The following is a 121,896-nucleotide window of genomic DNA, read 5'->3' on the forward strand; positions in this document are numbered from 1 at the left end:
TAACACTTTGAAAACTCTTATGTTGAGGGAATGTCTCCATCCTGTCACCCTCATCTGTCTGTCCCCATCCTCTTCCAAAGGACATTCAGAACTGGGGAAAGGACCTAGTAAAATAGGTCAGAAAATGGGAAAAAAGATTAAGAACAAAAAATCAGTATTTTAATGAAAATACGAGGACAAAAATTCTTGATATTGTAAAAACTCTGGTTTTGTGTGTAAAAATAGTAACCGAGAACAATTAGGCATAGAAAATGCCTCACGTTCATGTGATGCTTTAATTACTCCCAGGAGAACATCACTAATTATGTAAAGGGTCACTTGAGTCGTTAATTATCCTTCCCTATTCATTTCTAAGCAAACTTTTTAACTTAGCCTCATTCGCCAATTTATTTCTCAATTAGATTTCTATTTCTGCTTCATATGCAGCTAAAAATAGTTCCCCATTTTGTTTCTTTAATGTTGTTTGTTTTCTTCTCTTCTCCCTAAAAAGCCACTTGGAAAGCTGGCATGGCTGTCAAACCAGACCCTGCTTCTCTCTGAAGTCCAGGACCCTCTGGCTTGGAATTGCCGGCCTCCCGGGCCTGCAGGGTCTCCCGTCACTCCCAGGACCCTCCTTTCACCCCCTCTCCCCTTCCCCATGCTCCCTGGATCGCCCACACCCTCCGCATTTTGGACGTGTGACAAATGCATGACCGATGCCTACAGGTGATGACCAGGGAGGTTCAGCTGACAGATTTCTCCCTCCTCCCACCAGGCCCCACCCAGGCCTCACCTCTCAGAAAGGAAAGTCCTGGTTTACCAATTCACGCACTAATGTTAGCGATTTAACACCTCTTGCTTCTCCTCTGAAAGGGAATCAGAGGGGAGAGCATAACTCGGAAAGTGAGGAGGCCCTGGCAGAGCAGAAGGGTCCGGAGGGCAGCCCCACCGACCTGCTCCCTGCCTGTGGAGCCAAAGCGTGGGCTCTGCGCTGGGCTTGAGGGCGAGTGCTCAGGGAGGAGCCCTGCTGTCCTGGTGCTGGCTGAAGCCTCCAGACCGGAGTAAGCGGAACCAGCAGTCACTCATACATCTGCCCACGTGCTCATCAACAAACATCAACACCTGCTGTACGAACCCACCATGCGCAGCATTCACTGGAGGGGCCGACATCCAATACTCTCTCTAAATATTGTATCCTATCGCATCATATTCTATTAAAAGTAGTTCTCCAACAGAGTGGCAACACCTCCTTGTACAGGGGAGTTTAAAGAACTCTGAGCCTGGTTGGTCTGAGAAATTGGAGGATGGCAACAGTCAGGGCCCCAGGAGAGGAGAAAGAGACAACTCCTGGAAGATCTAGTCAGAATCAGGAGGGAGAGGCTGGTGGCCTCTCTGTGAGCCCCACCTGCCAGGGTGGGAGAGGGGGCCCGGGCAGGGCTGCGCCCCACGCTGGTGTATGCCTGCTGGAGGTGGGAGAGGGGGCCCGGGCAGGGCTGCACCCCGCACTGGTGTGTGCCCAGCTCTTGGACAAACCATCTGAGATGTTCTTCCAGCTGCTCTGGCTCCATTGTGGAGCCTCCCGCTGAGCTGAGTAGGGGCCCCCCCCGGCCTGGCACTAAACTCTGCTTAGATAGGTCTAAGGGTCTCTGCTTTTCCCCCAGCGAGGAAAAGCAGGATGCTTCTCCAGACTGGGAGGGCTTTCCTAAGGCAGACACCCGACCCAAGACAGGAGGAAGGTGAGGCATGTGCCTGGGGCAGAGTGTGCCTGGGGCTTCCAGACATCAGCAAGGCTGAGGCAAGAGAGGCAAAGTGGAGGCTGCGAGAGGGATCCAGGAGGAGGCTCAGGCCCAGATCAGGTGTGGCCTTGCATGTAGGGCGACCACGTGCTTCACATAATATGTCCAAACCAGGACATTTCCAATAGGGGACATGAGTAATGCTTACGCTGGGGCAACGGGCAAAGCCAGGCCAGGCCCAGCATGGCAGGTGGTTGCCTGTTCAAAGGTGTAAACCAAAATGTATTTGAGGCAGGTCTCAATCAACTTAGAGGTTGATTTTGCCAAGGTTAAGGACCATGGGCCAGGGCGCAGCCTCAGGAGGTCCCAAGAACACGCACCCAGGGTGACAGGGTATGGCTTGGTTTTATACATTTTAGGGAGACTGAAGTTACAGGAAAAGACACAAAGCAATATCTGGAAGGTAAACATTTATTTGGTCCAGGAGGTGGGACATCTCAAAGCGGGGTGTGGGGGCCTTCCAGGTCACAGGTGGATTACAGGATTTCCTGGTTGGCAGTTGGGTAAAACAGAGTTAAGCTGTGCCTGAAGACTTGAAATCAGCTTGAGTTAAGATAAAGGGGGTTGTGGAAGCCAAGGTTCTTGTGGATGAAGCCTCCAGGTAGCAGGCTTGAGAGAGAGTGAACGTGAATTTCTATTATCAGGACCTTAAAAGGTGTCAGACTCTCCAGAAAGACCTAGTGAAGGACGGGGACTCTCCACAGAGTGCAAGATTCGCCAAGAGGCAGCTTTGCTGGGCCATTTCAAACTATGTCAAAGAAATATATTTCTTCAGGGCCTGCTAGCTGTCATGTGATGCTCTACCAGCATCTGGTGGGAACTTGCTATCTTACTGCTATGAAGAGTCTGTTTGGTCAGCCTTAGGAGCTCTGTTTTTATGTTAATGTTGGTCACAAACTCCAAGGAAAGGAGTGTATAGTGAGGTCTGCCCAATCCCCTCTCCCTGTCATGGCCTGAACTCATTTTCCAGGTTTCTTTAGGATCCCCTTGGCCAAGAGGGGAATACATTAAGTTGGTTGGGGGCTTAGAATTTTATCTTTTGTTTACAAAGGCATATTGAGGACTTTGGTCATTTTTCTAAGAGCATCGGGTAACTGCAGAAGGGCATCAGGCATTGCATGGTTTTAGGGGTGTTCAGCAAAGCCCAAGACTACACAAATCCTGGACCTTCAGAGAAGTGGGGTCTGGTCCAAGAGCTGTGCTGTCTTTCCAATGAAATCATCAATCTCTGAAATAATCTTCTTTGACTCCATGTCCCACATCCAGGGAGCACTGGTGCAAGGCATGGGCTCCCAAGGCTTTGAGCAGCACCACCCTGGTGGCTTTGCAGAGTACAGCCCCCATGGCTGCTCTCACAGGTTGTCGAGTGTCTGTGGTTTTTCCAGGTGCGGGGTGCAAGCTGTCAGTGGACAGCTTTTTGGGGTCTGGAGGATGGTGGCCCCCTTCTCACAGTTCCACTATGCAGTGCCCCAATGAGGACTCTTGTGTGGGGCCTCCCAACCCACATTTCCCCTCTGCACAACCCTAGCGGAAGTTCTCTGTGAGGGCTCTTCCCTTGCAGCAGGCTTCCGCCTGGACACCCAGACTTTTCCATACAACCTCTGAAATCCAGGTGGAGGCTCCCTAAAATCCACGACTCTGGCATTCTGTGCACCCACAGGCTTAACACCATATGGTGGCCATAAGCCACCAAGGCTTATCATTCTCCAAAATGGTGGCTCAAGCTGTACCTGAGCCCCTTTGAGCCATGGCTGGAGCCAGAGCAGCCAGGACATGGGGCGCAGTGTCTTCAGGCTGTGCCAGGTAATGGAGCCCTGGGCCTGTGAAACCATTTTCACTCCTGGGCCTCTGGGCCTGTGATAGGAGGGGCTGCCATGAAGGTCTCTGAAACGCCTTCAAGGCCTTTTCCCCATTTTCTCAGCTAGTTACACTTGGCTCCTTTTCAGTTATGCAAATATCTCTAGCAAGTCATTGCTCCAAATTCTGCTTGAATTCTTCCCTTGAAAATACGCTTTTATTTTCTACCACATGACCAGGCTACACATTTCCCAAACTTTTTACATTCTGCTTCCCTCGTAAATGTAGGTTCCAGCTTTAAGTCATTCGTGTGTTCCTGCATCTGAAAGTAGGCAGTTAGATGCAGTCAGGCCACATGTTGAACATGGCTGCTTAGAAATTTCTCCCACCAGAGAGCCTAGATCATCACTCTCAAGCTCAAATTTCCACAGACCCCGAGGGCATGAACACAATGCAGTCAAGCTCTTTGCTCAGGCGTAACACGTGTGACCTTTGCTCCAGTTCCCAATAAATTCCTCATTTCCATCCGAGACCTTGTTGGCCTGGACGTCACTCTCCATATCACTATCAGCACTTTGGTCACAATTATTTAACCAGTATATAAGAAGCTCTAAACTTTCCCTCATCTTCCTGTCTTCTTCTCAGCCCTCCAAACTCTTCCAACCTCTGCCTGCTACCCAGTTCCAAATCTGCTTCCACATTTTCAGGTATCTTTATAGCAATACCCTACTCCTTAGTACCAATTTCCTGTATTAGGCCATTCTTGCATTACTATAAATAAATATCTGAGGCTGAGTAATTTATAAAGTAAAGCAGTTTAACTGGCTCATGGTTCTACAGGCTTTACAGGAAGCATGGTGCCGGCATCTTCTCAGCTTCTAGAGAGGCCTTAGGAAACTTACAGTTATGGCAGAAGGTGAAGGGGGAGAGGCATGTCACATGGTGAATACAGGAGCAAGTGAGAGAGTGAGAGTGGAGGTGGGAGTGAGAGTGGAGGGGAGAGCAAGAGTGGAAGTGGGAACCAGAGTGGAAGTGGGAACCAGAGTGGAAGTGGGAGCGAGAGTGGAAGTGGGAGCAAGAGTGGAGGGGGAGCGAGAGTGGAGGGGGAGAGCGAGAGTGGAGATGGAAGCGAGAGTGGAGATGGAAGAGAGAGTGGAAGTGGGAGCGAGAGTGGAAGTGGGAGCGAGAGTGGAAGTGGGAGCGAGAGTGGAAGTGGGAGCGAGAGTGGAAGCGCGAGCGACAGTGGAGGGGAGAGCGAGAGTTGGGGGGGAAGCGAGAGGGGAGCGGGGAGTGAGAGGGGAGGTGGGAGCGAGGGGGTAGAGCGAGAGGGGAGGGAGAGAGTGAGAGTGAAAGGGGAACGAGAGTGGAGGGGGGAGCGAGAGTAGAGGGGTGAGCAAGACTGGAGGGGGGAGCGAGAGTGGAGGGGAATGAGAGGGGAGCGGGGAGCAAGAGGGGAGTGGGGGGGCAGAGCGAGTGGGGGGAGCGAGAAGGAGGGGGAGCGAGGGGGAGAGCGAGAGGGGAGGGGAAGAGCGAGAGGGGAGTGGGGAGCAAGCATGGAGGGAAGAGCGAGTGTGGAGGGGACAGCGAACGTGGAGGGACGCCACATACTTTTAAGTGAACAGATCTCATGACTCACTCTCACAAAGTGGGCACCAAGTCATGAGAGAGCTGCACCCATGATCCAATCAGCTTCTGCCAGGCCCCGCCTCCAGAATTGGGGATTTCAATTCAAGGGATTTGGGCAGGGACAAACATCCAAACTATTTAAAACAGAATATTCGAGAACTGCAGGACAATTTCAAAATGTGTAACATGCATATAATGAGAATACCAGAAGAAGAAAGAGATAAATGAATAGATGAAATATTTGAAACAATACTGAGACGTTTCCAACATTTATGATAGACACTACAGATCCAGGAAGCCCAGAGAATAAACAGAATAAATACTAAAAGATCTATGTGTAGGCATGTCATATTCAAACTGCATGAAGTCAAAGACAGAGAAAATATTGAAAGGACTGGCTGGGCACGGTGGCTCACGCCTGTAATCCCAGCACTGTGGGAGGCTGAGGCAGGTAGATTGCTTGAGCCCAGGAGTTTGAGACCAGCCTGGGCAACATGTTGGGACCCTGTCTCTACCAAAAATACAAAAAAGAATTAGCTGGGCATGGTGGTGTGCGGCTGTGGTCCCAGCTACTCAGATAACTGAAGTGGGAGGATCATCTGAGCCAGGGAAATCGAGGCTGCCGTGATCACCACTGCACTCCAGCCTGGGCAATGGAATGAGGCCCTGCCTGTCAAAAGAAAGAAGGGAAGGAAGGGAAGGAAGGGAAGGAAGGGAAGGAAGGAAGGACAGACAACAGGGGAAAAAATCTACTCATAAGGAAGAAAGGAATTAGACCACATCTCTTCAAAACCATGCAAGCAAGAAGAGAGTGGAGTGAAATATTTAAAATATTGAGAGAAAAGTTCACCAACTTAGAAATCTGTATCCAGCAAAATTAACCCTAAAAAATGAAAAAGAAATAAAGACTTTCTCAAACAAAAATTAAGGAAATGTGATGCCAGTAGACCTGCCCTGAAAGAACTGTTCAAAGAAGTTCTTTCGAAAGAAGGAAAATGGGGCCAGGCTCAGTGGCTCATGCCTGTGATCCCAGCACACAGACTCATGCCTGTGATCCCATCCTCGGGAGGCCGAGGTGGGTGGATCACTTGAGGACAGGAGTTCGGACCAGCCTGGCCAACATGGTGAAACTCTGTCTCTACTAAAAATACAAAGATTAGCTTGGCATGGTGGTGTATGCCTGTAATCCCAGCTACTTGGTAGGCTGAGGCAGGAGAATCTCTTGAACCTGGGAGGCAGAGGTTGCAGTGAGCCGAGATGATGCCACTGCACTGCAGCCTGGGTGACAGGGTGAGATGCCATCTCAAAAAAAAGAAGGAAAATGATGTAAGGCAGGAACTCAGGACTACATAAAGAAATGAAAAGTGTTAGAGAAGAAATAAATGAAGGTAAATTAAAATGTTTTTATTCCTCATTTATCTAACAGATAACAGTTTGCTCAAAATAATAGCAGCAACAATATTTGGTTAATAATTGCTGCTTATGGATAAGTTCATTGGATGACAAATTATCGGGGATGGAAGAAGTCACAGGAAGAAGTCACTCTGTTAGAAGGTACTTGCACCACCTGTGAATTGCTGTGGTGTTATGTGAAAGGGAACTTGAATTCGTATAAAAGTATATTGCAAACTGAAGGACAATCATTTTGTAGAAAAAAGTAGACCAAAAAGGATAATTGATATGCAAAGAGATGAAAAATGAAATCACATAAGATGCTCAATTAAGACCAGAGAAGGCAGAAAAAAGAGTGGAAGACCAAAACTCAAAATGAAACAGCAGCAAATAATAGACAATGAATAGAAAACAGTAAGAAATATAGTAGATATCACATTAATCCAACTATATCAATAACTACTTTAAACATCAGTGGTCTAAATGCACCAGTTAAAAGACAGACACTGTCAGGGTGGATAAAAATATAAGCCTCACCTACATGTTGTCTACAAGAATCCCACTGTAAATATTAAGACACAGATATATTAAAGAAAAAGGTATTGGGAACGGTATACCATGCTAACACTAAATAAAAGAAATTGGCAATAGCTGTATTTTAAACAAAACAGACTTCAGAGCAATTATCAGGGATAAAGATAAGTGTTACCTAATGATTAAAGGGTCAGTTCTCAAAGCAGATATAAGAATCGTTAAAGTATATGTACCTAACACCACAGCATCAAAATTGAAGAGACAAAAACCACCGCTGCTACAGCTGCTGGCTGAGGCTCCAGCGCTGAGGCAGGACTGAGTTGGGGGAAGAGGACTTTTAAATCACATGAGAGCTCTGCTATCCCACATTCCTGAGCTTTCTAGCACCAGCCGAGGACGGCCAGCCCTTCCAGGCCACGGCGATCACACTCCCAGGAACGTCTGCCCTCCTGAATTCGTCTCACTCAATATTCAGCTATGGCTGGACACAGGCAGGGCTGGAAACTGCACAGGGCAGACGGGCCCACCAGGCCTGCAGTCAAAGCCCCACACGCGTCCGGGTCCACCTTGACAGAGGCACGGCAGTGCTTCTTGTCTACACCCTTTAAAAAGTATTGGTGAAAGCTTCCCATGGCTGGCCTTTGATTTTATCTTCCTCCTCATCTTGAGATGTAGGCCAAGCACAATTAGGAATTCTGCTCCACAGCCCAGGGGACTGAGACCATGCACCTGCCAGCTGGGAGGCCAAGGGCTGGACGCAGCCACAGACGGCTGCATGCCACACTGCTCCAAGGAACCTGAGAGGACCAGGGTCCAGGCTCGGAAGGGCCGCCCACCCTCAACAGCAGCTCCCGGACCCCTGCAGTTCCTCCCCAGAATTCCACAGCTTGGAGTGGAAAAGGGATTAAGGTTGACAATGTTCTCCAACATCCTAGGCTTTTTGTTAAGAGAGTGGAGGAAGTAATTTTTTTAAGTCTAATATTTAAGTTCTAAAAGACACAAAAAGAGGGACATAGGCAAAGGATGAGTTTCTTCACAGGTACAAGTTAAAATGGCCTGGCTGGGGCACACCTGAGGTCACCATCGTCTCCAGGGTGCCCCTCTCCTCCACCCAGGCAGATGTGGTCTCTAGAACCCAAAGTACTCATCTGGGTGTGGCAGGACATCAGAAGGATCTGAGAGAGTCACGTTTCTGGGAAGCTTCCTTCCTCTTTTGGAAAAGTACGCAGTACCAGCATGGTACTCTTTAGAGAGTGATTAAGTGGGTGCATCTTTCACCCTGTTCTCATCATGAAGCCCCAGGGATTCCCCCTGATGAGTCACTGGGTTCCAGGCTTCTGCTTCATGGGAAAACACACTTAACACGCAAGGAGCTGCCCAGTGTCCGCCAGTTTCTGCCAGAGATTTGATTTTCCCCTGAGCTCAGCCTGGAAAAGCCAGGGCAGCTGCCAGTGTGGGAAGCAGCAGGGAAGTGGAATGACCTTGGAGGGGGTGTCCAGGGGGCAGGAAGAGTAATGGAAAAGTGCCTCAGGGGGCTCAGCCCCTCCAGTGTGCCCCAGGACAGAGGCAGGTGGGGGTGCAAGGGAGGGAGGGTATGGTGAGAAGAGACCCGGGTATGGTGAGAAGAGACCCGGGTATGGTGAGAAGAGGCCTGCGCGGGAGCAGGAGGCAGGACTGAGGCTTCTGCTGGGTGCATGAGCTCAGTCGGGGGCAGGCCACACCTGAGGTCCAGACGGAAGACCACAGCCCCGGGAGTCAGGCACCAGCAGAGGCCTGCGTGGGAAAGGGAGCCTGCTCTGCCCTGAGGACATGGGGGCTCTGGGAGGAGGAAGTGGAAAACGTCCTGAAAGAGCGGGCACTGGCCCAGCAGAGTGGGAGTCACCTTTCACGGACACACGTAAGCACCAACCACCCCGGCGTCAGTGGGAATTCTGAGCAAGGTAGGAGCAGTCGGAACCGACAGAGCGGCTTGTGCGCATCCTGTTTTGTAGGGTGTTGAACTTTAGTCCTACTGTGCGGTGCCTTCCACAGAATCCAGGCCTCCAGAACTGGCCCTGTCTCCCCCTCTGAAGCTCTGGGCACAGTCGCTGCTCTCAGCTCTTCCGCGCAAGGTGCCCCATCTGCGGAAAAGGCTCTTCAGCCCACCCTCAGCCACCCACTCACACTCCCCCTCCGCCCACTCACACTCCCCCACCCACTCACACTCCCCCCACCCACTCACACTCCCCCCACTCACACTCCCCTCCACCCACTCACTCTCCCCCCACTCACTCCCCCACCCACTCACACTCCCTCCACCCACTCACATTCCACCAATCACATTCCCCTCCACCCACTCACACTTCCCCTCCACCCACTCATACTACCCCCACTCACACTCCCACCCACTCATACTCCCCCTCCACCCACTCATAGTCCCCCTCACCCACTCACACTCCCCTCCGCCCAGTCACACAATCCCCTCCATCCACTCACTCCCCCTCTGCCCACTCACACTCCCCCCACCCACTCACACACTCCCTACTGTGGGACCTGCACTCCCCTCCGCCCTCCCACGTGCTGGCATCCAGCTATGACCACAGCCATTTCTCCTGGTCCGCCCCTGTCCACCGGGACGCACTGCTTCAGGGGAAGACTCACCCCTCATGCGACCCCCTCACTGCGCCCTGGGCAGTCACTTCTAAAATGTAGGCCCTCAACAAGGTATTGATGTGTGAATTAATTACCTTGATTCTTACAGAGACCCTCTGCGGTGGAAGGGCAGGTGCTGTGATTCGTACAGATGCACAGAGCTCAAAGTTCATGGCTCACCCAGGTGGAACCGGGAGGAAAAGATGCGTTCATGGAAGGAGCCCAGAGTCACCAGCCAAGCAGCTTACCGAAGGCCCAGGTCTCCCTCTCTGTCGTTTCCCACTAGATACACACGGGTGAAGCCAGATAGATAACAGACAGGTAGAGGATAGATAGGCTGATGATAGGTGATCGATAGATGACAGGCAAATGACAGATAGGCAGATGATATAGATGATCGATAGATGACAGGCAGATGATAGATGACGGGCAGATGATAGATGATAGGCAGATGATAGGTGATTGACAGATGACAGGCAGATGATAGATGATAGGCAAATGATAGGTGATTGATAGATGACAGCCAGATGATAGATGATAGGCAGATGATAGATGATAGGCAGATGACAGGTGATTGATAGACGACAGGCAGGTAGATCACAGATATGATAGATCACAGATGATGGATAGGCAGATGATAGATGACAGATAATAGATGATACATTACAGATAGATGATCAATAGGAAGATGATAGATGACAGGTACATGATAGATGGATAGATCATAGATAAACGACAGAAAGGGACATGATAGGTGATAAATAGGTAGATAGTAGGTAGTAGATGTTAGATGATAGATCGCAGAGAGATGATAGGTAGGTGATAGCTGATTGATACATGACATAGAGATGATAGGTACATAGAGATGGATAGATCATAAATGACAGCAGATGGTAGATGATAAATAGGTAGATGATAGGTTATAGATAGGTAGATGACAGATAAAAGATGGTACATGATAGATGGATAGATCACAGATAATTGATAGATGATAGTTGGATGACAGATGATAGGCGCATGACGGATAGACGATAGGTACATGACAGACGGAGTGATGATAGATGATAGGCAGGTGATGGATAGGTAGAGGACAGATGATGTGGATGGTAAACATTAGGTGACAGAAAATTAGGTATTTGTGAATGCTGAGGGTGGGGGATCAGAGAGAAGCAAATGATAAGCCCAATGAGGTAAGTGTTAATGACCGAATCCAAATAAAGGGTAAAAAGGAGTTACTTGTACTATTCTTATTCTTCTAATTTTTGTGTAAGTTTGAAATTATTTTCAAATAAAAAATTAAAACAACACAAAATTAACGTGTATCTCTCATTCCAGTGCTTTCCACTTGCTGGGGAACGCCGAGCTCTCCGGCGCTGGTCCCGCGGGCGCCCCGGGAGGGGCGTGGAGTCCTGCGTGGGGCGCGGCGGGACGGCCCCAGCGGCACCGCGTGAGTCCCCCCAGCGCTCCCCACCCGCCACTGCGTTTGCGGGGAGAGAATGACTCCCCGTTTTGCAAACGCAGGACACAAAACCAGCCACCGAGCTGAAGCCAGGACCCGCCTATACCTCCGTCTGCGTTTTTCTCCAGCTTTCTGTCCAACCTGATTTCCTCTTTTGAGGCTGTGGGGGTCCCCACCAAAAGGCACTCTAATTTTCTCCATTTTCAGACGCCCCAACCGAGCCCCACCGGCTACAAAGACGACGCGCCCACCCCGGACGGGTCGCTGGTCGCTTTCTTGGGCTTCTGCAGTTATTTAGAAAGGCGGGTACAGGCGGCGGCAAAGGCATCCGCCCCTTCCGAGCGCACACCTGGCCCGGTCCTCCTCTCCCCGCTCCGCGCCGGCCGCTCTTCCCCGTTCTCTCCACTCGGAGCCGGGCGCGCACTGAGCACCCCGTTCCCAGCCCCTCCGCCCACAGAATCAGCGAGGCGCGGCTGGGAGTGGGGCGCGGGGCAGAGAAGAGGGGAGGGGACGGGGAGAGAGGCTGGGGGGTCGCGGAGACCAGAGGGAGCGCGCGGTGGGGACAGAGAGCCCAGGGGCGAGGAGGGCGCGGGGCGCAGGGGAGGAGGAGGTGGGGGGCGGGGAGGAGGGGCGCGGAGCGGCGGTTGTCGTGGGAGGAGGGAGACGAGGACTGGGGGAGCGCGGGGCGGGGACAGGGGCGGGGGGCGGAGCGGCGGGGCGCGGCGGGGACGGGCGAGCAAGGAGCGCGCTCCAGCTGCCGGGACGGAGGGGGAGGCCCACGCGCTCGGGCCGCTCGGCTGCATCTGCGGGGCCCGAGGTCTCCGCGCACTCGCGCCCGGCCCATGCTGGAGGCGGCGGAACCGCTGGGACCCAGGACGGAGGCGGCGGGCGCTGGGCGGCCCCCGGCACGCTGAGCTCGGGATGCGGACGCTGTTGCCGCCCGCGCTGTTGACCTGCTGGCTGCTCGCCCCGGTGAGTGCGCCCGCGACCCCCGCCCCAAGGCGCCCCGGACCCGGGTCTTCCCTTCCGATGAGAGCGCTGCTCCCGCCGGGCTTCGCCTTCCTCCCGGGTGCTGGAGCGCGGGCGGGGTCGGGGAGGGGGAGCGGGGTCGCCCGGGGTCCGGAGCTTCCTCCGGGGCAGCGTGAAGCGCCAAGCTCCGGCCCCGCCGGGTTTCGGGACTCGGGTTGGGTGGCTGCCTGCGCCCTTCCCCGCGCCCCATCGTCCGGGGTTTGCTGGGAACGGGATCGTTTCTCCCTGGACGCGTGAACGATGAGCTGGTTCGGGGCCGTCCCGGGAGTGGGAGCTGCGGGCACCTGCGCGGGCTGCACGTTTCACGGGGAGATCGGGGTAGGCGTTGGCCGCAGATGCCTCTCGGCCCCTCCCTATACTTACTGTTTGTTTGTTTTAGTGTCGGGGGGACGTGGCGTCGGTTAAGTAAAGTTTCCTTTTGAAAATAGTTGCTTTTTTCCCCAAGAGCACTGGAGGAAAAGAACCGCGCATAAGTTTGTTGAATAAGTGCCTTCGCGCATGGAGTTCTGAATTATTCCCTTTGTGAACCTTTTAAAAAAAGGAAAGAAAGAAAAAAATCCGAGCGTTGTTTCTTGCTTTCCTCTCGGAGACTGAAGCGGGTTTGCGGTGCGCGCGGTTTTCGTGCGCGTGGCGGCCGAGGTGGGTCTGGATCGATCCGCGGCCGCTCTGCCGCTGGGAGGCTGCGCTGCCGACGGGACGGTGTCATTGATTAACCGGCGACGCCCGGTCTGCAGCGGGGCTCCAGCCACACTCCCTGGCCTTGCGCGGGGGCGCAGCCGGGCTTTCCTCCCTCCAGAGTGGGCGCTTTGCGGAGCGGGTCCTTGGAAACTACCAGGCTTTATCATGGTTAATGCCGCTTTCATTGCTAAAAAACGTCCTAAGTCATTGCTCTGCGTATTCCAGGAATGTCAGGTATTATAATGTCTTTTATACGTTAACAAAGTTTTTTCTTTTTACATCAATATAATTTCCTTAATTCTGAAATTTAAGCCACTCACTTGTCCTGCAGGGAAACAGAGGACTTGGAGCCGGGAGTCAGTGCCTGGTGCTGGTTCAGTCACCAGCTCTCAGAAGCAAGCTCCGGGCTCTTTTAAATGGAGCTAAAGGTGGCAGCAGTTCCAGCATTGTTTTCCCCTTAATTGTGTTAGGAAATTGTGTTCCTGGTTGGAACTCTTACTGACCATTTCAATAGTAAGATAACTAAACATAGATGGCCATAATGCACCCCACAGTATGATTCTCTGTGGTTATTACTTTAGTACAAGTAGAATTTTGGGTAGTGGCGGGGAGGGAGAAGATCAAGACCAAAAGGATGGGTGGAGGGAGCCCTCCGTAAGCCCCTAAGGGCCGCTGGGCAGGCCCTGGGCTGACTTGCGGGTGGGCGTGAAGAACAAGAATGTTGATCTAGGTAGAAATGGTGCCTTCGGAGAGGAAGCATTGTGTAGTTCCGTCTTCTTCTCACGTTAATAGACTGCTAATTACTATCTTTGTAGCATCTTTCACTCCCTTGATGGAGCCTGACTGGAAATCGCCCCCTGGTCTCTGTGGGGCCACAGTGGTGATTCCCGCCTCTGCCTCCCTCCTCATCTTGCTCATCTTTTTGAATATCTCTTCCACCCCAAATTCTAGTCAAAATGATTGCAGTTTTATCTGTAGTTAGAGGGTTAAGCTTTGAACGTGTACCAACACCTTTAAAAATAAAGCCCCTCTTTCACGGCTCTTTCCCCGGGTGGAGGCCGTCCTCGGAGGAAGCTGCACAGTCCACAGGCATCAAACCAAAGGCTGCGAAATGGAGGAGCCCGCTATGGAGAGATTAATGGAGTAAAGAGCTCTGTTGCCTCCAAATTAGTACCGATGTGTTATGTTAGTAAGTTCATTTTCCTGCTCAGAAAAAAATATTCTATTAGATTTTGTATTTGTTTTCTATTACCTTTACAAAGTAAATAATGAAGTTTTTTTAAAATGCCGGAAAAATTAAGGTGATTGGTTTTAAATGCATTTACGTTTGGAAGCAGTTTAAAACTGTGAGGTTTTGGGTTGTTTTTGTAGAACTTTTGCTTGCTTTTCCTCTTATTGTGGAATTTTTAGTTATTAATATTTCTTTTAACCTTGAACAGGTGAACAGCATTCACCCAGAATGCCGATTTCATCTGGAAATACAGGAGGAAGAAACAAAATGTGCAGAGCTTCTGAGGTCTCCAACAGAACAATACAAAGGTAAGGCACAGAGCTTGGTGAGTAAGAACTCCAGTGACATTCTAACCCGGGAATATGCCTCACTCAGCTGTGCTTCAGGGTCACCACCTGCATCTTTAAAAAAAAGAAAAAAGAAAAAGGCCACTTCCCACTGTTTGTTAATGAACTATAGAGTGTTGGATAGGTAGGGTCTTCACACACACCTTCAAAAAGAAAACCTTAATTCTTAACAATAATAGTTTCCATGGTTTGAGATGATAGCAACAGTTACTAAAACAATTTCACGGGCTTTGTTATGCTTTGCAAAAGCAGCTTCAGTTTTCCAGGGGATAAAAGCATTTATCTGAATTCTTGCATTTTAAATTCCTAGCTATAGGACAGATGAGTTTGATCTGGTTAAGGATGATGGATCCTTGGCAGAAAGTAAATAGGAAAATGGGACTTTGGTTGTGCTGAAGACGGGCCTGCGGTGCACACTGTGAACGTGCAGATTGCCTTCTCCAGTTTGACAGAGGCGTGCTGGGCCATCATGCCCCAACTGGGCCTGCTAACAACCTGTTTATAGACTCTGCCCCGGGATAGCACCCAGCCTATAAATAGTAGCAAGGCCTTTGTCCGTCAGCTTTCTCTGCTCTTTGTCATGATTTTCTCCTCTTCAAGAAAGAAATTAAATCTGTGTTAAAACAGTCTGGTGTCCTGTAGAGGGCCTCAGATGGTGGGCTTTATTCAAGAATAGCCCTGCCCAGCAGAAATAGAATACAAGCCACATTACAATGAGTAAAAGAAGCATGAGAGATTAATTTTAATAGTATCATTTATTTACCTGAATAAATCTGAATCTTTAACATTTTGACGTATAATCAACCTAAAATTATTAATTTTACATTCTTATTTTATGCTAAGTTGTAGAAGTCCAGTGTGTTTTTTGTGCTTACAGCACAACACAATTTGGACCCCATTTCAAGGTCCAGTAGCCACAGGCGGCCAGCGGTCTCCATGCTGGACAATGGGGCTGTAGCTTGCCACTAAAACTGGTGTCCCTCACCATTCCCATCCCGCTCTGAGCCACCATTTCCCAGTCTGAAACACGCAGGCTCTGCCTCCAAGACTTCTTACGGCTTTAAAGATCTGTGATTCCGTGGTGCACGCATGGTTCTGGCCCATCTTCCAGATTGTCTGTTTGAACTCTGTCCAGAGAAAGGCAAATAAAGCTGAAGCCATGCTGAGAGTCTGTCCTGGGAAATGCTGACGCAGTCAAGGAGATGTGGATGGAGGAGGCAGCCAGGCCGCCACGGCAGAAGCAGCAGCATGGCCATGGAGGGTCCTTCTTCCCAGTGAAAATTCTGAGTTAGGAAAGGTAGTCCTGAGGAGAGACGGGCGTTTAGGATTACCTGGTTACCTGGGGGCCTGGGGACCTGGGCAGCCCTCCTCACCTCCAAGTTCCAAATTGTCCAGTTTCTTGTTTTCATGGGATATTAGAAATGCAGATTTATATAAAATATTCCACTTTCTTAAAAGCTTGCAAGCAATACTTTAAGAAAACAAGATTTTGAGGGAGCCTGGAGCTATCTGATGGCTCACTGCACAGTAGCTGGACCCTAGCTTAACCCAAGATTGGAGACGCTTCCTGGGGTACCTTCACCCAAAGATAGGTCAGCACATTTAAACTATTCACAGGGGCTCCTCCTCAGTGGGCAGTCTGTGTGTGAGTCACATCGGACGCTAGGGGCCACAGGTCCCAGGCAGTCAGTCAGCCCCACACCAGCTTGAGCGGGTTCAGATGCAGGCCTGAGGGCCCCTTGTAGGCAGTGTTGGTTGGGAAACTTGTCACTGGGCTTTTTTGTAGCAACAGGTGTCTACCTGGACATCCTGTATTGAAGGCTTTTATTTCCAGTATCAGCTCTGTAGGAAAAATATCTGTATCTCATCTGTTTTACCTTTTTGACTTGCATGAAGTACTTGGTAACAAGACACTGCCCTTTAGGAGAGAAGCAGCAACGTGCCGGGGCCTCAGCCTGGCCACTCTTTTTTTTTTTTTTTTTTTTTTGTACTCTTTGAAATATGCATGGCTCAAATGCCAGAGATGTAAATAGAAGTAAGTTACCAGAATAAAGATGCTATCAGCGATGTGAACCAGAATCCACAGGCTGAGGCTGAGGAAGGCGTCTGATTAGATGGGCTGAGTGACTCCACGGGACAACAGTGTGCATTTGCACCTGATGCCAGGTGAGGTGAGACACTGAGGGTCTGTAACAGCCACTTCTAAATCTGTACGATTAAGAAATTTGTGTGAAAGAGTGCCAGAAATGAGGTGAATAAAACCTAGCTTCCAATTCCAGTGACATAATTTGTGTAAGTCTGATTTGGAAATTTTTCTCTTTATTACATGTTGAATCTAAAAAAAAAAAAACACATAAATCCAGACAGAAACCAATTTCAATTCTAAACTCTCTAACAGGATTCGCTTTGTAAGCTTAGGAGTTATTTGGAGCTGTGTGACTTAACACTGATGCATCACTAAGACAAGCTTTCTCTTGCTGATATGCGTGTGAGGCACTCCAGGCGTCAGAGCCGAGATCCAGCCCTCTTCCCGTGGCCATGCCAACCTGCAGGTGGAAAGGACAGGTCTCTCAGGGGGCTCTGTCCAGGCTTCCTGCCTAGGCACAGGCTGGATAGGAACTTTCGTGTGACTTCAAATCATTCTTAACGCCTGTGTCTGGAGGGGTGTGACCTGCGCTGCAGAGAAGCAGAGGTGGTTTCTGTGTGTCTGGGAGCTCCCTGTTCTGAGCCATCCTTCAGAAGCACATGGCTGAAATGGATCTGATGGTGAATGTCAGCTTAGACCAGGCCATGGAAGGTGCTAGGCTTAAAAACTAACTTTTCTTTGATTTTTCTTTTAAACAATGGATGCTGAACTTATTTCGATCTACGTGTCAGGAACTGTGAAGGGTTTGAGGTCATTCCCCACTTGCAGGCTAACAAGGTAGCCTGTCACAGTTTTGCAGGTGCTGCAGAAGACGTGAGATGCTGGGCCAGAGACAAGAGACTTGCTGTTCACACACAGCAGGCATCATGAGCTGCATGTACCCACGGGTTCCCTCTGCTTCCCAAGTCCCCCAGGAGCAGTGGGAGCGGCCCACACGGATGCAGTGCATTTGTGTCATAGCTGAGGAGAACTGGCTTAGGAAACCCACGATGTCAAAAGGAGGCTGCTGGCAAACCCCCAGCCGTTGTTACAAAGAGAGGTGATATCTTAATTATCTTAATTATCGAACTCTCCTAGGTTGTTTGCTATACAAACATCCCCAGAAAGAAGGATGACTTATGTCAGAGAAACATATTTTCTATACTTGGGAAAATGATCTCAAGTAAGGATTGGTGGCTGCTGAGTAGGATATAAATGTGTTTCCTTTACGTCCCATAGTATCCTGAGACTTTTGTGATCGTAACTCAGTGTGTGATTTCTTGGTCCTTCTCCTACAGTGCCCAGAGGAGATGGCATCTTGTTTCTGTTGCTTCTCCCGAGTCTCACACGGTACTTAGCATCTAAAAAGATATTTTAAAAGCTTTTGCTGAACAAATTAATGAAACTTCTCACAGTAGAAATTAAGTGATTATACACACACACACACACACACACACACACACACAGAAAAATTCTGTTCAGAATGTAAGTAATAGGAAATGTCTCTACAGACTCTGCTGCTGCCAGCCCCAAGCTGCCCCTGGAGAGTCGGGGCATGCACAAGTCCACACATGGGTAGACCCCACTTTTCCTTCCAGACACGTGGAAGCTGGCACACTCTTCACACATGCACTCGGCATCTTGCTTTTCTTTTCTGTTTTGTATTTTAACTTAACAATGTATTTGGTGACTGTTCTGTATTTGTCCTTATATTCTATTTAAGAGCTGCTATAGTATTCTAATGTGTTTCTTTAGTCTCTCCCAGGTCCATGGACTTTTAGGTAGTTGACAGTGCTTTGCTACTACAAACAATGTTCTAGTGACTGCTTTGTTGGTGGGAATAAACTATTTCACCAGCATTTGAGGGTTAACTTCAAGCCACTAATATAAAATTGGAATCACCATCTCCTATGACCAAATGACATGATTTTTGCCTACTTTCTCATTCCTGTGACGGTTGTGTCACGTGGAATATACTTAATCACATCCCATTTTACACCTAGTCTTTTCTTTCTTGTTCCTCTTTGTCAGAGGAAACCGGACAGTGTCCACGAATGGGTTCCACAACATCATGTGGGGCCTGGCCCTCCTTGGGGGGTCCAAGGCCTGTGCTGACGGCAGCATTCCACCTCGCGCTGTGGTCTCGGCTCAGCTGTCCTGTGATGCTGGTCTCTGCTGTGAGAGCTGAAGCTCTGGTGGGAGCTCGCTGTTCCTGGTCCTTAGCAGACGTTCCAGTCAGACCTGTGCTAAGAAACTAAATGAATAATCACTGTCTTATGCTCCGGGAGGTCTGAACCAAGCAGTTTTGGAATCCACGGCAGAGAGCAGAGAAGTAGGTTCCTCTGATGTCAATATTGATGGTGTAGACATCAGCTGCATCTTAATTGGTGCCTATCTCTTTCCTTTCCGTTTTCTCTCTGATATAAGTAGGTCCTTGTCCTAGTGCAAATTACTCTTTGGACTGGTGAGATAAACAGCCTGGTCACTTTTTTCTTTTGGATCTTTTTGACTAGATTGTTTCTATTTTCTAAACTCCTTAAGGTCATTTCCTCGTCTTGGATATTTAAATAATTAATAACTGTTTATTGGTTGAGATAGTCTTAAAGTAATGTCTTTATGGCCTGGTGCAATGGGCTCACACCTGTAATCCCAGCACTTTGGGAGATCGAGGCAGGAGGATAACTTGAAGGCAGGAGTTCAAGACAAGCCTGATTCACATAGCAAGACACCAGAAAAACTTTTTAATTAACCTGGTGTGGTGGCACACACTATAGTCCCAACTTCTCAGGAGGCCGAGGCAGGAGGATCACTTGAGCCCAGGAGTTCAAGGCTGCAGTGAGCTGTGATGGCAACACTGCACTCCAGCCTGGACAACAGAGCAAGAAGCTGTCTCTATTTTTTTTTAAAGTAATGTCTTTATATTTATTTTTTATAGGAAACAACTCTCACTGAATTAATTTTTACCCTGAATAAAATGCTTATCTTAAGCATCATAAAGGGATTTATGGTTGAGAAGTCAGTTTCCGGCAGGTGAAGGAGCCACTCGGAGGTGCACCAGTGGCTTCTCCTGTCTGGGAAGAACAGAGCTGTTGCCTACGTGACCACAGTGGGTCACAGGAAGCCATTCGGGCTGGGCGGCTGGCCCCTTGGGGTGAGCTGCTGCTGATGGGGTCAGAGTCAGCTTCCTCCCCACCCCTCCTTCTGAGGTCAGGGCTCAGTCTGGTGCTGGTGACCCGAGACGCAGCAAGCTCCCACCTGTCGATGGCCTCTCCCAGTGCACACCTCTCTGCCCTCTCCACTCCCCTCCCTTGATCTCTGTCTCCTCCATCCTTGGGCTCTCACACCTGCCTCCTCCTTCCCAGGTACGTCCTCAGAACCTGGCTGCTTCCTGTCCTGCTGGTGGGGGTTGGTGACGAGTGGCTGCTCCTTCTCCAGATGGCCACAGCAGTAACAATTCCTGCTGGCCTCATTTTTTATGATTTTATATTGATATACCCATTTCACATTCTTTACTTACGAGCCATGGTTTTTACGGCATGTTGTCTGTCGGGCCTCCTCCTTTTCCTGGGCTCAGCCTGATCTTCCACAAGGACTGTGTTGGCGCAGGGGTTCTCGAGAGGCTCAGAGACCTGGGCTGGCTCAATGGAAACCAGACCCACAGCCAGTGTGCAGCTCTCCACACACACAGCTCCTCAGTGCGGCCAGTGGCCTCTCAGCTTCTTCCTGGGCAGCAGTGCTTGTCTGGGGTACATAGCCACTATGGATAGACATTAATGTGTGCTTTTGTGCGGCCTGTCAGATTCTTGGTGGCTTTGGCTTTCACATGTTTTTGATGTGCTGTGGTTTGAATATTTATCTCCTTCAATACTCAGGTGGAAAGTTGATCCTTAATGTGGTAGTATTGAGAGACAGGCCTTGAAGAGGTGATTGGATCATGGAAGCTCTGCCCTCGTAAGTGGGTTAATCCATTAATAGATTAGTGGGTTTTCATGAGAGAGGTGTTATTATAAGAAGAGAGACCTGGGCCAACACGCTCAGCCCCCTCACTACACAATGCCCTGTGCCACCTGGGGACCATGAGGAGTCCCAACCAGCAGGAAAGCCCTCACCATTGTGGCCACTCGACCCTGACTTGTCCAGCCTCATAACTGTAAGAAATAAATGCCTTTCCTTTGTAATTTACCCAGTTTCTGGTATGTTGTTATGAGCAACAGAGGCAAACTTGGACACTTGAGCAGATTGCAGCTCTTCCTGAAGGGGACTTGAGACTTGAACCTCTTTGGTCACAAAGCTTTGTAGAGTTTTCTGGGTCAATACCCAGTTCCAGTGATGCTCCAAAGGCTTCATGGCCAGGGCCTGTATGTTTGAGGCTTGCCTCGTGTCGTGGGATGAGTGGAAATTAAACCATCCGGTTGACATTTGCTGATGCGTTGGCTGATCCTCTCATTTATTCATTCATTTATTTATTTTTTCTGAGATGGAGTTTTGCTCTGTCACCCAGGCTGGAGTGCAATAGCATGATCTCAGCTCACTGCAACCTCCGCCTCCTGGGTTCAAGCAATTCTCTTGCCTCAGCCTCCTGAGTAGCTAGGATTATAGGCGCCTGTCACCAAGCCCAGCTAATTTCTGTATTTTTAGTAGAGATGGGATTTCACCATGTTGCCCAGGCTGGTCGAACTCCTGACCTCAAGTGATCCACCCGCCTTGGCCTCCCAGAGAGCTGGGATTGCAGGTGTGAGTCACCGCACCCAGCTTCCTCCTATTAATATTTTCCAGCAGGTTTTTATGGAACAGACACCAGATTGTAAAAAATAACTTTCCTTTTTAAATATAATTTTTATTATTTTATTTTATTTATTTTTTGAGACGGAGTCTCACTCACTCTGTTGCCCAGATTGGAGTGCAGGGGTGTGGTCTCGGCTCACTGCAACTTTCGCCTCCTGGGTTGAAGCAGTTCTCCTGCCTCAGCCTCCCGAGTAGCTGGGATTACTGGCATGTGCCACTGAGCCCAACTAATTTTTTGTATTTTTGGCAGAGACAGGGTTTCACCATGTTGGCCAGGCTGATCTCAAACTCAAGTGATCCACCTGCCTTGGCCTCCCACAGTGCTGAGATTACAGGCGCGAGCCCCTGACAGCTGGCCCTTTTTTAATATTAAAGACTCATTTTTCTTAACTAATCAGAGACTAAATAAAGACAGCATGAAGCTTAATAAGTTATCCTGATAAAACACAAAATCATTGTTTTCTAGGAGAATTATTTAAAACATAAAAAAAAACACTTTTGTAATTAAGAGAAGACCAATATTCAAGAAAATACTGTCCTATTAATAGAGAGAAAACAAACTCACTTTGTGTCAGTACTTTACTAAGCTTTTTTTTTTTAACAGAAACTTATAAATAAAATCATTCTAATCTTAGAAGTTTGACCACACATAAAATTTCTTTTGTCAGACCTTCTGCAACTGTGTATACCCAACCAGCTTTTGTCTTACTCATTTTCTTCTTTTCCATTCTGGAACAATCAGTCATCTTGCTTTAAGATAAAAGTACTCTCTTTTTCCTTAAACACAGACCTCATATACTTTTCCTTATTAAAAACACATCCTACTTTCTGTGTACATTTTTCATATACAGTTGTTTGCTTTGATATTTATTTCTAGTGGTTTTAATTACACATGTTAATTCAAATTCTTAATCCTTAGTGACATTAATATGCACTGTGAATTAGGAAGTACATGATATCATAGTTATTAAATGGCACGTACTTTCTTAGCACAGGACACGCTTACTGGCAGACCCAGGTAGCTCCAGTTCCTCTATAATAAGCCAAAAATACTTAAGCTTAAACTTCTTTTTAGGAATTAGTGTTTTAGTAGTTTATCTTATTTGGGTATGATCTAGATATGTAGCAAATATCATTTAATTTAACTTAGTATAATTTCAGAATTTCAAGTTTTCAAAAAGATTTTGGAAACTGTTTTTAAACAGATAATATCAAACTACCTGTCATCTCAGGTTACTTTTTTTGTTGACAAATTTTTTAAGAGGAATAATGAGCTTATTTGACTAGCTCAGCTAGGTAGAATGTCCATTTCTACTAAATCATTGATACTCTTATTTATTAAAGATTACTCAAGTTATATGAACTTGAAAACCATTGGGTTAGTTCCTTTTTTTCTGACAAAATATTTGATTTATACAAGCACCTAATTTTCTTTAGGCCAGTAAAATACAGCTCTTTTATATGTTATTTCTAATAATAATATCGGGAGGTAGGATAATGTGACATATAAATAACATACATACATATAGACGTACATAACCAAACAGACAGAAGCAGAGATTCCTGGCTTCTGTTCTCAAATTGTAGCCCTGTGCCACGTACAATAATATAAAACTCAGTGGTCAGTCCAAATTGTGTTCTTGGCAGATAAAGTTACCTGTTTGGATGGCCAAAGTCTTTTGTTAATACATATGGAAAGGACTTTAAGATTTTCCATTTGCCAGTTTTTTTCTACAGTGTTCCCATTTTTTCTCCCTTCTGATGAGTCATTTCCCAGATGCCTGCATTTTAAAGATTTCAGTATCTCTAAGGCAGGGAGAAAGGACATTAAGTTTTCTCCAGAGAGGAGTTGTGGGCATAGTTGCCTGTTGTCCGGGGTCAGCCTTATTGGGACTGCAGGCCATGTTTAGGGAGTGGCCGGGAGACACTGGTGTGTTGACAAGTCCTCCTCTTCAGCTTCAGGTGGCTGCTTTTGTAATAGCTCAGGGTCGTGTGCAAGGCCAAAATCTGAGTTAGTTGTTGCAGATGCCCCAGGCTCAGTGGAGGATTTAATTTGTAAGGAAGTTGGTTTTCAGAATCTTCATATGGAAAAGGCAAGAAATCAAATGTTAGTAGACTCAAAATAGTGTTTTGTTCGAGTGTTGTAGAGATTCTTCTAGGGAGGCTGTATTTTTGGAGTCATTCTGTGTAAAATCAGTCTGTATGCCAATCAAAAAATGTATTGCGTGGTTTTGCAGGCACTCAGGATTCCTTTCTCTTGAATGTGCCAGTACGTGAATGATTTAGTCTGGAATAAACTTCCCACTGTGGCCACTGTGACTCTGAGTCATCCTCCTGAGCTGCACCCATTTCTCGAGAAAGCCACGGGTTCTGGGTCTGTAGTTTCTGAACATAAAATGAGCTGGAGTTCCAGATGGGGAGTCCCAGACTCCATGGATTCTGATGAACCTATAATTCCCTGTTTTTCTCACATTTTTCTTACCTGAGGCCTCCAACTAGACCCAGGCCAGTTCCTGTAGAACACCCAGTTTGACTCTGGATCCCAATCCAGGTTCCAGTGCAGTCCCTGTCAGACCCAGGCTGAGCTCTGGAACAAAACTGCTCCCATGGAGTCAGAGAGCTCAGGATGCAAGTTGTGGAGCTCAACCTCCTAGAGGGGCTCATCCTGTGGCCACCAAATGCAGCAGGAGAGCAGTAAGTGCAGTGGCCTGGGGGCTGCCCACGCCTGGTTACTCACTGCTCCTGGGGATCATCGAGGGTCTCCTTCAGATCTCACTTCTGACACCAGACTGTCAAAAAGGTAAACCGAGGCACAGTGACATGTTTAAAGAGTTAACTTGAGCAAGCAACAGTTCATGAACCAGGCAGCTCCAAACCCGAGGTGGTTCAGGAACTCCCCTGAGGGAATGCGAGGGGGAGGTTTTTAATAGACGAACACAGAAGTAAAGCAAAGAATGCTGGCTTGGTTACACTTGCACAGCTGCCTCATTTGTTCTGTCCCATTGGAAAGTCCCTCATTGATATGGTTATTAAAAGTTTGTTGGCTACTTCTGGTTGTTAAGCTTAAGTTCTATTCTTCTTTAAAATGGGAATTTACAAGAAATGGCTCAGGTTAAGTGTCTCTTATGTTTGCAAATCAATCAAGGTTGAGGTAATTTATGAGACGTGACTGGTTGTGTCTGCTTAGGGATTTTTCAGGTGTTGTCTCCATTTTGACTTTGGGAAGCTTAAGCCACCTCTGGTGATAACCAAAATCAGTGACTGAGGCATGGATTTCAATGAAGGTTTCAAGAGGTTTATTAAGCCAGTCTTACAGCACATCCAGAAAAAACATGAGTCACAGACACACCTCTATCTTTTCTGAAGAGGTCTTCAGGAGGGTTAGCGTTTATACTTGTCCTTAAAGGGCAAAGTCCTGTGGGGAGAGGGGCGAGGAGGTAGTAAGGCAAATGGCCACACGCTGAGACTTTAGTTAGTACCTGGTAAATCTGCATTTTACATCAGACCAGATGAACTTTTGAAGAAAGAAAGGGGGTAAAGGAAGCATCAGTTTTGCAGGTATCTTGGGTAGGTGGAGGAAATGGCTGATCTCATCTTGTCATTCTGAACCTGGGAAGACAAGCTTGTAATTGGCACGATCAGTGTGAAATGAACTTGGCCTCCATCCTCAACTTTCCCTTTGGCATAAAGAGTTTGAGGGTCCTGAGAGTTTTGTGTTTGCCTTTACACTGGAGATAAGGTTTTCCATTTATTCACCATCCACTGTGTGAAATCAGCATTTTCTCTTCTCTGGTCTATGTCGATTCTCTGAAGTTTGAGGGCAGGGCCCCATGTTCTTCTTTCTAAGATTTGATGACCCCTCCTCGTTCCACTGGCTAGAGTCTCCCCTATCACACCCCTGGCACAGACCACCCCATTCTCTCCGTTTCTGCATGTAGATGAACTGGGCGGAGGCAGCGTGTTCTGTCTGGAAGAGGAGACTGCCATGCTGGGCCTTGGATGCCACATCCAGAGCATGCTGAGATGTCTGCAGCCGCTTAAGTATCCTGCCATTGGTCATGCTTCTGTGGCTCAGAATTGACAGTTAATTTCAAGGCAACCTTCCTGCCCTCCCAGGAGATTATTAACAGAGCTTTTTAAAGGATCTGTAACTTACCTGTAGCTCTTTCCTTGCCAGTGCAGAATGTAACCACCCGCTGGGTTCTTCCTGCCCACTGCACAAGCAAGATCAATCAATACACAGCATTGCAGTAAAGAAAGAATTTAATTGATGTGATGCTGGCCACGCCATGTGGGAGACCAAGTTGTTACTCAAATCAACCTCATCAAAGGCTCAGAGACTAGGGTTTTTCAAAGGTAGTTTGGGGATGGGGGCACTAGGCAATGGTGCTTGCTGCTGATTGGCTGGGGTGCCATCATAGGGGCGTGGGAAATGGTCCTCCGTGGGCTGAATCACTTCTGGGTGAGGCTACAGGAGTGGTTGGCCAGTTCAGGTGGAGCCATGGTGTCAGACATGCAGAAACCCTGAAAAGACATCTCAAAAGGCCAATCTTACGTTCCACAATAGCGAAGTCATCTGCAGGGGTAATTGGGGAGGTTGCATATCTTGTGACTTCCAGAATAACGACTGGCAATCATTTATATCTGTGCCTTAGCGGAATTCAGGCTGCTGTCCTCCCCCTAGCCCGGTGGTCTCTCATTAGCCTTACAAAGATGGTTGAGTTTTGGGGAAGGGCTCTTATCACTTAAACCATAACCTAAAAGTCTCCTGAAGTTAGCTTGACCTAAGCCCAGGAATAATTGAGGGCATCTAAAGGCAAGATAGGGGGTGGTTAAATCAGGACTCTTTCACTGCCATCATTTTCTCACTGTTATTATTTTTGTGAAGGTAGTTTCAAGAGGGGAGGACAGAGGCCAGTTTGAGGGGACGGAGTGTGAAGCTGGTTACCTGGCCCTGTCCCCCCCAGGTGGGTGGTGACAGGGGTTCTTCTTACAGCTGCAGACGGACATGCCATCGCCCCCAAGACCACTGTCTCCTGGCACCAAAATGTGCTGTGGGAGCTCACAGGAGGGAGGGGGTGCATTTACACCAGGGCTCGGACTGGCTTTGCCCTGGAGCTTGAAGGGTGGTGGGCTTTGGTGTGCAGCAGGTGGAAGAAGCCTGTGTCAGGCCTGAGCTCAGCTGCAGGGAGGGAAGGAGGGAGCGGTTGAGGGAGAAGAGTGGTCAGCGTGCCCAACCTGCAGAGCTGAGAGCACTGAAGGCTCCTGAGAAGTGGGGTTTGCGTGTGAGCTGTGTTTCAGGAAGGTCCATGGAGCAGTCATTTCTGGAAGGAATTAGGGCATTCCTGGAAGTGAGGAAGCTCATTGATCGAGTTCCTCCAGGTGGGAGACGGAGATGCCCTTGTGGTAAGTATGGGAAGGGCAGCTCCAGGAGCCACCTCCAAGGATCAGTGGAGCCAGAGCCAGGCCTCAGGGCAGGACCCAGGCTGCAGGACGGCAGGGGATCTCCTCCTGAAATTTCAGGGAGAGTAAAGAAGGGGGGTCAGAGGCGAGGAAAGTGCCTCTGGTGGGGACTGCCAAGGCTGCTGGAGAGAGGGTGAAGGGGTCCCAGCACGCAGGTGGGAGGCCCGAGGCAGGAGGGGAGTGGCCAGGGGTGCGCAGAGGTTTTTGCACAGTTGTTAGGACCTCAGTCATCTGGGGGACAGAAGGTGGGTTCTGGTGCCAACAGGTGCCTGGGGGCATGAGGAGACCACTGCAGGCTCAGAACTGCTCCAGGGTGGTCAGGGGTTGGGAGAGGATGGGACTGTGAGGTCATGAGAGCTGGGTCCCAGGGTGTGGATGAGGCAGACGTCCCAGGGCCCAGCAGCTGTCCCACACCACGGCCGGCTGTTCTGTGGCCCCTGGGCACAGCTGCTGGCCCTGACTAAGCTGGGATGGTGTCCCCTCATCCCCGTCAGGTCCCGCGGGGGCAGAGGCAGCAGGAGCCTGAAGGAGAGACCAGTACCAGGTGTCCTCACCTGGCTCCATTCCTGCTGAGACCCATGGTCAGGCCCTGTTGCAAGGTGGGGGCGGGCGGTTTGTCCTGGCACTGTGGATGTGTGTTCTGGGATGACCCGGGAAGAGACACAAGTCCCAATGCTGAGACCCATGGTCAGGCCTTGCTGCAAGGCGGAGGTGGGCGATTTGTCCTGGCGCTGTGGATGTGTGTTCTCGGATGACCCGGGAGGAGACGCAAGTCCTGGTCATAAATCTATGGAAGATTGTCCTTGGAATAGCACAGCAGGACTCCCCATGCTTTGAGGCCTTGAATGTTCACCCTAAGGCAGGTCTCATGTGGTCCCAGCCCTAAGCCCCTGTGGCCCCAGCAGCATCCCGAGCCATGGCAGGAGTTCGGGGGAAGGGTTTGAGAATATTTGACATGGAAGGAAACACTGGCTGTCCATGAAGGTAATAACAGCAAACATCTGGAAGGGGAAGAGTTCAGGCATTTTGCAGACGAATTAGCACACACATCCGTTTTCCTGATGCCCACATGCGTTTACTCAGTGCCGCTGTCAGTGTGAAGCTGAGGGCCCCAAGGACCCTGCAGGTGTGGGAGAGACTCCCACCTCTGAGGCATTTGCAATGATTCTTTCTCTTTAGGCAGAGATGGCTGAGCAGGGATCCCAACCACATGGATTGGACTGACTCAGGCTCCATTTGGAGCATACTTGGATGTTTGGGTTGTATTGGATTCAGCACATTCTTAAAAATGCATAGGTTCTGTCTGGACCTATATACGTTACTTTGAAAAATCTTCTTGTTCATTTAATAGTTTTGGTTATTTCTGGATTTGGAGTCGTGGGTTTAATGTTTGTTCAGGTACCAGAATGTGGCCCCCGCCTGTGGAATCCACCTGAACCCCAACCCAGAATCAAACCGCTGTTTCTGAAATTCAGAATTCTGCTGTGATCCAATTACCAGGTGCCACCTAAGGGCGGTGTCCCAGGAGATGGCGTTTCCCGACACAGTCTGTAGTTCACCATCAGGCTGTTGAGGGTGGGATGTGTGCCGCGCACTAATTAGACAGAATGTCAGCGTATCTGAGTCGTCTGAAAAAAACCCGGCTTGCTGTAAAATGTCCTCTGCAGCATTCTAAACACATTTGGAGGCCACGCTGTGCTGTGGGGCATTGTCTCCTCCTGTCTTAGCTGTTTCTCTCAGGGACCAGAAGCCGACTCTTGCCAGCCAGGGGGATGTTAGGAGCAAATTTCCACATCAAGGCTGTGTTTGCAGGGTTAAGCTTTACCATCCTTTCTGGCAAGAAAAGCCCTGGTCAGGGAGCCCTGCACAGTGGCAGGTGATCCCGCCCATAGTACAGTGCATGGCAGTGCAGCAGATGTTCAGTAAACGTTTGCTGGAGAAATGAATGCTCGTTACTACCAAGTAGAAGAAACTTACCTGAAAACCGTGCTGGATCATCAAGAGCAGCCTGCTGGTTGGACGGTGTATTGCCTGGTTTCTGCCTCTGTGGACGGTAGGGTTACTGTCGTGCCCAGAGCCCCTTCTCAGATTATCTCTGCAGTTAGTCCCTCAGTTCTCGGCTGCAGCTAATGCCCTTCCCAGCGTGTGGCCATCTCATACCTCTGCCAATTGTCTCCTGAGAAGAGTACATTCTCATTTCTGTGCTCCGTGCATTCCAGGGCATGCCCCTTTTATTAGTTTTGACAGGTAATTGCTTTGGGTATTTCCCTCCAAAGGCTCTTCCCTCTCTATTTCTGCCAAAAGCAATTATTGTCATCGTTCTTAATTGCAGCATTTCTAAAATGGCATTTGGCATCATACCCAGCTTAGCGAATGCATAGATGTAGCCCTCATATCACTTGCAAATATTTTAAGAACAAATGATGTAAACATGCATCCTCAGAACAAAAAGAAAGACAGAAGCCTTCATTTGGTAGATTTGTATAATCACTGTTTGTGTTAGAATAACTGAGATCCTGTAGGACTGAGAGTAACAAGATATTTTGTAATTGGCCACCTGCACAGGCAGCATTCACTGACAGGGAGATTTCAGGAGTCTGGCAGTGTGGGCCACCGTTTCAGAATCTCCAGATGCAGGGAAGGTTTGTTTACGAGAGCCCTCAAGTTCACGTTCCACAGGTTTGTGAAATCTGGACCTGGGTGGTGTCGCATCCAGCTTCCTGCATTGTTTCATCAGCTTCACTCTGGAGCTTTGTTTAACCGTAAACACTAAGACAAGAAGGTCCTGGAATGGAGCTACTAGAACACTGAGGGTCTCTGTACGACTGCTCCCTGAAGAGGTGGGCAGGGATGCTGGCAGTGGCTCCGAGGAAACGTCCACCTCTCAACTATGAGCCCCTGAGCTCTGAAGATGGACACCGTGGGGCCTTTGCTCTGCATGGTCAGCTGGGTGGCTGGGAAATGATGAGCCTGAGTGCCCAGGCTGACACCAGGTGTCCAGGAATGGTGTTATTTTGAAGGGTCTCTAAGCAGAAAGTCAAAGTAAGGCAGGGATAGAAATCATGCTAAACTGCTGCCAATCATAACTGCAGTGGCCCCTTGAAGGCTCCAGAAAGCAGAACTAGAGCTGGGGATAGAAATCACACGTAGCCAGATTCTGGCCCTAGAATATACTAGATAATTTGGTGGTGAACTGAGGTGGACAGCTGCTGCAGGAGGGGCTGATTTCCGAGACTCTGAGAGTAACCAGAGGGTCAGGCTGCCTTGGACCAGCTCTGTGGCCTTTCCAGTCCTGGGCACCCACTGGTCCAGTCTAAAGTGAGGAAAGAACCACAGTTCCACGTGTCCTCCTCACTCAGGGACCCTGCGGACTGGCCAAGAACATCTTACACTGCAGGAAAAGACTGTGTCCTCCCCGTAGGCATGGATGCCAATTGGCTTTGCAAGATCAGCAAGTAGGGGTCAGTTTGTCTGGTCTGGGATGATTCAGGTCAGAGCAAATGGCCATGGTTCACAGAGGACAAAGCATTTTTTAAAAAATGATTTTCAGATGCCCTCTCTCATCACTCCTATTCAACATGCTATTGGAAGTCCTAGCCAGGGCAGTCAGGCAAGAGAAAAAAATAAAGTGCATCCAAATAGGAAGAGAGGAAGTCAACCTATCCCCGTTTGCAGACGACATGATTCTACTTCTAGAAAACCCTATAGTCTCAGCCCAAAAGCTCCTTCAGCTGATAAACCACTTCAGCAAAGTTTTAGGATACAAAATCCATGAACAGAAATCACTAGCATTTCTATACACCAACAACAGCCAAGCTAAGAGCCAAATCAGGAAGGCAGTCCCATTCACAATTGCCACAAAAAGAATAAAATACTTAGAAATACAGCTAACCAGGGAGGTGAAAGATCTCTACAGTGAGAATTATAAAACATTGCTCAAATAAATCAGAGATGATACAAACAAATGGAAAAACCTTCCCTGCTCATGGATAGAAAGAATCAATATCATTAAAATGGCCATACTGCCCAAAGCAATTTATAGATTCAGTGCTATTCCTATCAAACTACTAACGGCATTCTTCACAGAACTAGAAAAAAACTATTTTAAAATTCATATGGAACCAAAAAAGAGCCCACATAGCTAAGGCAATCCTAAGCAAAAAGAAGAAAGCTGGAGGCATCACATTACCCTATCTGAAACTATACTACAGGGCTACCATAACCAAAACAGCATGGTAGTGGTAGAAAAACAGGCACATAAACCAATGGAACAGAGTAGAGAACCCAGAAATAAGGCTGCACACCTATTACCATCTGATCTTCAACAAGCCTGACAAAAATAAGCAATAGGGAAAAGACTTCCTATTCAATAAATGGTGCTGGGATAACTGGCTAGTCATATGTAGAAGACTGAAGCTGGACTCATTCCTTACACCATATACAAAAATCAACTCAAGATGGTTAAAGACTTAAATGTAAAACCCCAAACTATAAAAGACCTGGAAGACAACCTAGGCAATAGCATCCTGAACACAGGAATGGAAAAAGATTTCATAACAAAGACACCAAAAGCAATTGCAACAAAAGCAAAAATTGACAAATGGAGTCTAATTAAACTAAAGAGCTTCTGCACAGCAAAAGAAACTATCAACAGAGTAAACAGACAACCTCCAGAATGGGAGAGAACATTTGCAACTATGCACCCGACAAAGGTCTAATATCCAGCATCTATAAGAAACTCAAACAAATTTACAAGAGAAAAACAACTCATTAAAGAGTGGGCAAAGGACATGAACAGACATTTTTCAAAAGAAAACATACATGCAACCAACAAGCATATGGGAAAAAGGTCAACATCACTGATCATTAGAGAAATGCAAATCCATACCATAATGAGATACCATCTCACACCAGTCAGAATGGCTATTGCTAAAAAGTAAAAAAATAACAGATGCTGGCAAGATTGCAGAGAAAAAGGAATACATATACACTGTTGGAGGGAGTGTAAATTAGTTCAACCATTGTGGAAGACTGGCAATTCCTCAAAGACGTAAAAACAGAACTACCATTTGACCCAGCAATCCCATTACAGGGTATATATGAAGAGGAATATAAATCATTCTACCATAAAGACACATACACATGAATGTTCACTGCAGCTCCATTCACAATAGCAAAGACATGAAATCAATCTTAACGCTGATCGGTAACAGACTGGACAAAGAAAGTGTGGTACATATACACCATGGAATACTATGCAGCCATAAAAAAGAACCAGGTCATGTCTTTTGTAGGAACATAGATGGAGCTAGAGGCCATTTTGCTTAGCAAACTAACGCAGGAACAGAAAACCAAATACTACACATTATTACTTATAAGTGGGAGCTAAATGATGAGAACTCATGAACACAAAGAAGGAAACAGACACTGGGGTCTTCTTCTTCTTCTTCTTCTTCTTCTTCTTCTTCTTCTTCTTTTTTTTTTTTTTTTCTTTTTTACAGAGTCTTGCTCTGTCGCCAGGCTGGAGTGCAGTGGTGCGACCTTGGCTCACTGCAACTTCTGCCTCCCGTGTTCAAGCGGTTCTCCTGCCTCAGCCTCCTGAGTAGCTGGGACCACAAGTGCACGCCACCACACCCAGCTAATTTTTGTATTTTTAGTAGAGACAGACAGGGTTTCACCATGTTAGCCAGGATGGTCTCAATCTCTTGACCTTGTGATCTGCCCACCTTGGCCTCCCAAAGTACTGGGATTACAGGTGTGAGCCACCGTGCCCGGTCAACACTGGGGTCTTCCCCCAGTTGGAGGGAGAGGAGCAGAAAAGATAACTACTGAATACTGGGTTTAATACCAGTAATGGTATTAAATGACAATGAAACAGTCTGTACAACAAACTCCCATGACACGAGTTTACCTGTATAACAAATCTGGACATGTACCCCAGAACCTAAAATAAAAGTTAAAAAAAAGATTTTCCCACCTCAACTGGTGAATCATTCCATCAAGCTGTTAGTCCTTTAAACTGATAATAGGTGTAGAGGATCAATGACTTTGATGGCCAAAATGAAGATAATTGTTTTTTCTAGAAACTCCATTACATCTGCATTTTAGAGCTCAGATGGAAACCTCCTTGCTCAGCAGCTGTCATTCCAGAGAAGGCACAAAGGCTCACAGGTGTGCCCTGCACCTTTACGTGACCTGTGCTTTCACAATAGTTTCATGGACTCAGAAACACAGCCAGCACCCTCCGGACCCACCCAATGGCAGAAAGTGAGGTGACAGCATTCACTCTCCTTTGTTGCCGGGCCTATTTTTATCCAGTTCAGTCTCTTCCCGGGAGAGCAGGTGAGCTCCGCAGAAGCAAGAGAGCAGTGGTTCAGGAGATGACTTCCAGACCCCAAAGAGAGATGCCGGTGGGAGCACACTTGCCCCTGGAGCCTCATCTCTGCCACCAGCCAGGCACCACCTCAGTTCTGTTTTTGTAGCCTTTGGTGCATGACCTCGGGGTCCCCATGGGAGGGGCTGGCTAGCTCTGCTGGATGAGCCAGCAGCTTCCCATCACAGCCCCCCAGGTGCCTTGCTCACTCGAGGGCTCAGGATTCCGTGAGCTCCTGCTTTTCCAGAGCCAGACAGGACTCTGCAGGTAAAGGAACCCTGGTCTTCGTTCTCACCTTAACGAGCATTTTTCCAACAGTAATGCTGGCTCCGTTCTGAATGTTTGAAAGTTTATATAATCGTGGTGTTAGAAGAGTATGTGGAATACTCACATTCCATGGCCTGGATTCGGCAACATTTTGCTGCATTTGGTCCCACTGTGTTTACAGACTCTAGAGGGCATATTTTGGGAAACCATGCCCGAGGCTCCTGACAATGGAGGCGTTTTAACAGGCAGGTCTGTCCCCTAACCAGCTCACATTCTGCCTCAGCATTTCCTTTTGGTGTTGAATTCTTCCTCTGTTCCCTGTGGTTCCTTGGAACTAGAATTTGATGCTAAAGGCTTGATTAGATTCAGGTCCAAGGCTTTCGGGAGGAAGACGTCTGGGGACACTGTGAGCCTGCCGGTGCATCTCCGAGTGTGCAGTCCTGCTGCCCGTCATGCCCCTTGACCTCACGATCCTGCCATCCGTCGTGCCCCTTGACCTCCTATTATGCTCTTTGTCACCTGGTTAGGAAGTGACCTCCAGAACTCCACGCATAAAAGCATCTCTTTCCCTTCATAGGGAGTCAAAGGGGGGCTGGAGGATCACCTGTGAAATTGCCAGCACAGTGGTCTAAGCTCTGGTTCAACAACTTGTCACGTCTTGGCTTCCATATCTGTCAATGATTCATATCCAATCAGTTGTCTTTGGAGGTTAAACCATGTTGACTTCTCCAATTCTAATAATTCTCTACACATCATTAATGAGCATTTGCAGTAAAGAAGGGCTTTTCTTCATTGACTGGGAAAGAACCATAATTCCTTTTAAAAGGACAGGATAAAACTTCAAGCATTTTTGGCCCTTATTAAATACTGAATAACTAGATTTCCTATCAGACAATTATTTCATTGCCATTTGTTTGTATCATAAACATTGTGGATATTGAGGATTACAAATGGGGCATTTAACTGTGTTATGGTTGTACTGTGGAATGTTATACAGCCATTAAAAATGATGGCATTCTACATGAATAACATGAAAAATATGCATGATATATTAAGTGGGAAAGCAAGGAAGATTTCCACATGTATAATATCATATTTTTGTAAAAAGAAATCATACATAACTTCTGCGTATCCCATGCACGTGTACCTAAGCATGTGTAACAGTGTGTCAGAATGAACTCCTGGGGTCTCAGATTCATTATGACCCTAAGCAGGGAGGTCCTTTTCCCAAGCAAGTCCCTGACGTTGCTGGACTCAGAAGTGGTGTCCTGATAGTTACCTCTGCCCTCGGAATGCCGTGCCTCTCCCCCGTCCCCTGTGGAGAGAGAGGACTGGAAGGAAAACCTCTCCTAGGTAAATGGAGCCCTGGGAGATGCCTCGTTCAGAAGGAGCTGGCCTGGGGCTGTGTCAGAGTCTGCCCAGCAGGACAAGGAAGGAGGAATCAGAACAGCAGCCTGGAGGGAGGGAGGGAGGGAGGTGACCACCCAGGCCTCTGGAGCAGGTCAGGGGCAGTCTCCCACCCTCCCCTCCAGCCCCTCACACCCTGGGCGTAGGAAGGAGAGGCCTCCCCTCTTCCCATGCAGGTTTCTGCCCCAAAGCTTATTTAGTATGTTTAGCTCCAAACTTTAATGTTTAAGTCCAAACTTAAAAAGCAGGCAAGGATGCCTGGTGCAGAGGGTCAGCTAGGAGGCAGCAAAGTAGGGCTGGATGGCCCCTGTTTAAATCTAAGCTTAAATGTTTTAAGTTTGGAGCTAAGTGTATTAAATAAGGAAACCAAATCATACCGTAAACTAGGATGGTTAGAAAATGAATTTTCAAAGAGTAGCCAGAAATACTAGGGACAGAGGCACCTGCTCACGGAGGTGACAAGTGACAAGGCCCAGACTCTTACCCGTCCTAAATGGCTGCAGTGGGACGCAGAGACGGAGCCTGCACAGCTGCACCTGCCGCCCAGGCTGCACACTAGCCTGTTACTACTCAGTGGCGCCGACGTGAGGCCTTCACTCTTCTGCCTGTGCTGTGTTGTGTTGGAACATGTTCCCAGCGGGCAGAGATTACCTTCCTAATTTGAAAATTTACATCTGGAAAAATGCTTGGAATCTTAAAGATATATTTAAGTGAGGCATGTGTATTGTCACCTTAGATATGAAAAGTTCTAGGCTGTTTCCTGTAAAAGAATCCTGGTGGCCCAGGGCAGGCTGGTGTGATGAGACTTCGCGGTGGCCCCCTCTATCCCCGCCTTCGTGGCCTGGGAGGGGTCCAGGTGCGGTGGGCAGTCCCTCCTTGGTGAGCACTCCACGGGGGACCGTCCAGCCTTGCTTTGCTGCCTCCTGGACGACCCTCCGCACCAGGCATCCTTGCCTGCTCTTCTCCCTGGTAGAAGGCTGCTCCTTATTTAAGAGACAGCTGAGGAGAATGACAAATACAGTGAGAAAAACACAAAATTGTTTTCCCATTCAGGGATGTTTAATATGAGTCTGGACTGAACCACCCCAGACCAAAATACCATGTTGTTCTGGTCACAGCAGATTTTATACAAAGAATCACCACAGTACAAGAAGGACTGTTTTTCTGGTTTCTCTTAAGGTAAGAAGAAAAGTCACTTTCTATAATGAAAGAACTTGGACCTGATCATGCATCTCTGTCTGGGCTGGAAGAGAGGGGCCAGTGGAGCCCGGCTCACGCCTGCCATTGAATGACAGCTACGTTTCCATTTCTCTCTTCCTTCCCCTCCATCTCATTCACCGTAAACACCCACTGAAGCTGGAAGCACTGCACAAGAAGAGGTTGGATCAGGAGGCAGGGGAGGTGGATGCTGTTCTCCCACCTTGGTCTTGCTCATCGGGACCCGTGTTTTAAGCTCATTCCCTGAGATGGACCAGGCTGACTGCTTTCACATGCAGCTCCTTGAGACACAGAAAATGGTATCCAGCAGCACACTCCATCACAACCAGGCAATCAGAGTTCCTCCTGCGGGCCTTTTCCTCACGGCTATCTCCAGGAAGAATCCTGACTGTTACCGTTTGGGGCAGAAGCGGTGAGGATTGCAGAGAACTCAGCCACTCAGACATGAGGCTGGGAAGGTATTTAAACACCCACTTTCGGAAGGAGTGGTCACAAGGACTTCAGCAGCCCCCTGCAGGAAGAGAGAGACTCATCCTTCAGCCCGTTATTTGCCGTACAAGGAGAGTATTCGATGACTGTGATGCCCCCGGCCTCTCTGAGCTCCCCGTGAGAACCAGCTGGGACTTCCTGCTCTGCCCAGATTCTGGAGGAAGATTTGTTGTCACTTGAGACATAAATCAAGCTTTCTTGAATGGAGGATGTGATTCGAATTATTTGCTCCTCAATGTGTTGGAGGCAAGCTGTGATCTGAGCCGATGGCCAGTCTCAGGAGGCTTCGCTTCTCAGCTTTCCTTTTCTGACTCGCTGGTCCCTAGAACTGCTCCCCACTCCTGATGGGATGAAGCGTCTTCAGCTCTCATGCCCCTCCTCCCAGTCCTGCTGACACTTTGTGGTCACTGATGACAGCAGTAGGGTGGCCTCCCATGACTCGGGCCTCCTGGGCCACCCACCCTCAGCTGCCACCCTCTGTGGAGTTGCATGTGGGGTAGGGGCAGGTGACTGAAGAAGGAAGGAGGGTGTGGGGGAACCATGAGAAGATCTAGGGCACCACCTCCCAGAGCTGCCCATTGTCCAAAGAGAGCATAAGCTGCATGGCAAGCATGGTGTAGGTGACAACTGGAGTTGCACCCGTCTGTGTCCATGACTCAGGTCAGCAGGTGCAGCCCCACCTCCAATGTGACGCCCTGCATTGCCTTTGCGTGGTGCGGCACCATGTGTGATGTGCTCACTGTTATCCTGTCTGTTCACAGGCCATACAAAGGGGACAATCACACTGGGGCTCTCGCCTTCTTCAGGGAGTTGCTGGGAGGACAAAATGGAATATATGTAAAAGTCATTTCCTAGATAAGGGGGAGCATGTCGTGAGAGTCCCTTGAAATTTAATTGATGTTTCTGTCATTGAAATTGAAATAATGAGAAAATAAATCCAAATCCAGAACTCAAAGTAACACCTGTAACGTCATCTGTAAGAGCCAGGACTTCCTAGGGAGTCTCTGCAGAGAAGGCAGCGTCTTTGATATGACAGGACTGCAGGTTCCTGTAGGTTCCTCCCCACTGGGTGCACTCTCCCCTTTGACTGGAAAGTGTCACATAACTGAGTTACTGCTGTGTCCCTCAGAATTCCACCTGGAGGAATTCCCAGCATACTGGTAAGAACCTGTTCTTGCAGCAGCCCTTCCCAAACCCGGTGTATTTCGTTGAAGATGCTGTGAAGCCTCAGAAAAGTCAGAAGGCTGCACCGTCGCAGGGTCAGTTTTTCGGAACCACTCAGTCTACAATGTCTTTTTTAGGAGACTAAGCTGATTTTCAAGCAAAAAGTTAGGAAGCCACCACTGCCAGTCGACATCGAGAAGTCATTCATGGCCTGAAAGCTTCCAGCCCCCTGACCGGCCCCTGTTACTGACCATCGGTCACTGCCCACTCGGCCCACTTGCTTCCCTGAACGCATTGACCATGCGGGCACTGACCATGCTGGTGCCAATCCACTGCGGGGCCCTCTGGAGGGCCCATGTGACTCTACTCCACCAGCTGTGTACTTCCCAGGAAGATTTGCTCCCGGTTACGTGTGGCTATGGCACAAATCTCCTGAAACTTGGCTTCAAAATTAGTAGTTGGCTCCTCCCAAGGCTCTGAGGTTGGCCCAGAAGGTTCTGCCCACGTCACCCAAGCTGTTCCTTCCCTACATTCAGCAGGTGCCTAAGCCTCCCTTCTCCCTGCAGCCTCTCCAACTGGGGCTCCCACCAACGGCTCCGACCCTTCCATGATGACCACCTTCCAGAAGGGAGCAGAGCCTGTCAGTCCGAGTGGTCAGCACAGGTCATGGGGCCACACAGCAGGGTAGGGACAAGACCCCATCTCCAGTGGGTGGAGCTGGTGTGCATGGGATGGGAGGAGCTCACAGCAGCCCTGGGAGATCTTGCTGTTTACAAACGAATTGATGCCTCACACCTGCTGCCTGATTACTTAGCTAAACGCAGCCTAAGCTGGTATATGAAAGGAAGCACGTGGCCCCAGGAAGCTGACTTGTGTGCTCAGGAAAGACTGGAAGCAGCAGCAGAATCGGAGGTGAGAAGGGCAGCTATAGGGTGTGGGGCAGTTCGGACACCAGCTTTGCCAGCCTGAGTTCCTCCAGTCCCAGCACCCTGACCTTGGAGGTTGCAGGCAGCACGTCAGGGGCACGATCTGAAAAGGCAAAGGGGCGACCCAGCCAGCAAGCCTGAGCTCAGGGGCTTTGGTGACGCATTCTAAGCACTAGTGGTGACACTTTGCTGTGTTTTAATTAAGGTGAGATGCCCAAAGCAGACAGACTGCAGTCCTGTTTCAGCCAGGCTTGCCCGCGAGGCCCTGGTCATCACTTCAGGTGAGAGGCTGCTGAGATCAGAGGAGGCTCCTTCTCTACCCCTCTGCCAAGTTTTGAAAGACGAAAATTGGGGTGATAAGTGAAACAACTTTATCATTTATATTGATTCATAAGTGTTTTGGATTATTTATGTGGGACATTTTAGCTGAAGACCAATGACCCAGAGAAGCGGCTCCTCTGAGCTTCTGCCTTGGTGTGCGAGCCAAAGGGTTTCATTGCTCTTTTCTCTCTCTCTTTGCTTCCTGATTTGTGAGACAGGTTTGCTGGGTTTGTGTTGCATTTGTCTAACTCTGACCCTAGACAGTGCTGTTGAGTAGAATTTCCCATGGTAGTGGAAAGGCCGGTGTGATGGCTACTAGCCATGTTCCGCTGTGGAACATTCAAATGTGGAGGGTGCAACTGAGGAACCAAACCTTTAACTGCATCTCATTTTAATTAGCTTTCATTTAAATGGCCATGTGAGACTAGTGGTTGCCATACAGAAAGTACAGTTCTAGGGTTTTTTCTCTACTTTTTTACCAGTTTGTACCTCTTAGTTCATTTTCTTTTATCTGCTGTTTTAGCTGAAACTTACAACACACTGTTGAATAATGGATTGCAAGTACCCAACCTGGCTCCTCAGTTGTACAATTGTGTTTAAACATGTCTAATATTTGCTCTTTCTTTCTTTCTCTTTCTTCTTCCCTCCCCTTCCCTCCCTTCTTCTTCCTTTCTCTTTCTCTCACCCTCTCTCTTTCTTTTTTTTTTTTCTTTCCTCTTTTCTTTTCTTTGAGACAGGGCCTCACTCAGTCACCCAGGCTGAACTCAAACTCCTGGGCTCAAGTGATCCTCCTGCCTCAGCCTCCTGGGTGGCTGGGACTGCAGGCACTTACCATGGTGCCTGGCTTAGGGCTTGCTATTTTTAACAAATATTCTCTGTGATGTTAAGGGAGTCTCATTATTTTACTCTTTTATTTAGGGCTTTAAATAAGTTAGAAATGGTCACTGAATTTCACCAAGTAACTTTTCAGAGTCTATTGATACAAACATTTTCCACTTTTCAGAGCGACCTTTGATTTTATGATGACCATCTCGAAAACCTAGGTTGCCACCAGAGCTTAACAAGTCCCATTTCCCTGACTGCCTTATCTGAGCACTTTTGTTTGTTTCTCACTACCTTCATCGCAAATTCTTTGTTTCATGAAATCTCGGCTGCCCACTGCTTTCCAAACGAACAGGCGTCTCCACGTGGCTGTGCTTCTCTCGGGGGTGGCCCCTGCCTGCCTCCCCTTCTCCTCCCATGCCATCCTGTGACTCCGCGCACACTCCTACAGAAGGACTTGTTGCCTCTCCCGAATTTTCGCTGCCTCTCCCAAATTCGCTGTGCTGAATTTGAATCACTTATGTCCGACACTGAACTGATGGCCTGTTCACGCGCTATTTTGCTTTGGCCAGCACAATGTTTCTTAAAAATGTAAACGTTTAAAAATGGGTATCTTAATATTATGATACACTTTAAATGCTAGTTTTCAACAAACAGGGCATTTGTAAAGTTGTAAAAGGCAAATGATACTACAAGGCTGAATAAAGATAATAGTCTCTGGCCCCTCCTCAGCCCCTCCTCATCCCCAGTTCTCAGCCCTATGGCAGCATCTCTTTCATCTCTTCTCTGGTATTTATTTTATTTCTAAACAACATACTTATGCTCCTGTTTCTTTTCTTTCTTCCTCCCAATTTACGTCAGTGTCCATTAGATTTCTAACAAGAATAAAGATCTCTCTCTCCTGTGCCGTTCTCATCACCCAAGCATAATTTATCATCCCGCCAGCCTCCTGATGGACTCACCTCACATTGCTGGTGTACATTATTGCCATCACAGTTGAGCCACATAATATTCCGCATTTCCTTTCTTCAGAACTTTATGCTTTTCCTCGTTTTTCTGTTGCTGGGTTTTTCACCTACCTGTAAATAATTAGGCATCAAACCTCGGGCCAGAACAGCAACAGCAAAACACTCTCAAGACACTGCACTCATGAGGTGGTCTCAGGGTTCCATTTTTGTCTCCTAGAGCCACTCCCTCTGGAGTCCCCCTCCTTGCCCAGATGGGATCCTCGGGCTGGGGTCTGGCCCCAGGCAGGCACTGTAAGCCGCCTGCTCACACAGTCGGGGTCCTCGGGCGGGGATCTGGCTCCAGGAAGGTGCCGTGAGTCTCCTCCTCACAGTCGAGATCCGGTCCCAGGTAGGTCCCTTGAGCCGCCTCCTCACAGACAGAGCCAGTCCCAGGCAGGCGCTGTGAGCCTCCTCCTCACAGTCAGGGCTCTCGGCCGGGCCGGTCCCAGGTAGGCGCTGTGAGCCTCCTCCTCACAGTCGGGGCTCTCGGCCGGGTCCAGTCCCAGGTAGGCCCCATGAGCCTCCTCCTCACAGTCGGGGTTCTCGGCCGGGCCGGTCCCAGATAGGTGCGTGGCCCAGCCTCCAGGAGGCTGCAGTCTCAGAGCCCGGGACTCCACCTGGACGCGGTTCCCTGCAGCGTCCTCCGCCCGTGCCAGTGCGGGGGACACCGATGGCCTGTCTCTCGCATCTCCCCGTGCTCTGCCTGGCTGTTTAACACAGTTGCTTCTGTCTGGAAGGCCGTAGGGACATCTCTTGGTGCTGCCCTTTCAAATTTTTGGGTGTCCTTTCCGTGAGGTTGAGAAGCTGAGGGGGAAACTCCTACATTCCCTCCTGGCGGCTGTTGCCGGGAGGTTGCAGCCTGTGCCACGCGTGCGCCCCCACACTGTGGCTGCGCTTCCCGCTGCACTTCCGGCTGCACTTCCGGCTGCTACCTCAGCCTCGGGGTCCTGACACCCTCCAGTCCACGTCCTCACATCCTGACAGCTTCTAGCTCTGTTCCCTCACGTGCGGTTCAATAAAGGAACAAATGAACGAAAGGCTTTACCTAGACATTGAAGGGATCAGATGACAAGCTCTAGACATTTGAATCAAATCCTACTGTAATGCAAAGACAGTTTGATGTGGTATGAATTTAGTATCTCTGTTGCAATTTAAAGCAGCAATTAGTATTATACAATATATAATTATTACATTATAATTTATATTATGTATTAGTTATCTTATTATATATTATCTTATTTATTGTGTATTTATTGAAGCAAGGTCTTGCTCTGTCACTTGGGCTGGAGTGTAGTGGCATGATCTTTACTCACTGCAACCTCGACCTCTCAGGCTCAAGTGATCCTCCCACTTCAGCCTCCCAAGTAGCTGGGACTATAGGCATGCTCTGTTACCTCCAGCGAATTTTTAAATATTTTCTGTAGAGATGGGGTCTCACTATGTTGCCCACGCTGGTCTTGAAGTCTTGGGCTCAAGGGATCATCCTGCCTCAGCCTGCCAAAGTGTTGAGATTACAAACATGAGTCACCGCACCCAGCCCATTGTTTTAAAATAGCAATATCATATAATTATTACTTTGTTTTTGTGTGACTGAGTTTTGCTTTGTCACCCAAGCTGGAGTGCAATGGTGCAATCTCGGCTCGCTGCGACCTCTGCCTACTGGGTTCAAGCAATTCTCCTCCCTTAGCCTCCCCAGTAGCTGGGATTACAGGCATGTACCACCACAACCAGCTAATTTTTGTATTTTCAGTAGAGACAGGGTTTCACCATGTTGGCCAGGCTGGTCTCACACTCCTGACCTCAAATGATCCACCAACCTCGGCCTCCCAACGTGCTGGGATTACAGGCGTGAGCCACTGCACCCAGCCATTACTATCATCGAGGCAGAAATTTGTCATTTTGTGGTAAAAAGCTGAACCTTCAAAATAACCAGCCACAAAACTGCCAGAGCTTGCTGTTTTATAGGAGATGGACAGAACTTGGCTGATCACATGCAGAGTCTTCACTTAGAGGCCTAGACATCTTCATTTTCCTCTCCACCTTGTTCACTCTTGGCTAGGAACCCCATCCTGACACCTCTCCACCACCTGCCCTACACACCAGAGTTAGAGGTGCTTGGTTTATGAACTTAGCACTTAAATAACTCTACTACTTAGACTCTAAGCAGCCTTACACGGGCGCTCATACCTGGTGGGCCTGAGGCACATCTGGAGTTTCTAGTGATGCATTTGTATTTGATCACTTGTTTTGAACATTTTAAAAGAAAATCAACATTTTCTTTAAATATGTTAACATTAATGTAATATGAATTTATGTACTTACTCAAGTATTGGTATGTAATTTTATTTTATAATAAATATATTTTCACTTTTATTGAAAGTATTTAGAAACTATTTTCATCTGCAAAACTTAGCTCATGGCCAACTTTTCAGAGACATTTCTGTATTCTTGAAAGTAAAACACTCCTGTGTTCACACCAAAGCCGTGTGTTCCCCATGGATGTGTTCCTACAGTTATTGCACAGGTCTGGGTGGCATACGCTGAAAGGAAAACTGACGTTTGCTTGTTTGTTTGTTTGTTTGTTAGTTTTTACCGAGGCCAGCACATTGCTTTTCTGATATTGAGGTTTAAGTATAAGATAAAATTTTAGAGGTCTCAAATATAGTGTAAATACCATGGACAAGTAGGAAAAAGTACTGGATTTAAACATGGATTCCATCACTGTTGTGTGACATTGAGAAGTCATTAAATGATTTGAACCTTACTGCTTTTCATCTGGAAGATAATTAATGCAATATTTTGATATCTTACCTTCACCAGGTGGCTATTAAGACCAAATAAGAGGTCTAAAAAGGTTTAAGCTATGCATTATGCAAATTATTTGATAACTCCATGCAGGTAACCTAAGATTTTGTTGCTAATAAGGCATCTTGACGGTGAAAAATCAACCAAATATTATCAAATACTTCAATTTGCAAATAATCATTGAAGTCAGATTCCACAGAAGCACAAGCACACTTTCCCCGGGCGTCGCCCTCCCCGACCGGCCCTTGCACTAACACCCAGTGGTGCCCACTTTGTCACACTGGGAAATGCTGATCACAAGAAGTAAGTAATGATTCTCTTAAAATTCAGAAGGTACATGGTATACACTGAATTACTCAAATGCTTTCTACCACCATATGGTTATTCCTCCAAAGCTCATTGAGATGAACCCACAAGCTAACTATAGTCTCAATAATTGTGTTGGTGCAAGCATGTTTCACAGAAAAGGAGTTTGCGAGGCAGTTATCTCATGAATGGCATTTCTATCTGTGACGCTTCTTTCATCTTGCACCCGCCTCACTCTGTTTCTCTCCTTCCAGCCTGCAGTGGCGTCTGGGACAACATCACATGCTGGCGGCCTGCCAACGTGGGAGAGACGGTCACGGTGCCCTGCCCAAAAGTCTTCAGCAATTTTTACAGCAAAGCAGGTACTGTCCGTGGGTTGAGTTCCTGAGCTCCTCCAGGGTGTTTGCATCTGAGCGTCCATGTTTTCCATCCAAGAAGCAGGAACATCACTTTCCTTCAGGCATCTCCTCCCACCCTGGGGGTCAGGGAACAGCTGTGGCATACTGGGGTGAGTGCCCGTCTTAGGGTGCAGAAGGGCATCACCTGCCTTCAGCCAAACCGCAGAGAGCAGGGCAACTGCAGGGAAAGAACCAGGTTAGACAGGAGCCACATGGGAACCAAAGCATGGGAAACATGCATGAGAGGGGAGGGGAGGCAAGGGGGGCATAAAGGAGGCTGTCCTCCTCCTGCGGAGTCGGCCTGTGGACCCCGGAGAGCACGCTCTGGAAGTTTCTGGGAAGTGACAAGTGTGGCACCCAGAGCCTCCATGCTCAGGGCAGAGGCCCCAGGACGCACCTAGTTTACCGAACCCATTCCCCCGACCTCCCTGCCGCCTCACTGGCTTGATGCTGCCTGGAATTCGCAGTTTCTCTGGGCTTCCAGGCTCCTCCTCGGCACCCAGGGCATGCTCCGTGTGCGGCAAATATCTCTTGGCCGAGTCCTGAGAGAAGGGTTTATTTGTTTTTGTGAGTGATTCAGATTTTCACAGTGTGAAGAAATCTGTTCAGAAAAATAGAAAACATAAGAAACATCTGGAAACAGAAAGCATAATACTTTGAAATACTATGGAGAATTTGCTTTTACCTTAGACAGAGGTTAAAGGGTAAGGACTTTGGGAAGTAATAATGCTGTAGTGTTTGAAAGCAGATTATTGGAAAAGAGATTGGGACAGAGGAGAAGGAGATTCCGAAAGGAAGATTTTGACTTTCTCACCCCGAGTTGCCAGCAGAGCAGCCTGAAGGTGGGGACCATACTTGCGTTAGCATCATTACCCACTCCTGAGTTAGAACCGAAGTCACTTTAGAGAACCTGGACTTTAAGAACTGTTCCCTCCAATCAGTAGCATTTCTACCGAGCAGCTTGGGCTGCATCCATTCTTCTGGAGAGCTGGAGAGAATTGGCATGGACTCTGGCTTTTCCTAGTCGATGGCATGGTTCTGAGGCTTCCAGAAAGCACCCAGCAGCCTGGTAGTTTGCACACTGGCAAACACCAAAACACAGTCCGGCGTCTGCCAGACAGAAGCCATCTGGGCACCAGGCGCCCAGGCCAGTGAGGCTCTGGCCCTGCCCGGAAGCATCCCGCGCCCCCTGGAAGTGTGAAAACTCCCAGTCGGTTTTGGGTGAAATGCTTATTCCACCTTTTTCCCAAGCGGGGAGCATGACACCACCTTGCTAGTGTGAGGAAACCTGTGGTGTTTCCCCAAGTCTGAGTAGTTGCAGCTAGATGGTCTGAAATGCAGGGGAAATATGCTGCTACTTTTTCAACCCATTGGAAAAACGTGAGCTATGCGATGACATGCACAGACTGTGGACGGATGGTCCCCATGGAGTGTCCGCATGGAATTCATCCCTGGGGCATTCAATGGGCATCCTTTGCAAATACTTAGAGAGATGTGGATGTGACTGGGGGCCAAGCAGGACTGGGGTGAAACCACCTGGCATCGTACCACAGGGGCTGAGGCTTCAGAGACTAAATTCGGCAGGGATAACTGGAGAGTCTTGAAATGAAATGAAAGTCAGGCGCACATCTGCGTGGTGCTCTGTGGTCTACAGAACGCTCTACACATGTGATGGCTGCTCCTCCCGTGACCTGTAAGGAAAGCTGGGTCACAGAACACACGTGGAATCATTTCCGCCCACAAACCCAGGTGTTCCAGAAATAAGTCACCATTCTAACGAAGCGTTGTTTTCTCTTTTGATTTCTCATCCTTCCAGCAGGTGGGAGGTTTGGGGGCTGTCTGTCCTACACTAGGCAGGTGGCCTCTGGGCATCATCACGCGTGCCCGGCTCATCGTCACAGTGACCAGCACACTGGCACCCTACATCTCTGTGCCAGGCGGGACCCTGGGCCGTGTCCAGAAGCAGTGGGCAGCTCCTTCTGCAGGTCCTAACCCTGCCCTGCAGCAGTGGGACCCGGGATGCAGGTGCTCTCCCCACCCGGGCTGGACTTTACCGCTGCTGCTTGGGGAAAGCTGTGAGGATCAGGTGCTTCGGGCATTTCCTGTCCCATCCCCTCCAGGAGGCAATGAGCCAGCTGTCTGCATAGAGGGGAAAAAGGAAGCAGGAGCCGGGATGAGAGGCATAAGGACTCATCACCGGGAGGACAGCCTTCTGTGGACAGCTCCTGTTCAAGCCCCATGCTCAGCGCCCAGGAGGCAGCTCCAACAGCCGTGTGCTGGCCTCTCTCCCTTGACTTACTTTCTGTGTTTCCAGTTGCTCCTGGTGCCCACCTGCCAATTCTGCATGGCACTGTTGTAGCCAGACCCAGGGCAGCAGCTCAGCCGCCCATCCAGCACAGGTGTAGGGCCAGGTGTGGTTCTGGGCCTTTAAAGGGGCATGAGCATATCCCCCAGTGGAGGATGATGTAGCCTCATGGGGCTTGGAATAGTCGCTGAGAGCACTGAAGCCCTAAGGGAGGCCTTCAAGTATTCGTCATCTTGCAAGTGGGCGAGAGCGTGCCCCCGTGCCCCACAGCCTTTCTTTGCATCTCCCTGGCCTCTCTGCATCTCCCTGGCCTCTCTCTGCATCTCCCTGGCCTCTCTGCCCCTGGATGGTCTCTCTCTGCACCTCCCTGGCCTCTCTCTGCGCCCCCCCCCCCGATCTCTGCAGGTTGCCACCTCAGGCATTTCCTCTCCTTCCACATTTGCCCCGTGTGTCTCAGGAGTGAGAAGTCAGAAAGGATAAAAAACCTGTGAGGGAATCTGCACTTCACAGAATGACTGACTGACTGAGTTTTTGGAGTTTTATTTAAGTATCTTCTTTGGATTGGTAAACACTGATCTGTAGGAAGGAAAAAAGGCCACACCTCGCAGAAGATGAGTGACAGCCTCAGCTCCCACCGAGGTCCTGGCTTCCAGACTCAGGATCGGGGCCTGTAGGTGCCCTGCTCAGGTGAGAGCCAGGCTGTCAGGTGTGGCGCTTGGCCCATCACTCCCCAGTGTGACTTTGGGCAAGTGACACTTCTTCCTCAGCCTTGGCCGTCTCATCTCTGAGATTAATTGGACAGCCGCCTCCTGTGGCTGTCAAGATTAACTGGGTTGATGCAGACACAGAGCCTGGCGTTCCTGAGGGCTCAGTGAGTCGGAGCAGCCACTACCACATGACTACTATTATGATAATAACTATTAAGAGTGCTGTTCCTGAGTCTGTGGTGGGCACATCATTTATCTTTGTAGACCTGTCTCCTTGTCTGCACAATGGGGCGGTGGGACCAGGTCTCTAGGAGTCTCGCCCCTTTTAGGGCTCTGTTTTGCCTGTACTGTGTATGGGGTCTCTGCAGCTAAGCGGCCCCCAGACCTTACTGGGGCTCCCTGTGTGAGGCGTGGGCCTTGTAGTCAGAGCCCCTGATTGGTGATGGTGTCGGGGTGCCAGTGGGCAGGGCCAGCCCTGTGGCCTCGCTGAGACCAGTCTCCTACCCCACTGCTCCCCAGTAGAGCCAGGGCCTGGCCCAGCCAGCCCTCCCTCTGCTTCTCACCACTGCATGACAAGAATAACGCATGCACCCCACTCAGAAACCGAGTCTTCGAAGCCTTGTTTTCCCTTCTGTAAAATGGGAACTGTAGTGCCCACCAAGTCTGTCTTGCAAGGTTGTCTTGAAATTAAAAAGTCATGGGAGTGAAAATATTTGCTAAATCCAAAGCCCCAGACCCTTCCAGTCCCCCGGGCAGGGAGACAGGGGCCCCACTCTGGCCATGCCAGGTGCAGGAGTGCATGGAGGGGTCTGGCTTCCTGGGCTCTGCTGTGGGGGTGATCCTGACGCCATGCAGCCATGCTCGGGGCAAGGCTGGCACGGCGTTCAGTGCCTGGTTTTATTCTTACAGCTCAGACACCTTTGAGAGCTCTATCACCTACTGTTCTGTGTGGCCATCTGCTAAGGACACACAAATACAAGGAACATTGAATTTCTGAGCTTACATACGATTTTAGTTCCTTAGGAGCAAACGATGAGATTGTAAGGGCACAATTGCCTTAATTTCCTACAATTAAACTGTAATTCCGCCATCCTTTCTTCCAACACCAGTGGCCAAATGGAGCCTGCCCTACTGGGTCACGGTTGGTGGTGAGGGCCTGGCTGGGAGGAGGGAAGGTGCTGTCAGGAACTGGGGCAGGCCAGGCACCCAGTCACTGTCAGTGGTGAGGGCCTGGCCGGGAGGAGGGAGGGTGCTGTCAGGAACTGGGGCAGGCCGAGCACCCAGTCACCATCAGTGGTGAGGGCCTGGCCAGGAGGAGGGAGGAACTGGATGTCAGGAACTGGATGGAGCCTGCCCTGCAGGTTCATGGTCGGTAGTGAGGGCCTGGCTGGGAGGAGGGAGGGTGCTGTCAGGAACTGGGGCAGGCCTAGCACCCAGTCATCGTCGGTGGTGAGGGCCTGGCTGGGAGGAGGGAGGGTGCTGTCAGGAACTGGGGCAGGCCGAGCACCCAGTCACCGTTGGTGGTGAGGGCGTGGCTGGGAGGAGGGAGGAACTGGATGTCAGGAACTGGATGGAGCCTGCCCTGCTGGGTCATGGTCGGTGGTGAGGGCCTGGCTGGGAGGAGGGGGGGTGCTGTCAGGAACAGAGCAGGCCAGGCACCGGCTCCAGGACGGCCAAGGCTTGGCTGTAAATATCACTTATGGTGGCAGAACCTAAGAGTCTGTTAAGAATTTTCGTTCTGCCCCAGAAGAACTACATTTACAGTTGTAGTAATTCTGACTTACGACACAGCGCGTTCACTCTCATCTCAGGCCCCACCAGCCCCGAGAGGTGACCTGCGGGCCAGGTCACGTGGACTGGGAGGCCAAGGAAGGTTTTTTGAGTGGAGCCCTGTCTCCTAGCTGAGCCCTGGGCATGGGAAGCATTTTCAGAGCGCACGGGCTCAGCACACACTAAGGTCCCTTCTAAGGCCAGTTTTCATGGACTTGCAGATAAAATATCTGAACTTCACTTTCCAGGAAACATAAGCAAAAACTGTACGAGTGACGGATGGTCGGAGACGTTCCCAGATTTCGTCGATGCCTGTGGCTACAGCGACCCGGAGGACGAGAGCAAGGTAGGCTCCCACGGGCTGCCACGTGGTGGGTTCCGCTTCCTGACCCTGCACCAGCAGCCCCCTCCTGCCCTGCAAGAATTATGTAGATTTTTCCCCTAAATAATCCTCTGAGTACCGACGCTACTTCCCGCTTTCCAAGTTAAGCGGAGTCCCTGTTTCCATTCTGCTGCTGCACTTGGGATTGTTTGATTGTTCCGTCATTTTGCAGGCAGGGAAAGGCAGGTTTTCCTGACCTGCTGTGTGCATGTCTGGGAGATGGTGAGGAAGATCTAAGAGTGGCCCCGCCTGCCCGAAAGTAACTTTTCAGATGGGTCCTGGAGAGCACACCCTTTCCGCATTTGGATTTCTTGCCCCATTTAAGATTTTGCCACATTCTGGGCATTGAGAAGCCAGTGCCATGGTTTCCTGAGCCCTGAGCCTGCAGCAGGAGATGTGACCACAATTAGGGTGTCTTTTCAAGCTAAGAGACCAGGCTTGTCCTCGGCCAGGAGGCGTCTGGGAGCAGGGGTCCCAGGGTGAGTTGGGGACCCCCCATCCGGGCTGCACAAACTTGCTGCAGTGACCTGGGGCTCTCGGGCGTTATGTCCACTGCAGGGCTGTGATGTTTCAGTAATGAGGATGTTTCTCCCAAGTGTGGGATGCGTGGCCTTAAGCTCTGCTCCATCTGTGCCAACTTCCCCAGCTCTGCCTCAGGCGGCTGTGGTTTATCAGCAGACAGACCTCCGTCCTTCCCCGCAGCCCTGGCAGCACCATGTGGGTGCCCGGTGCCCTACCAACCCGCAGCCAGAGGTGTGTGCAGAGGGTGCTCCCTGCACAGGCAAGGCAGGGGGCAGGGGATGCACTGGAGGCTGCTCTAAGGAGCCCTGGGAAGGGTCGCACTCCCCACATGCAAACTTTCTCCTGCAAGCCCACAGAATTCCCGGCGAAACCATCAGCTCGTGGGCCAATCGCCTCCTGCCCTGACCGTGCTCCACCTGCCCCTCCTGGAGGTGTGGCTTCTGCCCTCGGGGTCCCCAGGGGATGGTGGCAATGCTGCCTGGCTGCCTCTTGGGAGAATGAGCCCAACTTTCTCCCAGAGGCTTCCTCTGCTCACTTCTCTAAGATTCACAACTCTAAGCCAGTTCTCTCTCCACCAAATTATTAAACCCTAGGAAAGGAAGTATCTTATGCAGTGACCAATATCCCAACAACTGGAAGATAAAACTCCTGACCCTGGTATATTAGTTCATTTTCACTCTGCTGGTAAAGATGTACCTGAGACTGGGTAATTTATAAGAAACAGAGCTTTGATGGACTCACAGTTCCGTGTGGCTGAGGGGGCCTCACAATCATGGCAGCAGGCAGAAGGCAGAATGAGAGTCAAGCAAAAGGGGAAACCCCTTATCAAACCATCAGACCTCATGAGACCCATTCGCGTCCACAAGAACAGTCTGGGGGAGCCGCCCCCATCATTCAGTTCCCTCCCACTGAGTCCCTCCCACAACACGTCGGAATCATGGGAGCTACAATTCAAGATGAGATGTGGGTGGGGACACAGGCAAACCACATCGCGTGACCAGTGGATAAGGTGGTGGCGGCTGATGTTGGCGGGTGTTACCGTGAGCCCACTGTCTGTGTTACTTCAGTTAGGCTTGAAAACAACTCACTGCATGGATGGAGAAGCTGAGGCTTAGGGGAGTGGTGAGGTGTGCTCCCCACTGGTGAGCAGCCACAGCCAGGCCCCGGTCAGTCTGATTCCCAGGCAGTCTGCTTGTTGCCATCTGGTCAGGACAGCGCCTGGCCCCACCGCCCTCCCTGAGTGGGTTGAAGGCACCTGCAGGAGCCACCCGGCTGGGGACTGCATTGACCTGTGGGCCCGTCTAAGATGCGCTGTCGCCCATGGCTTCCAGTGGAGTTGAGAGAAGACTGAGTTGAGTGTTGGGGGCCCAGCTCCGGTGCACATGGCTGTGAGCCCTTGAGGAAGGCCCTCAGGAAGGTCCTGGGGCGCATGGCTACACCCAGCTCAGCCAGGGAGAGGGGGAACGTTGAGGCCTCTGTCGTCGCACACCGTGGCTGACAGCTGGCTCCGGTGTGTGAAATCACAGCAGTGACAACACCGTCTGCCCCAGGCTTCCATAGGAAAGGGAGCAGCCAGGGGTCTCGGGGGCTTCTGTAGCCTGGGGGGGATTTCAAGGTCCAGGTGGGATCCCCGGTGTGTTAGAGGCACCACCTCTGAGTCTTCGTCTTTGTCTGCACCTGGCCGGCAGCCGTGCCTGGGAGACATTAGGACAGAGGTGCTGGTGAAGAGCAGAGACCAAGACCCCCAGCAGCACCACCCAGAGCCCCACATGTGCAGGCTCCGTTAGGAGGCCTGGGCCTGATGCTCCTTTGTTCATTCTCTCCTTCCTTTATTCACTCCATGAATAAGCATTCCCTGGGAACCTCTGTTCCGAGCCCCTGGGTCATAGAGAGTGACGTGGATCTGGGAGGCAGTGACAGCCACCGCCTGCGTGGCAATGTCAGCTCGCAGAGTCATGCCCAAGCTTCTTATCTCCCGTCTCCCCCGGCCACACCCTGGGAGGCATCCCAGGGACACGTGGCAGGCTCTTCTGGGTCCATTGGTCCTTCATCAAGGCCTGTAATTAAACCCTGCCTGCGTGAGCACAGTTACTCTGTGATCCCCTGATGCTTTGCTGTTTAGTCTGAAGGACTATTTTTCTTCTTAATTAAACATTTCAGAGATTCTGCAAATATTATAAGTACATATTCACTGCTAAGGGATTAGAAAGTCAAAATATTTTAAAGTGAGAAAGCAAGGAAAAGGATGGCACAAAACCAAAATGAATAATTTTTCTTCCTGTTGCAGTTTCTGGTCTTTGAATACTTTGAATACTTGGTTGGTTTAGGGACTCGTTTCCAAGATGAGGCGACGGCACATAGCGCAGGGCGTTCTGGAGGCTGCAAGCGCCAGAACAGGCCCCAGGCAGGCGCGGGGCGGACACGCACGGCCCTGGGCCGGCCCTGCCCTCCGGCGAGCACAGGACTGCCTGGGAGCGGAACTGAACAGAGTTCCTCCTGCCCGGAGCTCATGCTTCGTCCCATCAGTGCCCACTTGCTTCCCAGATTCACATTTTTAGTTGTGTTTCCTGCTTGCACAGGGCCAAAGTCTGCCCTGGGTGTTGTGTGTGCAATCATTATTGTTCATTGTTTTCAAAATTAATTAAATTTGAGAAAAAAAATTAGCCTCCACAGAAGCCACAGACTTGTCTACATGTGTGAGGGAATCAGCAGAGATGTGGGTGTGGGAGCCCCTGGGAGGAGAAGGGCTCTGGGGACCAGAGGGCTCTGGGGCAGCCCTGGGCACTGCTGAACAGCTGCATCTCATCCGGACCCAGAGCCTGCTGGGCTGTATGGGCCTTGGCTGTGGTCTGGGCCTTTATTTGGGGTCTCACCTGCTACAGTCAGATCCTGAAGCAGGTTCGCCAGCCAGGGATCAGTCTCCATATCCGAGGTCTTCCCGTCTGTGTCCTCCTCCTGCCAAGACCAGCTTTCAGGCCTAAGGGAGTCTTAGGTCTTCACTGAGTAAAGGGTTTCATCCCATGGTGTATCAAGGAGCAACGGCCTCAGCCCTTGCCCTCCACTGCTGTTCCTCTCCCCTTTCCCACCCGCACTTCCCTGTAAGCCACAGTTCTCCCAGCAGACTGAGGGCTCGGGATCACCAAACGTGGGAGGCTCCCCCAAGCCGTGTGCTGGGGCCCAACCGCCCTACCCTGCCCTGCCCTTCATCCCATCACATCCCTTCTGTGCTGATGGGTTGGGGGCTGGGGTTCCCATTGTGTGGAAAACAGAAAACGGCTCAGGCAGAAGATGGGAGCGGCAGCGGCCAGCAGGGCTGGTGTGAGGCTGGGGATTCCACTCACCCCGGTGGGGCTCAGGCTTCCAAGAGGCCACTGAGGAGCTCCTGGGACGCATCGTGGTATGGGCTCTGACCCAGTGGGTCTGGGTGGGGCCTGAGACCCTGCCTTTCCAGCACATTCCCAGCTGATGCCAGTCAGAGTCAGAGCCTGGAATCCTTACACGAGAGGCCAGAAGCCTTGGCCTCATCATTCCAGGCCTGAGAATCCGCCCAGCTGTCACTCACCGATGGCTGAGTGATGTTGCACAAAGCCCTGTGCCCGCCCTGTCCCACTCCTGGGATCAGACCCAGAAATCTCGGTCTGTGCGTCCCAACGGGCTGGAATTGCTGCTCAGCTTCTGAAAGGTGCCTCTTCAAGCCTGTGTTTCTTGAAACAAGGCACTGAAAAGCACACTTTGTGTCAAAAGCCCAAAGGGAGTGGGAATTCTTGGTGATATGGATTTCATCTCAGGCACCGATGAAAGAGCACGGAGTGGGGGCCTCCCTCCTTGAGTCAGGGTCAGGCAGGGGTAACGCAGTCGAACCTCTAAGACCCTGAGCACTCACAGCCCCTGCCGTTGCTTCTGTGGTGGAGGCGGCCAGGGCGGAGCGCGGTGCTCCCGGGAACGGCCCCAGCAGCACACCATGGTGGGCACGCGAGGTGGCCGGCTCCCGTAAGTCTTCTCTGTCACATACTTGTTAACTCCATTCCTACATAAAGAGCACGTCTGCTAAATTTAGCCACGAGAACTGTTTGGCATTTCGGCCTTCCCGTGCTTCAAGTGCATGCATTTCTTCCATGTTACGCCACATCCCTAAAAATAAGCCTGTGCCCTCCTCCAGCACTCAGGCCCCCGTGGTGACTCGTCCCACTGATGGCACACCTCACTCCCCAGGGCTCCCATCCCTGGCGACAAAGATCACAGCAGCTGGCACTGCGGACGCCTTTGTGGGAGGCCCCATCTGGTCATCCCGCCAACCCTCCTGCAGCCCTGCAAGGACACACCAGCCTCCTACGGTGCCAGGAGGGGCCTGGCAGAGACCCCCAGAGCAGCCTGCCCCAAACCACCTCTGAGAGCAGCAGCGTTTCCGAAGGAAGCCTCCCCTCACGGTCCTCAGGCCCAGCAGGTGGCCAGCTGGTGCCAGCCACGAGGGCACTGGCTCATCGAGTGATGGGAAAGGGGACAGCAAGGCAGCCACAGACAGGGTGGACTCGACCACGGACACAGTACTGCAGAAGCATCCCAAGGTGGATCAGGACGGGAGGTGGACCTGTGGCTGTTGCAGGGGCCACGAGATTAACCTCAGGCCGGGGCAGAAATCTGGCCACAGGCAGAAATCATTCACCAGTCACCTGGCACAACCAGACAGGATTATGAGCACTTTTCTGCTGTTTAGTTTTAATCTGTGCATGTGATGCTTAATACTTTCCAAATAAATGGATGAGTCTTTTCAGGGCCAAAGGAGATACGGGACCAGGGAAGGAGGTTAAGAAGGAAATGCACGGATACGCTGGTGCCCAGGGACGGCGACTGGGTCTCCAAGTTCTTTAAGTTCTAAAGGAATCCGCTAGGGAAGATTCTCCTAATGGGAGGGAGATGAAGGCGAAGGAATTAGAGGCCCACGTGGTCAGGAAGGTGGAAGGACGGAGGAGCACACCGGGATGATGTGCAGTGCCGGACGGGGACCTGCAGGAAACACCAGCACCAGGGCCACCACGGTGCACCAGGCGCTTCTGGGCGTGGAGCTGGCCGATGCCGGAGGAGGGGAGGTACGTGCCTGGCACAGGACGGACCATCCAAGGCAGCAGGGTCTGCACACCAGGCTCTGCATGAAGGAGTGTGTGGCCCCGGGCAGGGGTTGAAACTCGCCCAGCCTCGATGGATAGGAGGGCTGTCTCTGGGCTTGGGCAGCCTTGGACAGGACCCCTGGCATTCTGCTCTGGGGAAGGGTCCAGCCTCCCTGCTGCTCCCCTTAAGGGGAGGTCTGTATGTGGCTGGCAGATGTTCAGCTTGGGCACCCAGCAGCTGGCTCCTGGGCCCCACAGGTGGGTGGGGTGGGGCCGCTGGTTCCGAGAAGGTGCGCGCCCTGCCGCTTGTTGCCCAGAGCCCCCAGGGAGCCTCCAGATTGTCCACCGCACACCACACTGGCCCCTCCAGGACACACAGCACTGACCCCTCCAGGACACACAGCACATGCTCCAGGACTCAGCAGAGCCTCCAGATTGTCCACCGCACACCACACTGGCCCCTCCAGGACACACCACACTGGCCCCTCCAGGACACACTGCACGGGCCCCTCCAGGACACACCGCACCGACCCCTCCAGGACTCAGCATTTATGGTCCTAAGAAACAACTGAATTGAAGAAAGTGTGGAAACCCACAATTCAGGGTTCTAGGGAGGTCTGTGAAAGACTTAAAAGAAAAACAAAGAGAGAAGGAAGAGTTTTGAAGGGATTCACCTACTGCCTGTCAGGCACCACCTGTCATGTCAACGTGATTTGGAACCTGTATGGGAGCAGGGGGCTTGTGGAGACCACTGTGGGCGGGATAGCGGCCGAGCAGGCAGAACAGCAGGGCCTTGAGTCTGGGGCTCCCGGTAACACTCTTGTTCTCTCTCTTGTTCTCTCCTCTCCCTTTTGCTCTATTTTCTGCTTTTTCAAAAATAAGAATATATTGATTTTATATTTACAAAAATCAAATTTTAAGTACTAAAAATATCACTTAAATTTATACGAGCTTTGCCTTTGAAGCCCAGACTTTGTCAGCACAATGAGGAAACTCAGTTGTCACTTTCTCTCTGCCATATCATTCTTAAAAGCTGTTTTGAAGTTAGTTGCAAGAACAGGGCCAGGTTCCCCGATTGTGAGCCCCGTCACCGGCTGTGAGCATTTGCCCGGCCCTTACACTGGGTGTGTGTAGCACACAGTCATTCGAGGGTGGGCTGCACACACACGCCTTTTCGCCCCTTAAATGTTAGGGAATCCCCTAAAAGCAGGGCTGGTCTCTTAAGTCACTTCAGTAGTGTCATCAAATTTAGGAAATGTCCATTTTCACTAACACTGTTGTCTGATTTGCTGCCTCGGCCGGGATAGCGCGCCGTGTGTGGTTGTGGTGGCTCCCCGGCCCCTCTCCGTCTTTGTGGCCGTGACACCCTCAGAGACCTCAGCCCTCTCATTCCACGAAGCGGCTTTGCCGGGGTCTGTCTGATGTCTCCTTGGGACTAGGTTCGGGAGATCTGCCAGGCACATGTTTTAAAGCAAAGTAGTATGAATATTTGGTAGCAAAGCAAAGGCCCTCACTTCCTAGGTCAGTTGCGTTTTTAAATCCTAAACTCTATGCATGAACTAGGTCCCAATGGGATAAAAAGCTACAAATGTCTCTGACTGTTTCTGTACTTCAGAAATGTCATGTTTGGATTTTAAAGGAAAATCAGTTCTCCGTCTAACTCGGACACACCACAAAGGAAACACGTGGCTTAAAATAAGGTGCGTGGCATGGCACGGAGTCGCACTGATTACGGGCTGTCTGCCTCACAGCCCTGTACACACAGGATCTTCCTCTTTAAAATCTCACCACCAGAGCCGGATGCCACCCTGCAAAGAAGCTGCGAAATCACACTGCAATTATCACCGCAGGCTCACTTGGGGTAACAGCAGTGCACACTCTTCCCTGGGAAACCAGCCCGTATGCAGAGGAAGAACAGGACGCCACCCAGGGATGTCTCCGCTGCTCCCCCAGGGAGAGCGGTGCCTGTGCACGTGGCCACGCCTGGGCCTCCCCAGCTCTGGCTCCTGAGTGCCAGCCCTGGCTGACGGGTCAGGGGCTCCAAGGGCTCCTGAGTCCTGAGCTTAGCTAGTGGCTGATGTCAGCAGCGGGTACAACTTTCCGTGGGCCTTGGGCACTCTCTGTCCTGTGTCTAAACGATGTCCCCGTCCCTCAGACAGCAAGATTGGAGGAGCGAGTTTCCACGTGCTCATCGGAGACCCCGTGGCCTCTTCCTCTGCTGAGTCTGGAAGTGAAGCCACAGGTTTCTCGTCCCAGATGGCAGAGGCGAGGCCCTGGATCCCCTGGGGTGGAGCATAGGGGAGGAGCCTCCTCTGTGGAGAATGAGACCAGGGCTGCAGTGAGAGACCATCCTCTCCTCTGCATCTCTCCTCTTGGGGCCTCTTAAATGATTTGGAAATTATTTCCCTAAAAATTGAGCCTTTTCTTGAGAGGTCAAAGCAGACTTTCCCATCACAGATGTGAGCCTGCTCCCCATCCTACCCTTCAGCTTCCTGCTCCCTTTCCGTCACTCAGACCTGACCACCAGCCCTGAAAGGGGGGTCACGAGGGGCGCCCATCAGTACTGGGCACGGGGTGGCCGCTGTCCAGGAGACCCAGGGACACTGCGGGGCCTCCCCTCTCCAGACCCAGGGACGCTGCAGGGTCTCCCCTCTCTGACCCAGGGACGCTGCGGGGTCTCCCCTCTCTGACCCAGGGATGCTGCGGGCCGTCTCCCGTGTCCAGACCCAGGGGCACTGTGGGGTCTCTCATGTCTGGACCCAGGGACGCTGTGGGGTCTCCCCTCTCCAGACCCAGGGACACTGCGGGGTCTCCCCTGTCCAGACCCAGGGACGCTGCAGGGTCTCCCACCTCCAGACCCAGTGACGCTGCAGGGTCTCCCACCTCCAGACCCAGGGACGCTGCAGGGTCTCCCACCTCCAGACCCAGGGACGCTGCAGGGTCTCCCACCTCCAGACCCAGGGACGCTGCAGGGTCTCCCACCTCCAGACCCAGGGACGCTGTGGGGTCTCCCCTCTCCAGACCCAGGGACGCTGCAGGCCGTCTCCCATGTCTGGACCCAGGGATGCTGTGGGGTCTCCCACCTCCAGACCCAGGGACACTCTGGGCACCTGCTTGTAGTGGGTGGAACAGCTCCTCATTCCCATCTTGGATCCTGAGCCCGGCACTGCTCTGCAATGACAGACTCCAGGGGAGTTTTCAGCCCAGGGAAGTGGTTGTTTTTGTAAGAAATAAGACATTTTTTTAAAAATCTCCCGAGCGAGGTGGAGAGGCTCCTCTCTTCCGGCCGTGAGAGTGAGCCCCAGCCACACCCGCCAGCACCCTCGAAAGTGAGTGTGGAGCCGCGGTGCCTGCCCTGACTTCTACTAAAGGGCGCTTCTTAAAACACGGTCTGAGTTTCCCATTCCCTCAAGGATGACCTCTGAGAAGACGGACGAGACCAGCCGCCTGTGTTGACGTTTTCAGTCTCAACCTAAGGAAAAGCAAATGAGCACACAAAGCTCTCAAAGTCTACAGTGTTTTTTGAAATATAATGACGTTTACCTCTCACCTTCCTCCAGTAACTGCCAGTGTCTTGAAGAAATGTTTTCTGCCCCCACCAGCCCCCACAGGACCACATCTCTCAGCATCTCTGCTGCTTGAATGGGTCTGGCTTATTCCACCTGCCTTGACTCCCCGGGTCACCCACTCTTCCCGGAGAGGCTGCACACTCACACGCATGTGCGGGCAACAGTCACCGCCTGTGCTCCCAACGCCTTTTCTTGAGAGCAGAAGGGAGGCAGCTCTTGCTGGCAGCCCGTGCCACTGCCCCGCACCAGGCCCATGAGACGCCCAGGGCCCAGGACTCCGAGACGCCGAGCCACACCTTCCAAGCAGAAAGCCAGGTTGCAAACCACCTCCCTCTGGTAGACCACAAATCTCAGTGAAAACAGCAGAACCCGGGAGGCGGAGCTTGCAGTGAGCTGAGATCGCACCACTGCACTCCAGCCTGGGCGACAGAGTGAGACTCCGTCTCAAAAAAAAGAAAAGAAAAGAAAACAGGCTCCTCCCAAAAAAATCCCAAAATTGCTCATGGAAGGAGGTTATTTTGGTGATTTGGTTCAAGTTATTTTGATGCTGGAGGCTATGCAATTTGGAATGAGTCAAGACTCTTCAGTTTAAAACGGGAAAGGAAATGAATATTTGAAGATAAATAGCTCAAAGGATAGTGGCAGACCAGAACCCAGAAACCCTCCTCACCCTGTCATCTTGAGGAGAAAATCCCAGAGGAGAGGGTAAATGGGGTACTCAGGTCACTGTCTCCTCCTTCTGACCTCAGATTAGAACATGGTGCTGGGCCTGTCTGGAGGGGACAGGGTAAGACCCGCTCCCGTCGCACCCGGCGCTCTTGGCTTCATGAGTGTCAGATTCGCCGAGTTCACTCTGGGCCCCAGCCATCCATTGCCGTGTCCTTTTGCTTAAAGCGGGCTCAACCTGCAGAGTCCACGTGGAAGGCAGGCTGTGCAGGTGGGAAACCCTCACATCAGCATCTGACTCTGTCTTCACAGGAAAGCCCCAGGAGGTTCTCACCTCTGTTTTCTGAGGGACTAACCGCTACCCAGGAGTTCAGTGGCATAATCTCAGCTCACTGCAACCTCCGCCTCCCAGGTTCAAGCGATTTTTGTGCCTCAGCCTCCCAAGTAGCTGGGACCACAGATGTGCGCCACCAGCCTGGCCAATTTTTGTATTTTTAGTACAGACTCCTGGCCCATATGATCCGCATGCCTCAGCCTCCCAAAGTATTGGGATTACAGGCATGAGCCCCGCCCCCAGCCCAGGTGGCTTTTCTAACTGCTTAGGCCCGTGGAAGGAGGACAGCTGACTGAGAAGCAGCCTCCAGGGCCAGGCAGGCTCCCGGCCGCAGCTCTGAGTGTTCCAGCCTCCTCCTGTGGCACTGACCAGTGCTTGCATCCCAGGAACCATGGGAGGAGGCCAGGCAGGTCTCATGGCCCCTCATCCCCCCACTGCTGATGCTGATGGGGGAACGGGAGTGTGTGAGGAGTGATGTGCAGGGCGGGGCTTACCCTGGGCCCCCTGCGAGGTAGGCGTGTGCAAAGGAAGCAAGGAGGGCTGCAGTTGTGGGATTACACAACCTTTCACATCCCTTCTGTTATAAAAATTCTTGTCATCCTCATATCACGCCAAATAGCATAAATTATTGAGTGTTCACAGAGCACCTGGCACCATGCTGAACTCTTCATGGACCAGCTCATTCAACCCCCAGCCATCCCATGGGATAAGTGCTGCATGACCACACTTTACCATAAGGGGACACGGCTCAGAAGGGGCAGCCACAGACTCATCCGCGGGCAGGGGATTCGCAGGAGCAGTCGAGACATCGGCCCTTATCTTCCACTTTGTGTGCAAACCCCTCTATTCACCTCACTTGTGTTGCTCCAGTCCCGTAAACCACAATTTGATGCTTCTACGGAGCTCCTGGGGCGAAGTAGGTTCCCAAGGAATCCAAGCTTTACCAGTTTGGCAAAATGGTCACAGGAAGTGGCCTCTGTGCGTGGTCCCAGCGTGTCTGTGCTGGGGTCACTGGGGATAGCGATGGTCGCGGGAGGTTGGCCCCTGTGCGTGGTCCCAGTGTGTCTGTGCTGGGAGTCTCCTTTGATGCCTGCCTTGTTTTTGATTTGCTGTCCCCTTTCGTCCACAGTAATTTTTTAAGTCCTAATTTGCTCTTCCTTTCCCTCCATGAGTAACTTCTCCCTTCCCCACAGCCATACTTGCTAATCACAGCACCTTCTAGATGTGCAATGCCTTGCTCTCACAGAAATGCAGCCTCGTACTGTCATCCTGTATGCAGTGTACAGCCAGTGAGGTATAATTGTTAGGGTCCCATGTACTTTTTGAGACAGTGGGACAGGTTTTTGTTGTTGTTGTTGTTTTATAGGTGGAGAAACCTGAGTTATAAAGCACATAAAGACTTGTCTCAGGTTTCCTTGCTGACAAAAATCACTAATATGTATTGAACATCTAGAATGTGCCAATAACATTAGTTTTAATAATAGTTGTTATTAAGGGCTTACTGTGTTCTAAGCACTTTACATGAAATTCTAAATTCAATGCACAACACTGCCAGATAGGAACTATTCCCCTTCCACAGATGAGGAACTGAGGCCTGGAGGCACCAGGATTGTTCTCCCAGCAGTGTTTCCAGGTTGTGACCGGAGTTGCTGAATGGACTTCAGAGCTCACTGCTTTCACTCTGTGGTACAGGCCGTGCTGCTACCACTGTGTGATTCCCTCTCCAGCTCAGACAGTGGCTTCTCCAAGAAATCCTACGCAGGTCAGGACTTAGTCCAACTTGGGAGACACTGTCCTGTCCACTCAACAATACCAAGGATCCTGATAGTCAGATACAGCTTCCCCAACAAACCGTGATGTGAACACAAACAAAAATCACTGTGATGTGAATAATGTGGTGGGACTGTCCTGACTCCTTGCAGGTGTACAGGTGTGCTACAGCAGGTGTGTGGTATACGGGTGTGCTGTAGTGGGTGTGCAGGTGTTCAGGTGTACTTCTGCAGGTGTACAGGTGTGCTGCAGCATGTGTGCGGATGTACCGGTGTGCTGCAGCAGGTATGCGGGTGTTCAGGTATACTGCCACAGGTGTATGGCTGTGCTGCAGCATGTGTTTGGATGAACAGGTGTGCCGCAGCAGGTGTGCAGGTGTTCAGGTGTACTGCTGCAAGTGTATGGCTGTGCTGCAGCCTGTGTGCAGATGTACCGGTGTGCTGCTGCAGATGCCGGTTCCTCTGTAGATTCTGTCAGGATTGGGCAACAGTCAAGGCTGATGGATGCTGTGCTCTAGTAGGTAGAGGAAGAACCATTCTTGAGGTCAGAAGACCTCAAGCTCATTGCCGGCTTCCCCTGTAAAAGACCCTCAGGCTCAGTGCCTTCAGGGGTTGGGCAAGGACCGAGTGGGGCCCCCAGCCAGCCACAGTCACTGCCCAGGACTTGCTGCAGCCTGGATTATGGGGGCAGCAGGGAGAGGATAGGGAGCACCCCCGCCTGGGTATTGTTTGTTGGGGAAACCGTATCTCACTGTCAGGATCCTGGGTATTGTTTATTGGGGAAGCCGTATCTCACTATTGGGATCCTGGCAGAGTGTGGTTTTCTTCACATGAGGTTGTGTGAGTCTTCTCTCGACCATTTGGGGTGAGAGCTGATGTTTTATTCACAGAACCTGAAGACAAACTGCTGGCGTCACAACCAGCCTCCAAGATGCACTTTTGCTGCTTCAGAGAATTGTGTCACTTCTGTGTTTATTACATGGGTGTCAGCTACTCACTGAGGAGTGGTGGCTTTGTGCCAGCCCACAGGGTGCAAAGCAAGCACCGTGAGCCGAGGGTCCTGGCCCAGGCACTTGGAGGTGGGCAGAGCTGAGACCCAGCAGGACTAGCTCCTGGGCACGACGCCTGACCATGGAGAATCAGCGCAGCTGCAACAGCCAGGTGGCCCATGTAAAGAGGAAGAGCATCCCTGGAAAGAAACTTCACACTGACATTCCCCAGGTTGACAGCTTCTCTCTCGCCTTCCTGAAGACTCAGCAGAACCATGCAGGCCCCAGCCTTAGCCCTTCCTGGGGGCAGAACCCATGTGGCAGTCTCAGCCACGCAGCCATGGCGCAGGATCCGGGCTGTCACAGCTTTTGCTTCTGGAAGGCCTCTTCAACGCACCTCGGATTCTGGATTCTGGGATATCACAGTCCCCAGCATAGGTCAGAACAGGGCACCTCCCCACAACCCAGCTCAGCACGGTCTGATTTTCACAGGCCTCCATGGGCAAAACAAGTCAAGATCATGTCTGTGCTTTACCTTGCTGTTGGAAAAGCAGTTCTCAGCCCTCCTCCCCGGTGCACACCAGAACACACATTCTTAAGATGGAACCACCCTAGGCGTCCCTGAGTTCTCCACTGGACTTAGCAGCTCCTGCTTTTTCAAGTTAATTGACTTTTTAGAGCAGTTTTATGGTGACGTAAACGTTAAGCAGAAAGTACAGGGGTTCTCGTGCAGTCCGCACTGCCCAGTGCCTCTTATTAACATGTTTGTTAATGTTGTACATTTGTTACAACTGACGGCTTTGGTATAATATTGACCCCTTACTGTTAACTGGAGTCCCTGGTTTACTTAGGGTTCACTCCTGGTTCTTTGCATTCTGTGGATTTGGACAAAGGCCTAATGACAAGGACCCGCCACCACAGCATCGCACGGGTCATCCTCGCTGCCCTGAAACTCCCCCTGCTCCGCCTCTTCGTCCCTCCTTCCCCAGCCCCTGGCAACCACCGACCTTTGCCCTGGCTCCATGGTTCTGCCTTTCCACAATGTCATGGGCTGGAATCCCGCAGCATGTGGCCTTTTCAGAAGGAATCACCGGTTACTCCTAAAGAAAAAAAAACCTGAAACAAAAGAGTAACTGGATTCTCGCAGTGGGAGGCTTCCTCCAGTGAGACGGTGTCATGGGATTCGATCCTGTTGTCAGTTTCAGCGTGACAGCCGTGTTCTTAAACTCACCATGTGGCCAGGCATGGTGGCTCACGCCTGTAATCCCAGCACTTTGGGAAGTCAAGGCAGGCAGATCACGAGGTCAGGAGTTCAAGACCAGCCTGGTCTCTACTAAAAATACAAAAGTTAGCTGGGCACGGTGGCACGTGCCTGTAGTTCCAGCTACTCAGGAGGCTGAGGCAGAAGAATCGCTTGAACCTGGGAGGCAGAGGTTGAAGTGAACCAAGATCTCACCACTGCACTCCAGCTATCTCATTCGTGTAATGGGAACGGAGCAGTGAGACTCAATCTGGTGCCTTCACAGGGTTGTTGCCAGAACTGCATGAATTCATTTTGTAAACTGCAAAACACTGTACCGTTATGATAATGGTCGTGACAGTCTCCTAAGCAGAGAGAATTGTAGAATCTGGTGCTTCACACCAGGATATTTGCCAAAGGATATATCCTCAAAGTAAACGTCCTCAAAGGATATTTTGCCAGTAACTTGAAAGAAGAAAAATTCGACTTGCGAATGCTTTCACGCAGTGCAGTGTTCTCATCCTGAATCTTGAGATGGCACCTCAGTTTTGGGAAGAAGCTTCCATGGGCCATGATGCCCTTGGAAAATATTGCAGTGGCATCTTGGAGAATATTTCCCACAAAAATAGGCTGTGGTTTATGATGGTGTCTAAAACATTTAAGAAGCAAAAGGAAGCTCCAGCCTTTGACTTTCAAGGCAAGAAGAGGCACGTCCTACCTCTGAGACTGGCAACTGGCGGTCTCCAGTGAGGGGTGGAGTCCATGCCCCTAAATCCTCCCTGCGTCCCACTCCATGCCAGCACAAGGCAGAGACCCCCCAACAAGCACACGTGCTCCAGGGACCCATGCGAGGTGCAAACCCCACACATTCTGCAGCGTGAGGCTGCGCCGCCAGGGGCCCTGCAGACACTCACCAGGCGCTGACCTTGCTTGCCATTGCACAGGCAGAGTGCCCTGAATTCCGTGCCCAGCTCCCTCTCTGCAGGAGCCTGAAGCCTGGCAGAAGGAACAGGGGACACATTTTGCCACTCTGGGAGGGAGAGGCCAAGGGTGGGTGCTGTCACTTGGCATGAAATCCTGCCCCAGTGGCCTCCACGTCCTGTCTCGTGCCCCATGCTTTTCCTGCCCCACCTGGCAGCACTGCCCTCCAGGGTGCCCAGCTGCCTGCCCCATCACTTGTTATTTCTCTTCACTCACTAAGAGCTCCCAGAGTTCCTGCCCCAAGCACTCTCCTTCTCCCACCCACGCCTCGTGTGGTCCTGCCAAGAGTCTCCTGCCTGCCTGCAGAACTCAGAGGCACGGCCCTTGCCCCTCTGGCCTGGTGCGCATTGGTCTTGTTTACCAAGGACAGGACAGAAGCTGTCTGCGTGCTGATGCGGCTTTGCCTTCTGCACCCCACAGCACCCTGTGCGAGGTGGCATTGGTTAAGATGTTCATCATTACACAAAGGGTCTGGAAGAAGCAGTTTCCCAGACGGAGATGTGCGTGATGGGGGCTGACGTGGGCTGGAAAGCTGAGACTTTATCAGAGCCCATCCCACAAGGGCACATCTGCTAAGGGGTAAAGAAGGCTTCTATCAGAGGGTTTCCTGAGAATGTTCACATGCACCAGCCCAGCCACTGCCGGCAGCAGACGCAGGCTCCAGCATGGCCAGCCATGGAGTCAGGAGCCCCTTGGCCTAGCCCAAAGGCTTGCTTCGCGTTTGCCTGAGACCTGCAGTTAGGGATACAGTTCACATTGTGATGGAGTGCAGACACCGCACAAAACCACAGGTTCTGTGCTGTCCTCTTCCAAATGTTGGTGGTCACCCACCAAACTGCATACCTTCCGGCTGGGTTATGAATGGAGTGACAGTAAATGTGTCCACCAGACCTGGCCTCTCTCGAGAGAACGGGGCTGTGCATGATTGCCCGGGACAGCAGGTGAGAAGCAGGCCTGGCCCAGCTAGCAGGTGCAGCCGCCCGGGTTGTGGCTCCTGTGGCTCGCTGGAAAGCTGGAAAGCTGTTGAACCCACGTGCTGTGTGAAGGACTCTGCTATTGTCACTCCAGGTCAGATATTTATGGAAAGATGGAGCTGGAAGAGACTTAGACACCTCCTTCACCAACACACTCATTTAGGGATGAGGAAACTGCTCCCAGAAGAACTACCTGAGGTCACTGCTTTAAGGAAGAAAGGGGGCTGGGCACCAATTGAGGTTCCTTGCAAATAGGACTGGAACAGAAGCACTTTCTCCATCATGGCCACAAGGTTCTGGATGAAGTTGGGGGAGACTCCCTCGCCCAGACAAAGATGAGGGGAAGGGGCTCTGCAGAGCAGTGGGGAGAGCTTGGGATCCTTGCCGAGTGAGTGTCAAGGCTGCTCCAGGGCGGGCAATGGAATTAGTGTGTGTGACAGGCAGGTGGAGGCAGGGCAGGGGCACGCAGGACAGGTGGGACCAGGGACAGGCAGGGATAGGTGCTTCAGGAAGACGTGGGAGTGTGGCCACCAAGATCCAGAATTAGAACACTGAAGCTCTTGCCCTTCTGTTCTATTCTTAAAGCCAATCACAACTGAAACAAATATAACACCATGTGTAATTACATGAGGATGATGGTTAGCCTCATTTGCATGTAATCAGAGAGGATTTAATCGTTGTTCACACATTCGGTGACCCATTGATACACTGGGAATGGCCTTGAGCCACACTTCATGATAGCTGCCTCTCTGTCCATCTGGGAGCCGGTCTACCTGCCTGTCTGTCTGCCAGTCTGTCTATCTGTCTGCAAGTCTGTCTGGCTTTCTGCCTATCTGCCTATCTGTCTGCAGATCTATCTGTCTGTCTGTCTGACTGTCTGTTTTCAGCACAGCCTGTTCTACTTTAGAAACCCAAAGGAAATGGGTGACCAGGTAATTAGGATGAATTCAGAATGTTTTCTGTCTCACAGAAGCATTCTTAAAAGTGGCATCAAAAATGCAGCAAGCACTTGTTTTCATTTACATTATTTAAACCTATGTTGTTTTATTATTTTTAAAAATTTATATCCAAAATTGATATGACGGTTCCAGAGGAAATTCCACCAGGGCTGAGTGGAACTCACTGAATCTGAAGCCGGTTCCTATCACCCTATGCACACTATAATTTGGCGAACAGTTAAAGGTTTTCTGTTAGATGATGGTGAAAAACTTACTTGGACTGCAGGGAAAAAGCAAAATGTGCATCCAATAACAGACTCCCTCTTTTTTTTTTTTTTTTTTGAGACGGAGTCTCGCTCTGTCACCCAGGCTGGAGTGCAGTGGCCAGATCTCAGCTCACTGCAAGCTCCGCCTCCGGGTTCATGCCATTCTCCTGCTTCAGCCTCCTGAGTAGCTGGGACTACAGGTGCTCGCCACCACGCCTGGTTAATTTTCTGTATTTTTAGTAGAGATGGGGTTTCACCGTGTTAGCAAGGATGGTCTTGATCTCCTGACCTCGTGATCCGCCCACCTTGGCCTCCCAAAGTGCTGGGATTACAGTTGTGAGCCACCACGCCCGGCTGACTCCCTCCATTTTTTAACCCCATAATGTTACACCACGCTCCAAATGTATACAGTAAGTAGGGTAGGGGTGTCTGAAGAAAGGTCAGAGAGATTTGCTTGATATGAGTAGTTTCTCAAGCAGGAAACAAACTTTTCTTGAACAGGAAGACTTTAAACCCAAAAGAGGTAAGAAGCTCATCTCATGGAGGCTACAGAAAGGTTTAGATTCTGTAAGGGAGGAAGTGCACAGAGCGTCCTGCTTGCTGGCTGGGTGGGCGGGTTCTGGTGCCACTCTGCCCTGTTCTGAGCCTGCTGACTTCATAGCTGAGGGTGGGGCTCTGTGAATCTCACTGAGTGAGTGGGGCCATGGTTGGGGCAAAGGTCAGTCCCCACCTGCATTTCTGTGTTTATTGGACAGTTCTTCCCTTGTGGTCTTTTTCTGAGTGGAACTGAGAGTGCAGCCATTCAGCATTCCTGTCACCACCCGTCCTTCCTCCGTGGACACTGAAGGCTTCAAAGTGGGAGCTCAGCAGGCCCTCCAGGTTGTTGCTTGGTTCTCACGGAGGCCATTTGCTGAGTCAGTGGGCGCTGGAGTGGATACAACGCCCAAGAGAGGTGGTGGATGTTACTCTCAGGAGGATAACACCTAGCATCCAAAAAGGCCACCTGTCCAGATTTAACCAGCTCAAAAGATAAAATGGGTCACAGTCTGATTCAGATTGTATGCTTCCAAACCCACCTGCATTTTCCTGGATAATGTGTAATCGGGTTTCCATTTTTCCTGAGATACTTATGTAGGCACAACGCAATGCAACAACGTGCTCCTCCTCAGCCGTGAATAGCCCGAGGCTGGGTGGTTGCCTAATGCAAATCTGGCTCAACAGTGGACAGATCTTTGCTATAACTGTAAATATTCTGCCGTAGAAAAGACCCCTTCCAACAAGACTCAAATGCAGTCTTTCATTGGTATCTTTTCCAATAAACTAAGTCTCCAAGTTCTAATGCATGGGGCACATGGTCTTCTTTTGGAAGCAGATCACAGAAAACTTCTTAGATCTGGTGGAAATAAGCTTTTGAATATTGCATTAGTGCCTTACAGTGTTGAACCGTGTCATGATCACCTAGAACAAGATAAACATAGGGATGTCTCATATCAGGAGGCAGTGCTACAGGTGAGCTTCCTCCTAAATTAGGCTTCTACTTGGTGTGAACAATCAGGTATTTGTTAAGAGATATTTCTATGGAAACAAAAAAAAAAAGGTTACTAGTTGGAACAAATTATAAACTCAGTCTCTCAGTTCAGAGGGAAGCCAGCTGAGATTTGTAGATTTGAGCTGAAATTATCTCTGGATGGTAAAATGAGGGGGGGAAGTTTCAATGTGAACGATTTTCCTGATTTGCAGTTTGAACGTCCCATGTGATATCACCAGGTGTTCCAATGAGCTCTCTAAGTGGCCCACACAGCAACAGGCATGAACGTCGTCCATATATGAACTGTGGCAGCGATTTCTCTGAAGTTTACATCAAATTTTCCAGTTTCAACTTGTAGGGTGAGGGAAAGGGCAGTTTTATTTCTGGTGATTCCAGGTCAGAAGAGTGGGGAAAATTGGAAATGTTCATTTGGAAAGTCATAGCCAGACACTGGGGGAAAAAGGAAAAACTCAAGTTCCAGTCTAGGTTAGAGGTACACAGCAAACCTCAAAGACATTGAACAGGGTAGAATCTGATAACAGGTACACTGTAGTTTTCTACGAGAACACAACTTTTGTCTCTTCAGTCACCCCCATTCCTACCAAAGATAATCATTCTAAGACTAATCTGTATGCAAAATCAGTCTAGTCTCCTTAAACTTGAACTGATCATTTCTGTAACTGCATCAAGGATAGTGGTTCCATGCACATTCTCAAATATGACATTCCAGTCAAAGTTTTGGTGATAACCAAGGGGGTTATTAGCTCCATAAAGTCAATCTCTGCTCGTTAAAACTGTCTGGTAATAAGGAATCTCAGATTAGACTTTTTTTTTTTTTTTTTTTTTTTGAGACAGAGTCTCCCTCTGTAGCCCAGGCTGGAGTGCAGTGGCGCCATCTCGGCTCACTGCAAGCTCCGCCTCCCGGGTCTACGCCATTCTCCTGCCTCAGCCTCCTGAGTAGCTGGGACTACAGGCGCCCGCCACCACGCCCGGCTAATTTTTTGTATTTTTAGTAGAGACGGGGTTTCACTGTGGTCTCGATCTCTTGACCTCGTGATCCGCCCGCCTCGGCCTCCCAAAGTGCTGGGATTACAAGCGTGAGCCACCGCGCCCGGCTTCAGATTAGACTTTTAAAAGGCACTCCAGGCTAAGCAACCAAGGCATGGACTTGCACAATTGTTTCCTGTAATAAGGAGAACAGATTCTTACTGAATTTATAAACACCCGTATTGCCATGAAAAGAATATGCAGTAAGAGTTTCTGAATTCTGGAGGGTTCAGGTAGAGAGAAAAAGAATGAATGTTTCATTTTTGTTTACAAAAGTATACTTAACCAAATTACTTTGTTATAGATAGCATGAGAAAAAAGCCAAAAGAGGTTCTTTAAATCTGGAAAACAAAACATTAAAGAACAGCAAAGTTTCAAAAAAGTCGTAAAAATTATAATCATCCTCGTCAGTTCAGTCTTATGTAATTAATTCTTGTTCTGCTTGATCTTGGGTTAGCAGTTTTATGAATCCATAAATTTGACATTAGAGTTTTGGAAATTCTTACCCAGTTCAATGGTGTGATCTTAAAGTTACCAGAGAGCTCGGTCTGTTAGTCTTTTCCATGAATTCTTTCCATTTTGTATTATAGCTGCTTGCAAAAGTTTTCAGGAAAACAGAATAAAAATAAGATCTATGGATGACAAAAGACTTAAAATATCCATGTGTCCACTGGGCACAGTGCTCAAGCCTGTAATCCTAGCACTTTGGGAGGCCGAAGTGGGCAGATCGCTTGAGCCCAGGAGTTTGAGTTCAACCTGGGCAACATAGTGAGACCCCATCTCAAAAAAAAAAAACAAATAAACAAATAAATAGGCCAGGCGTGGTGGCTCACACCTGTAATCCTAGCACTTTGGGAGGGCAAGGCGGGTGGATCACAATGTCAGGAGTTCAAGACCAGCCTGACCAAATGGTAAAACCCATATCTCTACTAAAAATACAAAAATTAGCTGAGTGTGTTGGCACACGCCTGTAATCCCAGCTACTCAGGAGGCTGAGGCAGGAGAATCACTTGACCCCAGGAGGCAAAGGTTGCAGTGAGCCGAGATCATGCCACTGCGCTCCAGCCTGGGCAACAGAGTGAGACTCCGTCTCAATAAATAAATAAATAAATAAATAAATAAATAAATAAAATAAAATAATTTTAACAGATAAAAAATTTGATGAGAGTTTATTGTTAACATTTTAAGATAGTAACTAAAATTATGACTAACAATATTATGCTAGGACATATCAGATTTCCATTAATTTTATATAATTTTTGGAACACTTACATCAATCACATATATCCATACAAATATAACATAAAGGTTAGTCATCACCTTTATTTGGCAATGCTTCTCATGCAATTTAACATGTAAAATAAACCTGAATAGTTGTACCTTTGACAATTCTTCCCATGAAAATAAGCCTGATTAGTTTAATGTCTCTCTTTTTATAAGGAGAGAGTGTTTGTTTCTTTTTCTTTTTTTTTTTTTTATTTTACCAGAGGACCTCTAGAAAATCCAAAAGTTTGCTTGAGACCAAAAAGACCTCATTTAGAATTTGATTTTGAAAAGTCTGTAAAAAATATCAAAAGATTTAAAACACTTGATTAGGATCACAGATAGTTATCTGCTATGGCTTAAATGTGTCTCTCAAATCTCATGTGTTGGAAATGTAACCCCCATATGCATGGTTGATGGCATTTGGAGATGGGAGTTTTGGGAGGTAATTAGGATTAGATAAGGTCATTAGGATGGGATGTCCATGATGGGACTGGTGTCTTCATAAGAGGAAGAAAGACGAACTGGCGTGCCCTCTCACCATGTGATGACCTCTGCCATATTATGACATAGTGAGAAGGCCCACACGATGCAGCTCTTTGACCTTGGACTTTTCCAGCCCCCAGAATTATAAGAAATATATTTTTTCTTTATAAATCACTCAGTCCCAGGTATTCAGATATAGCAACAGAAAATGAACTAAGACATTATCCATTTAACAAAGGTGACAAAGATTTCAAAGGCAAATACAGAATTACATCATTGTATTTTTAAAAAGCGTTAGATTTTTTGATAGAGAAGCTTAAGTAGTCAAATTATTTTGATGAAACACATAATCTTTGTTTCCTAGGCAGATTACTCAAGACACAAAAAGCCTTTCACAATCTGTTATCAAGAGTAGATCAGTACTCTTAAGGTAACTTTGTTCTTTTAACAGAGAGAAGACTAAATCCTAACTTTGCATCTGTGTATTTTTAACATTAACGCCCATTTTTTAAAACTTTTATCATTCAATTTCAGCCAGCTTGACCACAGAAGATTCTCTCTCTCTCGCTCTCGCCAACTTTCTATATGTATTGATTAACCATCTGTCACACCAGCATTTTGAAGATTGGCAAATCCATGATTACAATTTTTCTATGTGGCACAAGACATATTTACTAAGAGACCCAAATATCTTCAGTTTCTCTGTCTAAAAGTAGATAAACTTATGTTGAGCAATTAATGTTTTAATTTTTATCTTATTTCGATTTTCATCAGTTTAATTAATTTGTTTTTCATCTTTCTTGCCTGGAAATTTTGTAAAATGGAGATAATTTAACTAGTAATAAAAGTTGTATATCTGCATTATAACTAATATTGACAACTCTGAAGGTATATCCTTTTCTATTTTTAAAAAACTAAACCAACAATATTCTTACCAAAGATTATCCACGTCACGTGAACTTAAAAAGCATTTGAGTAAATTCCTATTTTTCTGAAAGTTTTAGGATTACTTTTATAAGTACTTATTTTTCTTTAAGCTAATTAAATAGAGCTCTTTTATAAATTAATTTTGGAAATGCCATTTGGAGGTAAAAAAAAAAAAAACACATGTCATAAACATACAGAGAGACAGCTTATAGCTTCCATTTAAAAATTTTAGTCATGTGTCTGGTACAATAATACAAAACTTGCTAGTTTATAAAAGAATAGCTGGATCCAAATTGTGTTTCTGGCAGATAAAGTTATTTGCTCAAATGGCTAAAGACTTTTACTAAAGATTTTTCATTTGTGTACTATAAGGATTCTTTTGGAGAATCATTTCGTCTTTTAGAAGCTTCTGCATAACAAAGAATGCATTTCACTGTCTCTGAAACGATGAAGATCCTCTGTTTTCAAGGGTACCCCTAAGCTGATCTATCTTACTTATGGACTTACATGATCCACAAGCAACAGTCTTGTTTTTTTCTTTTCTGATGTGTAAATGTTAAAGGTTCCCCAAAGTGGCATGGCAGTTCCAAATTATCCTTTTTTAAGTTTACCCATTTTTCCAAAAAGGCACAAGATCCTGGCCCACGGAGGATTTTGGACCAGGTGGAACCCATCTTTGCCTTAAATTACCCAGACATGAACAGCTGTTCCAAAACAGTTCAGCTGTTTCTTCCACTTCTGTACAGAACAGGGTGACCTACCAAGAAGGTTCAACAAAGATTACCCAACAAAATGGGCAAGCTCAACACAAAGGGTGTAGAGATTAGATACTAGAGACTTACCCTGGACCTCCATGGCCCATGAGGAAGCAGTAAATGCAATAGGTCTGTGGGTGCCGGCCCTGGGCTACTCACTGATGCTGTAGGTCTGTGGGTGCCGACCCTGGGCTACGCACTGATGCTGTAGGTCTGTGGGTGCCGGCCCTGGGCTATGCACTGATGCTGTAGGTCTGTGGTGCTGGCCCTGGGCTACTCATTGGCCTCAGGGCTCATCAGGGGTCTTCTTTGGTTCCCACTCCTGACACCAAAAAGCTATCAAAAGAAAGTTTAGAGAACTTCTACTTGATATGAGGATTTTATTGAGTGAGAAGCAAACTGCAAATAGGGAAACTTCAAAGCCAAAAGTGGTAAGAAGTTTTTCTCATGGTTACAGCAAGGTTTATATGCTATGAAAGAGGAAGTTCATAAGCTTAATTCTCATTGGTTAGGTTGAGTGAATTACTTGGGTCACTAATTGGCTACAATGTGCTGAGGTGTTTCAACAAAGAAATAAAGCTCAAAATTGGTTTACAGTTTAAGTGGGTAAATGGACATCTGTAGATTTTGAGCTGAGCTGAGGGTAGGCCATTGGCTCACAGGCAAAGGTCAGTTCCAGCCTCCATTTTTATTCTTATTTAACAGTGGTAATGGGAGGATCCTAAACTTTTCAAAAGGATTTGCAAAGGCCACATGTAGTCGTGTAGTCTAAGGCTAACACAGAACAAGAGGCTTCTTAGCCTGTCTTAACCGCAAAAGCCAAGCTATTTAAATATCAACTAAATAATGTATTCATTGAGTTCACTTTTCATAGACATAGAGAGGCTCCTATCCCAAGTTATCTGTCTCATGGTACCTCGAGCATAATGGGTACCCAGGTTTTCCTACATGTTCTTTGGTCCCTTTCTACTGGCTTAAGAAAAACGAGTTTTTTTTCAATCTGTGTTTTTGTTTGTTCGTTGTGACAGAGTCTCACTGTGTTGACCAGGCTGGTCTCAAACTGCTAACCTCAAACAATCTTCCTGCCTCAGCCTCCCAAAGTGTTGGGATTACAGGCACGAGTCACTGCTCCCAGTCAGAAAAATAAGTTCTTATAGATTTCTAGTCATAAGAACAATTTTTAAAATTATATTATCTTAGTCTATTCAAGTTACAATAACCAAATACCATAGGCTAGACAGCTTATGAAAAATGGAAATTTATTTTTCAAGCTTTGGAGGCTACAAAGTCCCATATCGAGGTGCAGCCAATTCCTTGTCTGGTGAGGCCACATTTCCTCTCGGGATGCTCCCACACGGCGGAGGGACACAGGGCTCTAACCCTGTTCATGAGGGCTCCACCCTCACAACCTGATCACCTTCCAGAGGCCCCACCTCTTGATACCATCACCAAAAAAGTTAAGTTTCAACATAGGAAATGACGTCCTGAGCAAGCTGAGTCTTTCATGCAGAAATGGGTCTGTCTCCCTTTTATTTGGATTTCTCTTCTGTTGCTTGGGGAAGTGCTTCAGTTTCCTCACTTTAGGCCCAGAACATTTTCTGCTCAGTTTATTCCTAGATATTTTACCCTTTGTGCAGCTCTTTTGAATGAGGCCTGATTAAATTTATTTGATAGTTTTACTGATTGTTGACTTCTCTTGATTTTTCTGAGTATGGACTTACACGATCCACAAGCAACAGTTTTGTTTTCTTCTTTTCTAATGTGTAAAAAATTTCATTTTGCATGTTTTATTTTATTGATTAAAATGTGAAAAACATTTTGTGGTAGAAGCAGGAGTAGACTTTGCTAATGTTAATGAGAAATTTCTAGTCAGGGCTCTGATTCCATCAGCCCCTGGAATTGTGCACAGTTTTCTGTCTGTGCACTCATGCCTGTGTGCATTTTCTTCCTGTAGAAAAAAGGTTCCACATCTCCCTTAGATGGACAGACAGCTCCACAGCCCAGAAGAGGCATAGAGTTCTGCCCTGGGGCTCCACCACTCCCTGTGGCACTGCCTGTGCCTGAAAGGAATTGTTCTAATGAGACCTAAGAAATTATAATTCTATTCATTTAAAAAAAAAAAAAAAAGGATAGGCTGAGCCCAGTGGCTCATGCCTGTAATCCTAGCATCTTGGAAGGCCAAGGCGGGTAGACTGCCTGAGCTCAGAAGTTCAAGACCAGCCTGAGTAACATGATGAAACCCAGTCTCTACAAAAAGTAGCCAGGCGGGGTGGCACACACCTGTAATCCCAGCTACTCGGGAGGCTGAGGCATGAGAATCACTTGAACCCGGGAGACAGAGGTTGCAGTGAGCCGAGATGGCGCCACTTCACTCCAGCCTGGGTGACAGAGCAAGACTCTTGTCTCCAATAAATAAATAAATAAACAAGGACAAGTGAATGTCAACTGGGATAAGCATTTTTTTCATTGACATATGGATGCGATATATTGTACTAATTGCAAGCATGTGTCATCTTTGAATCCTGGGGGAAATCTAGTTAATTGAGGTGTATGTGTTTAATATACTCCTAAATTGATCTTCTTTTATCCTTGATATTTTGAGATTTTTCCTTTTGTATTTATAAGTGAAATTAGTCTGTAGTTATCACTATTTATTTCAGTATATTGTCTGCTTTTGACATCAGACTTATGCTAGCTTTAAAAATAAGATGTTAAACTTTTTATTTGTTACTATGTTCTGGAACAATTCTTATATCCTAGGAATAATGTGTACCTTAGAAGATGAAAAGAACTCACTTGTGAAAACTCCTGGGTTCACTAACATGTTTACAACTTATATTTCACAGACTCTTTAAAAATAGCTCTTCTGGTTATTGATGTTTTTAGGTTTTCCTTAAATCTGTTCTGGAAATGTTTACAGTCCCAGAATGTTACCATTTCGTTGAAGCTTTGACTTTGTTAGCACAGAGTTGTGCATCACACTTTAATTATGTAAAATAACGTTTCTCATTTTTCTTGTTTTAATATTTCATAAATATATCTACTTTATTGGGCTATACCAAAAAAGTGGGTTATTGTAAATCTGACCATTTTTTAAAATTTACTCTCCTTAATAAATATTTCCTGAGTATTCCTGCGTGCCAAGCACTGTTCTGGGCATTTTGAATACACATCAATAATTACATAACCAAGGCCTGGGGCCTCATGGGCCTCTCTTCCAAGAAGGAGGTAACTTTCTGTGTCTTTCGTTTTTGTGCTCTTATTATTATGATTTCCTTCTTCTTGCTTTCCTTGACTTGTTTTATCATTTTTCCGGCTTCTTTAGTTGAATGCTTTATTTTTTAATTAACAAAGGTATTTAAGGCTTTTATTATGCCACTGATCAGTTTTGACAATGTTTTGAAATGTTACCATTTTCTCTTTTTCAGATGTTTACTGTTTTTCTAGTTTTAATTTTATTTTTGAGTTTATTTGGAAAATAAGTTGACTGTTAATTTTCTTGCTCTTTAAAATTTTATAATTATAGGTGTCATTCTGCAAGCTTTAGAGACATGGGACTCTGGATTTTGTTGCGAGTCTAGCAATGTGTGTTTTCTTACCTGCCAGTGCCATTGTGCCTTCATCCAGCAGGTGCTGCAGGGTTCCCGGCTGTGCTCTGTGCAGTGTGACTGCACTTTTTGTGGCTACTTTGTATATTATGAATTCCAGTTTACCAAAAGTCTCCTCTGGATCTAAAGTTAAAGTTTGCACCTGTTCTCCTGTGAACAGTCTTTTTTTTTATTATTATTATTATACTTTAAGTTCTAGGGTACATGGGCATAACGTGCAGGTTTGTTACATATGTATACTTGTGCCATGTTGGTGTGCTGCACCCATCAACTCGTCAGCACCCATCAACTCGTCATTTACATCAGGTATAACTCCCAATGCAATCCCTCCCCCCTCCCCCCTCCCCACTCCCCATGATAGGCCCCAGTGTGTGATGTTCCCCTTCCCGAGTCCAAGTGATCTCATTGTTCAGTTCCCACCTATGAGTGAGAACATGCGGTGTTTGGTTTTCTGTTCTTGTGATAGTTTGCTAAGAATGATGGTTTCCAGCTGCATCCATGTCCCTAAAAAGGACACAAACTCATCCTTTTTTATGGCTGCATAGTATTCCATGGTGTATATGTGCCACATTTTCTTAATCCAATCTGTCACTGATGGACATTTGGGTTGATTCCAAGTCTTTGCTATTGTGAATAGTGCCGCAATAAACATACGTGTGCATGTGTCTTTATAGCAGCATGATTTATAATCCTTTGGGTATATACCCAGTAATGGGATGGCTGGGTCATATGGTACATCTAGTTCTAGATCCTTGAGGAGTCGCCATACTGTTTTCCATAATGGTTGAACTAGTTTACAATCCCACCAACAGTGTAAAAGTGTTCCTATTTCTCCACATCCTCTCCAGCACCTGTGGTTTCCTGACTTTTTAATGATCGCCATTCTAACTGGTGTGAGATGGTATCTCATTGTGGTTTTGATTTGCATTTCTCTGATGGCCAGTGATGATGAGCATTTTTTCATGTGTCTGTTGGCTGTATGAATGTCTTCTTTTGAGAAATGTCTGTTCATATCCTTTGCCCACTTTTTGATGGGGTTCTTTTTTTCTTGTAAATTTGTTTGAGTTCTTTGTAGGTTCTGGATATTAGCCCTTTGTCAGATGAGTAGATTGCAAAAATTTTCTCCCATTCTGTAGGTTGCCTGTTCACTCTGATGGTAGTTTCTTTTGCTGTGCAGAAGCTCTTTAGTTTAATGAGATCCCATTTGTCAATTTTGGCTTTTGCTGCAATTGCTTTTGGTGTTTTAGACATGAAGTCTTTGCCCATGCCTATGTCCTGAATGGTACTACCTAGGTTTTCCTCTAGGGTTTTTATGGTATTAGGTCTAACATTTAAGTCTCTAATCCATCTTGAATTAATTTTTGTATAAGGAGTAAGGAAAGGATCCAGTTTCAGCTTTCTACTTATGGCTAGCCAATTTTCCCAGCACCATTTATTAAACAGGAAATCCTTTCCCCATTTCTTGTTTCTCTCAGGTTTGTCAAAGATCAGATGGCTGTAGATGTGTGGTATTATTTCTGAGGACTAGGTTCTGTTCCATTGGTCTATATCTCTGTTTTGGTACCAGTACCATGCTGTTTTGGTTACTGTAGCCTTGTAGTATAGTTTGAAGTCAGGTAGCGTGATGCCTCCAGCTTTGTTCTTTTGACTTAGGATTGTCTTGGAGATGCAGGCTCTTTTTTGGTTCCATATGAACTTTAAAGCAGTTTTTTCCAATTCTGTGAAGAAACTCATTGGTAGCTTGATGGGGATGGCATTGAATCTATAAATAACCTTGGGCAGTATGGCCATTTTCACGATATTGATTCTTCCTATCCATGAGCATGGTATGTTCTTCCATTTGTTTGTGTCCTCTTTTATTTCACTGAGCAGTGGTTTGTAGTTCTCCTTGAAGAGGTCCTTTACATCCCTTGTAAGTTGGATTCCTAGGTATTTGATTCTCTTTGAAGCAATTGTGAATGGAAGTTCATTCCTGATTTGGCTCTCTGTTTGTCTGTTACTGGTGTATACGAATGCTTGTGATTTTTGCACATTAATTTTGTATCCTGAGACTTTGCTGAAGTTGCTTATCAGCTTAAGGAGATTTTGGACTGAGACAAGGGGGTTTTCTAAATATACAATCATGTCATCTGCAAAGAGGGACAATTTGACTTCTTCTTTTCCTAACTGAATACCCTTGATTTCTTTCTCTTGCCTGATTGCCCTAGCCAGAACTTCCAACACTATGTTGAATAGGAGTGGTGAGAGAGGGCATCCCTGTCTTGTGCCAGTTTTCAAAGGGAATTTTTCCAGTTTTTGCCCATTGAGTATGATATTGGCTGTGATATGTTTGTCATAAATAGCTCTTATTATTTTGAGGTACGTTCCATCAATACCGAATTTATTGAGCGTTTTTAGCATGAAGGGCTGTTGAATTTTGTCAAAAGTCTTTTCTGCATCTATTGAGATAATCATGTGGTTCTTGTCTTTGGTTCTGTTTATATGCTGGATTATGTTTATTGATTTGCGAATGTTGAACCAGCCTTGCATCCCAGGGATGAAGCCCACTTGATCATGGTGGATAAGCTTTTTGATGTGCTGCTGGATCTGGTTTGCCAGTATTTTATTGAGGATTTTTGCATCGATGTTCATCAGGGATATTGGTCTAAAATTCTCTTTTTTTGTTGTGTCTCTGCCAGGCTTTGGTATCAGGATGATGTTGGCCTCATAAAATGAGTTAGGGAGGATTCCCTCTTTTTCTATTGATTGGAATAGTTTCAGAAGGAATGGTACCAGCTCCTCCTTGTACCTCTGGTAAAATTCAGCTGTGAATCCATCTGGTCCTGGACTTTTTTTGGTTGGCAGGCTATTAATTATTGCCTCAATTTCAGTGCCTGCTATTGGTCTATTCAGGGATTCAACTTCTTCCTGGTTTAGTCTTGGAAGAGTGTAAGTGTCCAGGAATTATCCATTTCTTCTAGATTTTCTATTTTATTTGCATAGAGGTGTTTATAGTATTCTCTGATGGTAGTTTGTATTTCTGTGGGGTCGGTGGTGATATCCCCTTTATCATTTTTTATTGCATCTATTTGATTCTTCTCTCTTTTCTTTATTAGTCTTCCTAGCGGTCTGTCAATTTTGTTGATCTTTTCAAAAAACCAACTCCTGGATTCATTGATTTTTTGGAGGGTTTTTTGTGTCTCTATCTCCTTCAGTTCTGCTCTGATCTTAGTTATTTCTTGCCTTCTGCTAGCTTTTGAATGCGTTTGCTCTTGCTTCTCTAGTTCTTTTAATTGTGATGTTAGAGTGTCAATTTTCGATCTTTCTTGCTTTCTCTTGTGGGCATTTAGTGCTATAAATTTCCCTCTACACACTGCTTTAAATGTGTCCCAGAGATTCTGGTATGTTGTATCTTTGTTCTCATTGGTTTCAAAGAACATCTTTATTTCTGCCTTCATTTCGTTATGTACCCAGTAGTCATTCAGGAGCAGGTTGTTCAGTTTCCATGTAGTTGAGCGGTTTTGATTGAGTTTCTTAGTCCTGAGTTCTAGTTTGATTGCACTGTGGTCTGAGAGACAGTTTGTTATAATTTCTGTTCTTGTACATTTGCTGAGGAGTGCTTTACTTCCAATTATGTGGTCAATTTTGGAGTAAGTGTGATGTGGTGCTGAGAAGAATGTATATTCTGTTGATTTGGGGTGGAGAGTTCTATAGATGTCTATTAGGTCTACTTGCTGCAGAGATGAGTTCAATTCCTGGATATCCTTGTTAACTTTCTGTCTCGTTGATCTGTCTAATGTTGACAGTTAAGCAAATGCTTAGAGATTTTGTCACCACTAGGCCTGCCTTACAAGAGACCCTGAAAGAAGCACTAAACATGGAAAGGAACAACCGGTACAGCCATTGCAAAAACATGCCAAAATGTAAAGACCATTTAGGCTAGGAGGAAACTGCATCAACTAACGAGCAAAATAACCAGTTAATATCATAATGGCAGGATCAAGTTCACACATAACAATATTAACCTTAAATGTAAATGGACTAAATGCTCCAATTAAAAGACACAGACTGGCAAACTGGATAAAGAGTCAAGACCCATCAGTCTGCTGTATTCAGGAGACCCACCTCACACGCAGAGACATACATAGGCTCAAAATAAAGGGATGGAGGAAGATTTACCAAGCAAATGGAGAACAAAAAAAAGCAGGGGTTACAATACTAGTCTCTGATAAAACAGACTTTAAACCATCAAAGACCAAAAGAGACAAAGAAGGCCATTACATAATGGTAAAAGGATCAATTCAACAGGAAGACCTAACTATCCTAAATATATATGCACCCAATACAGGAGCACCCAGATTCATAAGGCAAGTCCTTAGAGACTTACAAAGAGACTTAGACTCCCATACAATAATAATGGGAGACTTCAACACTCCACTGTGAACAGTCTTTCTAATATGGACGGGTTCACTCATTACTGCTGAACTGAACTCCTGTTCTGGACAAGGAGGAGGCCTGGGCCTTGGGATGAGGCTGGTGGGGCTGTGGGTCCGAGCTCCAGGCACAACTGAGGAACGATGAAGAGCAGAATGCAGTGCCCATGGAAAAGCCAGTGCCAGGGAGACGCTCAGAGTCAAGATTCTCTCTGAAGGCCCCAAATGGGGATGGCACTCTCTGAGAGGTCCAAGGCCAAGGGTCTGCCTGGGGACCCAGAAGGAAGGAAGCCAAGATGGGAGGCTGAGCCCAGGAAGGTTCTGGAATCCAGAGGTAGAGGCCTCCTAGGAAGAGACCCTCTGTGCAGTTCTTGAAACTGCTGAGCTGGCTTGGCCACCTCTAATGAAGATAAACTTAACCTCACATTGAAAATGGAGAAGTGTGCACAGTTACTCATGACCATGTTCTAAAATTGGTGCTTATTACAGGAGATTGAATGAATGAATGTGCAACCCAGAAAAACCTTAGAAGTTGCTCGACCCACCTCCTGCAACACAGTAACCTGGTGGTTTTCTTGTAAGTTGCCTTATGTTTTTAAAAACTGACTACGGGAAGGATTTCTTGCTAGTAATGACCTGTGTGGTAAAGCCACAGTCAGCCAGTCTCTGGGCACGCCGTTTTGCATGCTGCTGGGCCACACTGTCGAGGGTCTGATAGGACCTTCCCACCTGTGTGTGCTTCAGCACTCACCACACAGTCTGCTTTGCTTCCCCAAGGCCTTAATGGAGGCAGTTTTGCAAGAAACCAAATAAGCCTTCTTAAATGATTGAAAGCACGGGATGTGTAAAATCAAAACCAGCTTTAAGCAAACTAACATAATTTGAAATGTAGACCTTTCTATTCTTCTAGTGAAGACAAACACAAATTTTAATTCATATTCATCTCATTTTCTAGCTCATTTATTGTCTTCTGGGACAGTTCCCAAAAAAAGTTCCTGTGGTTAAATACGAGCCAAGTGACTTGTGGGGACCTTCTGTCAGTCACTGCCATGTTTCCCACAATGCCTTACATGGTGTCTGCATCCTATTAAGCGTCCATGAATGTCCTGGATAGAATGAATTAAGTTAACCAAGGATACCAAACACGTTCAGCAAGAAACACAAATCTTATATGAGAAACTGGGGATAAACAACTCCCACCACAAATCATCCCAAAATGCTAAATAAAAGATAACAATGATACTTTAAAATGTGAAGCTGGGATTTCAAGAAAGTAAAAAAAATCTTAAAACAAAACAAAACAAAACAAAGAGTGGAGAACCAGAGTGACAGCGGTAGCTGGGCCCTGCGGCATGTGCGGAGTCCTCTGTTCGGTCCTGGATGCAGGGGCAGCTGCTTGGAATCTGATTCCAGGACAGCAGGGAAAGTGCCTTATATCCATTTGCTTTCCACGAAGATTTTTAAAGTCCTTCCCAGAAATCTCACCATGGATATGCTCTCCTAAAGGGCAACTTCCTTTTCACCCTTGGCACAGAAGCCCTGAGCTGAGGCTTTGGCATAGGCTGTTGCTGAGTGGACAGCACTGGGGGGTACTGGGCAGAGCAAACAGGTTCTGTCTGGAAGGAAAAGTCCGCTAGACCTCACAAAATTCCCATGGGTAAACTCCAAACATGAGCTCACATTCCAAGTTGACAAACTACAGAAGGAAAAAGCACCATGAACAAGAATCAGCCAACGACAGACAGTAAAATTACACCCAATCTTCAGCTCAGGAAATCATCAGGCACCAAAAGGAAATAAATGCATTTAAAATGTTTTTTAAAAGGGGGAACTGGGGGTGAAAGTGTGAACCAGAAGCAAGATACTCTAAAAAGTATGGGTTAGATAAGTTTCCCTTATTTGGGGGGAAAAATGGAGCAGGTGCATTAAACAGCACATTAGACACAATGCAAAGGGGGTTCTGGACCAGGAAGGATCTATACAAAGAAATTACCCCAGGTCCAGGCAGAGAGAGGGACAGAAAACAACAGGATCAGAGACCAGGACTGCCCAAGGCTAGTCACAGGCTTAGTAGAGGTTTTCCAGAGTTTTTGTGAGGCTCCAATCCTCAGATTCGGAAAGCCTGAAGACCCTAAATACGGTGAATAAAAGGAAATATCCAGCCAGACAATTATGGTGGGTCTGGGAAGTTCTGGAGACAAGAGATGGATTCCGCACACATAAGGAGGAGTGCAGCAGGTGCATTGTTGTCCAGGGCCTACAGCCGCTCGTTCCCAGGAGTACATACTTGGCCAGACTGCATGCGAATTCCAGAAAGCAGGGACTAGCAGGGTCCCCAGCCAGAAGCCCTCACTCAGAGCACCTGGAGAAGGTAGTTCAGGGGAAACCGGACACAGGAGGAAGAACTGAAACTCAGGAAGAAAAAGTGAGCAGGGAGAAAGGCCCCCATGAGCCCTGAGAACAGTTGCTGAGGCGGTAGTGAAACTGGAGACAGGTGGAGTGGACACCGCACAGCCAGGAGCCGGCAGGAAGATGGAAACCCCGCGAGGAGTACCTGCAGATTAAGGCTGCCCAGCGAGGTACAGGAACCAGAACGGTTCACGCAGCTCAGCGAACCCTAAGGCCATGGTGCTGTACAGCCCAGAGACAGGGGCCTGCCGGCACTTGCTGAGATTTTATTCCTTTGCAGTTCTCTTTCTGCTGTTTGTTAGTGCTGCCTGTCTTCCTTATATTGTTTTCTATGCTTTTGGTAGGTTTGAAACGTACCATTTTCTGACTGTTTAGTCTGAACTCTGATCACAAGATAATTGGTGAAGAGTGGCCATTCCACTCTGGTCCCCGTGGGAATGTCTCAGAAAGGAAACTGGAAAGGGGACAGTGGCCTCAGTCACAGCTGTGGAGACGCCTTCAGAACCCTTCTCAGCCCCTGCCTTCTTTCCGAGGCCATGCTGTTGTACCCGCCGTCCAGAAGCGCCACTCTTGCAATGAACATCACAGCCTTCGACGGCAGGATCTGCTTTCTCCCTCACACTCAGGCCTGCCCTGGCTCCGGCGGGCTTTGTCGTGGGTGCCAGGGCTGTCTGCGCTGACTTTAGAATTGAACAAGAGAATAGAGAATCCACTTCTAAACACACACGCTATGGAACACAGAAGGCTGGCTGTGTGGGAACCCTCTTCCTCACGGCTGCTGACGGTGTTCTAGGGGAAAGAGCACTGGGTTTGAGGTCAGATGGCTTTGCTGTTAATGCTGAGTGTGCATGATTTCTCTGACAGATTTTAATTAGTTCTATTCCCCTTAAAGGAAAAACATGTGAAAAGAGAGGGGCTGTTTTTTTAAAGGGCCTTGAGTTCCAGGGGCAAGAACCCTGGGGCTGGGCTGACTCTCCCCTCTCGGAAGTGAGGACCTGCTGCTTCGGGTCTTAGTGCACTGTCTACACACTGGGGGGTGGGGTTAGTAATACTCACATCTAAGGCCAGGTTCTAGAATGTGCTTGATATTTTCAGTAAGCACACCATTGGCCTCAGTGTTTTTAAATTTCTGAGCCAGTTGCTGTTCACCTCTGAAGTTGGTTGTGGGCAGCTCCCTGAGGTTAGTATGCAGGAGCCGCAGCCTGGCTTGCTCAAGGACCTCTACAGAGAGGGGCTAGCTGCCCCCGCAGCACCTGCCCTTCCTGCCTTGATGATGGCTCTGCCCAGCCACAGACCGTTGCAAGTGACAGCAGCAAAGTACCTGCTTCTTTTTGGCAAGCCCAAGTGATAGCCTTGAATTTATGAGATTATCTTTTGCCCTTCTCCTTGGGCTTGACCGGATCTTGGGTCAAGGGAAATAACTTGAAGGTCTTGCAAATCCTTCTTTCCAACATCAGTGCTGGAATTAACTTCTGCTGTGACCCCGCCGCTCCCTGGAGTTGCAGCTGTTAGTTTAGGCCCTTTCTGCTCAGGAACACTTCTTGCTGGATTATTCTTTCTTTCTAGTAGGAAATCATGGTGTTTTTAGAATCGTGTAATGATCAGAGCGATTGTACATTCTTGAGATTTAAAATACCCACATCGAGTGGAGCATTTTCTTGTTGCAAGAAAATTTGAAAGCATTGAGCTCATGGGATGCGTGTAGCTTCCAGGTGTCAGGCTGGCATCAGCTCCTCATGCACCCAGGTTCTGGGCCACTGGTGGAAAGGTTAGTGCTGTTCAAACAGATCATGCTTTATAAGTTCTGGGCATTACCCATGGACCTGCCCCCACACACCTGGAATCCAGAGCTCTGTGTTAGGAATAAATCCTACAGCTGCACAACAGAGGCGATGACTTTCAAATGGGTCAGATCATCTGCTTGGCTGCCCTTTATGTGAGACTGGAGAATACACACGTGCAAATGTTGATTAACAGAGTGAAGGTGCTCATGTGGGTGAATGGTGGTCGTATGGTCTCTGTGCCAACAGAACTGTCTACACTGATGGGAATGTTCTTTATCTGCTTTGTCCAGTGTCGCAGCCACTGGCCACATGTGGCCTTGAGCAGCCTATGGCTGGTGCAACTGAGTCACTGGCATGTCAATTTTATGTAAGTGTAATTAACTTAGCTTTCAGTATCCGCACATGGCAGGCACGTGTTGGAGAGTGCCAGTACCCACTCACAGGAGAGTTCCACTCAGTTTGGATCTCAGTTTTCCTACTGAGGTTTAACAAGGCAAAAAAAAAAAAAAAAAAAATTCCCCTTCTAAAATTGTATTAATTACATTAGTTTCCCAGATCAAAATTGATGTCAACCTTGATTACCTGCACAATTTAAGGAGTTATACTAACGAATTTAGTCTTCTTGCTAAGTATTTATCAGTATTGTCTTTCTAAAATGTGTTAGCCCACCATTGAGGCTTTGTAAGTAGTAATGAGCATAGGGAAACTTCCCCTGAAACATCATCACTGGGCTCTAGTTCTCGCACCACAAAGATGCAGGGAGTGGAAGCAATTCAGACAAATCTGCTTGGTCCACCAAGCCATCCCAGAGCAGAGGCTGTCCAACTAGGCCAAGTGGCCTCCCAGAATGCCATGGAAGGGTTTGGGAGCAATTGTCCTGGAATCCACGGGATGGTGACCTGAATCCCACAGAATGTGCAGGAGCAGGCATCCTGCAATCCCACAGATGGTGCGGGAGCAGGCATCCTGGAATCCCAAGGACACTGCAGGAGCAGGTATCCTGGAATCCCACAGACGCTGCTGGAGGAGACATCCTGCAATCCCATGGACGCTGCTGGAGCAGGCATCCTGCAATCCCATGGACGGTGCGGGATCAGGCATCCTGCAATCCCATGGACGGTGTGGGAGCAGGCATCCTGGAATCCCACGGACGCTGCTGGAGCAGGCATCCTGGAATCCCACGGACGCTGCTGGAGCAGGCATCGTGGAATCCCACAGACAGTGTGGGAGCAGGCCCCTAAAGGAAAACCTGCCCCAGCAGCCCTCTTTTAATCTCTAACACATGTTGGGTTAAATGAATTTGCTTCACCCGCGTTTTCTGTCTCGGGGAGGTCAAACCTCACACCTCTGTGCTGTGTGTGGCTTCTTTCATTCCCTAAATGCAATGTGTGGGTCAGCCCTGAGCACTCTGTAGTGGACACTGTGGTCGAGAATGCAACCACAGGTGGGCCAGGGGCACCACAGAGAAACCAGGGTACTTTCTGGGTGGAGGGTTTCTGAGACAGGACGAGCAAAGCGCTTTCAGTAACTGTGTCCCTGATGTCTTCTCGTTTCTTGTGCGATCTCAAGTTCTAAAACTTTAGTGTTGAAAAATTTTCCTGGTCAATCTGATGGTCTTTTTATGGGGATTGTAGTTCATAAAAAATGTTATTGTACATGCAAGGAACAGTGTGTCGATTCGGGGTTCAAACAGGACACTGCTGGCACATGCCAAGGATAAAACTGAAAAGAGCTTAAATGCAGAGAATCCTTACAGAGGTCTGGGCAGTCAAGGAGCCCTGTGAGAACTGTGCAGCCTCTACTCTCCAGCCACAGGAATCCAGAACCCTGGCCAGAGGGGCAGGGAAGGGACCCCAGACACCAGGGCTTGGCAAGATTGGTATTTTGAGCAGCCAAGGAGGGCCAGAGCCTGGAGTGGGGGGCAGAACCTGGGGTGACCGCCCTCCTGCCCCCTTCTCCTGCAGGTGCCTCCTGCAGCAGCCACTGCAGGGGAGGGGAAGGAGGGAGATGGTCAGGCAGAGGGAACAGCAGCATGACGCTGTCCAAGGCTTTCTAAATCCAGAGGTTGAGGTCCTAGAACAACTCAGAAACACAGACACATCCAGACACTTCTTTCAGCTCTCAGATCTTCCACTCCCCCAGGGATCAGGCCTTTAGGAGAGCCAAGAAGGCCTTAGTTCAGGAGGAATCGTGTGGAGTTCCGACACCGTTTTGTGATTTCCGCCCTCCCAGCTTTCAGGGCGCCGTGCAGTGGGCCCGCCATGGCTCCAAGGCTCACGGAGTTCCCACCGCCTGCTTCTTTCTGGAAGGTCCGCAGGCTCTCAGTATAGGTGGAGATGCAGAGTCTACGCGGGGAACATCAGGCCCCTGCAGAGCTGAGACAGGAGCTTCCTCCACACCGTATCAAAGCCTGTCTTGCCAGGCATGGAACCCTAGGCCTCCAGGTGAGGCCTCTGCAGGGACTGAAGGAGGGTCGGTGCCCCAGCACACAGCTGTGCACAGGCAGCCCCAGGGCCACGTGGTGCCAGACTGGGGTGAAGGCCGGGCCAGCAGAGGGCCCTGGATCTGCCTCGGGACTGGACGCTGACCAGCAGGACTCACTCAGCACCAACTGCTCGGCTGCGAGAGAGCAGCCTGGCCGGCCTCTGTGCCACTGCACCCAGGACCCAAACCCAGGCCTCTGCGCTCCCGCTGCTGCCGACCTCGAAGCCCCGCCCGACAGCGGGTGGCTGCTGCCACCTTCAGCCCAACACCCAGCTCGCCGCCCCCACTTGAGACCACAATTCTGGTCTCGTCCATTTTCACCCCGCCAGAATCCTCACTCATAACGAACACGGACGCTGCTGACTCAGAAGCCGCCTATTCCACTCGGTCTCCGTCCCTTCCTGCATTCCTCCCTGCCACGGTCCGTCCCGGAGGGCTCTGCACAGAGGGGCAGCCGGGGGTCCTCCGTGGACCCGCTGGAGCCCACGGGGCCCAGGTGCAGGGTCGCCTCAGCCAGGCCCCAGCGGCTTCGGGGCAGGGGACCCGGAATCCTGTGAGACGCGGGAAGAAGGCGCCCTCCGGCCTCCTGTGAGACGCGGGAGGAAGGCGCCCTCCGGCCTCCTGTGAGACGCGGGAGGATGGCGCCCTCCGGCCTCCTGTGAGACGCGGGAGGATGGCGCCCTCCGGCCTCCTGTGAGACGCGGGAGGATGGCGCCCTCCTGGCTCCTGTGAGACGCGGGAGGAAGGCGCCCTCCGGCTTCCTGTGAGACGCGGGAAGGAGCCCTCCTGGCCCCGCGCGTGGGGCCGCCCCTCCCCCACCGCAGGTGTCGCTCCGCCTCCTTTCTGCTCCATCCGCGCTCACCCACGCCGGGCGCGGCTTCTCCGTCCAGAATCACTTGAGCCGTTTTTGTCGATGAATTTCTTCGTGAATGCCCGCGGCCTCAGTGCTGCAGGGGGCTCAGTGCTGCCTCAGCCTGAGGAAGCCTCAGGGGACGCCTCTGGCCCAGACCTTCCTCTTGAACCCCAGCCGGGTGTGGGCACCTGGTGCTCCGCGCCCCCCGGGCCCCGCCAGGCCCCCCAGATCCCACCAGAGCCCCACATCCCGCCAGGACCCACAAACCCCATCAGGCCCCCCAGATCCCGCGAGGCCCTCAGACCCGCCAGGAACCCCAGATACCGCCAGGACCCCAGATACCGCCAGGACCCCAGATCCCACCAGGACCCCCAGACCCGAGCCCGAGGCTGGCGCTGCTCTCCCACGTCCCGGCCGCTGAGGCTGCCGCTTGCCGGGGCTCGGGCTGAAGCCTTCGGGGCTTCCTCGCCGTTTTCCTCCCATCTCCGTCGGGAAGGCCCGCGGGCCCCGCCATCAAGTCACTGTTGGGATCTGACCCGTTCTCGCCTGCTTCACACCCGCCGGCGCCCCATGGCCGCACTGCTGCCGGAAGACCCCACACCTCCCCCACTGCAGGGCCCTCAGGACCCGGCTCCGCAAGACCAGGCTCCTCAGGACGGGGCTCCTCTAGAGGCTCCAGGCTTCCCGCCCTCCCGCCATCATCCGCTCCTGACGCGGCCGCCGCTCCCTCCCACGGGGGCCCCAGAGCCGCGGCGCCTCCCGCTGCAGCGCGTCCGACCCGGCCTGGATTCTCCTCACAGCAGCGCACCGCGCTTGGCCCGGGACTCCACCCGGCTCGCCCTCCCGCTGAGTGTGAGACCCCCAAGACCGCCATTCCTGCTGTCGGCTTCTCCCACGTTCTCAACCCTGGTGGGCGCCCAGCTGAATGAGAGAAAGGGTGGAAGTATGGATTATTTTTCACTTTTTTCCTTTTTTTTTTTTTTTTTTTTTTTTGCGGCAGGTCCTCACTGTGTCACCCAGGCTGGAGGGCAGTGGCGCGATCACAGCTCAGGCAGCCTCCACCTTCCCGGCTCAGGCGATCCTCCCACCTCAGCCTCCCCAGTAGCTGAGGACCACAGGCACACGCACCACACCCAGCTAATTATTTTTCTATTTTTTTTAGAGACGGGTGTCCCATTCTGTTGCCCAGGCTGGTCTCAAATTCCTGGGAGCAAGCAATCCTCCCACCTCGGTTTCCCAAAGTGCTGGGATTGCAGGTGTGAACCACCAAGCCCAGCCTTTTTTGTTTTTTTTTTTTTTTTTTTCCAACTTTTAGTTTAGATTCAGGGGACACATGTGCAGGCTTGTTACCTGGATATATTACCTGGATATATTTCATGATGCTAAGGTTTGCGGTCTGACTGGTCCCGCCACCCAAGTACATAGCATAGTACCCAACAGTTAGTTTTTCAACCCTTGCCCCCTCCCTCCGTTTCTCCTCCCTGAGTACCCAATGTTTTGTTCTCACTTATGAGAACATGTGGTATTTGGTTTTCTGTTTCTGTGCTAATTGGCTTAGGATGATGGCCTCCAGCTGCCTCCATGGTGCTTCAAAGGATGTGATTTCAGTCTTTGTTGCTGTGTAGTATTCCATGCTCTATATGTACCAGTCCAGTTCACTGTTGATGGGGACGTATTGATTCCATGTCTTTGCTTTGTGAATAGGGCTGTGCTGGGCGTGTCTTTTTGGTAGAATGATTTCTGTTCCTTTGGGTTTATACCCAGTAATGGTATTGCCAGGTTGAATGGTAGTTCTAAGTTCTTTGATAAATCAGCAAACTGCTTTCCACAACAAAGTGAAGGTGGTGGTTACATGATGTGAGGGTGGCTGATAGGTGAGGTGAGTGTGGGTTAGGTAAGGTGCAGGCTGTGGTTAGGTGAAGTGAATATGGGTTAGATGAGTTCAGAGTGGTGGTTAGGTGAAGTGAGGTTAGTGGTTAGGTGAGGTGAAGATGGGTTCTGTGAGGTGAGGGTGGTGGGTAAGTGAAGTGAGTATGGGTTGGATGAATTGAGAGTGGTGGCTAGATAAGGTGAGGAGAGTGGTTAGGTGAGATGAAAGTGGTTGTTAGGTGATGTGAGGGTGGCAGTTAGGTGAGGAAAGAGTTACGGCTAAGTGAGGTGAATATGGTGGGTAAGTGAAGTGAGTGTGGGTTAGATGAGTTGAGAGTGGTAGTTAGGTGAGGTGAGAAGAGTGGTTAGGTGAAGTGAAGTTGATTGTTAGTGAAGTGAGATGGTGGTTAGATGAAGGAGATGGTTAGATGAGTTGAGAATGGTGGTTAGATGAGTTGAGGGTCATGGTTAGGTAGAGTATGGATTAGATGAGACTTGTGATTAGGTGAGGTGAGGGTGGTGGTTAGATGAGGTGAAGGGGTGGTTAGATGAGGTGAGGGTGGTGGTTAGGTGAAGTGAGAGTGGTGGTTAGGTGAGGTGAGGGTGGTTGTAAGGTGAGGTGAAGGTGGTGATTAGGTGAGGTGAGGTTATTGGTTAGGTGAGGTGAAGATGGGTTCCGTGAAGTGAGGATGGTGGGTAAGTGAAGTGAGTGTGGGTTGGATGAGTTGAGAGTGGTGGCTAGATAAGGTGAGGAGAGTGGTTAGGTGAGATGAAAGTGGTTGTTAGGTGATGTGAGGGTGGCAGTTAGGTGAGGTAAGAATTATGGCTAAGTGAGGTAAATATGGTTGAGAATGGTGGTTAGATGAGGTGAGGGTCATGGTTAGATGGAGTATGGGTTAGATGAGACTTGTGGTTAGGTGAGGTGAGGGTGGTGGTTGGGTAAAGTGATGTGATGGTTAGGTGAGGTGAGAGGGTGGTTAGGTGGTAGTTAATGACATCTTCTCATGAGTGGAGTCAGGAAGGATGAGAAATAGCAAGGAAGAGGGATCTGGCCAGGACTACTCTGTGCTCTTTTCTGAGCTGTCCTAAGTAAGCAGGGCCGAGGTTCCTAAGAAGAGATTCCTGTAATGCAAAGTAAATGGGTTAATAAGTTCTAAATAATGATTAAACAGTAAAGTTATAATTAAGAGCCAAACTAATAAACAAGAGCATAACTTTTTGAGTTTTGCCATAAATTTTGTATTGTAAAATAACAGTGAGGTTCGGTTGTACTTACTTAGGACCTCTTGGCAAAAATAAAATTCATCATGTAAGCACACGTGGATTGTTTCCCTCTTTATTTTATATGAATTAGCTTTATCAAGAAAATGCAGACCAGGAAGCAGCCTTTGGGAGTGGCGAGCTATGATGATGCCCTGCAGGTGTTGCTGGTTTTATCATGACCAGCACTGGTTTTCCTTCTAGAGGACCCAGTTCTTTTTGTGTAGGATTCCCTGTTGTCATAGAACTCCCAGTGATTCTGCCACAGTGATGATCATGAATCCCTCCTGTGCCTGATGATTTCATGGAGATTAAAAGTATCAAGCCATGAACCTTGCTAAACCAAGAAATGTTAAGGAAATAAAATTCCCAAGATACTGCAACTCAGCAACTGGCTCTGGCTTAGGCAAGTACCTCTGTCTGGAGCACCTCACCCTGTGCCTGTAGGTCATAGTGTTTAATGTACTCAGACCTGTGTGTCCACTTGAGCTCATCCAGAAGTGTCAGAAAGCTAGATGTGCTGCCTCAGGGACAGACTGAGCTCTCTTTCTGAACTTAGCTCAGCGCTTCCTTCCTTTGCTTTCCCTGATGGTGGCGGGTCATGTTCCCTTCAGACAGAGGTGCTTTACGGGAACCATGCAAAGTCATTCATGATGAACTATAAGAAAAAAGTAGAGGTTCTGAGTGGTGGGGGTCATTTTTTGGTTCAAAATGGAGGTGGAATTATAAAGTGAGACTGTCTTATGCCTTCTAGGCAGGCAAGAGTCCTTCATGGCCAGAGCACAGGGCTGGATGTTGGAACCGTTCCTGTTGTCTGGTGCTGCTGGTCACCCTCAGCTTACAGATCCATTTTCTTTCTTTGTAGATCACGTTTTATATTCTGGTGAAGGCCATTTACACCCTGGGCTACAGTGTCTCTCTGATGTCTCTTGCAACAGGAAGCATAATTCTGTGCCTCTTCAGGTAAGGAGCAGAAATTAGTAATTCTGCAAAGAATACAAGACAAGCAGTTTCCATTTAGGCCTTCCAGGCGCCACCCAGCCTGGAGCCCTCTGTGTGCTAAGCCAATAAGACTCCCTTGGAGAATGCTGACATGAAATATGATGTTAACATTTACATTTTTATTTAAATACTCTGCATTTATTATGTAAAGAGATAATGCTGACCTTGGATAGGAATTCAGCTCAGCTATCATTTATTAAATACTTAGCCATTATGCAAATGCATGGAAAATACAGAAGAAATATGATCTCGCCCTTGCCATCCAGAAGCTCCTGTGTTTTGGCTGTAGGTGCTCTATTAGAGATGCTGCGATGTGTTTAAGAGCATGAAGGTGGAGTCAGACTGTCTGGGTTCAAATCCTGGGTCAGTCTCTTAGCAGCTGTGTGACCTCGGACAAAGTACTTAACCTGTCTGTGCTTCTGTAACATGTGGAGACTAAGAAGCCCCCTTCAGAGGGCTGTTGTGAGAACTTGATGTGTCAGTAGATGTGAAGGGCTTAGCATGGCACGTGAGGCTGTGATGAGGGCTTATTAAATGCTTCCCACTCTTCCCTGGCAGTGAGGTGAGATGGCCCCTGCCCACCTGCATCTTTAATGGGTCTCTTGGTAACTAATGATGACATTGTACAGATGATTTGACCAATCAAATCATTGTTTGATTTGGGTTGGGGGTAGAGAGTTTGGTCCCAGAACAGTAGTTTCTCTATAGGAAGAGCTCATTGGTGAATTAGGATTAAATCTGCCTTATGTATCATTAGCACTAAATCAAATGAAGGCTATTCAGCTTACTCTATATATCAATCACTACATATTTTATTTCTCTTTGCTAAAATGTAATCCAAATGTTTGCCAGTATGTCAGATAAAATCAATGATATAACAAATGGAATGTTTCTAGACCCTAACAACAGTCCATTAGGAGGTCCATACTTGGAAGTAAAATAAACAAGTTAGGAGTGGTTGAGAATCCAGCTAAGAAACCCAGCAAATGTAATTGAGTTATGCTTTTTATTGTTCAGGCATCTCAATTATGGTTGGTAATTCTCAGAAAGAATAAGTGTACCTTTAATACAGGGCTGCACTTTGAAAAGTGTGAGAAAGGCCTATCATATTCTAGTTATTTTTAAAAGCTGGTATAATATTAATATTTGTTCTATTATACTCTATATTTTACAGAGTATAATATTTTACTATATATGTTTAAATTTTCAAGTTGCTAAAAAGAAAGAGAGGAAAACTTTAAGGAGGTAAGCTGACCCAGGGTAATTAAATCTGAAAATTTTATCTTATTTTCCTATATTGAACAATCCTCATTTTTTACACACATCCATTTCCTTCACATATGTACAGTGTGACATATTTAATTAGGCAACCCAAGAGCATTGGGAATTATCCCGCCTATGAACACTGATCCTTTAGGGCACAGAACACACTCCTCCATCTGTGGGCATCGTTAGTCACCTGCCTGTGGAACTTCTGAGCTGAAAAAAGTGGATGTCTATGTTGGATGTCATTCTGCTGGTGGCCACGTGTGTGATGTTTGCCAGAAAAAGCATCCAGAGCTGGTGTGTATCTCTCGACTTGGGGCTCATCCCACGTCCTTCTGTCAGAAGCAGGGTCCAGTGCCACTTCTTGAGAGCTGTGAGAGTCTGTTGATTCTAAAGTCCGAATTATAAAAATAACGTGCTCCATTGTCTCAGTAATTATACCCAGGAAGCAGAATGCTTTGCAGGCATTGAACATTTCTTCTCGAAAATAGCCCCATAAGCCAAGAAAGCCTTCAGTAGCCATGTTCTTATTTTATACACGGGAAATGGAGCTACTTATTTCTTAGAACACGTCCCAAAGTGCAGCGTTGACTCTTACAACAAATACATGACCAGCTTTGTGGGGGAGTCATCCTATGGTGACAGCTGCCCCTATGACCCAGGGACTGACAGAGACAGCTCCAGTCCATGTCAGTCCAGCAGGGACCACAGCACAGTTGCTTCTCAAACAACACGGGTTTGAACTGCATGGTCCACTTCTCTGAGAATGTTTTTCAATACGGTCAGCCCTCTGTATCGACGGATTCAACCAGAAATATAGGCTATTCTCAGGATGAGAAGCCTGCAGATATGGAGGGCCAGCTTCATGTATCCGTGGGTCCTGAAGGGCCAAATGTGGGAGTTGCACATTCATGGATTTTGGCATGGGGTAAGGGGACCAGGTTGGGGGAGGGGGATTGGACCCAATCCCCTGTAGACACCGAGGGACAGCTGTAACTGCTAACATGCACCATGCCAAGTACTTTACAGATGTTAACATCATCAGGTAAGTACTGACACTGACCCAGTTTCTCCAGGTGGAGAGTGCAGCCCCAGGAAGGTCACTGGACATTGCAGGTTGCTGAGCTGGTGCATGCAGAGCCCTGATTTCAACCCAGGCTCTCACCACTGCAGCCTGCACCTCTGTCTCTGTCAGATGGACGTGGCCTCCAAAATCCTTTCCCACCATTGCTAATGAGCAGACTCCTGTCCTCCCCCTTTCCGGAAGCCACACCTTCCGCTACCTCCATTGCCCATTGGCAGATCCATACATGGAAGTGAAAATTTAAAATGAACAGTGAGTAATGAAGAATATCACTGAGAAACCCAGCAAACATGTATTTGGATGGCTTGCTAACTGGACCAAAAGCGTGCTCATCTCTGAGCGATGGCTGTGAGTGCCAACCCCACTCCACAGAAATACATATGGTGGGAGAGAGAGGGAAGGAGAAAAAGAAAATAAGAGAGGGAAAAAGGTGATTTGGAGAGATAAACGCAGCCAATGAGATAATCAGTGGGAAGCAAAATGGCACTGGTGGGGGACATTTACCGTCTGAGGAAGGGGCGTTGAGGAGAGAAGCCAGAGGGAGCAGCACAGGTGCGTGAGCCTGGTGCAGTGGCCATGCAGCTTTGGAATTGCTCCCAAGAGACTGAGAAAATTCAGAGCATGTTTACAATTCTTTGCTTACTAAGGCTCTGTGGCAGTGTTACATATGCTAAAATAAACATTTGCTAATGCAGTACACATTCAGAATGCATGTTTACCAAGCGAACACAGCACCAGATTGAGATGTGGGACACGACTCTCACCAGGGACCCAGAAGCCACCATGTCCACCCCACCTCCCTTCTGAAAAGCAGTCGTTATTCACAGTTCTGGCACCAGAGACAACTTCTCTCTTTTTGAAAACATTACCTCGGAATCATGCGAAAGGAACTCCTGGTCTCTGGATTCTTTCACTCAGCATTTTGCAAGGAGGTTCATCCATGTTGTTGCATGTAGTTACCATGTTTTATTTTCTTGCCGTATAGTATTCCACTCAAAAAAATAATATATTTATCCAATCAACTGTTCATGGACATATAGGTTACTCAGTTTGAGGCATAACAAATAATGCTGCTATTATATTCTTAGTCATCATCTCATGCACAGATGCATATGTTACTTTGGGTATGTGTGTGTATATGTACACACATTTATATTTACATTTGTGTTTATTTTATACTTACTGGTCATAGGCTATACATAGAGTCAGTCTTCCTAAACACTGCCAGTAGATATGCTAATAGCCTGATGGGATCATTATACCACATAGATATGTATCAAAGCATCAAAGTATACCCCATAAATATATACAGTTATGTGTCCACTAAAAATAAATAAATTTATAAAAAAGAAATGAATGCTGCCAAGTAATTTCCAAAGTGGTTACCAGTGTACACACCCACCAACAGTGCAGGAGGCTTCCATTTGCATCACACCCTTGCCTCCATTTGGTATTGTCCATTTTTAAGCCTTCAGCCATTCTTGTGGGTCTTTCATAACATAGAATGGTGTTTTAATTTACATTTCCCTGATTTCCCTGGTGGATTGGTATTGTCCATTTTTAAGCCTTTAGCCATTCTTGTGGGTCTATAATAACACAGAACGGTGTTTTAATTTACATTTCCCTGATTCCCCTGGTGGAAATGCGTTCATACATTTCAAAATCTTGCTTTTTTTGAAGTGCCATTTCAAAATGAGTTTGCTTATTTTAAATATTTGGTCTCTCCCTCTATTTAAGTCAATGTTTAGGAGTCTTAGAGCCTTTCATTACGTATGAGTATTATGGATTTTTTCTCCAGCTCTGTGATTGGGTTTAAGCTGTCTTCATGGTCTTTGGATAAACAGAAGCTCTTAATGTTAATGGAGCTCATTTAACATTTTCTTTATGTCATTGTTTCTTGAGTCCTCTTAAGAAATCTTTGCCGGATATGAACAGACATTTCTCAAAAGAAGACATTCATACAGCCAACAGACACATGAAAAAATGCTCATCATCACTGGCCATCAGAGAAATGCAAATCAAAACCACAATGAGATACCATCTCACACCAGTTAGAATGGCGATCATTAAAAAGTCAGGAAACAACAGGTGCTGGAGAGGATGTGGAGAAACAGGAACACTTTTACACTGTTGGTGGGATTGTAAACTAGTTCAACCATTATGGAAAACAGTATGGCGATTCCTCAAGGATCTAGAACTAGATGTACCATATGACCCAGCCATCCCATTACTGGGTATATACCCAAAGGATTATAAATTATGCTGCTATAAAGACACATGCACACGTATGTTTATTGCAGCACTATTCACAATAGCAAAGACTTGGAATCAACCCAAATGTCCATCAGTGACAGATTGGATTAAGAAAATGTGGCACATATACACCATGGAATACTATGCAGCCATAAAAAAGGATGAGTTTGAGTCCTTTGTAGGGACTTGGATGCAGCTGGAATCCATCATTCTTAGCAAACTATCACAAGAACAGAAAACCAAACACCGCATGTTCTCACTCATAGGTGGGAACTGAACAATGAGATCACTCGGACTCAGGAAGGGGGACATCACACACCGGGGCCTATCATGGGGAGGGGGGAGGGGGGAGGGATTGCATTGGGAGTTATACCTGATGTAAATGACGAGTTGATGGGTGCAGCACAGCAACATGGTACAAGTATACATATGTAACAAACCTGCACGTTATGCACATGTACCCTACAACTTAAAGTATAATAATAATAAATAAATTAAAAAAAAAAAAAGAAATCTTTGCCATGTTCTTTTTTTTTTTTTTTTTTATCATCTAGAGATGTTGTTATTTTAACTTTTCATGTTTCTGTCCATAATCCACCTGGGATTTATTTCTGCTATGGTGTGAAGCAGGGTGAAGTTTCTTTAGGGCTTTCAGCATGTGTATCCCGTTGTCCAGGAGTGAATACAGGAAGGGGCTTCTGTGGCCTGCAATGCTTCTCTTCACAGAGCAGGCAGTGGCATGTGTGGGGGCCTCGAGTCCCAGTTCTGCTCCTTTGGCCTTCTACCATTGCACTGTTTCTGTTTATTATAATTTCCCTGCCTTTAATAAGTGTTTATTCCTACAAGTCCGAGTCCATCAACTCTTTTTTTTTTTTTTTTTAATTAGGAAGAGCTTGGCCATTTGTACTTACATGTGAATTTTAAAAATCAACTCTTAAAAATGAACCTTTAATGTCAATTGCCATTTTGCAAAATCAGGCTGGATACAGTGGCTCACGCCTGTGATCCCAGCACTTTGAGAGGCCAAGGCAGGATGATTGCTTGTGCTCAGGGGTTCAAGACAAGCCAGGACAACATAGAGAGACCCCGTCTCTACAGTCTCTACAACAAAATTTAAAATTAGCTGGCCGTGGTGGGCACTTGAGCCCAGGTTGAGGCTGCAGTGAGCCATGATCACACCACTGTACTCCAGCCTGGGCAACAGAGCAAGACACTTTCTCTCAAAAAAACAAACAAACAAACAAAAATTCTATTGCAATTTCATTTGGTATTGCATTGTATCTGTAGATCAGCTTGGATAGACAGGACATCATTCTAATTTTGAATCATCCAACCTGTGATCATAGTAGATCCTTCCATTTGTTTTGGTTTTCTTTAATTTCTCTCAGTGTTTTATGATTTTCTGAGTGGAAGTCTTATACATAACTTAATAGTCATTCTTAGGTATTTGTTTATGCTATTATAAATATTTTGTTAAATTCCATTTCTAATTGTTTCTTGAAAAAGAATTGATTTTAGTATATTAATCTTGCTTCAAAGGCTAGGTACAGTGGCTCATGCCTATAATCCCAGCACTTTGGGTCAAGGCAGGAGGATCGCTTGAGCCCAGGAATTTGAGACCAGCCTGGGCGACAGAGTAAGACCCTGTCTCAGAAGGAAAAAAAAAAAAAAACTCTTGCTTCAGCAACCTTGCTAAATTCCTTTATGAATTCTTTAATTATTCCGTAAATTCTCTTGGATTTTTCTATGTGTCATTCGTGCCGTTTGTGAAGTACAATGTTGAATAGAAGTGGTGATAGCAAACATTTTCTTATTTCTGAACTCAGAGTGAAAGCTTTCCATACTTCCCTATAAGCATAATGTTTGCTGTAGATATTTTGAAGATACGTTTTACCAAATTAAGAAAGTTCCTCTTAATTCCCAGTTTTCTGAGAGTGTGTAGTCATGAATGGCTTTTGAATTTTAATGATTTTTATGTATATACATATGGTTTTTATCATTTGTTCATTTAATTTGAAATATTACATGGATAGATTTTCTAATGTTAAATCCACTTCTCATTCCTAAATTAACCCTATGTGGTTTTGATATATTATGTTTTTAATATATAGCTGAACTCAGCTTGCTAACATTTTGTTGAGAATTTTCGCATCTACATTCATGAAATTGATCTATTGTTTTCCTTTCCCATGAGTCAATCTGGTAAGGTTTGGTGTTGGCCCATAAAGTGAAGAGGAAAGTGTTTTCTCTTTTCTATTTTTTGGAGTAGTTTAGGTTAGATAAGATGTTATATTTTCTTTAAATGTTTGGAAGAAGTCAACAGAAGAGCCAACAGGGCAGAGAGTTTTTTTGTGAGAAGGTTTTATTTGGCTGTTCAAAATTTCTAAACCAGATATAGGACTATTCAGACTCTCTGTTTCTTTGTATGTTAGTTCTGCTTTTCAAGGAATTTGCCCATTTCATCAATGTTTTCAATGTTCTGTTACATTTTTAATGTATGTAACATCTATACAGGTCTCTGCTCCTTCAGTCCTGGTATTGTCAATTTGTGTTTTCTTTCTTTTTATCTTGATGTGTCTTACTGAATAAAGTGTTATCAATTTTACCAGTGGTTTCCAAGAACCAACTTTCAGTCCTCTGAAGTTCGTTGAGGCTTGCTTTTTAATCTGGCATGCCATCTGTTTTGGTAAAAGTTTCATTTTCATTTGAAAATAAAGTAAATTATGCAGTTCTTGGTTATATGCTACATATATCATTCACACCCTTTTTTAGTGTTATTTAATTATTCCAAATCTTTACTGATTGTTTTAACTGCTTTTTCTACCAGAACTGAAAGACATATATTTTTCTACCAGTACTGAATGACATGTATTAAAATCTCCAACTATAATTGTGGGCTTGTCTATTTGTCCTTTTAATTCTTTCACTGTTTACCATCTATATTTTAAGGCTGCGTCATTAGGAGTATATCAGTTTAAACTGCCAATATGTAGTAATGTCCCCTACCTTAAAAATCTGCTTTGTCTGATATTGAAGATCATTATATTAGCTTTATTTTGTGTTTTCAAGTGTATGGTTTTATGTGTTTTTATTTTCTACTTCCCTGTGTTTTATATTAAAGGTATATATTTTATAAGCTCCATTTAATTGGAATTTACTTTTTGTCTCCAATCTTTATTTTTAAATGCAGCATTTTCATACACACAGTCTACTTATGACAACTCTGAGTTCTAATCTACCTTTCATTTCTTTGCTTTCTAATTGTCTCAGCTGTTCTTAGTTGGTTTTGCACATATTCTTGTTTCTTTTGAATTGATCAAGTATTTTTATTATTCCAGTTTTCTTCTCCCCTTTTGGATTGTTGTTATTCTTCTAGTTGTCACCCCAGATTCACAATAGGCATCATTTTCTCATGAGTTAACGTCCAGTAGCTACTTTTACCACTTTCCAGTCAATTCAAGAATTTTACAACCTTTTAGCTCCATTTACCTCTAAGATGTTTTATGTTTTTGTCATGTATTTTAATTCCATATATAAATACTATTGTTGTTGTGTTAAAAGTCGCATTTACTTAGCGTTCCCCCAACATTTCTTTCTGGTGCTCTTCATTCTCCTGCATTTCGTATTTCCATCTGGGATCATTTTCCTACTGCAGGAAGATTTCCCTGTAGTATTTCTCTCAGCACAGTCCCACCAGCAGTGAATTCTTACGAGTTTTGGTTGCTTGAAATCATTTTAATTTTGCCTTCACTTTTGAGGCTATTTTGGAGAGGATTGAATTCTGTTGGCAGTTATTTTCTTTCACCACATTAAAGATGTACGTCGTGACCTCTTCTGAAAAGTCAGCTGCCAGTGCAGCATTGTTCCTTTGAGGCAGTGTGTCTTTTTTTCTCTGAAGCTTTGAAGACTTTTTTCGGTTTTTAGCGGTTACACTTTCACAGGACTTAAGGTGGTTTTCTTTCTATTTCTCCTTCTTGGGGTTTGTAGAGTTCCTTTAATCTGTTATTGTCTTTTATCAGTTTCAAAAAACTTTGTGGCTAGCATCTCTTCAAATGCTGCTCCTTCCTCATTCTCCTCTCTTCCTAAAACTCCATTTCCCATGTATTAGCTTACTATTTTTTCCTATATTTTTCATATTTTTGGTTTCTACTTTAATCTAGACATACTACTGATCCAATTCATAGTACTCGCATCTGCTGTGTTACGTTAATGTTAGTCCCCTCTATTTAACTCTTTAATTTCAAGGTTTTTTAAGTTTTAAATTTTCTATTTGATTGTCTTAATTTTATTATCTAATAAAATTCTCCATCTCTTTATCTGTTTTCTTAAATATATTAATTTTATAGTCCCATGTTTTAAAACACTAGCATCTGAATCTCTATTGTCTGTTTTTGTTTTTGTTTTTGTGTGTGTGTGTGTGTGTGTGCATGTGTGTTTTGAGACAGAGTATGTCTCTGTCACCCAGGCTGGAGTGCAGTGGTGTGATCTCTGCTCACTGCAACTTCTGCCTCCCAGGTTCAAGCGATCCTCCTGCCTCAGTCTCCCAAGTAGCTAGGATTACAGGCGTGCACCACCATGCCCAGCTAATTTTTGTATTTTTAGTGGAGACGGGGTTTCACCTTGTTGGCCAGGTTGGTCTTGAGCTCCTGATCTCAAGTGATCAACCCACCTCGGCCTCCCAAAGTGCTAGGATTACACGCGTGAGCCACCGTGCCCGGCCAGTGTTTTTTCTTTTTAACTTGGCTTTTGATTACTTAGTCCTGTTTCTGGCATAGCTAGTAATTGTTACTGAAATTACAAATACTTAAATTGCAGAGGCTTCGGGTGATTATCTTACTGCAGAGGATTTGAATTTTTCATGGTAGGAAGGGCAGACCAGCCTGGGCCATCAAGGCCACGTGTGTTTGGGGCTGGGTTTGGGCCTGCGTTTCAGGCTTCAAGCAACCGGGTGCTCTCTGATTTGTCATCACTCTGGGCCACAGCTATTTGGGACTCCCCCATGAAGGCCTGGGAACCCCGCCTCCCTCAGGCCCTGAATCCTGCCACTTGCCACCCAGTACCCATAAGGCTGCAGGCACTTCCCCCAAGTACTCAGCCTTGGCCACTGCTTTCTGCTTTATTTCTCAGCCTCTCACCTAACACACAGCCATCTCAGAGACCAAAAGGATTTGGATGCAGCCTCTATTTCCTTTCCTGCAGAGTCGTTGCTCCCCGAGGGTCACCCAACAGCCCTTATCTCCCATTTCTGCTCCGGCGGGTGAGGCTGCCCTTGCTCTGGCCCTGGCTTTGGGCTTGTCCTTTCTGAACACCCTCCGTACCAGAGAACTAAACCAGCAGATACCCGCAGAGGCTCTGGAGGGCCCCGGCGCTCCCCACAGTGCCATTGCCTTCTCCCCAGAGTCCGGCCCTTTGGTCCCTGTGGCTGCGGCTGCTCCCCAAAGCCTTTGGGCAGCTTTTTAGGGTCACCCTGATCCTTTCCTGAGGGGTTCCCCTTCACGGCCACAAGTGGAGGTCCTCTTTAGGGTGTGTTCCAACTAAGTCTTCTCTGAAGCAGAATTTAAGTGTTCTAAGAGAGTTATAAACAAAATGTTCTGAATACTTTTTAGAAAAGCAAGATGTCACATAAAGTTAAGCCGCAAGAAAGGTTCATGTTGACATTTGATGAGGGTCTTGCTAGAAGAAGAGAATTCCAAGAGAGACAGTTTTATGGGAGTGTGTGCTTGGCGGAGGAACAGAGATGCCCAGCGTCCACCAGGGGTACAGGAACGGGGGTGGCATGTTGATAGAAAAAATAAAAATAAGGCTCAAGAAACGGAAGGCTAAGAATGAGGAATCTTTTGAGTGGGAGAGAAGGGTCCTCCATACCTTGAACAAGTGGACCCAGCAGAGATTTGTGGAAGAACTAGAGAAAGCCCCTGGAGCTGTGTAGGACATCGGGAAGGGCTAAGCTGAGTGCATGCTAGCTGTGGAGGAGTTTGGCGGGTGCCAGCCCAAAGAGAGAGCTGAAAAAGCACGATCCCATAGCTGTCGGGATCAGCAGTGTCCAACAGAAACATAAGGCAAGCCAGTAGCATAATTGTAAGTGTTCTAGTAGCCTCATTTTAACATTTTCTTTTAAAAATAAAAAGAAACCAGTGAAATTAACTTTAATAATACATTTTATTAAAGTTGTTAGATCCAAAATATTACTTCAATATGTAATCAATATAAAAGAATATTAATGAGCTATTTACATTCTTGTGTTCAGAGTAAGTCTTCAAAATCCAGTTTGTAGTTCACACAGCGTAGTTCAATTTGGTCAGTGGTTTGTATTGGAAATACTTGACCTGCCTTTACAGTTTTAAAATTTACAGTTGAAAAAGTTGTTCAAACATACCTAGCTGTCCAAACATACGTAAAAGTTCTCCAGCAAGTCACTAGGGTACTAGGAGTCATTTCCCTTTACTATTCATATCCACATTAACAAAACTAGGTCACCATTTTTAGAAAGAGTTGATTTAACTTTGAAGCAAAAGCACCTTTGTTTGCAAATTATGTCTTCTCAAGTTAAATAAGCTTACCCTTATATCAGCTCAGTATAACATAATGTCAAATTCCAAGGTGCAATGCATATATTGGCATACAACTCTAAATTCATTGATTAGAAAAAGTGTTTCTTAAATTTATATGGTGTTTTTCTGCCAGTTTAAATGGTTCTCTTGATTGTAATTAAAATATTCTGCATATTTATTCATGTTAGAAAAATATTAAATCACTAATTCTGATTTATATTATGGAAAGTTTTTATTTCCACATAATTTTTCATACCTAGCTATGTCACAGATGATCTCTCTTTTCTTCAAAGTTTCTAAATCAACAGGATAGCAGTGAGAAAACATAAATTATATTGTCATTTTGCCTTTGATAATTGGATATTTGGGAAGCACTTATTGTTTGAGAAAAATCTTGACTTGGAGTTACCAATAGAGTGAATATTGTAAAATTCTTCCATGAGTCACCCAAGCATTGGTAAAGAACACTAGATCATTAAGTTCATTGTCTCGTTTCTTTCAGCTGTTGTGTAAATGCTCAGTGATTCAAACCTTTTGCACATAAATATTGAAAGATTTTAACAACTACATTCTTGATGGTTTTTCTAGAGTCTGCTTCATAAAATGGAACACAAATACTTTCAACAGTATTATACAGTGGAATGAAGCAATAATGGAAATATCTGTCCCTTGTTTTAAATTTCAAATGAATTGCAATAAATTCAGATTTTTGACCTGCCATAGCTGGAGCAGTGTCTGTCATAATAGAAACTAGTTTTTTCATATATAACTGAATTCTTTGACAAATGGAAACTATGAAAAAATATTTACACCATAATTTCTAATTTTTAGGCCATCAATTGACATTTGTTTATAAATTTGGAATTCCTCTGAAATTAAAGAATTCAAACTATTAATTGTCCAGTGAGTGTCTCTTAACCACACAACTCATCAAAAACCAAAGTACTTGCAAGTTTTCAAGTTTTAAATTAAAGGATACTTTATAATTTTTTTTTTTTTTTTTTTGAGACAAAGTTTCGCTCGTGTTGCCCAGGCTGGAGCGCAATGGTGCAATCTTGGCTCCTGAGTTCAAGCACCTGGGTTCAGTCTCAACCTCTGCCTCCCGGGTTGAAGCGATTCTTCTGCATCAGCCTCCCAAGTAGCAGGGATTACAGGCACCCACCACCAAGCCTGGCTAATTTTTGTATTTTTAGTAGAGACAGGGTTTCACCATGTTGTCAGGCTGGTCTTGAACTCCTGACCTCAGGTGATCCACGTGCCTCGGCCTCCCAAAGTGCTGGGATTACAGGCATGAGTCACCGTGCCTGGCCCAGGATCTTTAATAATATTAGAAAGGCCTTGTACTCTGTGGGCAATAGTTTGGCTTAATTGAAAATTTGCACTTTTTGTAAAATATCTTTCTTAGTTTGTTCTTTATATTTCTCTAACAAAATTTCCATAAATGAAATAAAAATGTAACATCCTTTTGGATAAAAATTATTTTTCTTTTTTATGCAAGAATCCAAATTGTTTTACAGCTGGCCATAATTGTTTAAAAATTTGAGGGGTAGGATGGATTTTCAAAATTTATGGTAAAATACCCATAACACAAAATTTACCATTTGTGCCATCTTAAGGTACACAATTCCTTGGCATTAAGCACCTTCACAGTGTTGTGTAGCTATCACCATTATCTAGTTCCTGAACTTCCTATTGTCCCAAAAGGAAGCCTCCTATACATTAGGCAGTCACTCCCCATCCCCCCCGGCTCCTGGAAACCAGAATCTGCCTTCTCTATGGAATTGCCTCCTCTGGATGTATCATACAGTATGTGGCCTTTTGTGATTGGTGTCTTTACTTAGCAGAATATTTTCAAGTTCCATCCACGTCAGTACTCCATGCCTCTTTATGGTTGAATAGTATTTAGTTGTGTGGATATGCCACATTTTGTTTATCCATTCATCTGCTCACGGACATTTGAACTGTTAGAGCTGCTGTGAACATTCATGTACATGTTTTGTTTGAATACTTGTTTCCAGCTCTTTGGGGTGTATACCTACAAGCGAAATTCTGGGACATATTGTAATTCTGTGTTGAGAAACCACCAAACTGCTTTCCACAACAACTGTACCATTTTACATTTCCACTAGCAATATGTGAGGGTTCCAGTTTCTTCACATCCATCCAATACTTTTTATTTTGTTTTCTTAATTTGTTATTATTATTACTATTGCCATCCTAGTGGTATGCAATGATGTCACAGTATGGTTTTATGTGCTTATTGACCATTCGTGTATCTTCTTTGGAGAAATCGATAGTCAAGTTTTTGCCTATTTTCTAATTGGGTTTTTGTTGTTGAGTTGTAAGAGTTATTTGTGTATCTTGGATACTAATCCTTATCAGATATATAATTTCCAGACATTTTCTCCCATTCTGTAGGTTTTCTTTGAACTCTCTTAGTAATGTCCTTTAATACATAAAAGTTTTCAATGTTGATGAAGTCCACTTTTTCTGTTGTTTTCTTGCTGTGCTTTTGGTATCATGCATAAGAACATAAGAAATCCAACAGAGCCTAATAGACTTGTTGTGGCTGACAGTACAAGTACACAGGAAATCCAAAGGTCATGAATATTTGCTCATATGTTTTTTCAGAAGAGTTTTACGGTTTTAGCTCTTACGTTTAGGTCATTGATTCATTCTGAGTAATTTTTAATATGTTGTGAGGTAGGGGTCCAGCTGTATGATTTTACATATGGACATCTAGTCATGACAGCACCAATCGTTAAAAAGACTATTCTTTCCCTATTGAATGTCCTTGGCACCCTTGTCAAGAATCAAATGGCCATAGATGTGTAGGTTTAATTCTGGACTCTCAGTTCTATGCCGTTGATCTATATGCAGTGCCACACTATTTGGTAGTCTGTAGTAAGTTCGAAATTGAGATGGTAAGTTCTTCAGCTTTGTTCTTTTTAAGATTGTTTTGGCCGTTCAGGATCCCTCGTAATTCCTCATGACTTCAGGATCATCATTTTGGCACTCCCTGATGCGTTTGCTGGTGCACTTGATGGAATTCCACAAGTCTCTTAGGCTCTTGGGCTCTCCTCGTTTTCCTTCATTTTTTGTTTTCTTTCTGCTCCTCAGACTGGATAATTTCATTTGACCTCGCCGCAAGTTCACAGATGACTTATTTTGCCTGCTCAAATCCAGACCGTGTGCGGTGGCTCACGCCTGTAATCCCAGCACTTTGGGAGGCCAAGGCAGTGGATCACATATGGTCAGAGGTTTGAGACCGGCCTAGCCAATATTGTGAAACCCCATCTCTACTAAAAATACAAAAATTAGCTGGGCGTGGTGGCAGGTGCCTGTAATCCCAGCTATTCAGAAGGCTGAGGCAGGAGAATCACTTGAATCAGGGAGGCAGAGGTTGCAGTGAGCCGAGATTGCACCATTGCACTCCAGCCTGGGTGACAGAATGAGATTTCATCTCAAAAAAAGAAAAAAAAGAAAAAAAAAAACTGCTTTGGCCTCCCCCAGTGAATCTTTTAGTTCAATTGTGCATTTCAGCTCCAAAATTTCTACATGGTTACTTTTTGTAATTTCTGTCTATCAATATTGTATATGTGTTGAGATATTGTTCTCATGGTTTCCTTTATTTGTCCATGGTTTTTTGTTTTAGGTTTTGTATTGTTTTGTTTTGTTTTTTTGGTTATTTTGGGGTTTTTTTTTTTTTGGTGGTTTTTTTGTGAGTTTTGTTTGTTTTTTTTTTTTGCTTTTTAAGCATATTTAAGACACTTTATTTAAAGTTGTTGCCTACGACCTTAAGTCAGAAACTTAAGGTAAATCTATTTCATGTGATGCCTCAGGGATAATTTTTGTTGATTCATTTTCTTTCTCCTATAAATGGGTCATGTTTTCTCTCTCTCTCTCTCTTTTTTTTTTTTTTTTTTTTTTTTTTGCTTTATATTTTTTGTTGAAACTGGGCATTTTGAATATTCTGATGTGATGACTCTGGAATCACATTCTCCTCCCTCTAGGATTTGTTGTTTCTTGCTGCAGGTTGTAGTTGTTTATTTAGGGATTTTCTAAGCTATTTTTATAAAGAGTCTTGGTCTTTAGTGGTCTCTGAAGACTCTATATACTTTTAGCTCAGTCATCAGCTAGTTATTTGACAGAGATTTCCACAAACACCTGGAGTCAAAGAGATAAAAAACTGAAAGAAAAGAAAAAGTGCCCTCTCTAGGCCTTTGTAGGCTGGCTCTGTGTTGGGAGCACTCCTTCAATGCTTAACCAGCCTGTTTGCAGCTCTGCCTTAGCCCTCGCTGCCTGCTTGTGCTGAGCCTAAAGAGCAGCCTGAGATAACAGCTTGTGGGATTTTCTGGTCCTTTCTGCCCTGAACGTGCACCTGGATTTCTAGGTTCCCCACTTCATGTGAGAGCTTCTTGAAGCCCTTATTCTCCAAGATTCTCACTCCCCAGCTTTTCCTCTCAGGCTATCAGAGGGCCTGTTTTTTGCCTCCACTGCCAAGTATTTCCTGAGGTGGCAGGAGCTTATACATTCAGCTTCCAGCATGTCTGCAAAACCACTTCTCAGCCTGAGGATTCTGAGTCTTTTGCCCAGAACCCACAGAAAGATCAAAACAAACACAATTCCTTGGGTTTATGAAATTCCTCCAGGACCAAGTACCTACAATAGTAACATGGGCTTCTGTCTTCAAAATGACCACCATGTTGGGGTGGGGTGGACAAAAGGTGAACTAAATACAGCATGCTCTCTGCCTGTTCAGGGCCTTTCCCTCCAGCTAAGGGTTCACTTGGTTGCCATAAGCCTTTGAGTATCTTTGTTGTTGTTGTTGTTGTTGTTTCTTGAATGGTCCCTACACCACCATTTTCACTGACCTCCTTTGTTGGGATTTTAACAGTTTTTTAATTGTTGATAGGAAACTTGTTATCAAATTCAATATGTATTTGCTAAAAACATTTCTTCATCTCATCCACTTTTATTATCTCAAAAAAATTCTTAACAGAGCTTTTTCATTTTTCTCTGCCACAGCAAATTGCAGTTGCCATTCATGGTGAAATCTGCTTCATGCCCTCAACTCTTATTTTTCTGTGCTTCTCTGATCATAGTATGAGTTTCTCATCTCTGTCTGCTTCTCTCTCCTTCTCCTTCCCCTACCAATTCCTCTCTCCCCCACTCCCCCACTTCAGGAAGCTGCACTGCACCAGGAATTACATCCATCTGAACCTGTTCCTGTCCTTCATCCTGAGAGCCATCTCAGTGCTGGTCAAGGACGACGTTCTCTACTCCAGTTCGGGCACGTTGCACTGTCCCAACCAGCCGTCCTCCTGGGTAAGGCTGTCCCCGCCACAGGGTCCCACTGTCTTGTCCCTTTGTCTCTGTTCCCCCTTCTCACGATGAGGACGTCTCAGTGCTGGTGCAGGGTCCCTGGCTGAGAAACAGAGAGTCTGGCAGATAGGCTGGGGCCGGAGCAGGCCCAGTTGGCGCTGAGACATGGGGGTGGCACTGAGGCAGGGAGGGTGGGAGTCCCAGGCACCGTCAGGGCTGGGAAGTGAAAGGGCCCTGAGCTCTGACCCCCATGGAGCTAGACTGAGGAAAGGCACACCCTTCCTCATACACATCTGGGTTGAGAAATCTTGGTACAGATGAACACACACAACTCTGTTGCTTTCTATCTGAATCTCCTAGATTCTGAGCAGTAAAGACTTCCTTCCAGATTGCTGGAAGAACTTGATCTGTGCTATGGGTAAATTCCATGCAAAGCCTGATTGTGAACCCAATTGCGTGTCTGTGAATATCTTGGGTCCAACTCTTTGATTTGAGGATAATCTTAATTATTAGTTCCTACAAATGCAGTACAGGATGTTTCACTCCACCTACGCCCTTCTCCCTCGGCTGTATTTGTGGTGGTTATTGGTGGTTATCTAGCACCTAATCAAGTCAGTTTAACATAGCAAGTGCTGTTGAGTGCCTCCTACATGCAGGCCGTTCTACCAAGCACATCCCTGCTGGCCCAGAGCACTCCACATGCTCAGTATCTTTAGGAAGGATTCATGCCCCAGGTACCTCACTCTCAACCCAACACCCTCCCTACCAAGGTTCTTCTGAAGGAGCCAGGAGCACTAGACTTGGATAGGTCCGTCTGCTGGCACAGATTTGAATTAGCTTAGTTTTAAGGTAGTAATGCCGTTTATAACCGCACAGACGTCAGCTGTTTCATAGCCCGTCATCGTCTTCATGCAGGAAATGTGCCTCTGGGGATAAGCTGGTGGTGATGCCTGTGAATCAGATTTGCTGTGATAACAAAATTAACAAGATTCTTCACCTGGCAAGCCCCTGTCCCCAGGTGGAGTTGGGCCCTTGGAGTTCCTGGCCTGGGAAGAGGGTCTCCCCACATATATAATGGTGGTCAACGCCCATAAGAAGTGTGAGGACAGTGTCAGATTCTCTCTCACCAAGATGGTTTCAGGCTTCACTCTGCAGATCCCCCTGCCCTTAGCTCTTCATGAAGAAAGTAGTCACCCTCGACAGACACTTGACAGACACTCAGAGGACCACTGGGACCCACGACAGACCCTCAAAGGACCCATAACATCAAAAGCAGTGACCCAAGACAGACCCTTAGGACCCATGACTGACTCTCAAGACCCATGACTGACTCTCAGGACCCATGACAGACCCTCAACGGACCTGTGATGTAGAAACCAATGACCCATGACAGACCCTCAGGACCCGAGACATAGAAAGCAGTGACCCTCGATAGACCTTTAGGACCCTCGACAGACCCTCAGGACACACAACAGACCCTCAGTAGACCCAGGCGGACCCTGGAGGACCTGCGACATAGAAAGTGGTAGCCCTCGGGACTGGGTGCTGGCCTGGAGCAGCAGCTCTCTACTCTCCCCTACCGCTTCAATCCGAGAGGAGTGCCCAGAACCTCCGAGGCAGAGTGGATTTGAGCCAGTGTGGCTGCCCCACTGGGAGGGCCTGGCCTCCCTCACATCGCACAGAGCCTCCTCTAAATGCCAGGCTGTTTCTGTGGACACTGTGGGTGAACACTCATTCGCCTTTAAAAGAGCTGTTGCCCCATTTCACAGACGAGGAAACTGAGCTGAGGGAAACCGAGCAACTGGCCTGGAGTCTCGGGATCCAAAGCCCAGGTGCAGGTGGGGCCCCACGACACCCAGCAGCACAGAGCCTGTTCCCAGCGTCGAGCTCTGTGAGGACAGAGGGAGTCGGCTTTGCCCCTTGTGCCAGATGCCCCGCGACTCTAGTACCCGAAAGGGGAAAGCAGAGGCAAAGGGAAAAGCGTGTGACCAACGGAGGAGGGAGGGGACAGAGGACAGGAGGGAGGGGAGATGCCTGAGGCCAGACAGGAGCCAAACTGGGTCTTCCCTCTTGCTGTCCTCTAAAGAATGCTCAGGCTTTAAATAAGCAAGTCAGCCAGAAATGTAGTCAGACCTCAGCATAAGGAACAGGAAAAATATCTTTCCTTCTAGTTGCATTTTTTTGTATATTTTTTGTTCCCGACTGACTTCACCAAACCAAGATTATCCTCCCAAGCAGAGCACCTGGGGCAGCCCCCCACAAACTAGGTGCAGGGTCTTTTTCTCATGACATTAGGATCAGCCAAGAACATGAAAAGTTCTCTTCTTGGCCCCTTCCACACGGCCTAGACAGAGGCACAGTTTCCGGGGCCCTGGGCTGTCCCGAGACATGGAGCAGACCTGCCCTTTATTCTCGCTGTCGGCCACAGCAGGTTTCCCCGGGTCTGTGGGACTCCCAGAAGCACACCCCTAGGCTTCCTAAGCTGAGTCCTGCCTGCCTCACATGCACGTGTGCACGTACTCACACGCTCACACAGAGGCTCCCCGACAAGGCCACGAGGCTGACGAGGGACCAGCTGCTGATTGGGCACTGGGCCTTGGTGGGTCTCCTGGCTGGGGGTCCTCACATCAACCCTGTGGGTGGCAGCTGGTCCTGGAGGCCCCTCCTGCGGTGCTCTGGAGCCTGTGTAATGAGGTGTGAAGGTCACACTGCAGAAAATGAAGTCAGTAGAGGCCTTGTCATTCCCCAAAGCTCCCTTCCTCACAGTGTGCTTGTTTGGTGAATGGGCACATGGGAAAAAATGCAGAGATGTTTTTGTTACCATTTAAAAGAAAATGGAATCGTCTTCAGCACACTCCTTCTGCGTCCTCTTTGCTCTTTCAGCAGGATGTCCCAGGGTCCCACCAGGTCGGCACCTGCTTTCAGGCGGCACACAGCCCCTCGTGTAGCGTGGCGTTCTCCACGTAGCCCGTCCCCCGGTGTGGGGTCTGCTCTGCCCTTTATTTTTCTCTTTTGCCACTGTGGGCATCACTGGACATGTGTCTTATGGACAGGTGTTCTTATTTCTGTCGGGTGGAACTCGCCAGTGAGGCTGCCAGGTCCGAGGGTGTCTCCGTCCTCGTGTGCTGCTGTTGCAGACATTTACTTCTCAGTTCTGGAGGCCTGAGACCAAGGCACCACCAGATTCGGGTCTGACTTCTCTGCGTCCTCACGTGGTGGAAGGGGCAAGGGATGTTGCTGGGGTCCCTTTAGAGGGGCACTAATCCCATCGCAAGACTCCACCCCTGTGGCAAGGCTGCACCCACTGCAAAGGGCATATTTTTTGTTTTGTTTTGTTGTGTTTTGTTTGTTTTGTTTTTGGCATAGACTCTCACTCTGTTGTCCAGGCTGAGTGCAGTGGCATGATCTCGGCTCATTGCAACCTCCACCTCCCAGGTTCAGGCGATTCTCATGTCTCAGCCTCCTGAGTAGCTGGGATCACAGGCAGGCGTCACCACACCCAGCTAATTTTATTTTATTTTATTTGTATTTTTAGTAGAGACGGGGTTTCACTATGTTGGCCAGGCTGGTCTTGAACTCCTGACCTCAAGTGATCCACCCACCTTGGCCTCCCAAAGTGCTGGGATTATAGGTGTGAGCCACCGCACCCAGCTGCCTGTGTATTTGTAGATTGTAGTAAATCTATCTTGCTAGGTTGCCTTCCAAAAGGCTGAGACAGCTGACAGCTGCATGTAGGATCACACCAGAGCCCAAAGACCTGACTGGTTTTGCCGTTTTGCCTGTCTGGTGGTGTTGGCACTGCTTCTGTGGTGCTCATGCACACTCCAGGGCAGGGCACCTGCTGAGAACTGGCATCTTTCCACAAGCTGTTCCGGCCCTCTAAAACACCACATTCATCTGTAATATTGGTATCATAAAAATTAAACATTTGTCATTTCCATTGTAAATATGTTTCCAAATTCATCATTTGTCAATTGTATTTTTATGGTATTTTTACCATCCAAAAGCTTTTAAAGTTTATATAACCAAAATTGCCTTCTATCCTTTTAGCGCTTCTTGTTTTCATTTCAGATTTCCTATCTTAGTTAAGAGGTTTCTATTCTGAGATTGTTCATTTGTGTCTTGGTTCATCTGCAATTTACTCCTTGTGTTTAAGACGCGGTCTTTTACCGAGAGACAAAAGAAGGCACGTTGCATCCAGATGGGTCACCAACTCCCAGAATCCCACCTCCCAGAGATTTTAAAACTTGATTTATTTCACTTTACTATTCAAATGAGTGGCAATAAGCCACAAATGGACTTACTGTGACTCTCCTGTGTTCATGGCTGTGTTATCATGTGTGTCTTTCCACGTAAGAGGCTCTGTCCTGATGCCCAGGGCAGAACTTGCTGGGATCTGAGTGTCCATTCAGCAGGTGTTGACACACGAGATCCGCGTGCAGGCGCTCGGCTCGCTGTGGTGGCAACGATGGACAATAAGGGTAACTCTCACCTGTGCAGTGCCTCAGAAAATGAAGCACCTACCCTGCTGTTCTTAGGAAAAAGAAAAAGCAGAGGAAGGCAAGGCAGATCCAGAGCGCTGGGAAGGTCAGGGGCAGCCTGCAGGGCTCAGTGGCTCTCAGGACCCTGGAGGCCAAATTGAAAGGCCACCATGTGAAAGTATAAGTATATCCACCCATATACACGTATAAGTATGTCCACCCATATATATCTACCCATGTGTAAAAATATATTCACCCATGTATATGTATAGGGATAGCCATCTGCTATATGTATATAGTATATCCACCCATATATATAAGTATATCCACCTACAAATATGTATAGGTGTATCCATCTGATATATGTATCAAATATACCTATATCTGCCTGTACATGTGTATATCTACCTACATATGTCTATAGATATATATGAACATAAATATAGAAATAAGAATGGAAATGAAAATACTATTTTTCAGCACACTTTATATAAGCTTAGTGATTAAAAGTAGCAGTTTCGTGGTTGCTCATGAAGCTGAAATGCCTGGTACATTTAGTTAGATGAAGGTCTGAGAGATTAAAATAGGTTTATTTTATATAATATGTAATTCTTTCCCAGTGAAAATCCTTTTAAAATCTCCTCAGAAAATATTTTATTTGCTAGATTTCTCTTGTTTTCCCGTTTATTTTTTCATGTTTTATTAAGTTACCCAATATTAAAACCAGTTTTTTACAATTGAGGAACTTACATACTTGTCAAAAATTTAAAAGAAAAGTCTGGGGGCCTGGTGTGGGTCCATCGTTTTCTCTTCCCAGGCACAGTTGCTAGTGAGGGCAACTGGCGGGTGCCCCACCCTCTACCTGCACTCGTGCTCTGTTCACACAAAGGGACAGAGGCCAGAGTCCTGGGCAGCTGCAGGGCCCCTGCCACTCACACCTCGCCCCTGGGACCTCCTGCTGACTCTTCTGGTTCTTTGCTGGCTGGCAGGACCACTGCGGGGGTTCTTGTGGGGAAGCACGTCAGAGAAGGGGAAGTGGAGGAGCTGAGGGGAGGGGCCGAGAACAGGAGGGCCAGGGAGCTGTGCGGCCTGTCTAAGACCGCCCAGCACTAAGTGAGCTCCTGGCCCGCAACAGTGAGTAAGCTCGTCTCAGGGAGGGCTGTTCACCGTTGCCTCTGCAGTGATCTTCCCCTGGAGCCACGGATACAAAGGGCCCGGTGCTACCAGCAGGCATTCCTGGCCAGCACCCTGGCCACTGTGCTAATCACTTTCCTTCCTGATGGCACCGGTGTCTCCTCCTTCCTTGCACAGATACCAAGTGCCCTGTATCCTGCAGCGGCGCTGCCTGCTGGAGCTGTTGTTACCGGATGAGGTCATGCTCTCCTCTGTTTGCGGTTTCCAGGTGGGCTGCAAGCTGAGCCTGGTCTTCCTGCAGTACTGCATCATGGCCAACTTCTTCTGGCTGCTGGTGGAGGGGCTGTACCTCCACACCCTCCTGGTGGCGGTGCTCCCCCCCGGAAGGTGCTTCCTGGCCTACCTCCTGATCGGATGGGGTAAGCGTGCCCCTTCCGACCCACAAAACCTCCATCCCATCCCATCTGACCAAACAACACAATCACTTTCAGCTCAGAAAAACACTTTGCCGCCCCTGTAGAATGCATGTCAGGGTCATATCATGAAGAGCTTTTCTAGGATGACTGGAGGCCCCTACGAACAACACGTTAATATTTCTGGTAACCAGGAACCTAGTTTAAAATACTCCCATTCCTGGCCCCTTTTACCCCAATTCAAACTGGGCTGTTAACAGTGTCCTCCTCCCCGCCTCTACCCAGTTCACCTTTCACTGAGGGTGGGGATCAGAGAGGAGAGGGGTTGAGGCCATACCAGGTAGCGGAAGCCTTGCCTTGCCCAGGTTGGAAAGGGGTGCAGATTCGGGACATCCTCATGGACAGGATGAGGCAAACGCAGCCGATAGCTCCGCGGGTGGCCGCAAAATCAGTGAACACATCTCCTCCTCCACACGTTCAACTCCGTGGCCTTCAGTAGTAACAATTCCCATGTGGAATGGCAAGTCTCAGATTCTCAGCTCTCAAGCATGTGTTTAATTATCTTCACTGCTTACTAAGGCATGAGCATAAACTTGTAAATATTTACAAAGACTTTAAACAAGAGATTGCACTTAATATTCCCGTGAGAAGGAGTGTCCTTGAGGGTTTTGCTGGTGAAGGCACCCACCTGTGTGCGTGTGCACCACTTTGATCCACCCGCGTAACCGGGCATCTCTCTGTAGGCCTCCCCACCGTATGCATCGGTGCGTGGACTGCAGCCAGGCTCTACTTAGAAGACACCGGGTGAGTCCATGCCCAGACCGCAACCTCGAAAACGGGCCCAGCAACATCTGGCAACACGAAGTCCTTTGGAAGCCAGGAGGTTACCTGGTTGGAAGGACAGGGAGCATTTGCGGCCAACCGACAGCCACGCAGGAAGCTTCTGGGCGATTCATGGGGAGAAATCCTATGAGGTTGGAGTATTGGAGGAAGCCTCGTGCAGGAGACAGGAAGTGAGCCAGGTTTTGCAGCATAGTTGAGATTGGGATAAACCAGGCAGAGACTGGGGCAGCCCCTTCGGTGGGCACAGCGATGTCCACAGAAGAAAACCAAGTGCCCTGCACGTTGTTTACCTGTAGCAAAGTGGAAGGTCAGGTGATGGTGGCTGCAGGGCCCCCCAGCACTCCCTAAGCACCGGTCTTGGCTTGTGCGGCCCGGAGCGCTTCTCCCCTGTGCTCACCCTAAGTGAGACCGCAGCCCAGACATGAGCACACGTGGTTCCAGCACAAATATCCTGCCTTTTAAAGGGCCTCAGTGTGCATCAGTTATCCACTGCTAAGTAACAGATCACTCCAAGATTTGGTGATTTAAAACACCCACTGGGTAGTTACGGTGTGATTCTGCACCTGACGACCTGGGAGGACTCAGCAGGGGCACTTCTGGCCTTAAGGACTGGTCCCCCTTGGTCCCCTTCGGCCAGTCTGAGACTGCACCAGCCGGAAGGTTCCTGCATGGACCCAGGCCTGTGATGGAGTTTCTGCTTTATGGGAGGGCTGCAGACTCCCAGTGCAGGGTGTAGACCCTGGGGAGAATCACTGAGGCGTTTAACAAGCCAGGGGTCATAGCTTCCTGCTGGAGACACCCCACACACTGAAAATCAAAATGAAATGCGGCTCACCCACCTCAGTCACTCTAAGGACGTTTTAAACCCTTTGCCATACACATGCAAACCATTTGGGAGGTGAGGGGAAGCTAATTTTCAGGAGGAAGGTTCTTTTCTCCTGATGTCGGCTGAATGGGGCCGACACACGCTTTCATGCTCATGCTCAGAGTGGAGGGTGTCAGCAGCCGTCCTGCCCTTGTCCCGGCTTCTGGGGCCGCGCCTCCATTCCTCCTCCCCACAAGCCGACTATTGTTTTGAGAAGCATAAAACGAAACACAGTCACTCGCTGGGACAGATTCCTTTACGATCTGTCAGTGCAGAGAAATTGTGCTTCCACAGTAAGGGGAGCAGGCAGGTTGGGAGGGGCAGACAGCCCCACTGGCAGGCACAGGCACGAGGCAGGCGCTCATTCTCCTGTGCCCGTCTTGCGAAAGTGGTCTGTGGTAACCTGATTTCCCGTCTCTCTCCAACAGTTGCTGGGATACAAACGACCACAGTGTGCCCTGGTGGGTCATACGAATACCGATTTTAATTTCCATCATTGTAAGTCGCCCCTGTTGAAGCGTGAATTACCTGTGGAGTCACACACTTGGGCAGACAGCAGGCCTGCCATCCTTTATTAAACAGAAATGACCCCATTCCACTCATCCACTCAGCCTTCCCGGAAAAGAGCCCCTTCAGGCGTGTGGACCCCACAGGCGGTTCCCAGGGAAGGAGGGAGGGACTGAGGGAGTGGAGGGGAGGGTCGAATCAGGTGGACTTCAGGGCAAATCGGGGATCCATGTACCGTTTCACAAACTTATTGTCTCTTTCGTGCAGGTCAATTTTGTCCTTTTCATTAGTATTATACGAATTTTGCTGCAGAAGTTAACATCCCCGGATGTCGGCGGCAACGACCAGTCTCAGTACAAGTGAGTGTGTGTCCCGGCCTGGCCGTCCCTCGTGGGGATGCTGTATGGAGACAGGAAACCCTGCGCTGCCAGGAAGGCCCTGGAGGTGCTGCGACTCGGGTCAGGCCTCGAGGCTGGACCCCGGGGCTCTGTTCCTGCCCAAAGCTCAGAGAGGCACTGGACAGCATTTTCCTGGCTAAGTAACAAATCACTCCAAAATTTGGTGGTTTAAAACACCCACCGTCTAGATAGGGTGTGATTCTGCACCTGACGACCTGGGAGGACTCAGCCGGGGCACTTCTGGCCTTGGCGACTGTGAAAGTCAGGCACCATTTCTTTTATTTGAAGGCCAGAAGAAAGTCCTCTTCAGTGCGCTTGCTTGTTTAAGCATCTGCCCACTTGCATGTTATACAGCCTGTCTTTTTCTCCTTGGCCACACATTGTTTTTATTTTACATTTAATTCTGTCCCCCCTCAGACCACATGGTCCATGGCCGTGTGTCTACTGCCAGCCCTAATAGCAGGCCTTGTACTTAATAACAATTCAGAAAGCGTTCCCTGCCCGTGTGATTACATGAAGATGGCATCGTGACCTCCCTTCAGTAGGTGAAGACAGGACAGACGTTCAGCCAGTCACCCCCAGTCATCCAGCTAATTCATGATGATCCAGGGAATCTATAGAGTAATGCAAAGACTCCATAAATTTATATCAAGAATTTATTTTTTTTTAAAAAAAAGGTAAAAACTAAAATTCAAGTATAAACTAAACACTGACTTGGTGTGGAAATGGTTGGCCCAGCCCAGAAGGCACCTCGGGCTCAGACTGGCTGGGATGGAAGGGCGCAGGAACCCCACCACCCGGCCTAGGAGGGTGCCTGGCCTGCATTTCCCTTTTCTCCCACCTTAGAAAACAGGGGTGGATTTGGGGAGGGGTGGTTAGACAGGAGCATGGCCAAGACCCCCAAAGCTGGGTGCAGATACCAGCCGGTGCCCTGAGGGAAGTCACTTTGCCACTCCATGCCTCAGCTTCCTCATCTGTAGGATGGAAGTAATAATGTCACTAAGGTTAGGAGGATCAATGCAGTCTATATTTGCAGGATATTTGCTGCCTGGCACCAGAGTATTGCAAAAGAGTCTGGTAAACCAGAGAATCTAATTCTGCCATGTGGTATCTAAATCCAGGGAGTATCCGACTCTGCCTGCCCACATGAGGGATGGGATCCCACGTCAGACCCCGCATGGCAGCATGACCTTGTCCCTGCTCAGGGGAGGCTGGTGGTGTCTGCGTGGCAGAGACCCCAGAATAAGTCGTTCTTGGTTGCCCTTCAGGTTGGACTTGGATTTCCTGTGAATCTTGTTTAGCATCTTTGCTGACCTTTGCATTGGTTCTTGGGGAGTGTTTGTTAAATAGGACTCGGAGATGGATGCTTTTATTTTGGAAACAAAATTAAGTGAGGACAATAACATCGGTTCGCTTTCCAGGACAACAGAAAAGGCCGAGACACCCTTGAGGCCACACGAGGTCCTTTCTGTTTAACTCTCTGGTCACAGAAGTAGCAAAACCTCCCTGGACAGGGGCCAGGAGCTCAGCCACGGGGAGGCCTCCTTTCCAGCGAACTTCAGATGCATTAATAGAGGGAATGAGGTGGGTCCCTGCCGCTGACTGAGGGGCCTGGCTCCCACAGAGCCCAGCTGTTGTGAGCTGCTGGTCCAGGAGCAGGAGGGGCCTCATCATTTAAACGTGCACGTGGCCACGGTGGAGGCCAGCCTTCTTGTCCCGTGCCTGCCTCAGGATGGGCTGGGCTCCCAGGCAGGGCCTGTGCAGGTTTTGGGTCACTCACAGGGAATCTTGCCCCTGCCAGCCAGGAACCCCAGAACACAGCGTGTGTCCTTGTGAGGGAATTTGGGAGAAACAGACACTTTGTGGAATGCACGTTCCCGGGCCCTGAGTGCCGGATCTGCACAGGGGCCTCAGACATACACGTAAAGAAGCAGTGGATTTTTTTGTTAGGTGGCGATTCCAGTGGTGGAGAGGGAGTGTGGAGCCCCTCCCACACCCAGCTGCCTGGTCCTGAGAAAGACCCTGCCAGGCGTGCAGCGGGTTCGTGGGTCCCGCAGCTGAGCTGGCTTCTCTTCTTCCGTGCAGGAGGCTGGCCAAGTCCACGCTCCTGCTCATCCCGCTGTTTGGCGTCCACTACATGGTGTTTGCCGTGTTTCCCATCAGCATCTCCTCCAAATACCAGATACTGTTTGAACTGTGCCTTGGGTCGTTCCAGGTAGGTATGCAGAGGCGGCCGCCCTCCCCCAAGCGCGGGTCCTGCCTGACCTTCCCTTCTCATTGCAGGGCCTGGTGGTGGCCGTCCTCTACTGTTTCCTGAACAGTGAGGTAAGTTCATGGCCGCCTTGGAACCATGTGCAGGTGCTCAGTTGGTTCCTGAAATGCTGCCCAGCCTGGTGCCGTGGCCCCCACACGCGCCTGTCTTCTGTGGGCTGGACTCACTGCCCAGGCCCCCACAGTTCTCTGTGTGCCCATCAGAGAACCCACAATGACACAGGCAAACCCACTCTTCTGGGCCCGGCTTCCAAACCCTGCCGTCCCTCTGTGCACCCCAAGTAGCATCGACTGCCATCCCTCTCAGAGCCCTCTTGGGAAAGCTCCCAGCCGGGTCTAGACAGAATCCGTTTTTCCCCATGGACAGCGGCTTGCTCCTGACCATAGCTTGTGAGTCACAGAAAGCCCGGCCTGGGTTGGGGGGTGGGGCTGCAGAGCATTCTGTGAGTCCCTGGGGACGAAGCCAGGAACCGAGCTCTGCCCTGCGTTCATCCCCAGCCAGGGGTGCTGTCTCTGGGCTGCTCCAGCGGCCTCACCCCGTCCCCTGACCCCTGACCCTCCCGCCCCACCCTGCGGTCACTGATGCTTTCTTTGCTTGACATGCAACTTTCACCAGCACGGCTTCTGCAAAGCTGAGCCTGTATGGTGCCACTTGTCCTTCTCCCTCCTCTGCTTTCCGGGCACCCCTCACTCATCCCCACCCCCTCCCAGGGCTAACATTCCCTACCCGCTGGGAACAGGGAAGGGGATGGAGGCCCAGCACTGTCACATCCCCGGCTGCTAAGGAAAATCTTTCCAGAAAAAAACAAATTAACTATCTCAGACTGTGGGACAGCGCTTGCCGTAGCAGTGGGGACGCCTGAACCACCCATGCACAGCCTTAGCATGGCTGCATCCCCGCCCTCGCTCCCTCCAGCCTCTTCCCCGAAGCCGTTTCTGTTTCTGTCCATCTGATGGGAACACAGATGTCGCCCCACCCTCCACACGGGAGCAGGCGGGAGGGAGAGCTGGAGGCTCCGTGGCTCCCAGAGCACCCGCACGCCCCTGCCCAGGCTCAGGCGTTCCCGGTGCCCTCACCTCCCCAGGTGCAGTGCGAGCTGAAGCGAAAATGGCGAAGCCGGTGCCCGACGCCGTCCACGAGCCGGGATTACAGGGTCTGCGGCTCCTCCATCTCCCGCAACGGCTCGGAGGGCGCCCTGCAGTTCCACCGCGGCTCCCGCGCCCAGTCCTTCCTGCAGACGGAGACCTCGGTCATCTAGCCCCGCCTTGCCCATCGGGGGCTTCCTCCTTCCAGAAGCCCGAGCACCCCGGCGGGCGGGCCAGCGCGGCCCTGGCGCATCGAGCTTGTCCACTAAGCCGCACACCTGGAACGGGGGTCGTGTTGTCACTGACTCGATGTAAACTCCAGCATTTAGATAATCTTGTTCAAAATGTGTTTCGGCCTAATAGTGGATCCTTTTTTTTTTTTTTTTTTTTTTTGAGACAGCCTCACTCTGTCGCCCAGGCTGGAGGGCAGTGGCCGGATCTCGGCTCACTGGAACCTCCGCCTCCGGGGTTCACGCCATTCTCCTGCCTCAGCCTCCCGAGTAGCTGGGACTGCGGGCACCGCCACCACGCCCGGCTAATTGTTTTGTAGTTTTGGTAGAGAGGGGGTTTCACCGTGTTAGCCAGGATGGTCTCGATCTCCTGACCTCGTGATCCACCTGCCTCGGCCTCCCAAAGTGCTAGGATTACAGGCGTGAGCCACCGCGCCCGGCCCAAGAGAATAGGGGAGCCAAGGAGCAAATGTGGAAATGGCAGTTGTGTGGTCCAGCACGGGCCTGGGCGCCCACCGGGTGCCGTCTGTCCCACATCAGGGCAGCCTCCCAGGTCCCGTAAGGGCAGCCCCCTCATCTGCAGGACAGAGGGAAGCCACTCAGGGCCCCC

General features: G+C 48.1%; 1 protein-coding gene across 6 annotated transcripts; it reads left to right on the top strand.

Moving 5' to 3' along the window:
* Positions 1–11,995: 11,995 nt before the first annotated feature.
* On the top strand, positions 11,996–121,405 carry LOC105474988 (vasoactive intestinal peptide receptor 2). Of its 6 annotated transcripts, XM_011729945.2 has the most exons (14): positions 14,423–14,460; positions 36,099–38,702; positions 38,922–38,997; positions 44,232–44,339; positions 49,406–49,503; positions 92,443–92,540; positions 108,920–109,061; positions 114,942–115,092; positions 115,830–115,890; positions 117,223–117,292; positions 117,569–117,660; positions 119,785–119,914; positions 119,983–120,024; positions 121,056–121,405. In XM_011729945.2, the coding sequence occupies exons 2-14, from the start codon at positions 38,457–38,459 to the stop codon at positions 121,227–121,229; spliced, it is 1,488 nt and encodes a 495-aa protein (XP_011728247.2). In that variant the 5' UTR covers positions 14,423–14,460; positions 36,099–38,456; the 3' UTR covers positions 121,230–121,405. The 6 variants fall into 6 exon arrangements, with proteins under 6 accessions (XP_070950262.1, XP_011728249.2, XP_070950263.1 ...); XM_011729947.2 differs by lacking the exons at positions 36,099–38,702; positions 38,922–38,997 and adding an exon at positions 12,000–12,186 and having other exon boundaries at positions 14,361–14,460; XM_071094160.1 differs by lacking the exon at positions 121,056–121,405 and having other exon boundaries at positions 14,420–14,460; positions 119,983–121,044.
* Positions 121,406–121,896: the final 491 nt, after the last annotated feature.

The sequence above is a fragment of the Macaca nemestrina genome, chromosome 4 (assembly GCF_043159975.1).
Source record: "Macaca nemestrina isolate mMacNem1 chromosome 4, mMacNem.hap1, whole genome shotgun sequence".
NCBI lineage: Eukaryota > Metazoa > Chordata > Mammalia > Primates > Cercopithecidae > Macaca > Macaca nemestrina.

What these genes read in the sequence shown, in the direction of transcription:
- LOC105474988 (XM_071094160.1), top strand. Translation starts at nt 38,457, where the DNA reads ATGGGGCCACACAGCAGGGTAGGGACAAGACCCCATCTCCAGTGGGTG. An exon ending in AAGCAGCAGCAGAATCGGAG is followed by an intron (nt 38,703 to 38,921) that starts GTGAGAAGGGCA and finishes GTTTTAATTAAG; the next exon opens with GTGAGATGCCCAAAGCAGAC. An exon ending in TGTGCCTTGGGTCGTTCCAG is followed by an intron (nt 119,915 to 119,982) that starts GTAGGTATGCAG and finishes TTCTCATTGCAG; the next exon opens with GGCCTGGTGGTGGCCGTCCT.